The 144,179-nt window shown below is 42.2% G+C and overlaps 3 protein-coding genes across 9 annotated transcripts; 1 reads left to right on the top strand and 2 right to left on the bottom strand.

Moving 5' to 3' along the window:
* Nucleotides 1–17,805: 17,805 nt before the first annotated feature.
* Nucleotides 17,806–24,890, top strand: LOC118381117 (uncharacterized). Of its 2 annotated transcripts, none has more exons than XM_035768086.1 (7): nt 17,806–17,950; nt 18,484–18,576; nt 18,961–19,106; nt 19,411–19,687; nt 20,502–20,683; nt 23,721–23,779; nt 24,339–24,890. In XM_035768086.1, exons 1-7 carry the CDS (start codon nt 17,896–17,898, stop codon nt 24,487–24,489), a joined length of 963 nt encoding a protein of 320 aa, XP_035623979.1. In that variant the 5' UTR covers nt 17,806–17,895; the 3' UTR covers nt 24,490–24,890. The 2 variants fall into 2 exon arrangements, with proteins under 2 accessions (XP_035623979.1, XP_035623978.1); XM_035768085.1 differs by having other exon boundaries at nt 17,808–17,950; nt 18,481–18,576.
* A 14,085-nt stretch (nt 24,891–38,975) lies between these two features.
* On the bottom strand, nt 38,976–55,055 carry LOC118381116 (ran-binding protein 3-like). Of its 2 annotated transcripts, none has more exons than XM_035768083.2 (16): nt 54,583–55,055; nt 52,750–52,805; nt 52,566–52,599; nt 50,148–50,234; nt 49,875–49,952; nt 49,580–49,645; nt 48,747–48,946; nt 48,384–48,479; nt 48,151–48,239; nt 47,841–47,916; nt 45,887–45,986; nt 45,687–45,811; nt 45,396–45,516; nt 43,730–43,872; nt 42,925–43,105; nt 38,976–42,570 (listed from the first exon to the last, which is right to left on the bottom strand). In XM_035768083.2, exons 1-16 carry the CDS (start codon nt 54,659–54,661, stop codon nt 42,527–42,529), a joined length of 1,575 nt encoding a protein of 524 aa, XP_035623976.1. In that variant the 5' UTR covers nt 54,662–55,055; the 3' UTR covers nt 38,976–42,526. The 2 variants fall into 2 exon arrangements, with proteins under 2 accessions (XP_035623976.1, XP_035623977.1); XM_035768084.2 differs by having other exon boundaries at nt 48,747–48,934.
* Nucleotides 55,056–86,816: 31,761 nt separating this feature from the next.
* Nucleotides 86,817–143,947, bottom strand: LOC118395066 (serine/threonine-protein kinase STK11-like). 5 transcript variants are annotated; one of them, XR_004827881.2, is made up of 11 exons: nt 143,420–143,624; nt 141,592–142,592; nt 122,705–122,788; nt 117,951–118,040; nt 110,657–110,789; nt 110,364–110,500; nt 105,422–105,549; nt 102,573–102,648; nt 99,350–99,543; nt 96,072–96,315; nt 86,817–88,185 (listed from the first exon to the last, which is right to left on the bottom strand). XR_004827881.2 is itself a non-coding variant. In XM_035788854.2 (11 exons), the coding sequence occupies exons 2-10, from the start codon at nt 141,873–141,875 to the stop codon at nt 96,122–96,124; spliced, it is 1,320 nt and encodes a 439-aa protein (XP_035644747.2). In that variant the 5' UTR covers nt 141,876–142,592; nt 143,787–143,947; the 3' UTR covers nt 86,817–88,185; nt 96,091–96,121. The 5 variants fall into 5 exon arrangements, 4 of the variants coding, with proteins under 4 accessions (XP_035644747.2, XP_035644745.2, XP_035644746.2 ...); XM_035788854.2 differs by lacking the exon at nt 143,420–143,624 and adding an exon at nt 143,787–143,947 and having other exon boundaries at nt 96,091–96,315; XM_035788852.2 differs by having other exon boundaries at nt 96,091–96,315; nt 143,420–143,621.
* Between the last annotated feature and the right edge of the window lie 232 nt (nt 143,948–144,179).

The following is a 144,179-nucleotide window of genomic DNA, read 5'->3' as shown; positions in this document are numbered from 1 at the left end:
GTTAAGGAAATCTGCAAGTTATGGAAATCAGCTTTTGTACTGCCTCTCCTGAAAGGTAGAGATCCTTCGCTACTTGACAACTATCGACCCATATAAAAATTGTCAGTACTGTCAAAGGTACTGGAGTTCTTAGTTAGTAGGCAGCTAAATGCCTACTTCCAAGAAAACAATCTTAAATGGAATGCAATCAGGTTTTAGGTCTGACCACAGCACTTTTTCAGCAACAATGAAGGTTTTAAATGACATCCACTGTGCTCTTGATAAGAAGTTCATGTCTTTATTGATTTGTCGAAGGCTTTTGACACCGTGGACCATGCTGTATTAGTACAAAGGTTTAAATGTTCAAATCAAAATCAAATCAAATTTTATTTGTCACATACACATGGTTAGCAGATGTTAAATGCGAGTGTAGCGAAATGCTTGTGCTTCTAGTTCCGACAATGCAGTGATAACCAACAAGTAATCTAACTAACAATTCCAAAACTACTGTCTTATACACAGTGTAAGGGGATAAGGAACATGTACATAAGGATATATGAATGAGTGATGGTACAGAGCAGCATACAGTAGATGGTATCGAGTACAGTATATACATATGATATGAGTGTGTAGACAAAGTAAACAAAGTGGCATAGTTAAAGTGGCTAGTGATACATGTGTTACATAAGGATGCAGTCGATGATGTAGAGTACAGTATATACATATGCATATGAGATGAATAATGTAGGGTAAGTAACATTATATAAGGTAGCATTGTTTAAAGTGGCTAGTGATATATTTACATAATTCCCATCAATTCCCATTATTAAAATGGCTGGAGTTGGGTCAGTGTCAATGACAGTGTGTTGGCAGCAGCCACTCACTGTTAGTGGTGGCTGTTTAACAGTCTGATGGCCTTGAGATAGAAGCTGTTTTTCAGTCTCTCGGTCCCAGCTTTGATGCACCTGTACTGACCTCGCCTTCTGGATGATAGCGGGGTGAACAGGCAGTGGTTCGGGTGGTTGATGTCCTTGATGATCTTTATGGCCTTCCTGTAACAACGGCTGGTGTAGGTGTCCTGGAGGGCAGGTAGTTTGCCCCCGGTGATGCGTTGTGCAGTCCTCACTACCCTCTGGAGAGCCTTACGGTTGAGGGCGGAGCAGTTGCCGTACCAGGCGGTGATACAGCCCGCCAGGATGCTCTCGATTGTGCATCTGTAGAAGTTTGAGAGTGCTTTTGGTGACAAGCCGAATTTCTTCAGCCTCCTGAGGTTGAATAGGCGCTGCTGCGCCTTCTTCACGACGCTGTCAGTGTGAGTGGACCAATTCAGTTTGTCTGTGATGTGTATGCCGAGGAACTTAAAACTAGCTACCCTCTCCACTACTGTTCCATCGATGTGGATAGGGGGTGTTCCCTCTGCTGTTTCCTGAAGTCCACAATCATCTCCTTAGTTTTGTTGACGTTGAGTGTGAGGTTATTTTCCTGACACCACACTCCGAGGGCCCTCACCTCCTCCCTGTAGGCCGTCTCGTCGTTGTTGGTAATCAAGCCTACCACTGTTGTGTCGTCCGCAAACTTGATGATTGAGTTGGAGGCGTGCGTGGCCACGCAGTCGTGGGTGAACAGGGAGTACAGGAGAGGGCTCAGAACGCACCCTTGTGGGCCCCCGTGTTGAGGATCAGCGGGGAGGAGATGTTGTTGCCTATCCTCACCACCTGGGGGCGGCCCGTCAGGAAGTCCAGTACCCAGTTGCACAGGGCGGGGTCGAGACCCAGGGTCTCGAGCTTGATGCCGAGCTTGGAGGGTACTATGGTGTTGAATGCCGAGCTGTAGTCGATGAACAGCATTCTCACATAGGTATTCCTCTTGTCCAGGTGGGTTAGGGCAGTGTGCAGTGTGGTTGAGATTGCATCGTCTGTGGACCTATTTGGGCGGTAAGCAAATTGGAGTGGGTCTAGGGTGTCAGGTAGGGTGGAGGTGATATGGTCCTTGACTAGTCTCTCAAAGCACTTCATGATGACGGAAGTGAGTGCTACGGGGCGGTAGTCGTTTAGCTCAGTTACCTTAGCTTTCTTGGGAACAGGAACAATGGTGGCCCTCTTGAAGCATGTGGGAACAGCAGACTGGTATAGGGATTGATTGAATATGTCCGTAAACACACCGGCCAGCTGGTCTGCGCATGCTCTGAGGGCGCGGCTGGGGATGCCGTCTGGGCCTGCAGCCTTGCGAGGGTTAACACGTTTAAATGTCTTACTCACCTCGGCTGCAGTGAAGGAGAGACCGCATGTTTCCGTTGCAGGCCGTGTCAGTGGCACTGTATTGTCCTCAAAGCGGGCAAAAAGTTATTTAGTCTGCCTGGGAGCAAGACATCCTGGTCCGTGACTGGGCTGGATTTCATCTTGTAGTCCGTGATTGACTGTAGACCCTGCCACATGCCTCTTGTGTCTGAGCCATTGAATTGAGATTCCACTTTGTCTCTGTACTGACGCTTAGCTTGTTTAATAGCCTTGCGGAGGGAATAGCTGCACTGTTTGTATTCAGTCATGTTGCCAGACACCTTGCCCTGATTAAAAGCAGTGGTTCGCGCTTTCAGTTTCACGCGAATGCTGCCATCAATCCACGGTTTCTGGTTAGGGAATGTTTTTATCGTTGCTATGGGAACGACATCTTCGACGCACGTTCTAATGAACTCGCACACCGAATCAGCGTATTCGTCAATATTCCCATCTGACGCAATACGAAACATGTCCCAGTCCACGTGATGGAAGCAGTCTTGGAGTGTAGAGTCAGCTTGGTCTGACCAGCGTTGGACAGACCTCAGCGTGGGAGCCTCTTGTTTTAATTTCTGCCTGTAGGCAGGGATCAGCAAAATGGAGTCGTGGTCAGCTTTTCCGAAAGGGGGGCGGGGCAGGGCCTGGAATTACTGGTCGTGCTCTAGATTGGTTTATAAATTACTTTTAAAATCGTACACAATGTGTAATGGCGAATGGATGTAAATCTGATTCCATAGAGGTGTGCGCAGGGTTCTATTTTGGGTCCACTGTTGTTCATTTTGTATAACAACAACATTAGGGATCTTATTTGGCCAGCTCTCCCGCTATCTCTCTCAGAATGACCTTCTTGATCCAAATCAGTCAGGTTTCAAGACTAGTCATTCAACTGAGACTGCTCTTCTCTGTATCACGGAGGCGCTCCGCACCGCTAAAGCTAACTCTCTCTCCTCTGCTCTCATCCTTCTAGACCTATCGGCTGCCTTCGATACTGTGAACCATCAGATCCTCCTCTCCACCCTCTCCGAGTTGGGCATCTCCGGCGCGGCCCACGCTTGGATTGCGTCCTACCTGACAGGTCGCTCCTACCAGGTGGCGTGGCGAGAATCTGTCTCCTCACCACGCGCTCTCACCACTGGTGTCCCCAGGGCTCTGTTCTAGGCCCTCTCCTATTCTCGCTATACACCAAGTCACTTGGCTCTGTCATAACCTCACATGGTCTCTCCTATCATTGCTATGCAGACGACACACAATTAATCTTCTCCTTTCCCCCTTCTGATGACCAGGTGGCGAATCGCATCTCTGGCAGACATATCAGTGTGGATGACGGATCACCACCTCAAGCTGAACCTCGGCAAGACGGAGCTGCTCTTCCTCCCGGGAAAGGACTGCCCGTTCCATGATCTCGCCATCACGGTTGACAACTCCATTGTGTCCTCCTCCCAGAGCGCTAAGAACCTTGGCGTGATCCTGGACAACACCCTGTCGTTCTCAACTAACATCAAGGCGGTGGCCCGTTCCTGTAGGTTCATGCTCTACAACATCCGCAGAGTACGACCCTGCCTCACACAGGAAGCGGCGCAGGTCCTAATCCAGGCACTTGTCATCTCCCGTCTGGATTACTGCAACTCGCTGTTGGCTGGGCTCCCCTGCCTGTGCCATTAAACCCCTACAACTCATCCAGAACGCCGCAGCCCGTCTGGTGTTCAACCTTCCCAAGTTCTCTCACGTCACCCCGCTCCTCCGCTCTCTCCACTGGCTTCCAGTTGAAGCTCGCATCCGCTACAAGACCATGGTGCTTGCCTACGGAGCTGTGAGGGGAACGGCACCTCAGTACCTCCAGGCTCTGATCAGGCCCTACACCCAAACAAGGGCACTGCGTTCATCCACCTCTGGCCTGCTCGCCTCCCTACCACTGAGGAAGTACAGTTCCCGCTCAGCCCAGTCAAAACTGTTCGCTGCTCTGGCCCCCCAATGGTGGAACAAACTCCCTCACGACGCCAGGACAGCGGAGTCAATCACCACCTTCCGGAGACACCTGAAACCCCACCTCTTTAAGGAATACCTAGGATAGGATAAAGTAATCCTTCTCACCCCCCTTAAAAGATTTAGATGCACTATTGTAAAGTGGCTGCTCCACTGGATGTCATAAGGTGAACGCACCAATTTGTAAGTCGCTCTGGATAAGAGCGTCTGCTAAATGACTTAAATGTAAATGTAATGTAAATGTAATTGAAACAGCGGATGTTCATTTTTATGCAGATGATACTGTTCTTTATTCAAGTGGTAATAGTTTATCTTTACCTTTTGAAAATGCCCAGAGCATTTAACATCATACAACAGAATCTGTATGATTTAAAGCTGGTTCTAAATTCAGGTAAAACAAAATGCATGGTATTATCAATGCCAGGCATAATCATGTCATTTCTACATTGACTGGTCATACTATAGAGCAAGTTAAAGTTTACAAATATTTGGGTGTGTGGGTTGATGATAAGCTGAGCTTCACTGCGCATGTAGAGAACTTGTTAAGGAAGCTCAAACTGAGAATAGGTTTTTATTACTGGCAAAGGCTTGTTTTTCTTTGGAAGCCAGGAAGGAGCCGGTACGATGTACATTTCTGGTGGTTTTAGATTTGAGTGATGTTATATATATGCAGGCTACCCTGAGAGCACTTGATTAAGTGTATCATGCAGCCCTTACAAATCAAAAACGTCTAACACATAATTGTGATCTCTACAGCGCTGTTGGCTGGTTGTCATTGACCTTGCGTAGGCTTAAACACTGGTATACACTGATTTACAAAGCCATATTGGGTAACATGCCATTTTATCTCTGTTCTTGTTTAGACAAGTCGGTAAATAAATATCAGTTACGGTCCCATTCTCATTTGCTTCTAACAGTATCAAAAATTAGAACAGGTCATGGTAGAAATAGTTTTAGTTACTTAGCCCCGTGGTCCTGGAATTCTCTCCTGAACATTTTCAAGTTTAATGATCTACTTTTGTTGGTTGAGTGTAAACACTTGATCGACGTATACATCATAGAAGAGTGTAATTGTCGTTAGGACAGCTGTTTTTAGTCAATACTTTCATGTTTTTAACGTAATTTGTAATTGTTGTACTGTATTGTGTGTTTATAGTTTTGTTTAATGCTTTGTTTAATGTTGTGTTAGTGTATGGGTTTCTAAACTTGACCCAATTTAGAAACCCTTCCTCCTCTTGAACCTTCTCGGGGCTTTGTTGCAGACCTTCAATAATAAGAGGTAAGATAAATGTTAGTTGCATGTATTTGAGAAGACTTGAGTGTCCCAGGGAAGCATGACCATCAACTACTATAGAAGGGGCACTGAAATCAAATCTCACTTAGGGTCCCAAATCATCTTGAGCTGACTGTGCTCCTGTTTAATGTGGAAATAAACTTTAATGGAAGTTGTCACAAAATAACTGAGTCTGTCCGTTGTTGCTATCTGCACTGTAATGCACTGTAAACATTTTTATATTTGATAAAACATTCAGCCTATACTCAGTCAGCAAAACGGGCTTTAAAAAATTCTAACAAATTGAGTAATCAAAGTAATTACTGACAGATTGATTATCAAAATAGTTGTTAGTTGCAGCTCTAAATACAGTACTAAAACACATTTTTAAACAGCTTTTACTTAATTTGCCTGAATAGTGTAGGCTCGCAAGAATAATAAATTAGGGCAGCAGCAGTTGTGCAAGCCTCCCCAGTCATGTCATATACTGCCCTTCCCAGCCTGTCACCATGACAAGTAACCTAAATACCTGTGGGAAACACTTGTCAAGGTGGGTGGCAGAGCAAGCTAAATGTTTTGAAGAGACCCTTTAAGCCGTCCAGTAAATAATGCATGAAATATCCCAAAAGCATGACTATGTCAGTTTCACCTGTCTTTGTGCTTGCCTCCACCCCACTCCAGGTGTCGCCCATCTTCCCCATTATCGCTTGTGCATTTATACCTTTGTTCTCTGGTTGTCTGTTGCCAGTTCGTCTTGTCAAGCCTACCAGCATTTTTTTTCCATATTCCTGTTTCTTGTTAGTTCCTGTTTTATAGTTCTCCCGGTTTTGACAATTCTGCCTAAAATGAGCCTGCCTGCCGTTCTGTACCTCTTGACACTGCCCCGGATTACTGACCCCTGCCTGCCCTGACCCTGAGCATGCCTGCCGTTCTGTACCTTACAGACTCTGCCCTGGATTACTGACCTCTGCCTGCCTTTGACCGGTCATTTGCCTGCCCCCTGTTCCATAAATAAACATTTGATATTTCAAACTGTCTGCATTTGGGTCTTATCCTGAGGTCTGATAGATTATTAAAAACACCCTTTTGCATACAGTTTAAGTGAGCAAAAATGTCCTCAGAGTGAATATAGGTAAACAACTGATGCCCCCTCGTTTCAACAAATCTTGCAAGGAAACATGCACATTTAACTCAGACACATATGCGTGTTTTAGAGACTGGCACTAAGTGATAAATTAAATGGAATGTAGGCTAAGTAATTCTATTACATTCAATTATATTCTATGATTTTCAATTCACTTTTTCAGTAGCAGTAGTAATACCTCCACCTTGTTGGAAATAGGAGAACAAAAGCTTTCCAGACAGACAAGGAACATATTGAGTGGTATTCTGCAGGCCAAAGGTAGACCAGAAGGGTGTGCGTCTCCTAAGCTCTTTACTCGCTCTACATGGGCTTGCAGTCCTGAGTTGGAATGCAGCCTGGACACTGGAGCCCTTCAAGAAAGACTAGAAATCAAATGTATTGAGCAGCACAGGACACTGGCCTCTGGAAAGCTTAGTTTATTCTCTTCAATGCATGTTCATAGCAACATTAAAAAAATGTGTTCCGGCTGGTGAAATAATATGTGTCAATGTACAATGCCAGGCTGACATTGACCAGTGGAAGCTGGTGGGAGGAGCTATAGGAGGACGGCTCATTGTAATGGCTGGAATCGATTAAATGGAACGGTATCAAACATGTTTGACTCCATTCCAAAATACCATTCCAGACATTACAATGAGCCCGTCCTCCCATAGCTCCTCCCACCAGTCTCCACTGGTCAATGTCGGCCAGGCAGTGTACATGCGTAGAACCTACAAGACTAGCTAACTAGGTTACATATCAGCTCAAGATTAAGGTTAGATTGACCGTACGCATACATATTTAAACATTTCTTACAGTACAGTACCCTTCATTTCAAACTTTCCCAAAGTTCTCTAGGCCAATCAATACCAGTAACATTAACTTTCCATGTGTATCCATCTTTGCACGCATGCCAGAATTTTCTGTTTGTGGCCACAGAACAACTCAGATTTCTTGAGCAGGCCTTTCTTCTGGAGGTATTTGATAAACTTATTTTCAGGTTTTCTGTTGACAAAATATCATTTAGCACACACTTAGCCATGTTCAATTCAAAATAATTAAAAACAGTATTGGATTTGGGAGTGCACTTTAAGAGTTTAAATTTGTATACAGCTGGAAATTGTAGAAATTGTTGTGAAATACCCACGTGCAAGAAATGTTTGTAACGTTACTCAGGAACCACAAAAAAGGCTGTTCACTTGTTCTCATGTTGTTGAACGACATCGAGGACAAAAGCGCAGTGACAGTCAATGAACAGTGAGCCATCGTATTCATGCATGAAAAAACTAATAATGAAAGCATTGCAAGTTTGAATTTTGTAAAGTTAGTGTAGGAAAGGTGGGAAAATGATTGACTCTATAGCGACCCCTATCTTCCATATCTTTAATCTGAGCCTAGAGGAAAGTCTTTGTCCACAGATCTGGGGGGGAAGCCAAAGTAATTCCACTACCCAAGAGTGGTCAAGCGGCCTTTACAGGTTCTATCAGCTTGCCGCCAGCTCTTGGCAAACTGTTGGAAAAATGGTCTTTGACCAAATACAATACTATTTCACGGTAAACAAATTAACAACAGACTTTCATTTACATTACATTTAAGTCTTAGCAGACGCTCTTATCCAGAGCGACTTACAAATTGGTGCATTCACCTTATGACATCCAGTGGAACAGCCACTTTACAATAGTGCATCTACATCTTTTAAGGGGGGGGGTGAGAAGGATTACTTTATCCTATCCTAGGTATTCCTTAAAGAGGTGGGGTTTCAGGAGTCTCCGGAAGGTGGTGATTGACTCCGCTGTCCTGGCGTCGTGAGGGAGTTTGTTCCACCATTGGGGGGCCAGAGCAGCGAACAGTTTTGACTGGGCTGAGCGGGAACTGTACTTCCTCAGTGGTAGGGAGGCGAGCAGGCCAGAGGTGGATGAACGCAGTGCCCTTGTTTGGGTGTAGGGCCTGATCAGAGCCTGGAGGTACTGAGGTGCCGTTCCCCTCACAGCTCCGTAGGCAAGCACCATGGTCTTGTAGCGGATGCGAGCTTCAACTGGAAGCCAGTGGAGAGAGCGGAGGAGCGGGGTGACGTGAGAGAACTTGGGAAGGTTGAACACCAGACGGGCTGCGGCGTTCTGGATGAGTTGTAGGGGTTTAATGGCACAGGCAGGGAGCCCAGCCAACAGCGAGTTGCAGTAATCCAGACGGGAGATGACAAGTGCCTGGATTAGGACCTGCGCCACTTCCTGTGTGAGGCAGGGTCGTACTCTGTGGATGTTGTAGAGCATGAACCTACAGGAACGGGCCACCGCCTTGATGTTAGTTGAGAACGACAGGGTGTTGTCCAGGATCACGCCAAGGTTCTTAACGCTCTGGGAGGAGGACACAATGGAGTTGTCAACCGTGATGGCGAGATCATGGAACGGGCAGTCCTTCCCCGGGAGGAAGAGCAGCTCCGTCTTGCCGAGGTTCAGCTTGAGGTGGTGATCCGTCATCCACACTGATATGTCTGCCAGACATGCAGAGATGCGATTCGCCACCTGGTCATCAGAAGGGGGAAAGGAGAAGATTAATTGTGTGTCGTCTGCATAGATAGGAGAGACCATGTGAGGTTATGACAGATCCAAGTGACTTGGTGTATAGCGAGAATAGGAGAGGGCCTAGAACAGAGCCCTGGGGGACACCAGTGGTGAGAGCGCGTGGTGAGGAGACATTCTCGCCACGCCACCTGGTAGGAGCGACCTGTCAGGTAGGACGCAATCCAAGCGTGGGCCGCGCCGGAGATGCCCAACTCGGAGAGGGTGGAGAGGAGGATCTGATGGTTCACAGTATCGAAGGCAGCCGATAGGTCTAGAAGGATGAGAGCAGAGGAGAGAGTTAGCTTTAGCAGTGCGGAGCGCCTCCGTAATACAGAGAAGAGCAGTCTCAGTTGAATGACTAGTCTTGAAACCTGACTGATTTGGATCAAGAAGGTCATTCTGAGAGAGATAGCGGGAGAGCTGGACAAGGACGGCACGTTCAAGAGTTTTGGAGAGAAAAGAAAGAAGGGATACTGGTCTGTAGTTGTTGACGTCGGAGGGATCGAGTGTAGGTTTTTTCAGAAGGGTGCAACTCTCGCTCTCTTGAAGACGGAAGGGACGTAGCCAGCGGTCAGGGATGAGTTGATGAGCGAGGTGAGGTAAGGGAGAAGGTCTCCGGAAATGGTCTGGAGAAGAGAGGATAGGGTCAAGCGGGCAGGTTGTTGGGCGGCCGGCCATCACAAGACGCAAGATTTCATCTGGAGAGAGAGGGGAGAAAGAGGTCAGAGCACAGGGTAGGGCAGTGTGAGCAGAACCAGCGGTGTCGTTTGACTTAGCAAACGAGGATCGGATGTCGTCGACCTTTTCAAAATGGTTGACGAAGTCATCTGCAGAGAGGGAGGGGGGGAGGGGGAGGAGGATTCAGGAGGGAGGAGAAGGTGGCAAAGAGCTTCCTAGGGTTAGAGGCAGATGCTTGGAATTTAGAGTGGTAGAAAGTGGCTTTAGCAGCAGAGACAGAGGAGGAAAATGTAGAGAGGAGGGAGCGAAAGGATGCCAGGTCCGCAGGGAGGCGAGTTTTCCTCCATTTCCGCTCGGCTGCCCGGAGCCCTGTTCTGTTCTTGTAGCGAACTTTCAGCATGCTTTTGTTGGGTGAAACAGAAGACAACACTATTTATACTTTGTTGGTGTGGACAACCTACCGTCAATCATACCTTAACATTGTTGCATTGGATTAGATACAAAGTATCTAAGATGAGAAAAAATGTCTAGACTGGTTTCTTACTCTACTATCTCGGCCATGAGGTTGCATGACTATCAGCAGGTGCAGGCAGTTCTCAGCCAGAGAACTAAAGCAGGAAATCTCCATTTACCCAGAACTTTTCCATCATTGCGCATTGCAAGCATACAAAGGTTATCACATATATACTGTAATCATGGCATAGTATTCATAATAGGAGGCAGGCACTGCCCATTTTCCAAGACAACAAAATCAAAACACAGGAAATACAAATTATAAGAACCATTAAAATCTGGCCCATAACATTTCCAAATTTCCCAGTGAAACATTTAACCATCCCGGTCAGAACATCATCGTCACTAGGGCTGAGAGTATTAGAGAGCTTAGCCATATCAAGCAGGATTTTGGTCATGTTATCGGAGGAGTCAGGAAGTAAGATTACATATTCGTCATCGAGGTCCAATCCCAGGGCCTTACACTCGCCTCCCTGTGCTGCCAGCAGGTAATCCAAAGCCAAACTGTGCCTAGCAATAATTGCCTTAAGATTCTGGATATCCAGGGAGAGCTGGCTAAAACTCTTGTAGGTCAAATGAATATGAGCTTGTAGCGAATAAGTCAAATTATTAATCCATTTACCTAAAATGGATACACCAATGCTAGGAATAATGGAGATACCGAATATCTCAGCTGGTTAACCTCTCTAGGGGGTGTGGGATGCTATCGTCCCACTTGGCTAACTTCCAGTGAAATAGCAGAGCGCCAAATTCAAAAACAGTCAACAGTCAAAAATACTCATTATACAAATTCATAAAACATACAAGTGTTATACATTAGTTTAAAGATTGACTTCTTTTAATCCAACCACGGTGTCAGATTTCAAAAAGGCTTTACGGCGAAAGCATATCATGCGATTATCTTAGAACAGCGCCCAGCAGACAAATCATTACAAACAGTTACCAGCCAAGTAGAGGAGTTACACAAGTCAGAAATAATGATCTTCATATGGTTGCACTCACAAGACTCCCATTTACTCAATAAATGTTTGTTTTGTTCGATAAAGTCCCTCTTTATATCCAAAAACCTCGCGTTTTGTTCAGTAATCCACGGGCTCAAAGGCAGTCACAACAGACAGACAAAAAATCTGAAAAGCATCACTAAAGTTTGTAGAATCATGTCAAACGATGTTTATAATCAATCCTCAGGTTGCTTGTCATAATAATCAATAATATTTCAACTGGTCGCTCGCATAAAAAACCTCTGGGACACTACTGTGCCCTTTCATTCACGGGCTCAAACAATTTCTCAAGACTGTTGACATCTAGTGGAAGTCATAGGAAGTGCAATTTGAGTCATAAATCAATGGATACTGTAATGGCATTCAAAATAAAACTCCAATCATAAAATAATCCCACTTCCTGGATGGATTTCTCTCATGTTTTCACCTGTCCTATCAGTTCTGTTATACTCACAGACATTATTTTAACAGTTTTGGAAACTAGTAGAGTGTTGTCCTTTCCCCCTTCTGATGACCAGGTGGCGAATCGCATCTCTGCATGTCTGGCAGACATATCAGTGTGGATGACGGATCACCACCTCAAGCTGAACCTCGGCAAGACGGAGCTGCTCTTCCTCCCGGGGAAGGACTGCCCGTTCCATGATCTCGCCATCACGGTTGACAACTCCATTGTGTCCTCCTCCCAGAGCGCTAAGAACCTTGGCGTGATCCTGGACAACACCCTGTCGTTCTCAACTAACATCAAGGTGGTGGCCCGTTCCTGTAGGTTCATGCTCTACAACATCCGCAGAGTACGACCCTGCCTCACACAGGAAGCGGCGCAGGTCCTAATCCAGGCACTTGTCATCTCCCGTCTGGATTACTGCAACTCGCTGTTGGCTGGGCTCCCTGCCTGTGCCATTAAACCCCTACAACTCATCCAGAACGCCGCAGCCCGTCTGGTGTTCAACCTTCCCAAGTTCTCTCCACGTCACCCCGCTCCTCCGCTCTCTCCACTGGCTTCCAGTTGAAGCTCGCATCCGCTACAAGACCATGGTGCTTGCCTACGGAGCTGTGAGGGGAACGGCACCTCAGTACCTCCAGGCTCTGATCAGGCCCTACACCCAAACAAGGGCACTGCGTTCATCCACCTCTGGCCTGCTCGCCTCCCTACCACTGAGGAAGTACAGTTCCCGCTCAGCCCAGTCAAAACTGTTCGCTGCTCTGGCTCCCCAATGGTGGAACACACTCCCTCACGACGCCAGGACAGCGGAGTCAATCACCACCTTCCGGAGACACCTGAAACCCCACCTCTTTAAGGAATACCTAGGAAGCCAGTGGAGAGAGCGGAGGAGCGGGCTTCCAAAAAACGCAACATCACTACAAAATATTTCAAAAGTTGCCTATAAACGTTGCCAAAATATTTCAAACTACTTTTTGTAATACAACTTTCCACGATGCCTTACCACCATAGGCCTCTATGGAGATGGTGTCCTCAAGCTGCCCCTCACCAGTCTAACAGAGGAATTCAAGTGTGCAAAAACCAGGCTCCAGATGACACTGAATGAATCTCGAGACCCAGTGGTGAGCAACAACGCGCCGACCTTGGCAACTGGGCGCAAATGGAGGCCAGGAAAAGCAGTCCAGGAGGCAACAGCAGCCCTCAGACATGCTGACATTGTGGGTCATGTTCAGCAAGGGAGAGGAGGCCTTGGGCTAAATAGCCGTGCTGCTTGGAGTAAGGCCACTGCACCAGAGCGGCGGAAGATGGTAGTGCAGGAAGTACGCCATCAGGAGGAGGCTGCAAGGTGGGCCAAGGCAGTCTCTCTTGCCAAACAGGGACAGTGGACTCGATGGGACAGTGTGGAGAAGAGGAAGATCAGCTGGAAGGATCTGTGGGCCATGGAAGCGAGGTGGTTGAGCTTTTCCATCAGAGCATCATATGACGTCCTTCCAACACCAGTTAATCTTCACCAATGGTATGGTGAAGATCCGGACAGTGCCCTCTGTTCCATGCCAGCCAACCTCAGGCACATTCTCACAGGGTGTAAAACAAGCCTCACCCAAGGACGCTACAATTGGCGTCACAACCAAGTCCTTAACCTTGCGTCCGCCCTGGAGGACAAGCGAGCTGCCACCAACTCCCTACCACCCACAGCAGCATCACACTCCTTACGGACAAACTTTGTCCGCGAAGGGGCTAAACCACCAAAGAGCGGCTATACACCATTAGAGCGAGACCAGCTGCGCTTGGCCCGCGACTGGAAAATGCTAGCTGACATTGGCCGGCAACTTGTGTTTCCTCCGGAGATCACAACCACCACCCTAAGACCTGACATGGTGCTCTGGTTCCGTTCACTCAATAAGGTCTTCATCATTGAGCTCACAGTACCCTGGGAAAACTCAGATGAGGCTTATGAGCGAAAATATCTGCGCTATGCTGATCTAGCTGCCGAAGCACGGCATCATGGCTGGAACACAGAAGTCCGACCAGTGGAGGTGGGCTGCAGAGGTTTTGTGGCAACATCTACAACCAGACTGCTTAGAGACCTGGGAATTAAGGGCCAGAGCCAGCGTTCGGCAATCAAAGCTGTATCAGAGGCGGCAGAAGGCAGCAGTCAGTGAGAGGGCCAGGAGGTATGCGGTCAACAATGCTTGACTCAGGGAGGAGGACGCCCCTGCCATGCATAGTCCCATGGGATGTTGGCTATCAACAACAAGGCAACTCCTATGACTAATTGGGAATGGGACGCAAGCGTAGGATTGATCACCCTGTCGCTGGCCGCCTTTGGGGAGGGTGTATAGTGTGAAAGGCCGAAACACCCTAGGAACCAAAGGTACACTACTGACGATGCGCTCCCCAAATTTCACCATGCTCACTGTTCATTAACTCTTGGAAGTGCTTGCACAAAGGATAGTAACATCTCATCCTGTGTTCTTGGAATCTAGGTATTTTTAAACGTTAATAATCGATCAAATTGTAGACGGTCTATCTGTGTTCAATACAGGAAGACAACAAATCAATGCTACTTTTCACATCTTGCACAACTCTCAACAGTGTTACCCAGTTCCTAGTTGACCTACTTCTTCATTGCACAAATGAATAACCTCAACCAAATTCCAAAGACTGGTGAGATTACATCATAAATATTCCCTTACCTTTAATCTTTCATCAGAATGCAGTGCAAATAATCCTAGTTCCGCAATAAATCGTTTTGTTCCATAATGTCCATTACTCGTGTCCAATTAGCTACTTTTGCTAGCACGTTTAGTTCACATGTCCAAAAGCTGGCACTGGTCCAGGCGAACTCGGACGAAAACTCAAAAGTTATATTCCAGGTCGAATAAACTGGTCAAACTAAGTAGAGAATCAATCTTCAGGATGTTATTATCATATATATCAATAACGTTCCAACCGGAGCATTCGTTTTGTCTACAGAGTAATGGAACACAAGGTCATATAATGACTACTGAGCGTAACAAGGAACTGGCATTCTGACAGACCAGTGACTCAAATAGCTGCCATCCGGTCCCACATCACATTAGAGGCTTCATTCCACGTTCTACTAACTGTTCTACTAACTGTTCTACTAACACATCTAGTGGAAGGCGTAGGAAGTGCGAACAGATCCATATTTTATTTGGATGTGAATAGGCGATGAGTTGAAAATCAACCAGCCCCAGAATTTCCACTTCCTGTTTGGAAGTTTGCCTGCCCTATGAGTTCTGTTATACTCACAGACATAATTCAAACAGTTTTAGAAACGTCAGAGTGTTTTCTATCCAATAGTAATACTAATATGCATATATTAGCATCTGGGACAGAGTAGGAGGCAGTTCACTATGGGCACGCAATTCATCCAAAGTGAAAATGCTGCCCCCTATCCCTAAATGTTTAAGCTGCAGCTGGCTCAGAACAGAGCGGCACATCTTGCTCTTTATTGTAATCAGAGGGCTGATATAAATACTATGCATGCCAATTGTGCGTTGTCTCATGGGTCTCCTGGTCGCCACAGAGCCTGGACTCGAACCAGAATGTTCGAGACCAGTTAGTCTAGTTAGCACTGCGCCGCAGTGCCTTAGACCACTGCGCCACTCGGGAGGCCCCGGGAAGTTACTCTCTAACAGGATCCATACAACCCCTGGTGGACAGATGGCCTGTATTAGTAGGCCTACAAGTGAGGCTTGACTTTAGCCTACTCTCCATCCGGCTGTAACTGAGCTCTCCTAGATAGCCATGGATGTATGAATCTTAGACTGTACATAAGTTTAGGTATGAATATATGTGCAGTCAGACAGGTGATGAGGTGACAGGGCCAGAACTGTCCAGCGAAGTTAGCTACTCACTTTCAAGAAGATTGTTACTGAACTCTGCTAGCCAGATGGCTGAGACTGGGTCAGTAGTACTAGTCAGTAGTCAGTCAGTACATAGATGTAATAGAACCCATACTCGGAGATGTGATGGAACCCATACTGCAGTAGAAGCTTCGTCGCAATCCTGGATATCTCAACAGAGACATAATCTCAAAGCCAGTCATACACCAAATCATCCAGTAAAGTGCAGTAGGTTTATACAGGAACAGACACGCAGGCCAGGCAATATTCATCATCAGTAATCGAGGGTCGACACAGAAATAGAAACACAGACTTAATGAATGATTAAGAGAGTGGGGTGAATCATGGATGGAATGGAGTTTAGAAATGGAAATTTAATAGATTTAGAATATGGGGGATTTGAGGTAAGGATATCTTAACTTAAATCTTCTACTATAACAAATATAGTGTTTTATAATTACAACGTTTTATATCATGGGAAGGAAAACCCCTCAAATTATTTATTGGGTTATTTGCAAATGCAGAATTCTTTATTTTCTCTAACACTGACATTACATTTACATGTACAGTATAACTTTGATGTCTGAAAACCATGAAACATTCTGGTACAGCTCACATTACAGATTCCCCTTACAATTCAAACGCTGCATTGAGAAAGGCCTTCCAGTTGAGGATTCAGGCATATATAATGGGAAATATGATTTGAGACGCACATCATGCAATGCCTTGTGTATCTTTCAATCTTAGTAAATTGTGTTGAAGACGATAGTAAAAGGCACTGTTAATATTGTCAATCATTGCTCATTATATTTTTTGCTTTGTATTCAAGAGAAATAGATTGTGTTCACAGTACATGTAAGCTAATCTTTAATGTAAAATCATAAATAAATAGTCCCAGGTCCAGTGGTACTGATGTTGCCATGTTCCATTTATGCTATTTTTTCCTGTGATACTTTCATAAAATTATTGGGATTAGGGTAAAAAATGTATCATAATTTTGATTAGACATTAAACTGCATTATTCACTCTAACCTGATGAAGGGAGGTTCAATAAATACTCTAGCTGGGTGTTGTCCTAATCAGGGTGTCTGATCAGTGGTTAGGGTGTGACCCCAGTCACCTGATGTTGATCCAATGATGTAGGTGAGACAGGAGAGGATCAAGACAACACATCCAAAAACGAATTATTACCTTATCAATACAGGCTTACGGGATTAACATTTAACATTGAGATAGCAAATAAGAGCATTAACAATATACACAAATGTTGTTTGTACTTATGTATTATCATAGACTTTATTTTAGAAGTGTGCTTCAAATTAAGATACAAATGGACCTAGGCAAACTCATGAACATTTACTATGGAGTTCTAGAATGTTTTACTTGATTCCAAAATAGCCAAACTTGTCTTTCACATTTTGGAATGTCTGGGCTTGAATCAAATAATTTTCTGAAATAGATTACGGTTCAACCTTGTTCTAACAATACATGTTTGGTGAAATATCGTTTTTTCTACATCTAAAACTTTCCCTCCCTCTTGCTCTGAGAGAAAGCAAGAGTGAAATAAGAGAGAGCAGCATGGGGACATGGAAGGCTGGCCTGAGAGTCAAACCCCTGGGAGGACCCTGACCATTTGGCTTGATGTTGAATAAACACAAATGTGTCTCCCCCCTCTAAAAACAGGCTCTCCTCTGCCCCATGCTGATCCTGTTTATGTGTTTTAGCCAGGTTTCTGTTTTAAGTCCAGGTGCTAAACACCTTCCCTCTGAGATAAGAGATGATTAATGCCTTTGAATGAGCAACGGTTTAATGGCTCAAAGCTTAATTAAGCTGTGGATGGACACACTCACCAATGGGATCCGACAGCATATATACAAGGTCCAGCCCAGCCAGCCAGCTGAGGTGAAAAGAAAACTCCATATTTTGGATATCATCCCTTTGATGTGAATGATGACCCCCGCCTTTTAGGCCCCATCCCTGTCCGCTACCACCATGGAAATTTGATTAGTTTGCCCTTTTTAATTCCACACCACTTGCAGAGAGGGTCCTTGGGCTGGTGGTGACAATTGTGACCAAAGCCTGATCCCATATAAATATCAGAGAGTGTGGAAACTAGCAGGCCATTCGGTCAGGAACTAGCTATCAGGGAAGCTGTGCTTTGAGGAGGAACCATAAGGGAGCATAAGGAGTATTTACCATGGATATACTGCTGCCCTACCTACTGCTCATTCTGTGGGCTCTCAACGTAGCCTGTAAGTACTGTTGTTTGTCTTTCTCGATTTGACCATAAAGCTCAATGATCTACTGATGGACTTCAATCAACATTAAGACTTTATAATCCATTTTGATACACAGTAGAACCCAGGCACTGGTACAGAGTGTGAACAGACCAGCCGTGTGACCTGCTGATGTGTATCTGTGTCTGATACTGGCTGTTTGATTTAAACTGTTTGGTTTTTCAGAACCTTGTTGTGTGATGTGCTATATTATATATAGCTATTATGCTACACGTGAGAATATTGTATGTCACTTTATTATTAGGTAGTGTCCTGGTACTGGCCATGGCCACTAAGGTCTAGGCCTACGTATAGGAGTGCTGATCTGGGATCCGTTTTGTCTTTCAAATTGTAATTAATGGAAAGGGAGGATCTGATCCTAGAGCAGCACTCCTACTCTGAGATATTATACTTGACCAAGGAATCAGAGCCCTGACAGCTCAGGAATGCTGATGTCACCTTGGACTGCTATACAAGGTGTCGATGTGTCTGTGTTTCTTATCCAGCAGCTTCCTTGTTGAACAAACATGTGGAGCACAGGAACCCGTTTGCACTGAGAGCCTGCTGCAAGAGGCAGAGCCACTTTGTTTACATCGGCCAAGGTAAATCAATGGTAAAGCACCATAAAATGGCAGCACTGTCTCATTCCTCATACATGACTTCTAAAGTGATACTATCAAAGTCTAGTCCCATACTGAAGCCAACTCTTCCCAAGGGACTAGGCTACTACAATACAAAGTCTTCCAAAAACCCTTGACTAAAAATGTCCTTGTTTTATCATAGACTTATCTCCCCCTATTCAACAATATTTGTCAGCAGAATTATGTGGTTTGAGAAATGCAAACAAAATTATATCTTCATATAAATTAGTGTAAGATACATGCTTCCATAGTGACGTTTAGGAGCTTACAGAATTTGGGGTGAGAGAAATTGGGGGGCTTTGCAATGATTGTTGTTATCATGGATTGTTTACCTTCTGTCCTCAGACATCTCTGGTAGTCCTGTGAGTGTGGATGTGGGGATGTGCAGGATCCACTGTGGGGGAGAACAAAGCAGGACATCACATGAGGCTGGACAACAGCAGGGTTATTCCAAACATTCCTCCATGTTGGAATACCTCAGGAGCAAAAAAGTAAGTGAGCAGTTCCTCAAATGACCAAAAGAGAGCGCTACAACTTCAGGATTGTAAAGAGTTTATGAATTTTAAGGAATTAAATCAGGCTTCCTTATTTGAGAATTTGATCAATAAAATACAAACATATATTCGATGAAGACAAAACTCTTAGTTAAATATGGTTACTTGTTGCATTATTAGGGACATTATTATCTCAACATTAGGGTGCTGAGACCCAAGATAAGAACACCATTACAACTTAATAGGCATATAGTCTTGACTAAAAACATCGACAAGTTTTCTATTTTCCCCTTTATAAAAGGTAAGGGTCCGCAAACCTACCACTCCAATCAGTGCCAAGGGTTCTGGTCAGGTTACGTCCTGCGGGGTGAACCATAACTGTGAGCCGACCGGGGTGAGGGTGGACCAGATGCTGCTGTTCAAGGGTCCCCGGGAGGTGGAGGTCATAGAGGAATGCCACTGTGAAAACAAACTGACCCAATGTGTCCGGGTTCCGGCGCTCAAAACCTACTTCTTTAAGACCCCATACGAGACTGTCATCGATGTGGGAAGCTGTTCGGGTTCGAAAGGTTCTCCAGGTGTGTAGGCTTGATATATTTCTGAAGGACTACAAAAACAGCCAACATTTTGAGAAGGGTCTTGACCTCGTCCAGGGAAGAAGTGCCTTCTCTTTCTGTTGTTTCCCGGCTACTTCCTCGGTCTACGGGTCGACTGTAGCATTGTAGCTAAACCTAACCCTGATCCTAACCTTAACCTAATTCACCCAACCTGTTATGTTAGTTCTCCTAACCTGCTCTGCTAATTATCCTAACCTGCTACATTAGTTCTCCTAACCTACTACGTTAATTATCCTTACCTGGAACGTTAATTATCCTAACCTGACAAACAGGGGGCTTGGTTTCCCTGGGCTGTTCTTCCCTGGGCGGTTCTTCCCTGGAGTTTCCAGGATGCGGGCCGCAGTCAGCCCTTATTGAAACTTTATGGTCGCAAAAACGTAATGCGTAAAAAAAACCATGTATGGGAGATAATGTACAATGTGCATAAAAGTGTTGCTCGCATAGGGGTTAGGATTGAGCCCAGAAGGAGTAGATTATTATTTGTGTGTCATTGCTGTAATACATGGTAAAACATTTTTTAAAGCACTCATTGTTGTACCAACAATTTGCACACACAAATACGTTCCTATTGGTAAAGTTCTAATAATAATTCAGTGGTAGCATAATTATAAAGTCCATATCACAGGATGCATGGAAGACAATAGCATTTGAATAAGAAATGTCAGGCAAACAGTTAATGGACACAGAGCTCATGAAACAGACAATCATCATGGTTCATGATCATGTTCAGAATCTAAGTAACTCTAATAATATTGAATAACTATTTCCTTCTCAGATGGGTTCTCCTGCGTGCCCACTAAATTTGACTCGGCCTTGGTGAAGACCCCTAACAAGGTAGACCTGGTCCAGACAGTGGAGGTCTGTGAGCTGAGTAAGAACTGCTATAGAGTTCCCTACATGGAGTACTACTATGAAATAGTCTATGATGCTAACGGAGTCAAAGAGGAGAAACTCAAGGTGAGCTCATGTTTTGGTATCTTGTCTTTTTATTAGCAACGCCCCGCCCTGTCAATATGCCACTCTAGCAATGTATAATTTTCTTTTTCATAAAGAAATAGGAAAAAGAAAAGCTTGCACTAAAACCTATGCCTTTTTTCCTTGTCTTTTGGTCTCATTCTTTATAGAAACTATTTTGCCACTCTTCTTTTTTTAATAATGAACTTTAAAGCTATGCACAGACTACCTAAGATGAACCCTTATCTAATCTTATTCATTTATCAGCTAGGCAGCTTCACACCAATCAGATGTTTGATCAGAGAGCAAAGGAAGTTCGTGATTCCATCTGAGTGTCAGACACACTAACAAGTCACCTCCATTTGTCAGATAGATCTGTAAATAAAAGGTCATTGGCCCACTTTAATAAATTTCCCCCGCACATCCAATCCACTCCCCACTGGTTGGCACCGCACAGACAGACACAGCAGGTGTGAAATGCTGTACTCTTAATGTACACGTCTGTGACTGCCCAAAAAAAGTAATGTCTGTCTCTTTGGCTGGGAGATAAAGAGATGGCTATAGTCTCTTCAATGGGTTCAGCTCCAAAAAAAAATAAAAGTTTAACTGGATGGATGCTATAGTATGCACAGTGGCCTTTTCTGGGGCACAATGCAAACAAAACACTTACAGTGCCTTCAGAAAGTATTCACAGCCCTTGACTGACGTTTTATTAGGTTACAGTCTGAATTTTAAATGGATTAAATGTAGATCATTTTTTGTCAATACACACAATACCACAATGTCAAAGTGGAATTATGTTTCTGAAAATGTTTACTAGTGAATTACAAATGAAAAGCTGAAATGTCTTGGGTCAATATGTATTTAACCCTTTTGTTATTGTAAGCCTAAATAAGTTCAGGAGTAAAAATGTTCTTAACAAGTCACATAATAAGTTGTATGGACTCAGTCTGTGTGTAATAATAGTGTTAACATGATTTTTGAATGACTACCTCAGTCGAGGTCCCTCAGTCGAGCAGTGCATTTCAAACACAGATTCAACCACAAAGACCAGCGAGGTTTTCGCAAAGAAGGGCACCTATTGGTAGGTGGGTAAAAAAATGTAAAAAGCAGACAATGAATATACATCTGCTCATGGTGAAGTTATTAATTACACTTTGGATGGTGTATCCAGTCACTACAAAAATACAGTCATCCTTCCTAACTCAGTTGCCGGAGAGGAAGGATAAGGCTCAGGGATTTCACCATGAGGCCAATGGTGACTTTAAAAGTTACTGTGATAGGAGAAAACTGAGTATGGATAAACAACATCATAGTTACTCCTCAATACTAGCCTAACTGACAGAGTGAAAATAAGGAAGCCTGTACAGAATAATACATATTTCAAAACATGCAATAAGTTTGCAATAAGGCACTAAAGTAAAACTGCAAAAAATGTGGCAAAGAAATTAACTTTATGTTCTGAATACAAAGCGTTATGTTTGGGGCAAATCCAATACAACACATTACTGAATACCACTCTTCATATTTTCAATCATGGTGGTGGCTGCATCATGTTATGGGTATGCTTGTCATCTAGGCAAAATCCTATAGGAAAACCTGGTTCAGTTAGCTTTGCAACATATACTGGGAGACAAATTCACCTTTCAGCAGGACCATAACCTAAAGCACAAGGCCAAATATACACTGGAGTTGCTTACCAAGACAGAATTGAATGTTCCTGAAAGACGACATTAAATATTCCTTAGTGGGCTAGTTACAGTTTTGGCTTAAATCGGATTTTAATTATATGGCAAGACTTGAAAATGACTGTCTAACAGTGATCAACAACCATCTTGACAGAGCTTGAAGAATTTTGAAAAGAATAATGTGCAAATATTCTACAATCCAGGTGTGCAAAACCCTTAGAGACTTTCCCAGAAAGATTTACTGCTGTAATCGCTGGCGAAGGTGATTCTAACACGTATTGACTCAGGGGGTTGAATACTTATCTAATCAAGATATATTAGTGTTTATTTTTTACAGATGTTAGATTTTTCCTACACTTTGACAATAGAGTATTTTGTGTAGATCGTTGACAAAAAAATGACAATTAAATCCATTTTAATCCCACTTCGTAACACAACAAAATGTGGAAAAGTCGAAGGGGTGTAAATACTTTCTGAAGGCACATGCATTTATAAGAGCAAACAAAAAAGACATAGGGTTCACGTGTGTACAAGGGGGTTCAACGAGGCCATGAAGGAACATTCCATTTTAGGCCTCCCGAGTGGCACAGCGGTCTAAGGCACTGCATTGCAGCGTCACCACAGACCTTGGTTCGTTCCCAGGCTGTGTCACAACTGGCCATGATCGGGAGTCCCATAGGGCGGCGCACAATTGGCCCAGCGTTGTCCGGGTCAGAGGAGGATTTGTCCAGAGGGTAGGCCATCATTGTAAATAAGAATTTGATCTTAACTGACTTGCCTAGTTAAATAAAAAAAATATTTAAAAACCTCAACCTGCAGCATCTTCTTGCTTAAGTAAATAGTTATTACTATTGTTTAAGACTTTATTTTAAGTATTTAAAAAAAAGTGCAATATTGTTTGTTGACAAAGATAGAGATGACAAAATATAGTTATTTAACTGATCTAGGTCTGTTAAATTGAGCATATAGGCCAGGAGTATTCAAATCTTGCCCTACGAGGTCTGGACTACTGCTGGTTTTCTGTTCTACCAGATAATGAATTGCACCTACCTGGGGTCCCAGGTCGAAATAAGTCTCTGATTAGAGGGGAAAAGAGGGAGAAAAAGAAAAAATGCAGTGGAACTGGCTTCAAGGTCCTGATTTGAATTTGAGGGCAATAGACCTTCTGCTACCCCCTCTCACTAAAGGTGTGAGGAGAGCAAACACAAATGGTCTTTGCAGGTGTTGGATCAAAGCATTTAACATAGATCCCCCCCCTCCCTGCTGCTGGTGGGTTGGCCTGGCTGTTTTTTTCAGCCTGTGGTGATTTGATTGCTGATGGCATTGTCTCTGTATTGCTAATGTTCCAACAGGAAATAGACGTGGGCAGATGTTTAGGAGGCTGCACCACAGGAAACCGCTGTCTTCTCAGGTAAGCTGAACACATGCAGCTGCTCCCTCCCTCCCGGAAGCACTCCAGCCCTCCTCTCTTCTCCTCCATCATTCTACCACCCCTATCCTAACAACTGCCTGCTAGCTTATAGCTCTAACACTCTGTAATACCCATAAAGTGTAGCTGTTGTGGTTTAAATAAGGCTTGTTTGCTTTGGTTTCTGATTTACACTCCCTCCCAATTGTCCTCAAGGTATTTTCCATTTTCAAGTTTTGATTTGTGATTTCGGTGTATATTTTAGGGATAAGTCTATATTTTAACTGTGGTCCTTCTGTAGCTCAGTTGGTAGAGCATGGCGCTTGTAACGCCAGGGTAGTGGGTTTGATTCCTGGGACCACCCATACGTAGAATGTATGCACACATGACTGTAAGTCGCTTTGGATAAAAGCGTCTGCTAAATGGCTTTTTATACTTTTTTATTTTATATTAACATTTGAAAGTGTGTCTACCAGAGAAATAGATAGGACTTCAGTATTTGGAGTGCATTTTTATGACAAATGTTGTCTTACAACTTCTGTTTTCTCACTCTGTATTGCAGGAGCCACTCTGATTCCGAAGTGTGCTATCTGTGGGCAGAGAGACCCACCAACTCTTGTGTCCCTCGGGGCTACGACAGCCACATGTCCCTCAACCAGCATGGCCAGATCCATACAGTTCTCTCCATCTCCTCTTGTTTCTGTCAGTCCTGAACCAGTCCTCAGTAGGATGCCCTCTAGTGGAGCAGAAACACACTGATATCCCCTGAGAACAAGAAGCTACTGCCCTGTCAGGTCCAGAAACAACCCCTATAGCCTCTAACCCTTAGCAAGTAATGTAGATCTCAAATACTTTGATAGGTAAAAGCAATGCATGATTGTAATGTAACTTGCCAATCCACTTGTCTATCCAAATGCAGCATTGAAGTGCCACAAAGTGCCCAAGGATTAGGGGCTAGGGATTATTTTTGTGTGGGTTCTTCAAATCGTCCTTGTTTTAGACTGCAGTCCTATACCATTCATTTCTCCAGTGTAGAGCTAATGATCTCTCTGCAAAAAATTGCTAAAGATATTCTTGTATTGTATGTAATATATGTATAAAATAATTTTCTAAATAAAATGTATTCCAAAACTATTCATCAACTGGCTATCAGCCATCAAATTATTGAATGAACCTCAAACTGGCCCATATTCTCCCATAACAGAACCAGTGGAGTAAAAAGTGTTAAACAAATCAAAATATGTTATATTTGAGATTCTTCAAAGTAGCCACCCATTGCCTTGGTGACTGCTTTGCACACTCTTGGCATTCTCTAAACCAGATTCATAAAGTAGTCAGCTGGAATGCATTTCAATTAACAAGTGTGCCTTGTTAAAAGTTAATTTGTGTAATTTCTTTCCTTCTAAATGTGTTTGAGCCAATCAGCTGTGTTGTGACAAAGTAGGGGTGGTATACAGACGATAACCCTATTTGGTAAAAGACCAAGTCCATTTTATGGCAAGAACAGCTCAAACAAGCAAAGAAAAATGACAGTCCATCATTACTTTAAGAAATTAAGGTCAGTCAATGTGGAAAAATTTCAAGAACTTTGAACGTTTCTTCAAGTGCAGTTGCAAAAACAATCAAGCGCTATGATGAAACTGGCTCTCACAAGGCCCGCCACAGAAAAGGAAGACCCAGAGTTACCTCTGCTGCAGATAAGTTCATTAAAGTCACCAGCTTCAGAAATTGCAGCCCAAATAAATGCTTCACAGAGTTCAAGTAACAGACACATCTCAACATCAACTGTTCAGGGGAGACTTCATGAATCAGGCCTTCATGGTCAAATTGCTGCAAAGAAACCACTACTAAATGACACCAATAATAAGAAGATACTTGCTTTGGCCAAGAAACACAAGCTGTGTAAGGGCTATTTGACCAAGAAGGAGACTGATTGAGTGCTGCATCAGATGAACTGGCCTCGACAATCACGCGACCTCAACCCAATTGAGATGGTTTGGGATTTGGACCGCAGGGTGAAGGAAAAGCAGCCAACAAGTGCTCAGCATATGTGGGAACTCCTTCAAGACTGTTGGAAAAGCATTCCATGTGAAGCTGGTTTAGAGAATGCCAAGAGTGTGCAAAGCTTTCATCAAGGCAAAGGGTGGCTACGTTTTTGCCATAGATATAAAAGCAGATTTATGTCTAAAATGTAACTAGCCCACTAAGGAACATTGAATTTAAGGCCTTGTCACACTGGTATAAAGGATTTGGCAACAGGTGCAGGAATACACAATAGGGGTTTTTAATACACCAAAAACAAACATATACACAAAACTCTGAGCTGTACCCAAACAAAAGAGCGAGGGTAAACCTCGTTGAACGACACAGAAGGATACCCATAACACACAATATATGAAACACGCAGCATAACAGCTGCACCAACGCATAAGTACTCACACCACCAACAGACATGGAAACAATAACCGACAAAGACAGAGGGCACATATTTAACATACTAATCAGGGGAAATGGGAACCAGGTGAGTGTAATCAGACAAGACAGTTCAGGGTTGATGATAATAAATCCTGTTCAGTGAACCCTAGAATGCGGTGAAGTAGATCTCCAGAATTTGTATACAGAATGAGCAGCAGTACCGGGGGGGATCCGTCACAGGCCTCCCGAGTGACACAGCGGTTTAAGGCACTGCATTTTTAAAACGATTTGCTACCTCTCACCCAAGTGGTGACTGCCATTTTAAAAATTATTAATTTTACAGGACTTTTCTCAATTTGCGAAAAACGTGTGTAATGACGAAAGGAACCAAAGGGCATACCACCCTTTGATACTTTTAATACTCACTATAAAACTTTTTCTAACCAGTAATAATGATAACTACAACATATAATGTAAATAATAAATTGATAATAAAAACCAATTCAGTGCCTAGTTCTGTTGCTAAAAATAGCCCATGTTAAAGAAGATCTAGGGACTGCTAAAATAGTCGAAAAAAGCAACATTATTCGATTGCCACACACAATTGGCAATCAAAAAAGTGGATTAAGATATTTTACAAGAGTGTTCTAGTCTGGATATAAATACTTAATTGCTTACTGGAACTAAAAAAGACAACTGTAGTGCATCCTGTAAAATCCCTTAAATCCACGAGGGCGCACAAGTCTGAATTTATCCACACTAATGAATGTTGAATTTGCATATTTAGAGATGGGTTCAATTATGAGTTTAGCAAGGTCAAAATAGTTGGTGTTGTGTTTGACCAGCTGCCAATACATAATTAAAATGTAAATTAAGTGTACATCCCCAAATAGGTGGCCTCCTTATATTTATACAAGTAGGCTAATTGTCTTTCCCCATAAGACGTTATCCCCATTTGTCTAAATGAATGGATTTATTTTGTGGCGGTTAACCTCTTCCTCAGCTATGCTGTCTACAGAAAGGTTTAATCATTTTCTGGATCTTTTACATTTAATGTTTTAATTTGACCCAAAATTACCATGAAAACATTTTTTTTTCTCATCAGACATTGAGAGGAACATTTGAATGAAATCTACATTCGGGTTCACACTTGTTAAATTAGCCTTCGCTGATAGTTGATTTACATTTGTGACTAAATAGCATCATTTGTTTATGGTTGTTGTCCGAGGGTTTAAGGACACTATAGCCAATGCTGGACTTCGACTGCTGGAGGACAAGAAAACTGATGCCTCAAGGACCCACAACAATAATAATGCACCACCACAGATGTTACCTGTTGCCATGTTAGTGTGCTTGGCTACTGCAAAACCATCACTAAATTTGGAAAATCACTTTTCCATGGAGAACAATTCTGAAGAAGTGCGTTCAGCTGCTATCAAGAGGCTCCTGGAGGTTTTTGGTATGGAGGACCCTCCTCTCCTCAAGGGCGATAAGCAGCCACCTTAGTACATGATCGACCTGTACAACACAGTTGGAGATGTGGACGACGTTACCAAGGACCCCTACCTTCTGGTGGGCGGAATACAGTTTGCAGTTTCTTTAACAAACGTACGATTTTAACCTTGTTAATACAGAGGCGATAGATTGTCTCTGTTATACCTACCTGCCACTATGTATGATTAACATTATACAATGGTTGAAATTATTTGTCTTTTATGCAGAAATTGCACACACAAATTATGCACGGGTAGTAGGCCCAAAGTTTATCTATCATCAGGAAACTTTTGTTGCGTTCTCATCTTGACAATATGCATCCTTCTCCCATAGAGTGCACAATGAACAAGTGGAGTTCCTGTTCAATGTATACACAGTGACCAGGAGTGAGAAGGTTTTAACTACTGAGTTACATCTCTTCAAACTGCAGCCCCAGGCCTCCAACAGACATCACTTCTGTCAGGCAAGTTACTCAATTGTTTCCCTTAGGCAGACATGCACTGTCCTTCAACTCCTTAGACTGCACAGACTCAACTGTTCCTTATCTTCCCAGAAGTATTAGCTAAGTGAATCCATTTACACGTCAGTGTCTACCAGCTCATAGATTGCAGCAAAATGAACATAACGAAGGGTAAGAAGCTGTTGTCTTCTCGACTGATCCCTGTCCACTCCACTGGCTGGGAGGTGTTTACCATTACACAAGCTGTAATTCATTAATTAATTCACCCACCCACCCACCCATTCCGAACCACCAGAACCCTCTCCCTATAAAAGTTTGTTCCTGTAAGGTTGAAGAGGGCAGTAACCTGGGTCTGCTGGTGACAGTGTGGACCCTAGGAGGAAGCCAGATGGATCAGAAGGTAGTTTGTTCTGGCATTGATTTGCACTTTTCGCACCAAAATACCCTCATCTCTCGGAGACAGAACCCGTCTCGTTTCTGAGCAGTATGACAACTGCGTGGTCACATGGTGTTTATACTTGCGTACTATTGTTTGTACAGATGAACATAGTACCTTCGGGCATTTGGAAATTTCTCCCAAGAATGAATCAGACTTGTGGTGGTCTACAATTTGTTTTCTGAGGTCTTGGCTGATTTGTTTTGATTTTCCCATCATGTCAACAAGCAAAAAGGCACGGAGTTGGAATGTCGGCCTTGAAATACATCCACATGTACACCTCCAATTGACCTGTGATGTCAATGATGTCAATTAGCCTATCAGAAGCTTCTAAAGCCATGACATAATTTTTTGGAATTTTCCATGCTGTTTAAAGGCACAGTCAACTTAGTTTATGTAAACGTCTGACCCACTGGAATTGTGATACAGTGAATTATAAGTGACATAATCTATCTGTAAACTATTGATGGAAAAAGTCATTGTGTCATGCACAAAGTAGATGTCCTAACCGACTTGCCAAAACTATAGCTTGTTCACAAGAAATTTGTGGAGTGGTTGAAAAACTTGTTCTAATGACTCTAACCTAAGTGTAAGTAAACTTCCAACTTCAACTCTAAGTATCAAAAGTAAAAGATGGTATAAAATTACTGTAAGACAAAAAACATCACCTAATTTCTTACGAGATTTTAGGATGATTGAGAAAATGGTGACATTTTTCTCTTGTGGCTTAAACTCAAAAGCTCAGGCCACTCTGCAAAATATGTGTTTTGATTTAAATTAAACACAGGTAGGCTATGCTACATTTTGTTAACACCATCTGTTCTAAAATTCAATCACTGCACATAATTCAAAACAATACTATAACTCAAGAAGATGTAAATGCATATCCCTATGAAAATGATTGAGATGAAATGGTTGGTATGCTGATGCTGCATGGACATTTCACCAGTAAAACTTGAAGAATTATCCTTCAGGATAAACAGAAAGAAATGTGAAGGGAGGGTGAACACAAAAATATGCGTGTAAAGTAAAGTTTAAGAAACACATGCGCAGAACACGACTTGGATTTTCAGCTTTGAGGAAACCATGATCCAGGAAGGGGGGGACGGGAGCAGATCTGCTGTTTTCAACTCTCTAGAAACAGCAGGAGTGGTAGAGATACTCTCAATGATAGGCTATGAAAAGACAACTGACATTTAGTCCTGAGGTGCTGATGTCACGTTCTGACCTTAGATCCCGTTTTGTCTTTTGTTTTAGTATGGTCAGGGCGTGAATTGGGTGGGTTGTCGATGTTAGTTTGTCTATGATTTTCTATTTCTGTGTTTGGCCTGGTATGGTTCTCAATCAGAGGCAGCTGTCAATCGTTGTCCCTGATTGAGAACCATATTTAGGTAGCCTGTTTTCCATTGTGTTTTGTGGGTGGTTATTTTCTGTTTAGTGTTGTGTTGCACCTTACAGGACTGGTCGTTGGTTGTTTATTGTTTTGTTTTCAGTGTTCATTAAATTATTTAAAATATGAACCCTTACTACCCTGCACCTTGGTCCTCCTCTCCTTCCCCAGACGACAAGCGTTACAGAACCACCCACCAAAAAAGGCCCAAGCAGCGTGGTATCGGGCAGCAGTGATCTCAGGAATCCTGGACATGGGAGGAAGTTTTGGACGGCAAGGGTTGTTACACATGGGAGGACATCCTGGCTGGAAGGGATCGCCTCCCATGGGGACAGGTGGAGGCAGCCAGGAGAGAGGAGGCAGCAGGTAATGGGAGCCAGCGCTTCGAGGGAACACGGCTGGCAAGGAAGCCCGAGAGGCAGCCCCAAAAATGTATTGGGAGGGGGCACACGGGGATTGTGTGACTAAGTCAGGTAGGAGACCCGAGCCAACTCCCTGTGCTTACCGGAGAGCGAGAGGGACCGGGCAGGCACCGTGTTATACCGTGAGGCGCACGGTGTCCCCGGTGCGTGTGCATAGCCCGGTGCGGTCCATTGCAGCGCCTCGTATCGGCCGGACTAGAGTGGGCATCGAGCCAGGTGCCATGAAGCCGGATCAGTGCATCTGGTCTCCAGTGCGTCTCCTCGGGCCGGTGTACATGCCACCAGCCTTATGCATGGTGTCACCGGTTCGCCAGCACAGCCCAGTGGGGCCTATTCCACCTCACCGCACTGGCTACGGGGAGCCAGGTATTCAACCAGGTAAGGTTGGGCAGGCTCGGTGCTCAAGAGCTCCAGTGCACCTTCACGGTCCGGTCTATCCGGTGCCACCTCCATGCACCAGCCCCCCGCACCAGTCTGTCCTGAGCCGTCAGTCAGCCAGGAGCTGCCAGAGCCGTCAGTCAGCCAGGAGCTGCCAGAGCCGTCTGTCAGGCCGGTGATGCCAGAATCGCCCTTCACTCCGAGCTGCTCCAAAACTGCCATAAAAAAGCCAGACTACGGTTTGCAACTGCACATGGGGACAAAGATCGTACTTTTGGAGAAATGTCCTCTGGTCTGATGAAACAAAAATAGAACTGTTTGGCCATAATGACCATCGTTATGTTTGAAGGAGAAAGGGGAAGGCTTGCAAGCCGAAGAACACAATCCCAACCGTGAAGCACAGGGGTTGGCAGCATGTTTTGGGGGTGCTTTCCTGCAGGAGGGACTGATGCACTTCAAAAAATAGATGTCATCATGAGGACGGAAATTTGTATAGATATCCTAATTAAATGATATCTGTAACGGTTTTCTTGAGTCGAAGGAGAGGCGGACCAAAACTCAGCGTGGTGATTTCATGTTTGTTTTTAATAAGAAAAACTATTCATGAACAAACTACAAAACAATGAAATGTGAAAAACCAAAACAGCCCTATCTGGTGCAAACACAGAGACAGGAACAATCACCCACAAAACCTAACACCAAACAGGCTACCTAAATATGGTTCCCAATCAGAGACAATGACTAACACCTGCCTCTGATTGAGAACCATATCAGGCCAAACACAGAAACAGACAAACTAGACACACAACATAGAATGCCCACTCAGATCACACCCTGACCAAACAAAACATAGAAACATACAAAGCAAACTATGGTCAGAGTGTGACAATATCACTGAAGCCCTTGACAAAAAAACAGCACTGTGTCTAACTTTTTATTGATCTCTCTAAGTCTTTTGATACAGTTGATCATGCTATACCGAGGCAGAGATTGTCGAACGTAGGTCTTTCGGAGCATGCAGTTGCATGGTTTGCTAACTATCTGTCTGATAGAACTCAGTGCACTCAAGTTGATGGGCTTATTTCTGTTAACTTGTCTGTCTGTAATGGTTTGCCCCAGGGCTCTGTACTTGGTCTCCTTTTATTCACTTTTTATATAAATCATTTAGACAAAAATTAGCAACTTCACTTTTATGCTGATTATTATGTGTTGTACATCGTCTCTCACAAAAACTTTCCAGAACTTGCAAACTGCTTTTTATACTGTTCAACATACCTTGTGTTAATTATAGCTTATCCTCAATGCTGACACAACTAAACTAATGGTGTTTTCTAAAGCGAGAAATAGACTTCTGAACCTTTTACCTATTACTACCTGTCAGGGCAATGAGATTGAAGCTGTAACCTCATATACATATACTATCGTCCAAACGTTTGGGGTCACTTAAAAATGTCCTTGTTTTTGAAAGAAAAGCACATTTTTGGTCCATTAAAATAACATAAAATTGATCAGAAATACAGTGTAGACTTTGTTAATGTTGTAAATTACTATTGTAGCTGAAAACAGCCGATTTTTCATTTTTTAAAAATCAGCAACCATCGCTCATGTGTTCCAATAGCAAATTGGGTTAGTTAATCCAAGTTTATAATTTTAAAAGGGTAATTGATCATTAGAATACCCTTTTTCAATTATGCTAGCACAGCTGAAAACTGTTGTCCTGATTAAAGAAGCAATAAAACTGGCGTTCTTTAGAGTAGTTGAGTATCTGGATCATCAGCATTTGTGGGTTTGAATACAGGCTCAAAATGGCCAGAAACAAATAACTTTCATCTGAAACTCGTCAATCTATTCTTGTTCTGAGAAAGGAAGGCTATTGCATGCGAGAAATTGCCAAGAAAAGGAGGATCTCGTACAACGCTGTGTACTTCTCCCTTCACAGAACATGGCAAACTGGCCCTAACCAGAATAGAAAGAGGAGTGGGAGGCCCCGGTGCACAACTGAGCAAGAGGAAAAGTACATTGGAGTGTCTAGTTTGAGAAACAGACGCCTCACAAGTCCTGAACTGGGAGCTTCATTAAATGGTACCCACAAAACACCAGTCTCCATGTCAACAGTGAAGAGGCGACTTCAGCATGCTGGCCTTCTAGTTAGAGTTCCTCTGTCCAGTGTCTGTGGTCTTTTGCCCATTTTCTTTTTTGTTTTTATTGACCTGTCTGAGATATGGCTTTTTCTTTGCAACTCTGCCTGGCAGGCCATTATCCCGGAGTCGCCTCTTCACTGTTGACTGGTGTTTTGCGGGGACTATTTAATGAAGCTGCCAGTTGAGGACTTGTGAGGCGGCTGTTTCTCAAACTAGACACTCTAATGTACTTGTCCTCTTGCTCAGTTGTGCACCGGGGCCTCCCACTCAACTTTCTATTCTGGTTAGAGTCAGTTTGCGCTGTCCTGTAACGGGAGTAGTACACAGCATTGTACAAGATCTTCAGTTTCTTGGCAATTTCTCGCATGTAATAGCCTTCATTTCTCAGAACAAGAATAGACTGATGAGTTTCAGAAGAAAATTATTTGCTTCTGGCCATTTTGAGCCTGTAATCGAACCCACAAATGCTGAAGCTCCAGATACTCAACTAGTCTAAAGAAGACCAGTTTTATTGCTTCTTTAATCAGGACAACAGTTTTCAGCTGTGCTAACATAATTGCAAAAGGGTATTCTAATGAACAATTAGCCTTTTTAAAATAATAAACTTGGATTAACTATCCCAATTGGAACACAGGAGTGATGGTTGCTGATAATGGACCTCTGAACGCCTATGTAGATATTCCATTAAAAATCAGGAGTTTCCAGTCAATGACAACATTAACAATGCCTACGCTGTATTTCTGATCAATTTGATGTTATTTTAATGGACAAAAAATGTGCTTTTCTTTCAAAAACAAGGACATTTCTAAGTGACCCCACATTTTTTAATAGTAGTGTATATTGGAATTTTAATTCATGACAGCCTCTCTTTTAAATTGTATATTAAAACAACTTCCAAAATTGAAGCTGAAGTTGGGATATTATTTTAGTTGGGATATTATTTTAAGGCCTGTTTTTCTTTTGAAACCAGAAGGAGGCTAGTATATCAGCTATATTTAGGCCTGTACTAGACTATGGTAATATTTTATATGTGAATGCTTCTGCTCAGTGTTTGAGATCAGTTGGCCCTTTTACCACGGAGCATTGAGATTTATTTAGAAATAATATCAGATTCTGTAATTGATAGACAATGGTAGTTCCTAATCAGACAATCACTATAAAACAAATCTGTTTTCCTCAGTTTAATGTTTGGTGAATGCATGGATTTTTTTGTCCTCAGTTCTCTCTTTTGAATGCTATGTGTAATTCAATCCTAAACGACCATCAGCTTGATCACCGCAACAGATTGTCCGGTCTGCTGAAAGGGTCATTGGCTGCCACCTGCCCTCCATCAAGGTCATGCATGACACCAAGGCTAGGAAGCATGCAGGAAAAATCATCGCTGACCCCTTCTACCCCCTCTTGAACAAATTCTTCCCCCGCAACGTGGCCATCACCAACCAGCCACCTGGTCGATGATGATCCTCTCATCCATGGTGTCATGATGTGGCCCTTTCTGGGTGTAGATTGTGGCTTCCCACCCTCTCACTCTCTGCTACACCCAGATTCTGTTATCTCAGTTCGTAAATTCCTGGCCGAGACTCTCTTCCCCTGTTCATACAGAGAGAGAGACCACAGAGAGAACAAGAGATTTCACTTGGCCAAACTCCCAAATCGCCAAAATAGGAGTTTTAAACAATATGTCCACCTACAAGAGTGTGGGAATGGTCCGTTAACACTTAATTTGGGCTGAGATCCCACTAACGGGATCGATATGACAACAGCCAGTGAAAGTTCAGGGCGCCAAATTCAAACAACAGAAATCTCATAATTAAAATTCCTCAAACATAGAAGTATTTCACACCATTTTAAAGATACACTTCTTGTTAATCCCACCACAGAGTCCGATTTCAAATAGGATTTACGGCGAAAGCACCACAAACGATTATGTTAGGTCAGAGCCAAGTCACAGAAAAACACAGCCATTTTTCCAGCCAAAGAGAGGTTACTACATATGTGTTATTTCATAGTTTTGATGTCTTCACTATTATTTTACAATGTAAAAAAACAGTAAAAAAAATAATGAAAACCCCTTGAATGAGTAGGTGTGTCCAAACTTTTAACTGGTACTGTGTAGTAAATATATATATTTACAAATAAAAACTGATTGGGGGATTGGAAATGATACAGACAATTAGATCTTTAATATTATAGCTGATCTACCCCCCTAAAACATCTATATTAATACTTATACCCCTTTCGCACCAATAACCAGGGTTTTACCCTGTATATTTGAAGTGGATTTAACCCGTGTCAGACCCATTCATACAAAACCTACGACACAGGCAGTAAGCATGCAGGGCCGTTCATGGAAAAGACCGGTTCAGCACACTAGTAGTGCTGTTGCGCTTGGACATTACTGACTTTGGGTCAGTGACCACAATCAAGTCCTCCATCCCTCACTCATTCAAACGTAGGAACTGGTTCCTCCAGTCTGACCCCTGCTGCTATCTCTGGCTCCACACCCACCCCCGCCTGACCAAAATACATAACTGCAGACCTGAATGTGCCTCAGAGCCAAAAGAGGTAGGCATCATTGTACTCTGTGCCTCAAGACATCTCACATCCCCTGTACTACTTGCGCTGTTACCCTCTGCTTCACAGCAGAAAGAGACTGCTATAGGACTTGGCATCAGCAGCACAATCTTGTGTAGAGGACAGTGGGTGCTCTAAATACTCTAATTGTCGATAGTGTGTAAATATTTTTTCACTTTGAGCGTGGTTTGTACACTTATGACATTAGATAAGTGTTTGCTGCTAATTTGACCCTTATCTTAAATAGTTCACATCTGTGTTGTGAGGCATTGGATCAGCGTTCTCATCTCATGTTAGTACCTTTTATGTAGGGAAGCTACATTGTTTGTTTTATCTTTTACCAGATCTATTGTGTTATTATCTTACATTCATTTCACATTTCCACAAACTTCAAAGTGTTTCCTTTGAAATACTATCAAGAATATGCATATCCTTGCTTCAGGTCCTGAACTACAGGCAGTTAGATTTGGGTATGTCGTTTTGGGTGGAAATTGAGATGAAGGGTCATATCCAGAAGGGTTTTTTAAGCATGTCCCGGTTTAGGTCAACCAACAGGAAAAATTCTGACTGAGTTTAGGGTACAGACTGTTTCTGATGATGGAGAATAACACCCAGCAACAGTCAACAAAGAGATATTTGAAAGCTTAATGTCTAAAACCAGCAAATCAAATTGTTTGGAGGCTGACTTGGTGGAGACAACAGAGCACTTTGACACATTCATCCACTCCCCCGCTGAAAGATCAACCACAAAATGTGGGCACCATTATAACAGGTTACAATCAAGCCCTTGTCTCCAGCATGGGAACAGAAGAGGAATGCCTGGTGCAGTAGTCTCAGGTTGGACTACTCCAAATCATCTTGGTTCTGACAAACACACCCACACAAACGCAAGCTTTGGAGGTCCATCAATCCATTTAAATACATCTCACACCCTACAGTAAACTGTGGATCATGAAATAACCTTCACAAATCAGCAGAATGTTAATAACTTTATGTAGTGTCCTGTGACACTACATAAAGTTTTAAATGAGACACCATCAGTCATTCATAACACGTCCATAGACTCTATATCGCGTGACGCTGTACTTAATTTAAAGTCTGCTCCCTTTGGGGTGGCAGGTAGCCTAGTGGTTAGAGTGTTGGGCCAGTAACCGAAAGGTTGCAGCATCGAATCCCTGAGCTGATAAGGTAAAAATCAGTCCTTTTGCCCCTGAACAAGGCAGGTAACCCACTGTTCCCCGGGAAGGCCATCAATGTAAATAAGTATTTGTTCTTAAGTGACTTGCCTAGTTAAATAAAATGTACTAAATGTTGTCATTTATAACACAAACATAAATGTCTTATCATATGATACTGTACTTACTATAAAGTCTGACGCCTTTAGTCATTCATAACACATAAAACGTAATGATGTAAACACAAATGTATTACCACTTGGGGAATTATCACCAACAGCTAAAACAATTAAACATGACACTATATATACATTTCATTTTATTTGTAAATGTTTTAAACAATACATTACATTAAAAAAATTCTAGCAATGAAATTACATTGAACAGGGCAGTGAATAGTGTAGCTTGTCCCTGAGCTGGCAGACAAATGGTTCTTGCCTCTCTTCCTGCTGGAGGTAATGCATATTGGTTCCAACCTTAAAAGTAAAAATAAAGAAATTTAGCAGGTCTGTTGGGAAATGCTTTGTCACACCATCTGGATGAGGGCATTTCTAAATCTTTCCATTTAGAAATTCTAAATGGGAAGATTGGAAACCATTCAATTTGTATTATTACAGTACCAGTCAAAATTTTGTACACACCTACTGAGTCAAGGGTTTTTATTTTGACTATTTTCTACATTGCAGAATAATTGTAAATGAGAATTTGTTCTTAACTGACTAGCCTCCTTAAATAAAGGTAAAATAAAATGAAGAATGCTTCTCCAACAGTCTTGAGCACTTGTTGGCTGCTTTTCCTTGACTCTACGGTCCAACTCATGTGGAGGCCAGGTCTTCTGATGCAGCACTCCATCACTCTCGTTGGTCAAATAGCCCTTACACAGCCTGGAGGTATGTTTTGGGTCATTGTCCTGTTGAAAAACAAATTATAGTCCCACTAAGCGTAAACCAGATGGAATGGCGTAATCACCACAGAATGCTGTGGTAGCCATGCTGGTTGTGTGCCTTGAATTCTAAATAAATCACTGACAGTGTCACCATCAAAGCACCCCCACACCATCACACCTCCTCCTCCATGCTTCATGGTGGGAACCACACATGCGGAGAACATCCGTTCACCTACTCTGCGTCTCACAAAGACACAGTGGTTGGAACAAAAAACTAAAATTTGGACACATCTGACCAAATGACAGATTTCCACCAGTCTAATGTCCATTGGGCGTATTTCTTGGCCCAAGCAAGTCTCTTCTTCTTATTCATTCATCTTATTAGTAGTGGTTACCTCTACAGCAGAGAGCCAGTTTCATCAGTGTTTGATTTTTTTTAAAACTGCACTTGGTAGAAATTCTAAAAGTTCTTGAGATTTTCCACATTGACTGACCTTCATGTCTTAAAGTAATGATGGACTGTCGTTTCTCTTTGCTTATTTGTGCTGTTATTGACATAATATGGACTTGGTCTTTTACCAAATAGTGTTATCGTCTGTATACCACCGCTAACTTGTCACAACTGATTGGCTCAAACACATTAAGAAGGAAAGAAATTCCACAAATTAACTTTTAACAAGGCACACCTAATTGAAATGCATTCCAGGTGACTACCTCATGAAGGTTGAGAGAATGCCAATAGTGTGCAAAGCTGTCTTCAAGGCAAAGGGTGGCAACTTTGAAGAACCTAAAATATATTTAGATTTGTTTCACATTTTTTTGGTTACTAAATTATGACATGTTTTTTCATAGTTTTGATGTCTTCACTATTATTCTACAATGTACAATGAGTGTGTCCATACTTCTGACAGGTAGTGTATATGCATAAAAAGGGAATTACATTCTATTTACACAAGCTTAACTCGGGTCGGAATTCCTCCCTAAAATATACTAAGATTCCCTGGTGTAAACATCTCGACAGGACACAATGTGTGTGTATAGCAGTAGTCGTCTTTACAGATTACTTACTGTGTACTAAGAACCAATTATATCTCACCAAAAGGAAGAAAACAAAACACAAACTTCTGTCAAATTAGTGGAAACTTCTCAAGCTTCCTTTCCACTGCCCATTGTGAATGAATGTCATTGCAAGTGCAGTAAATGTAATCTAGTCTCTATTTGTTATTTTAAATCTGGGAGAAATGATTGAAGATTATTTAATGAAGGGTCAAAGGTTTCATAATGAAAACTACAAAAGTTAGTCCAAAATGTTTTATTTTGTAAAGAGGGCAAGGAGTTGATTAACATTGTGTTCTACTAAAGGAGAATATATTCAAATGTACATGCAGTACAAGGTTAGTACGGTTGTTTGAATGCACACAACAAAGATCACACAAAATCAATCTTTATTCCAACATTTATCTCCAATGAAAATTGATAAAAAGTTCATATATCAACTACATTTTTTTTTTAATAACAATAGTAATCCTCAAGATGTCAGAAATTAAAACAATGACATGCAGAATGTATACTGAACAAAAATATAAAAGAAACATGTAAAGTGTTGGTCCCATATTTAATGAGCTGAAATAAATTATCCCAGAAATTGTCCACACACAAAAAGTTTATTTCTCTCAAATTTTGTGCACAAATTTGATTACATCCATGTTAGTGAGCATTTCTCATTTGCCTAGATAATCTATCCACCTGACAGATGTGGCATATCAAGAAGCTGATTAAACAGTATGATCATTACACAGGTACAATTTGTGCTGGTGACAATAAAAGGCCACCCTAAAATGTGCAGTTTTGTCCCACAATGCCTCAAGCTGAGGGAGTGTGCAATTGGCATGTTGACTGCAGGAATGTCCACTATTGCCAGAGAATTTAATGATAATTTCTCTACCGAAAGCCGCCTCCAATGTTGTTTTAGAGAATTTGGCAGTACATCCAACCGGCCTCACAACTGCAGACCATGTGTACGGCGTTGTGTGGGCGAGCGGTTTGCTGATGTCAAGTTGTGAACAATGCCCCATGGCGGCGGTGTGGTTACGGTATGGGCAGAACAACGAACACAACTGCATTTTATCGATAGCCATTTGAATGCACAAAAATACAGTGATGAAATCCTGATGGCCATTTTCTTTTTTTTAAGTATCTTTGACCAACAGATGCATATCTGTATTCCCAGTTATGTGAAATCCACAGATCAGGGCCGAATACATTTATTTCATTTGACAGATTTCCTCATATGAACTGCATGTAACTCAGTAAAATCTTTGAAATTTCTGCATTGTTGCATTTAAATATTTGTTCAGTATATATTCGTCACGTTAATTTACTGAGAAACATAAAAACTAACAAAAACAACAGTCAATGAGTAGACAACTCAGCCATAGAAACTTTCCAGGTGTATGCTTGGCTTAGTCTCAATTCTCTTTCATCCTTTAGTGTGTAGTTGTGCACTTCCTTTCACTGATTTGAAAGGAAATAATTGGTGGAACAGATGTGGTGGAAACCCATGCCTCCAATTCATTGCTTTTAGATTTGTGGGTAGTGAATGAGTGCACACTTCAGAAGATACTTTGGTTACTTGGTTATGCTTGGAGCATTAACCCATACGAGAGTTATGTATTTGTTTTAGTACTTTATGTACTAAGTCAAGAAGAAAACTAAGAAACTGCTATCAAAGTCTGAGGGATGCTAACCAGCCCTAGCCATTAGAAACATATTTTTGTTAGATGCCGCATGAAATTCATGACCAAAATTTAATGACATGTCTGGAAAATATTCAACATGGGGCAGATTCAGACTTAGGAAACGTATGCGTTTCCTACACACTTCTCAGTATTTGGTATTCAGACTTACCTTAGTCGGGTAACACGCTCTGAAAAAAATTTATTCAATCACATTTGCTGGCAAGCAGATTTTTCATCCAACAGGGTTCAACACATTTATCTTAAGCCATCCCTTCCAGTTTGAATTTTGATGACAGACTCACTAGAATATATTGAGAACGAGTTCAGAATATTATGGATCAATGAAAGATAGCAATCTAAACATATGCATATCTGTCCGTTTTCAGCACCAGTCGGTAGATTGAAAAATACTCTGATCTTGACGATTATTCAGGTTTAGGAAAGTATTTATGAATCATTAAAAAAACAGGTTTAGCGAGACTTTATGCACGAAAGAAAGAAAAAGGTGGTTTGATTCATTCTGAAAATTGCCACATTCAATTACCCATGGCAATGTTGGAAGATTAGCGCATATTGAATTATAATAGGGAGAATAGTGTACAATAGTAGGCTCTACCATCGTCTATTGCATGCACTGACCATGAAACTGTGTGATGACACGGCCAAGTATTGTGTCGTGTTCAAACTGTTACAGCTTGGTTTGCGCTCAACTCCATGATTTAATTAGCCTCTACACGTTTAAAAAATATATTACAAACTGTTACTAATGATCGTCAGCAACAACCACATAGCCATGAATGCATTTACAAAGAAAGCAAATTAAGGTCAATAAAACAATGTAATTAAATGAAATGATAAAGGGAACAGTAAATTGGCAGAACAAATATTTAAGGGATAATCAACGACGGCTAAGTGTTCTATGGAAAATAATGAACAACGTGGAAGGTGTGTCCCACGACGCACTAGAGTGGAACTGACCTTCCACGAGTTGCATTATTTTCCAGAGAAAGCAGAGCCCCGAGTAGATTATCCCTTTTATACCATGCCAATAATTTAACACATTTGCCTCTAGAAATGTGTTCAACATCCACTAAGGTAGCTAGGAACTTTACTAGATAACAAAACAGACTTGCTAGATTAGCTAACCAAACCATCAGACCTAGCTTGCGATTATGAAAATCTAATTCAACAATGCCAATGTTTTCAATTCGACTTTGGCTTTCAATGCAGCTCAAACACAGAACATGTAAGGATGAACTATAGCCATTGAATTCTACCGTGCTTTATTTCCCTATAACGCACGCTCTAGAATCCCCTTCAGAAACTAGTACTTAACAACGCCATGGTATAAGTGTGGTTATTAGGCCTACTGACCGTCGATACTGATAGTGGCTAATATTTAACATGATAGAAATAGGAAACGGAGAAAGTTGGGGGGTAGCCTAAAATTAAGACTTTTGAGAGTGCCCATCCCTGCAAGTTAAAAGGCCGTACAAATTAAATTCTGCATAACGACACAGCATATCATAAACTTTACTGTGGGACATTTTTATATACTTCAGTTTTCTGCCATATTCATGGTTTCCTCTCACACGTAAAGGTGGTGGAATTATTAGTGGATTAAGTTCAAGGTCAGAGAGAAGTGCATAAAAAGGGAATTACGTTCCATTTACGCCCGCTTAACTCAGGTCGGAATCAGCCCCCATGTGAAAGCTGAATGGATGGGGATGACGTAGAAACCAGTCAAATGACTGACCATAAGACAGGTCAGTATACGGTGACAGACAGGAGTTCCTCTGGAGCCTGGGGTGGTTGGTTGGGTCCCAGAGGTGTGGTGGTGGTCTGGTGAGTAAAAAAAGTCCCAAGGTAGAAACTGCAGTCTTAAACATGTGCCATACCTTAAAATGTTGGAGAGGAAAACACCCCCACCCTCATCAATATGATGAGCAGCCAAGTCCCCAATTTGTTTTTGTCTCAGCTGCAAAAATAAGTCTTTATTTTTGCAGTTGAGAAAACAAAAGATAAAAATAAAATATAACAATAAAAAATACAACTCCAGATGTTTTTATGTTGATTGAATGTAAAGAAAAAAATAACTGGAGCTAGACTTCTGAGTATCCAAAAGTACTGGTCTGAAGGACTCATGTTGGTCAGGGTAGGATGTCCGTTGGGATGCCCTCAGTAAAATGCCAAAACAGCAGTAGCAGTATCCTGGCAGGCAATCCTTTAGGGGGACTAACGCTATGTACTTCCAGCAGCCTGGGCCTCTCCTCCCTCTGAGTTAACTGCGGGACAGAGCAACAACAACGTTAATACCTGTTATACTGTATGATGGACAGAAAGACTAGTAGTACATAAATAGTGATTGGAAAGATACATGAAGACATGCTGCTAACTGCAGGGAGAAGACTACAACAACTAGAGCAATGGGCACAGTTGGGAATAATTATTCACAATATAATACCACAGAGGCAGTTGAAGAACTTTGAAGTCACACTAAGTGCTGGAATGCCACAGACACACACCAAAGTCACTCACACATGTCAATCTCTGGTCTAAACCAGAGACTGATGCACGCACGTGCACACAGACACACACACAGTAAGCCCACTAGAGATGTATCTAGTTATTGATCAGACCTGCAGCATTGTTGACCTGATCTTCCTCATCGCTGTCCCCTTCAGAGTGGGGCAAGTCAGCCTCAGGGGCACAGTCTGCAGCCGGGGCCTCCTGGGGCTCCTGGTCCGCCCGGCTCTTCAGGGCCAGGATACGATGGTGCAGGGCTGCTGCCAGCTGACCTGTGTCCTCCCTAGAACTAGCCTGGAGATGATGACAATAACAGCAAGGACGGACAGAGCGAAGTCATTAAAAACACCACAACAATAATAGGGATAAAGAACACATCAGACAGACAACTGCTGCACTGTGTCCTAAAAACTAGCCTCAATTGAACCACAATGACAGGGACACGGAAGTTATCAGAAACACTTGTGCTGATGAGGCGTTGAATTCAAGCACCCGTCCACTTCCTTATCCCTCTACTCCCTCTAGTGTCTCTACTGAGTACTACACCACATTTAAAAATAATTTATTTAAATAGGGACAGGTACAAACACAGGGGTATTTTAATTTAGACACAAGATTGCGGAAATCAGTTGCAAAGAGTTGTAAAGAGCTTTGCAACGGAAACCAGTTACTCCAAATGGAAAATGTTCGGTAATGAAATCAAGAGTCTTTTGGACAAATCCAGGTAGGTCCCTCCCCATTTCGTTCTGTTGGCTTCCGTTTGGTTCGTTAGGTTCCCCCCCAAAGGTGTGACAATTGGGAAAAAAACTAGAGCTGAATACAACACCCAACCCCAGATAAAATGCAAAAACTATACACAAAGCGTGTGATACGACTAACGTAAAGCAGGCTAAACGCTGGGCAATGGTGATGTCATACCGATATTAGGAAGACCTTAACCCCTTGGTCTTCTGTGTCCATGGCGGTGACACGGACACTCTTTTCGCTGGCCTTGTCCACTTGCATCTGAGGCCACAGTTTGGTGTTCAGGATCAATCTAAGGCTGCCTTGGGTCCGCATCACTTGGGGAACACACAGAGGTATATGGGTCAAGGAAGTTAGATAAAAATAGGTAGACTACCGTTATAAAGTTTGGGGTCACTTAGAAATGTCCTTGTTTTTGAAAGAAAAGCACATTTTTGGTCCATTAAAATAACATGAACTTGATCAGAAATAATATTGTTAATGTTGTAAATGGAATATCTACATAGGCGTACAGAGGCCTATTATCAGAAACCATCACTCCTGTGTTCCAATGGCACGTTGTGTTATCAACTCAACTTAGATTAGCTAATTTTAAAACGCTAATTGATCATTAGAAAACCCTTTTGCTGAAAACGGTTGTTCTCATTAAAGAAGCAATAAAACAGGCCTTCTTTAGACAAGTTCAGTATCCGGAGCATCAGCATTTGTGGGTTCGATTACAAGCTCAAAATGGCCAGAAACAAAGAACTTTCTATTCTTGTTCTGAGAAATGAGAAATGAAGACTATTCCATGTGAGAAATTTCCAAGAAACTGAAGATCCCGTACAATGCTGTGTAATTACTCTCTTCACAGAACAGCGCAAACGGGCTCTAACCAAAATAGAAAGAGTGGGAGGCCTCGGTACACAACTGAGCAAGACGACAAGTACATTAGTGTCTAGTTTGAGAAACAGACACCTCACAAGTCCTCAACTGGCAGCTTCATTAAATAGTACCTGCAAAATACCAGTCTCAATGTCAACAGTGAGTCGAGTCCGGGATGCTGCCTTCTAGGTAGAGTTACAAAGAAAAAGCCATATCTCAGACTGGCCAATAAAAATAAAAGATTAAGATGGACAAAAGAAAACAGCCACTGGACAGATGAACTCTGACTAGAAGGCAAGCATCCCGGAGTCCCATGGTGGCGTTGGGGTTATGGTATTGACAGGCAGGCATAAGCCACGGACAACAAACACAATTTTATTGATGGCAATTTAAAGGCACAGAGAGACCGTGACGAGACCCTGAGGCCCATTGTCGTGCCATTCATCTGCAGCCATCACCTCATGTTTCAACATGCTAATTTACAGCACCATGTCGCAAGGATATGTACACAATTCCTGGAAGCTGAAAATGTCCCAGTTTGTCCCTGGCCTGCATACTCACCAGACATGTCACCCATTGAGCATGTTTTGGATGGCTCTGGATTGATGTGTACGACAGGTTGTTCCAGTTCCCGCCAATATCCAGTAACTTCGCACAGCCATTGAAGCAAAGTGGTCAACAGCCATCAACTCTATGCGAAGGAAATGCTGACTGGTTCTCTGATCCATGAGGCAACTTTTTTTTTTTTTTAAGGTACATATGACCAAAATATGCATCTCTGTATTCCAAGTCATGTGAAATCTATAGATTACAGCCTAATGAATTTATTTCATTTGACTGGTTTCCTTATATGAACCGTAACTCGGTAAAATCTTTGAAATTGTTGAATGTTGCATTTATATTTTTGTTCAGTATATTATTTACTGAGACAAACAATCAGTCAAAATGAAATGTGTACAGGCGAGTGTGTACCTACCTAGACGTGATTGTAGTGATCCGTCGTCTGTGGATGCCATGTCATTAAGCCTGAGCAGCCCTCGACCCCGCTCTATCCACGTCTGGGCTGTCTTGTCAAACACAAACAACTTGCACTGGACCTGAGGGGGGAGACACACACATTACTTATCGGGAGGGGGGAGAAATCACCCATGTCCTTGTAATCTAAATATGTTAAACTAATCCTACATCAGCAATCCTACTCTGAGACGCTATGTGAATATGGGCCCTGATGTATTCATATATCGTCAGCCAGAGACTAGACACCTACCTGCAAAACGTTACTTTCTGATTCTTCTCCAGTTTTGACGTCTACCTTCTCCAAGATGCACTTCTTGGCTGTGGCTTTGGTGTACGCTGCTGCAGATTCCTCCAGTGACTCTGTCACGTTGTTACCTGTGATTACACACACGTAACAAGTTAACTAGAAATATACACAGGGATCAGCACTGGGCTGTGCGTGAGTCTTACCCTTCTCTGGTATGTTTTCCTTGGAAGAGGATTCAGACACAGGGGGAGCTGGTAAGACTTTACAGTCTTCCACTGATGCCTCCCCTCCCTTGGAAGGGCTCTGAAAATACACAGTACTGTCAGCCAACCATGCATTGTCACTACAGCGCAATAATAAAGTCCATTCCTACAGTTCACTCCTGATACAGCGCATTCCGGAAAGTATTCTAAAAATGTACATGAAAAACGTTTTCTCATCAATCTACACACAATACCCCATAACGACAAAGCGAAAACAGGCTTAAAAAATGTTGGCAAATCTATTAAAAATAAATATTACATTTACCTACGAATTCAGAGCCCTTACTCGGTACTTTGCTAAGCACCTTTGGCAGCGGTTACAGCCTCGAGTCTTCTTGGCACACTTGTATTTGGGGAGTTTCTCCCATTCTTCTCTACAAATCATCTCAAGCTCTGTCAGGTTGGATGGGGAGAGTCGCTGCACAGCTATTTTCAGATCTCTCCAGAGATGTTTGATCGGGTTCAAGTCCGGATGTTTGATCAGGTTCAAGTCCGGGCTCTGGCTGGGCCACTCAAGGACATTCAGAGACTTGTCCCGAAGCCACTCCTGCATTGACTTGGATGTGTGCTTAGGGTTCTTGTCCTGTTGGAAGGGGAACCTCTGCCCCAGTCTGAGGTCCTGAGCAGGTTTTCATCAAGGATCTTTCTGTACTTTGCTCTGTTCAACTTTGATCCGTTCATCATTCCCTCGATCCTGACAAGTATCCTAGTCACTGCCACTGAAAAACATCCCCACAGCATGATGGTGCCACCACCATGCTTCACCGTAGGGATAGTATTGGCCAGGTGATGAGCGGTGCATGGTTTCCTCCAAACATTACACTTGGCATTCAGGCCAAAGAGTTCAATGTTGGTTTCATCAGACCAGAGAATCTTGTTTCTCATGGTCTGAGAGTCCTTTGAACTCTTTGGCCTTTTGGCAAACTCCACGTGGGCTGTCATGTGCCTTTTACTGAGGAGTGGCTTCTGTCTGGCCACTCTACCATAATGACCTGATTGGTGGAGTGCTGTAGAGATGGTTGTCTGTCTGGAAGGTTCTCCCATCTCCACAGAGTAACTCTGGAGCTGTTAAGAGTGACTATTGGGTTCTTGGTCACCTCCCTGACCAAGGCCCTTCTCCCCCGATTGCTCAGTTTGGCCGGGCGGCCAGCTCTAGGATGAGTCTTGGTGGTTACAAACTTCTTCCATTTAAGAATGATCGAGGCCACTGTGTTCTTGGGGACCTTCAATGCTGCAGAAATGTTTTGGTACCCTTCCCCAAATCTGTGCCTTGACACAATCCTGTCTTGGAGATCTACGGACAATTCCTTCAACCCCATGGCTTGGTTTTTGCTCTGACAAACTGTCAACTGTGGGACCTTATATAGACAGGTATGTGCCTTTTCAAATCATGTCCAATCAATTGAATTTAGCAGAAGTGTACTCCAATCAAGTTGTAGAAACATCTCAAGGATGATCAATGGAAACAGGATGCAACAGAGTACAATTTCAAGTCACAAAGCAAAGGGTCTGAATAATTATGCATCTGTTTTTTTATTTGTAATAAATTTGCAAAAAAATCTAAACCTGTTTTCAGTTTGTCATTATGGGGTATTGTGTGTAGATTGATTAAATAAAAAAATTATCCTCATCAATTTTAGAATAAGGCTGTAACGTAACAAAATTTGGAAAAAATGAAGCGGTCGGAATACTTTCCGAATGCACGATAAGTCAAAATAAGTGTGCACAGTACACACACACAATTCTCATCTCCATAACAGTCCCAGGCGGTTGTATTTCTCAGGAGCCATCTCTATTTGGGTTCAACTGGGTTTGCTCGATCACCATCTCTATGGTCTATGTAATGGCCTAAAGGGCAATGCCCCTACTAATCAAACGGACAGTCTCTACTCACTAGGACTCTCTCTGACATGTTCTGTCCAAAGACAAATTTGGCCCCCTTGTCGGTATTGTGTATGGCGTTCTTTGAACTGAAAGGAATCAAGAAGAACAAGAAGATATTAGCATATTTTAGTCATTTAACAGACAGTTATCCAGAGCAACTTACAATTAAATGCATTCAATTAAGGCAGCTAAAACAATCATATTACGATTATTGCAAAACCATAAAAAATTGTGAAAAGAACAAGTCTGATCTGAACTCATAAAGAAGCAGATTCCCTGCCAGAGCAAAGGTCTGAAAAGCCAGTGACATAAAATGTTACCTGGGGGTGGCGATGTATTGTAAGAAATAGTTTGTTCCCTCCTGAGAATCCAGGGGTAACAACTTGCCATCTTTACTATTCTCGTCCAACTAGAAAGGGAGATAAAGAGAACCGTCAGCTAAAATAAATATTCTGATGTTTCTTGCTAAGATTCTTTTTTACTAAAATAAATTGGATATTTAAACATCACCATTGAATAATTTGAAGTGATTGTTTAAAGGGGAAATAACCACCTTTGCTCGGTCTTTGATATTTTGCCCAAACACGAATGAGGACTCTGCAGAACAATCGTTCTTCTCTCTGCTTGCTCCATCCTCCCTTTCATGTTTCTACAGGAGGCAAGATACAGCAGTCAGTCATACTGATGGGTTTGGGGAATTCAGCTTTAATTTATTGTTGTAAAATAATAATAATAATTGGGCAACCCGAAAATAAACAACTGCAGGATTCTGACAGTAAATGATTTCCAAAAAGTATCTCTTGGCAGTTACTACTCTTTATGCAATTACAAGCTAATCAAATCTCAAGTGTGGCATGTAGGCGCTAGTACACTTCTGCCTCTGTATATTAGACAGGACCATGATCGTAGTCCTCACCGGTGACTTAGCGAGGACGTCTGAGTGCTCAGTGTTGTTCTGGAAGATGCTCGACCCTTCTGACGTTCCGTCGGAAAACTTCTTCACCCCGTTAGTGGACTCTGATTTGGACTTGACTGGTGGGGCCTGGAGCAAGGCTGGCCGGAGCACACTGCGCTGCTGCTCCTTGGGTTTCTGACTGGGGACGCCTGGAACACAATCTGCTAATGGATTGGATCTGAATGCCTTACAACTACCCCATGCACAACCATGCCATGTACTATATCACAACTATCATGCACTATATCACAATTACCATGCACCACCTTGTGCTACATCAGCACTATCACACAACTAACATGCACCACCATGTACCATATCAGAACTACCATGCACCACCACGTACTACATCAACACTATATCAGAACTAACATGCACCACCATGTACTATATCAGAACTACCACCATGCACCGCCATCCATATTAACATGCTGTACTGCCACCTACGTTTATACATTTACTTGGACCAGGAGTTTTTCCTGACTACTTAACCTGACCAGGAAAACTTATAGGGCCTAGTCATGGGCTATAACAAGGGCCCAGTTTTTCTCCTAGTCAAGTCAGCATACCACATACCAGACCACACCAGTTGAGGCTGGTGGGAGGAGCAGGATGGGCTCATTGTAATGCTAAACATGGAGCGGTATCAAATATATGGAAACCACATGTTTGACTCAGGTCCATTTATTCAATTTCAGCCATTACAATAAGGCCATCCATCTATAGCACCATCCACCTATAGCTCCTCCCACCAGCCTCTACAAAACCACACATACACAGGCATCAATACCCACCTGAACTAGGCGCCTGGCCGTGGATGAGAGTAGGTGGTTTTAAACGAAACCCTACAGGCTTCTCATCTGGCAAGAGGAAGAAAAAACAGAACATGTAGAATTGTTTTAAAAAATCAATAACTAAAACGGCAGCGTTCAAAGTATTATTGTACCCTCAGTACATTTTATCATTAAATAAACACAGCTGCACTACAGTTTATAAGCATACAATCCACATTACATACAAGTCAACCACTGGATACTTCATGAGTGAAGCCTTTATGATGAGGAGTTACTAGAAGTAGACAAGTCTCACCTGGTTCTGAGTCCTCGGAATTCCCAGTTGGAGACTGGCAGAAACTTGAGGGCATGAAGACATTGTTCTTACTAGACCCTGCAGAGAGCAGGAGAGAGGCAGCATTACACACAACACATACAAGAGCAAATCTAGAAAATATATTATTTTCCAACAATTAAGTAATATAATAATAATAATATATGCCATTTAGCAGACGCTTTTATCCAAAGCAAGTACAAATCAAGAAAAATACATTCAGCAGGGAAAGAATTATCTAATAAGTTTCATTACCAGAATGTGAAGGTGGGAACTGTGTTAAAGATGAAGTCCTCTCTCTTTTTACTGGAGGAAAGTAGCCACCATCCTCTTTGTCTGAACCTGAAAATAAGCAAATTGTCTTATTTTAGCCTTCTGTTGAAATGACTAATTAAAATGCTCTACCTGGGCACTAAGATACGCAGTAGGGCTGTCCTACTGGTCGATCGAGAGTCTTCTGTTCTTTCGGCTAATCGATTGGTTGAAATTTAAAAATGTGTATTTTTCCATATTTTGACGCAGCCTGTATGTTTTAATAAAATCAACTATAGGCTACTAGATGTATTTTAAAGGCTACTGAACATGTCTGATGCTTTAAGCACACTGTTTGATTAAATAATTAAGACACAAATCACTCAAGCGGGGGCCAGAGATCAAGATTGCCTAACCAGCTGGCCTGCTGCTGCTGCTGGCCTGCTGCTACGCTCCTGAAGTTGCCGGTACTATTACCTGGCTACACCAGGGGTCAGCAAACTTTACCAGTTGGAGTGCCAATTTATCTTACTATTTCTATCGATCTGCGTGACAGTTATGATTTTCATATGCACATTTTTGTAGAACATTTTTAATTTATAATAAAGTGTTCATATCTCAAAATCATTGTAATATGGTCAATCAACATTATATCTCAATCTTAATGACAATGATACAAATCTGAAAGCAACTATTGCCATTGCCAACTATGTACAAATAGCCTACACATATAAAACACTGCAGCTTGCAGGTAGAAAATATCCTGATAAAAATGAATATCCTATAAATCACATTGGCTACACAAGGCCTGTTTGCAACTAACCTGATAATCAACGGGGCCCGGCCCGAAGCTCGCACTAGCAAATAGAGGTCGACCGACTATGATTTTTCAACGTTGAAAAATCATAGTCGGTCGACCTCTATTTGCTAGTGCGAGCTTCGGGCCAATTTTTTTAAAAATATATATTTGTAATAAAGAAAATTACAAAAATACTGAATGAACAATGAACACTTTTATTTTAACTTAATATAATACATGAATAAAATCAATTTAGGTCTCAAATAAATAATGAAACAGGTTCAATTTGGTTTAAAAATGCAAAAACAAAGTGTTGGAGAAGAAAGTAAATATGTGCCATGTAAAAAAGCTAAGGTTTAAGTTCCTTGCTCAGAACATATAAAAGCTGGTGGTTACTTTTAACATGAGTCTTCAATATTCCCAGGTAAGAAGTTTTCGGTTGTAGTTATTATAAGGACTTTCTCTCTATACCGTTTGTATTTCATATACCTTTGACTATTGGATGTTCTAATAGGTACTTTAGTATTGCCAGCCTAATCTCGGGAGTTGATAGGCTTGAAGTCATAAACAGTGCAATGCTTGAAGCAGCATAGCTGCTGGCAAACGCAGTAAGGTGCTGTTTGAATGAATGAATGTTTTTTTTTATAATATACTTAATGCTAGCTAGCACCTTACCTTGGCTCCTTGCTGCACTCGCATAACAGGTAGTCAGCCTGCCACACAGTCTCCTCGTGGAGTGCAATGTAATCGGCCATGATCGGTGTCCAAAAATGCAGTTTACCGAGTGTTATGAAAACTTGAAATCGGCCTTAATTAATCAGCCATTCCGATTAATCGGTCGACCTGTACTAGCAAACTTACAAAATGTTATAAAATATTCTGGGACCTCAGAGTTTCCCGCTCCAGTGAGCTTGGGACAGACACAGCTGTAAGGCTATTTGTGAAATGGATAAGAAGTAATCAAGTTTTGGTTTATTTTGAAATAAACTGAAACTTGTTTCTCACAAGTATAGCATAGGTTTTGAGCTTTGCAAACAACGTGTCCACTCCAACAATGAGAACAGTAAACAACATTAATTATAATATGTTGAACGCATTAACAGAAATTACCATTACCAAACAAGCATGGAAGATTAGAAATTATGGGAATTAATGGTAAATATACTATTGGTGATATGTTACGGGGAATTGATAGACACTAAAAATCAAAGGGCAAATAATTCACACAATGAAGTTGGGAAACAATGAATGCACACGAAATGGTGGGAGAGAGTGCATTCTGGAGAGGGACGTGCCTTGTGCATATTAGCCACACTCCCCTTCTTCTTGGACTATGGCATGCCCGCAGCCTCATCAATGAATTAGTCCACTGAGACAGGAGCAAATCAGACAGGTGTCTTGCATGCCATGAAAAAAATGGTCTATTTGCAACGGCTCGTCTAAATCAATCTCGGTCGATCAACAGCCTATCGACCAGTGGACTAAAAGGGGTCAGCCCTACTACGCAGTATAATTTGATCCCTGGTAAATTAACTACAATAGTATTAAGGGCATTATAAGGTTAGATGGAAGTCATACGATGAAATAGGCTAACAGTCAGATGCAATGTATGCATAACCTACCTTCATCTTCTGCACTCGAGCCATCAGCTGATCTCTGTAATATAGAGAGCAGCACAAGGTCAACTCTTTGTTTCTCAGACTAGAAACAACCGAGTCAAATTATGAAGCTTTACAGTGAATTTCCATGAAGGCCCATTGATTTCCATCAATGTGAGGGGAAAGAATAGAATACTGTCTAGCTTACCTTCTGTGCTTTATCTTTTTGGAACAGAAACACTGGTGGCACTATGGCAGGCTTCTCTGTTTAATGAAGAAATCATGCTTTACCATACAGAAGAGTACATTTGTGACTTGTGATGTGTAGGCCTAACATAAAGACATCACAGCCTGTGAATCAGTTGTTTGTGTCAACAATGAAAAACATTGTCACAGTGATTGTCAAAATCATTTGTCATGAGCAAACACCCTGCAGCAGTTTTGAGTTGACACAGGTTCTGCCATAATGTTTTTTCAGAAAGCTAAAAGGCCTACATCTGTGCAATTCCATGTCTGACACTCTGGATTCTCTGTTTAACGTAGGCATGTGTTTCTAATTCCACAAAGATGTTCAGAGTGCCACTTGGGGAAATGCAGGAATACTTAGCTAAGGCTAAACCATAAACCTAGACAGAAAATATTTCTGCCAAAAAGAATCCCAACACATGGATTCAGACTGTTTTGTCCTTCCTCCAACTTTCTGCTAACTGGGTCTATTACACAGACTTCAACTCTCCCCATTCAATTGAGATACTTTTGAATAGATGCCAAATGACCATGATGCAAGGTTTGAGAATAAACAACTTGCATTATATAATCATTTATTCCATTCAGAGAGGTTGAAGTAAACAATCAGTTCAGTCAACAAAAACAACCATACTAGCCTAGAATTGATAAGGGACATTATATTTACTAAAACAAATGTATCTAAATCAAATTAGGCATTTCAAATAGGACAATGTGTGCGTCAAACAAATGCTATTTTAAACACAGGCTACATGTATGGACTTGACAAGAGCATTGGATTTAGACCATTAAAACTCATGGCCTATCCAACTGAAACTGCAAGGACAACTAGCACCTCAGCAGGCCAGGGTCAGAGAAAGGACTGTCATACTTTGTAAATAAATACAAGCACATGATCTAACAATATGTGTAGCTTGATTGTCATCATAGCCTAGCTTCCAATCCACATATCCAACCGTACTAGATAACTACAAAATGTGGATAGTCTGGGTAATATAAATGCGGTCACAATATAGCGCTGGCCAACTACAAGCTAGTTAGCTAACAGGATTTGGCGCACCAACCAGATTTTATAAATTAGTCACCCAGTTCAGAATGTGCAGCATTCATTGGCTAAGATTGCTAGCAACATTTGCTAAATTGGCTAACACTAACTGTTACCTCGCTGGCAAGTGGGGTGTGAACAAATAGCTTGCTACCTTTAAAGAGACTTCATAATTGTATTAGCTAAATCAATGTCCTTGACAAATAGCTAGTTACTACTAATGCCAATGCATGATATAGAAAGTTAGCATTAAGAGGAAGGTAGCTAGCTAGCTAAGTTAGCCATAGCCCCATGAAGTGTCATTTCACCGGTTAACGTTAGCTGAGGAAATTGTTAGCAACCTAGCTATGACTGTAACAAATTAACAACTCGTATAGCTAACAAGGTGGCCAATGTGCGTTAACTAGCTAACTGATTAGCTACAGTATACCTTACTAACTGTAGTTAAAAGTAACGTTAGCAAACAGATCTGATTAGCTAGTGTTAGCCAGCTTCCCATCCCCGCCTAAATTAGATGTGGCTGGCTTGCAATGGTAGCTAGCTAACATTACCTGTATTGTGACAATTAACATGTTCTTTCTTATGTAGCCGGTCTGAAACAACAATTAGTTCCACTATTTTACTTAAATGCTGTAAACCACTACGTTTATTGCAAAGTTTTTTTATTTTTTTATTTTTTTTAATAAATACGTAAACGGCCATGCAGATAATTCAAGTTTTGCTTTGTTTCCTCACACGGACACTGCTCACCTTCGTTTGCCAATTCCGCCATTTTACTTCTCTGCTCAAACCCATAACCCACCGCGCAACATACATAAACACCGCCCATTTCTACAGTTTATTTTGTTAAAAAAATGCTGCTACTCTCTGGGCGCTTTCGTAAATTCACTCTGGCTATGTACTTCGATTTCAGAGCACTCCCGTCTGAGTGTGCAAAAGTGCAGAATAAATGATGAATTTATGAACGTTCAATACGCCTTAAATATGACCGGTGTCAGTCAACGTCGGCAAAGAAACGTAATTAAATTGTTGCCAGAAACACAGTTACAATCACCAACGCTTTGGATAACATGAAACAAAGCCTAGAGAGCTCTGCAGAGCTAGGCTTTGTTCGTGTTTGTTTGTTTGTTCATGTTATCCATAGCGTTGATGATTGTAACTGTGTTGCCGGATATATCTCAATGTTGTCTGGAAGTAGCTAGCAAGCGAGTTAACTTTAGCCAGTAAGCTTGGGTGCTTGACTGCGGTTGAGGCCAGAACGCTCGGAACAACCCTACTCCTAGGCCATAGCGTCCAGTGTGCGCTCTGAACTTTCCGAGAATGGACAATCTGAAAACATTCTGAATTTACTAACACGAACGGACCGCATCCTCTGTTTATTTCTATGCCATTGACTCTGTGTATAGCCTCATTACTGTTATTGTATTGTTGCTCTTTAATTATTGGTTATTTTGTATAGTTAATTGTTTACTTCAGTTTATTTAGTAAATACTTTATCACTTATTTTTTTCTTAAAACTGCATTGTTGGTTAAAGGGCTTGTTTTCAGTGCATGTGACAAATACAATATCATTTTGATGTAGCGTTTATATTTTTGTTCAGTATAAATTTGCTTGTCTCAATTACCAATAGGACTGCTACTGTAATATGTTGTATGGCATGCACTGTTTTTCTGCATGTGTCATTATCCATCATATCTGTCCTGACATTTTCAGTTGGAGAATCTAAACAGCTCATCAAGAACAGTGAAAAAAATGTAATATTTACTTATTCATATTTCAGGCTCTTTCGCAATGTTTTGGAGTATCAATCAAGACATACTTGATGCTTCACTGATGTCATGAAGAGTAACAGACAGTTAGTTTTCTATAATACAAAGGTCAGTATGTGAACCTATACTGAGGCTTCTCTCTGTGCCAAAATAAATGTTTAATTCTGCAACACTGATTAATGGCTTTGGATATTGCTTTTCTCAAATGCATGCAACTTGACGACAACTCGGCTATACAGGACTACGTTTTATTTTACTATGGGCTCGCACTAGTGTTCCAATTTAGCCAACGTTCTTAAGCCGTTTTTCAGCCTTGTGTGAATTTTGTCTCGTTCTATTATCCAGCCTATAGGTAGCCAGAGCGAATTTACAAAAGCACCTGAATGTCACAATGCACAATGACTATACCATGTAGCTAAACTAAGAATGACGAGAATAGTCAAGTCATAAAACGTTGAGTAGTTAGATAGCCTGGCAAGTTTGATGTATAACTACTGACGTTAGGTAGCTAGCTAACATACGGGTACATACTGCTGTAATGATATGATATGTGGTTCGTAAGTACAGCGTAGCTAACAAATTGTCAGCCAACATAAAGTGTAATTAACACAAGTAATTTTTCCAACAATTGTTTACAGACAGAATATTTCGCTTATATTTATATTATATATTATATATTATTATATTATTTATATTTATTTATATTTCACTGTATCACAATTCCAGTGGGTCAGAAGTTTACATACACTAAGTTGACTCTGCCTTTAAACAGCTTGGAAAATTCCAGAAAATTATGTCATGGCTTTAGAAGCTTCTGATAGGAAAATGTACATAATTTGAGTCAACTGGAGGTGTAGCTGTGGATGTATTTCAATGCCTACCTTCAAACGCAGTGCCTCTTTGCTTGACATCATGGGAAAATCAAAATAAATCAGCCCCCCAAAATTGCAGACCTCCACAAGTCTGGTTCATCCTTGGGAGCAATTTCCAACAATAGTACGCAAGTATAAACACCATGGGACCACGCAGCTGTCATACTGCTCAGGAAGGATATGCCTTCTGTCTCCTAGAGATTAACGTACTTTGGTGCGAAATGTACATATCAATCCCAGAACAACAGCAAAGGACCTTGTGAAGATACTGGAGGAAACAGTACATAAGTATCTATATCCACAGTAAAACGAGTCCTATATCGACATAACCTGAAAGGCCGCTCAGCAAGGAAGAAGCCACTGCTCCAAAACCACCATAAAACAGCCAGACTTTGGTTTGCAACTGCACATGGGGACAAATATCATACTTTTTGGAGAAATGTCCTCTGGTCTGATGAAACAGAAATAAAACTATTTGGCCATAATGACCATCGTTATGTCTGGAGGAAAAAGGGGGAGGCTTGCAAGCCAAAGAACACCATCCCAACCGTGAAGCACGGGGGAGGCAGCATCATGTTTTGGGGGTGCTTTGCTGCAGGAGGGACTGGTGCACTTCACAAAATAGATGGCATCATGAGGACGGAATTTTACGTGGATATATTGAAGCAACATCTCAAGACATCAGTTAAGTAAAAGCTTGGTCGCAAATGGGTCTTCCAAATGGACAAATGACCCCAAGCAAATTTCCAAAGTTGTGGCAAAATGGCTTAAGGACAAAGTCAAGGTATTGGAGTGGCCATCACAAAGCCCTGACCTCAACCCTATAGAACATTTGAGCACAGAACTGAAAACGTGTGTGCGATCAAGGAGGCCTACAAACCTGACTCAGTTACACCAGCTCTGTCAGGAAGAATGGGCCAAAATTCACCTAATTATTGTAGGAAGCTTGTGGAAGGCTACCCAAAACATTTGACCCAAGTTTTAAAGGCAATGCTACCAAATACTAATTGAGTGTATGTACATTTCTGACCCACTGGGAATGTGATGAAAGAAATAATAACTGAAATAAATAATTCTTTCTACTATTATTCTGACATTTCACATTCTTAAAATAAAGTGGTGAGATCCTAGCTGACCTAGTTTAAATGTATTTGGCTAAGGTGTATGTCATTTTCCGGCTTCAACTGTATGTATTTATAACACCTGGATCGTGATCTTCTTTCAATAAAGCGTTTCACATTCTCCACTGGTTGAAATTAAGTATCACATTGAAATACTGTCCTGTGTCCTCAGATTAATGCAGATTAAGAGAGTTAGGTACGCATATTTTTTTTCTGTGTATATGAATTACAAATCAACCATGTTTCTATTAATTGCATAGTTACAATTTGAAATCATTGATGTCCCAGGAGCAGGAGTGGTAAATATATATATGCCATTTAGCAGACGCTGTTGAAGTGTATAATTGTAATACAAACATGCAGACACAGCATCATTCAAATAATGGAGTTTGCTTTGACTGAAAAAGAATGTCTCAGAGATTCATAGTTGAACAGCACTTTATTTGCCAAGGAAGAGTTCATGATCAGTGAATATATTCAATGTACAGGCTACAATATGGGAATCTTATGCATGGTGATAACTACAGTACACGTGTTTATAGGACTTACATCCTTGGCACAATAAAGTTCTTGTATTCTACTCTATCCATAGGCTTCATTAATGCCATTCAGACTTGAAGTTTATACAACTATGATAGCTGAGGTTCATAGATTGGTATGACTATTAGTTCAAAACCTAACGTTTTAGGGTCCATGCACAGATCGGCTACATACTGTAGCTAGCTACACATCCATAGGCATACAGTTATTTATATAATCCACTATACAATAAGCACGTAGATAGTTAGCTAGCTAGATTCTTTACATTCACTATTTCACAAGACGACAGCCTGGTTTGCTGGAGTCCATGAAACATTAAGCAACACAAATGACAAATTCATTCTCCTAACACTAGCTAGCTGGCTAATGTTAGCTGGTCAGATAACTTGCTAAATAGCGATTTTCGTAAATTAACTTTATGACAAAAATATTCACAAACGTTTGTCTCTACATTAACTGACATATTCCTCTCAATTGTATTTTTTAGTTTGACTCGTTATGACAACTTACATCTGGTTCGACCGCCATCTTTGTTGAAGAACGCCACAAGGAAAGGGTGGCTCGTGTCACAATTCATCATTGGAACCACTCAATATGATTGGTCATATTTTTTTTTCTTTATTTAACTAGACAAGTCAGTTAAGAACAAATTCATATTTTCAATGACAGCCAGTGGGTTAACTGCCTGTTCAGGGGCAGAACGACATATTTGTACCCTGTCAGCTCGGGGACTTAGAGGTACCCAGTGTCACGGCTTCATAGCTCCAGACCACCACAAGGGGGAGAACAGCCCTCATTATGCATTTGGGTCCAAAGGGGTGGCAGGGTAGTCTAGTGGTTAGAAAGTTGGACTAGTAACCAGAAGGTTGCAACCTTAGAAACACCATAATATGAATCAAATTAATTAAGCTACAGAAAGAGAAACATTCTCTGAGGGCAGAGATATGGGCGACAGCTGATGCATTGGTCCAGAGCTAGGTGGTATTGGCGGAGAGTCACTTGTCATTGGCTGAGAGTCAGGCGGCATTGGCGGAGAGTCAAGCGGAGAATGACGCATTGAAGAGGGTGAGGAATGAAATGGAGTCACAATTCATGCCAGGCACACCTGTGTGCTCTGGAACTCCCCCTCATGTTTGTGAACTCCACAAACAATGTGTCCTTGATAGGCTAGACGCCATCCACCCTTGATGGGCTATCAGCGGAGAGTTTAGGGACTACACTCTTGCCGAGTTTAGGGACTTTAAATGTAAAGTGTTATTGGATGTTTACAAGGCATGTCACTTCTCCCATATCTTTTGCATAGACCACCAAATGCACTGTTTTCTAACCACCATCTGGATGGATCCATAACGAATTACTATGGGAATAAAATTCAGTCAGTGACAGACCATGGGGACTGGTCTTTATCAGATTTTTATGTGGAAATGTAAGGATTATTTTGCTCTTCACTTGCAGTCACTTAGTAGCTTAGGCCTACTCCCGATCGGTCACGCTGTACAGCGCCATATTTTCCTAACTGAAACCCTTAATTAAATTGCTTTAGCCGTGATTGTAAAATTAATCAAGGTTCCCTTTTATTGGTCAAATTCTTGACTGTATTTAAAGACATAGATGACTTGTATGCTGTGTGATGACATGCACAAATGAATGAGTGATTGATGTAATGTATATTTAAGTAGGCCTTTATGCCAATAAGTAAGTTACGATTAAACAGTTACAGTAACAAATGCATTTTTGTTTTCTTGGAATAGAAACACGTTGTACAGTGCCATATTTTCCTAACAGAAACCTTTAGGCCTTAAGGGTTTCCGTTAGGAAAACATGGCACTGTACAATGTGTTCCTATTCAAATAAAAACAAACATGCATTTCAGTACATCGGCTACATTAAGACACTTTTGCCTTTGAGTTTTTCTTGGAATAGAAAAACCATAATATTAATCAAATGAAGCTAATTAAGCTACACATCAATCCCATATAGTATGTTCTATTCAAGGCTCCCTTTGACTCTTAGGCCTACAGCTCCATGTCATGTCAATAACTTAGCTTCTCAAAGATGCCCTCTGGTGGGAAAACTAGCACTAACTACCATTAATGGCAGCAATGGCTGACACTTACTGTAAATAATATACCATAGAATTGTGCGGCAGCCAACAAGCTGTCCTGCAGTACAACACAACTTTTAAAGGAAGAACCACTGTAGCGCTCAAGTTTAATTTGCACTCAACTGGCCTGTGCACTCTCAGGGCTGTCCTCTTTTCCAATGATCACATTTAATTTCTCTCAACTCTCTCTTGCGCAATGATGTTTCATTAACCTGGGCTAGGCTAGGGGGCAGAATTTTGACTTGCGGATGAAAAGCGTGTCCAAAGCAAACGGCCTGTTACTCAGGCCCAGAAGCTAGGATATGCATATAATTGGTAGATTTGGATAGAAAGCACTCAAAACTTTCTACAACTGTTACAATAATGTCTGTGAGTATAACAGAACTGATACGGCAGGCGAAACCACAAGGATAAACCATCCTCCCCCAAAACAATTCAGCATACCCTGTTACCAATGGCTGTCATGTTTATTATGAGGCGAAATCCTCCCAGATTGCACATACAGAGTACATCAAACATGAATTAGACCTTGTTTATGGAAAAGGGATTATTTCTGTATTTCAATGTTCCAACTTGCTGAAAATTGTCCACAGTGTTCCTACCTGCTGGTTTAAACAGTACTGCAAAAAAAAATGCACCTCCAGAGTGCATCAAACATGATTTAAACATGGAAAAGTGTTTATTTCTGCATTTCAATCTTGCAACTTGCTGAAAATTGTCCACAGTGTTCATATCAGCTAATTCAAACAGTCTGTAAAAAAGTACATTTTACAGAATACATAATAATATAATAATAATAATATATGCCATTTAGCAGACGCTTTTATCCATGTGTGCATACATTCTACGTATGGGTGGTCCCGGGAATCGAACCCACTACCCTGGCGTTACAAGCGCCATGCTCTACCAACTGAGCTACAGAAGGACCGAACGTGATTTAAACATGGACAAGTGTTTATTTCTGTATTTCAATGTTGCAACTTGCTGAAAATTGTCCACAGTGATCCTGTCAGCTAGGATAAACAGTTCTGCAAAAAACAATACTTACTGAGTGCATCAAACATGATTTAAATCTTGTTTATGGAAAAGTGATTATTTCTGTATTTCAACCTTGCACCTTGCTGAAAATTGTCCACAGTGTTCCTACCAGCTAGTTCAAACAGTACTGCAAAAATTGCACTTACAGAATAAATCAACCGTGATTTAAACAGGGAAATGTGTTTATTTCTGTATTTCAATGTTGCAACTTGCTGAATATTGTCCACAGCGTTCCTATCAGCTAGAATAAACAGTTCTGCAGAAGAAAATGCACTTACAGAGTGCATCAAAAATGAATTAGACCTTGCTCATGGAAAAGTGTTTATTTCTATATTTCAATGTTGCAACTTGCTGAAAATGTTCCACAGTGTTCCTATCAGCTAGTTTAAACAGTACTGCAAAAAATTGCACTTACAGAATAAATCAACCGTGATTTAAACATGGAAATGTGTTTATTTCTGCATTTCAATCTTGCAACTTGCTGAAAATTGTCCACAGTGTTCCAATCAGCTAATTTAAACAGTACTGTAAAAAAGTACACTTACAGAATAAAGCAAACATGATTTAAACATGGAAAAGTGTTTATTTCTGAATTTAAATTGTTGCAACTTGCTGAAAATTGTCCACAGTGCTCCTACCAGCTTGTTTAAACATGGACAAGTGATTATTTCTGTATTTCAATGTTGCAACTTGCTGAAAATTGTCCACAGCGTTCCTATCAGCTAGAATAAACAGTTCTGCAGAAGAAAATGCACTTACAGAGTGCATCAAAAATGAATTAGACCTTGCTCATGGAAAAGTGTTTATTTCTATATTTCAATGTTGCAACTTGCTGAAAATGTTCCACAGTGTTCCTATCAGCTAGTTTAAACAGTACTGCAAAAAATTGCACTTACAGAATAAATCAACCGTGATTTAAACATGGAAATGTGTTTATTTCTGCATTTCAATCTTGCAACTTGCTGAAAATTGTCCACAGTGTTCCAATCAGCTAATTTAAACAGTACTGTAAAAAAGTACACTTACAGAATAAAGCAAACATGATTTAAACATGGAAAAGTGTTTATTTCTGAATTTAAATTGTTGCAACTTGCTGAAAATTGTCCACAGTGCTCCTACCAGCTTGTTTAAACATGGACAAGTGATTATTTCTGTATTTCAATGTTGCAACTTGCTGAAAATTGTCCACAGCGTTCCTATCAGTTAGAATAAACAGTTCTGCAGAAAAAAGTACACCTACAGGGTGCATCAAACATGATTTATACATGGAAAAGTGTTTATTTCTGAATTTAAATTGTTGCAACTTGCTGAAAATTGTCCACAGTGTTCCTATCAGCTAGATTAAACAGTTCTGCAGACAAAATTACTTACAGAGTGCATCAAACATGATTTAGATCTTGTTTATGGAAAAGTGTTTATTTCTGTATTTCAATGTTGCAACTTACAGAATATTGTCCACAGTGTTCATATCATCTAGTTTAAACAGTACTGCAAACCAATTTCACTTACAGCATAAATCAAACATGGAAATGTGTTTATTTCTGTATTTCAATGTTGCAACTTGCTGAAAATTGTCCAGTGTTCCTACCAGCTAGTTTAAAGAGTACTGCAAAAAAAAAATTACACCTACAGAGTGCATCAAACATGATTTAGACCTTATGGAAAAGTGATTATTTCTGTATTTCAATGTTGCAACTTACTAAAAATTGTCCACAGTGTTCCTACCAGCTAGTTTAAACAGTACTGCAAAAAAATTGCACCTCCAGAGTGCATCAAACATCAATTAGACCTTATGGACAAGTGTTTATTTCTGTATTTCAATGTTGCAACTTGCTGAAAATTGTCCAGTGTTCCTATCAGCTAATTCAAACAGTCTGTAAAAAAGTACACTTTACAGAATACATCAAACGTGATTTAAACATGGAAAAGTGTTTACTTCTGTATTTCAATGTTGCAACTTACTAAAAATTGTCCACAGTTTTCCTACCAGCTAGTTTAAACAGTACTGCAAAAAAAATTGCACCTCCAGAGTGCATCAAACATGATTTAAACATGGAAAAGTCTTTATTCCTGCATTTCAATCTTGCAACTTGCTGAAAATTGTCCACAGTGTTCATATCATCTAGTTTAAACTAGGTGGTAGGATCACTGTGGACAATTTTCAGCAAGTTGCAACATTGAAATACAGAAATAAACACTTTTCCATGTTTAAATCACGTTTGATGTACACTGTATGTGCAATTTTTGCATTACTGTTTAAACTAGATGATAGGAACATTTAGTTTGTTTTGGAGTATGTCACCCCCATTCAGCTGAAAAGGTGGAGCAGGGAATTCAAAAATATTCTTTAGAAATATTTAACTTTCACACATTAACAAGTCCAATACCTCAAATGAAAGATAAACATCTTGTTCATCTACCCATCATGTCTGATTTTTTTTATGTTTTACAGCGAAAACACAACATATGTTTATGTTAGACCACCACCAAATCAAAGGGAAAACGCAGCAATTTTTTCCAGCCAAAGATAGTCACAAAAGCAGGATTAGAGTCACAAAAGCAGGATTAGAGTCACAAAAGCAGGATTAGAGATAAAATGAATCACTAACCTTTTGAAAATCCAATTAGCTGCATTTGCTATCACTTTCAGCTCATGTGCCCAAAAACTGACTGCTGGTCCAGGATAACTCGCACGAAAACTTCAAAAAGATATATTCCAGGTCGAATAAACTGGTCAAACTAAGTAGAGAATCAATCTTCAGGATGTTATTATCATATATATCCAATAAAGTTCCAACCGGATCATACGTTTTCAGCTGCATATTCTTATTAAATATTTTTTTCTTTACATAGTTGAATGTGCTGAAAACAAAATCACACAAAAATGATCAATGGAAATCAAATTTATCAACCCATGGAGGTATGGATTTGGAGTCACACTCAAAATTAAAGTGGAAAACCACACTACAGGCTGATCCAACTTTGATGTAAATGTCCTTAAAATAAGTCAAAATTTTAGTGTGTGTGGCCTCCACGTGCCTGTATGACCTCCCTACAATGCCTGGGCATGCTCCTGATGAGGTGGCGGATGGTCTCCTGAGGGATCTCCTCCCAGACCTGGACTAAAGCATCTGCCAACAGAGAGTAATAGGATACGGCATGTGTCAAAAATGATTGATTGCTGACCTTATGGCCTGATGACGTGTACATGTCTGAATATGGGCCTCCGGCCCGCCCCCCCCCTGTTCCTGTGTTCACGTGTTAGAGGGTGTGTGTTATTTTATAGCTTTATGTTCTGCTTTGAAGTAGGTCTGTTGTTTGATGTCTAGGGGGGCTGGTTGAACTGGGGAGGGTGGTGTTTGAGTGTTTGAACTTTTGGGGCCCGTACATGTCCCCCCACCCCCCAGTTTTATCTCCCTTATGGTTGTTATCTATGAAGCAGGAATGTCCAGGCTTGTGTATCTGGGGCCTAGGCTTTATAGATGTCCAGAACAAGCCATTTTTTAAGACCTGAATATTAAACATCTAAAATATGTCTACAAGGGGAATTCTCGGAGTGCTCTGTAGCTCATGTCACGAACCCAACGCCAAAAGCTTGGAGGATATTTTGGTAGAGGCTCCCGAATGTTTTAACGGATTTCTGTGTACAAGCGAGGGCCATATTTCGTACATATTCAACCCGGAGGAATCTACGGTTAAGATATTCACAGACAGCGTGTCCCAACCCTTTTATCGTGCAGAACCCGAGCCTTTTTCTCCAGCGCTAAGGATGCGAGAATGGCTTAAAATAAGGCTAGCTTTGTGTCAAATGGAACGTGCCCTGAGTGCTTCAAGGCTGCCAGGATATGCGTTGGAAGAACAAGTCTGTGGACGCCAGGATCTAATGGCTCTGAGAGTCACTTCCATGGGGTATACCCCGGACTCCAGAGTGACAATTTTAGCATGTGAACAATTTGACAGGTCAAATGCTACGAAAACGGTCAGTTCATATGTATCCTCCAAAGCATGCAAGGATGTACATTTTTTTCAAATAATGTTCAGTTTTAAATGGCGCGATTACCACATTTTCCGAACCCTGATGAATAAGCTGGACAGTCTTTTCGAAAATCGTGAACAATTACGGCGATGGCCGAGGTTATCGTTGAGACATACCCCGGAACAACAACAAGTTCGAAGGCGGATCTTTCCCTGGCAGGAAAGTGGACAGAGCTTCGATGGAGCGCGGAAAATACTTTGTGATGGGGAATTGGAAACGGATAATGTTCAGGGCTAACAGGACCCCTATATCTGTAAGAAATAGTTCAAATAAATGTTGAATTATAACGTGTGTTAAAATGTAGGTGTTAATTTTTGAAAATGTATACCCCCCATTTAACTAAGGGGTAGCGCTCTTTTCTCTCAAGCTAGGGTCTGGCGCAGACAACTGTAAGATCTGAAAAAAGCATGTATTATTTTATAGTCTATTCCTACATGGGTATGTTATGAACATTACGTTTTATTAAAGTTTGTAATAATGTACAAAGACCTGCATCCAAGGTTTTTTTATTTTTACATAAAACACGTGTGCTGCATGTTTAAATATTATTCAAATGTGTTACTCAATTCAAACATGTCTTAAAGGTTGTACGAAATATTTTGGAATTCAATAAAAGGAATGTTTAAAAACGGTATCTCACCCTTTAACTATGGGAAAAGCCTATTTAACAACGTCTTCCAGCTCTGTCGCGAAGTAAAATAGAATCAGAGTGTTTGGGTGTGTGGGAGTGGTCTTGAGGCGTAGCAACAGGCGTGTGTGTGTGTGTGTGTGTGTGTGTGTGTGTGTGTGTGTGTGTGTGTGTGTGTGTGTGTGTGTGTGTGTGTGTGTGTGTGTGTGTGTGTGTGTGTGTGTGTGTGTGTGTGTGTGTGTGTGTGTGTGTGGTTGTGTGTGTGTGTAACATAAATCCTAAGGTTGGGGGGTTTCAACCAGGGGTCCCAGAACTCTTATCTGTAGAGAATCGTTTGAAACCAAGGTTTACATTATCCGTCATATGGCCTGTCAAGATATAGGCCTACAGCCTGGGTTAAACACTGATATCTAATCAACACACAGGGATTCTAGCAAACCCAATGCAGACAGAACGGTACTTTGAATTCAAAGCCTTTTGGGGGGTTCTAAAACAGACATACATGGGGTGGGGTGTAGCATACATCTCTCAAAAAAACTCATTCCGTACTTTTAGATAGTTAGGGACAGAACTATTTTTTAACGTTGTTAGCATTGCTTTAGCGCAAACATAAAGGCCCGAATATTGAGCTGCACGGACAGATTAAAATAATAATAATAATATTCGGAATAAGGGAATCTCGCATAATAGATATTTCTGGAGGTGAGTAAATGAAAAAAACATATTTTAAGATTTGTTTGAATATTAACCCCTAGTTATTTGGGTATTTCAGGCCAAAAGCCCAATATAGGTTTAAAAAAAAGTGTAGATATAGCGTATAACTGTTAACATTGTCTAATGGAATCTAGGATCCCCGACATTTACGCAGCTTTTACGCGATTTACCTGATCTGGAACATGATGGGGGTTCGCAGGAGCAAAAGTCTGGCAGACAATCACCAACGGCCTTTTTTCGTTGTAAGTCCTTATAATTAAACACATACCCAAGCATATTTATATATAAACATTTTAAAAATAGGTTGTACTATTTTTTAAAACTATTTTATGTATTTACAGCCGACATACAGCCCGGTATGATAAAGGATGGGTTATGGACATCTGACACGCAGGACTTTGATGCAATTCTACCGTTCTGTACGAGCGATTTTTCAAACTCACCGCGAATCCAGGGAACATCGACCCCCTCCCGACATATTCCAGACCCCAACAGGCAACGAACAACTGCGGCCCAAGTACACTGCTCAGAATCAAGCCCACCCGAAAACTACTGTTGGGCCGGGAACTTGCTGCTTCACAAGCCGGCGCTCCAGGGACAAGGTATGGGACCATTATACAGTTTTGTTATTAGTTATCAGCCTTTTTTATTAGTTATAGATCTGTTGATAGCCTATGTTAAAACAAGGACAAATAATGTTTTTTTTCAGACTGCCCGGAGACAGGCCCAGCAGAATCTGGAAAGCTAGAGGGAAAAAGTCACACACCCCCGGTTTCGACGATTCGTCACAACAAGCGCCAAAAAAGCTGAGGTATTTTAACTATGTATTGTTAATATATATTATTATAACGGAAAGGTATTTGACATTTGTATGTAGCTAACATATCTTTTTTTATATCTAATAACGTAATTATGTATGTATTATTTTCATTCAGACTCCGCCCCGGCGAAAAACGGCACAGACGACCACATACATCTAGAGCTGGGGGATTCCGGCGCCCCGAGCATTCCGGATGAAACACCCGAGAGACCTGTTTTTAATGACATGTCAGATGTTGATGACCAGCTATTCTGTGATGCGGCCAACCTTATAGACCCAGTCAATTCTACGGCCTCAGTACCTGCAGCCGAACAAGAAAGGTTTTTCACATTATTTTCCAGGGCTTTGAAATCGAGGAATGTTTTGCTATACAAACGACTGGGGGATTTAATTGAGAGACAGTACAGAGACGATATGTTATTCTGGCATAGAACAATTCCACGCATGTTAAACAGCAACCCCATTAAAAAACGCAAATACAGACGCTAAAATCATACATGTAACACCAACCATTACAGAAAAAAAAAAATGAACACTCTTAATTATCCAAAAATGGCAGAACTAACGCAACACGGGGAGACAGTTGAAAGCCTCTTATCCCAGATTCCAGACGAACTCCTAGAAGTTATAAGACGTATGAACGATTCAGGAACGTTAGATGAAAGCATATTAACACAGATTCCAGCCGAACTCTTAGAAATGATTAATCGTATGAACCAGTCAGGGGGGGTTGAGGAAAACATGTTATCCCAGATTCCCGAAGCCCTCATAACCTTAATTAATCGGATGAACGAGAGTCAGACAATTTCGGCCCCGACAACCCCGACAGCGATAGAACAACCCGTAACGCCTAGGTCCGTAGAGTCTGAAACGCCACAAGATGTTTTTGGGGAATTGGACAATTGTCTAATAAATCTGGCGGCAGATGTTCATGATAGACGTGTCAGGGTTGTGTACAGGAATAAATTCAGCAATACAGAGATTCGACAGTTTTTCAATTTCCTATGTGTGAATCAGAATCTTGACGATGCTGTATTTTACATGATGATAATGGACACTCTGAATGACCTGTTAGAAACAGCAAGAGATTATGGCGAACCTCGTGATGTCTTACAGTTGGAAATATGTGGAGATAGCCTGCATAATACAGTATCTCTTATTTTACCCAATGGCGAAGCAGATCTTGAACAATTTACAGCGCTGGGAGAACGCCTTGTTCAGTCAAATTTAGCCATCATAGCCGATCGGACCCTAGAGCTTGTAGTGCAAATAATACGTCAACCACAGGGGGGCGGTGGGCAGAGAAGGAAGCTTGATAGCCTAATGCAGTCAGAAATCATAAGCAATAAAAGGGCCTACCTCATAAACGTTCACAATCCCGATAATAAGCTATGTTTTGCAATAGGCCTAGCGCATTTACTTAACCCCGGATGTACTGATCTGACGGCATTGCAAAAGGCTAGAGAGATCCAAACGGCGGTGGGTCTCGGGATCCATGAAGGCGTGGCATTCTCAGACATTGTCAAATTTGAAAACCTTCTGAATATCAAGATTGTGGTTTTGTACCACAGTAGAGCTAATGCAGCTCTCTTGAAGTTCCAAAACACCCCCAACCGCACCCCCAGATTCTGTACTTTTATGTGCAAAACGAACATTACTATGCCATTACAAACGTCACGGCGTTCCTAGGGGCAACCTATGTGTGTAGATCCTGCCATACCGGCTACAACCGAAGGGGGGCACTCGTGCCGTTATAACTGTTCTGTATGTCAGGATGCAGAGTGCCCTATGCAGACCCTAAACTTGACACCATGTGAGGATTGCCATCGCACATGTCGTTCGACCTACTGTTACGATAAACACAAAATTGAAACATGGCACCCTAAGGCCTGTAAATCTGTAAGCATTTGTGCCATTAACAAGAAATGCCCAAAATGTCATTGCAATTACAGCCTTAAAATAGATAGCCCTAAACCACATGTTTGTGGAATCCTACATTGTCCAATCTGTAAAGGGGCTCTGAAAAGCAGAAATGCTGAAGTGGTTCAAGAAGTGCCACACGAGTGTTATATTCAGCCCTTGGCTGAAGATGAACCTTCAGAGAAATATGTGTTCTATGATTTTGAGACAAATCAGCAATCGGGGGATCATTTGCCTATTTTTGTATCTACCATGACATTCACGGGGGAAAAGTGGTCTGCAGAAGGATCCAATTGTGCACTACTCTTTCTAAAACATTTTAGAAAACCACAGTACCGAAACTTTACGTTCATAGCGCACAATGCTAGAGCCTACGACTCTTACCTTCTTCTGAACCCCTTGATACAGCAAGGCATAGCGCCGAGGGTCCTAGCGCAAGGGAGTAAAATCCTGTGTTTTGTAGATCCCGCCTTCAACCAGAGATACATTGACAGTTTAAGCTTCTTACCCATGAGATTGGCTCAAATGCCAGAGGCCTTGGGTTTTGAAAACTCTGTGAAAGGCTGGTTCCCCCACTTCTTCACATCTGAGGAGAATCTACACTATATAGGATCATATCCCAGCCCAGAAATGTATGGGTGTGATCAAATGTCTCCCAAAGAGCGAGAGAGATTCATGACTTGGTATGAGACAGTAAGACATGGCACCTTTGATTTCCATAAAGAGATGGAATCATACTGTGACAATGATGTGGTTATACTTCGTGAAGGATGCCTCAGATTCAGAGAAGAGGTAATCAAAGATGCAGGTATTGACCCTTGGAGTTGTACAACGATTGCATCGGCATGCATGAACACATACCGTACACACTATATGCCTACATCCTCTATAGCTATCCCCTCGCCTGACAACTACCGACGCCAGTTCAAGGCCTACTCTAGTGGGTCCATTCAATGGCTAGAGTATATGGCCCAGGATAAAGACATTTTTATTCAACATGCTTTGAATCGAGGGAAGAAGGCATTTGGCTCTTACCATGTAGATGGCTACACCAAGATTGACAGGGTTGAGACCGTGTATGAGTACAACGGTTGTTTCTTCCATGGTTGCAAATCTTGCTTGGTGCCCCAGAACATATGTGTCCTAACCCAAAAGACTTTTGGGGAAATGTACCAAGAGTTTCAAGACAAAGTTGATTCGTTACAGGCTACTTACGGTCTAAAAGTGGTTGTTTTGTGGGAGCACGAATGGACAGCCCTCAAAAAGTCTGATCCTCATGTTCAAGCATTCCTTTCCAGCTTTGACATCCCAGAACCTCTGGAGCCAAGACAGGCCTTGTATGGCGGCCGTACCAATGCTTTGACATTGAGGTATGTAGCGCAACCCGGCGAGACAATAGGCTATGTGGATTTTACATCCCTTTATCCGCATGTAATGAGTTCCTCATGCTATCCTATAGGTCATCCTGAAATTATTCATCGTGATTTTGACTTACCTCAAAACTATTTTGGTCTGATCAAAGCAACAGTCTACCCTCCAAGGGGTTTGTTTATACCTGTATTGCCTTTACAGGGGCCCTCAAGGAAAACTTTTCTTTCCCCTTTGTCGCACCTGCAGTGAAAACATACAACAAACTCCATGTGATCACACCGATCAAGAAAGAGCACTGACAGGTGTATGGGTCACAGCTGAATTCTCTAAGGCTTTAGAGATGGGGTATCGTGTGGCCAAAATCTTTGAAGTATGGAACCTTCCAAAGAAATCAGACACTCTTTTTAAAGAGTACATCAAGACCTTCTTGAGATGTAAGCAAATGGCTTCAGGCTATCCTGCATCGGTCACAGATCAAGAAAGTAAAGACAGGTACATTCAAGACTATCATGACAGAGAAGGCATCCTTCTTGACCCTGACAGAATAGAGGTCAACAAAACCAAACGAAATGTGTCGAAATTGTACCTAAATTCGCTTTGGGGCAAATTAGCGCAGAGGTGTAATATGCTGACAACGTCGATTATTAAAGACCCTGAATAATTTTTGGAATTCATTTTTTCGGACCAACACGAAATTTCACATTTTTCATTCTTGAGTCAAGACATTGCCTTGGTGCAATGGCGACGTAACAAGAAGTGGGTTCTACCCCCGGGTAATGTAAATGTGTTTCTTGCAGCATTTACCACGGCCTATGGCCGACTTGAACTGTACAAGCTCATGGAGCAGCTTCAGAGGCGGGTACTTTACCACGACACAGACTCTGTGGTCTATGTAAGCAAACCAGGGGATTGGAGCCCCCCACTCAGCAACTATCTGGGTGGCTTAACGAGCGAACTCGCAGAGGGTGATCATATCACAGAATGGTCATCCTGTGGGCCCAAAAGCTATGCTTTTAGAACGCTAAAGAATCACGTGGTATTGAAAGCCAAAGGAGTGACTCAAAACTATGAAAATGCCCAGCGTGTAAACTTGGAATCAATCACACGCTTGGTCGAGGGGTTCCTAAATGACAGGAATAGTGACTTTGAGATTTAGGAGCTCCTACAAAAAGATTGTTGTGTATAATAAAGGGCTTCCATCTGAGGAAGGCCCCACTTACTAAAAGATTCAGGGTTGTCTATGACAAGAGACTGCTTTTGCCTGACTGGACCACATTACCCCTTTGGGTGTTGACTTATGCTACAAGCTACAGGGAGGGGTCTTAAAGCTTAAGATATAATGACTGCTGTAGAAGGTTTTGACCCCCGGTTGCAACTACCATTTTCGGCCTTAATCGCAGGGCCTTCGAATAGTGGTAAAACTTGTTTTGTAAAAAGTATTTTAGAGAATTCTGAACATGTGTTATCTCAAAAGCCTGATAATGTTGTGTGGTGTTATTCATGTTATCAACCTCTGTATGATGAATTGTTGAAGACAATACAAATCAAGTTTGTTGAAGGAATACCTGATACCCTGTCTGATGATGAACTTTTACCTCCTCATAAAAACAATCTGTTGGTTTTGGACGATATGTTATTTGCAGGTAGCGAACATCCCGAAATTGCCCGAGCGTTTACCCAATATACTCATCATAGAAACCTGTCCGTGCTTTACTTGGTGCAGAATGTGTTTCACCAAGGTAAAAATAGCCGCACCATCAGTTTGAACGCTAATTACATGGTTTTGTTCAAAAATCCTAGAGACAAACTACAAATTAACACTCTAGCTCAGCAGATGTACCCGGGAAGGAAATCCTACTTTATGGAGAGCTACGAGGACGCAACCCAAGCGCCATTTTCTTATTTAATCGTGGATTTAAAAGCAAATACTCCAGAACACCTGAGGCTACGAACCGGTCTGTTCCCGTGGGAGTGGCCGGCTGCGTACATTCCTAAAAAAAAGTAGCCGCTATGTCTCTGCGTTTAAAAATAAACTTGCCCCTCTTGAGAAGCCTAGTTGGGGCTACATCTAATGAACGGAAGGCCATCTTGGGTCACTGTTCTTCAGATCTCGTATTATCCCTATGTGAGATTGCTTTGAATCTTCTCAAAGGACGCATTCCACTCACCCTGACACAATTGAAAAAATTAAAGAGACAAAAGACCTCGATCAAGCTCTTTGCCAATAAAAGGGTCAGTCTTCAAAAGAAACGACATAGCATACAACAGTCTGGCGGTTTTATTCTACCTTTACTAAGTATAGCCGTGCCCTTCATCACCAGCCTTATCGCAGCCCGACGTGGTGGTTGAACACATAGGGTGATGGCCAATAAAATGTATCTGGTGCCACAACAAGAGTTGGATAGACTTAAAAAAAACAAATGCAGGGGCCCCCGAAAATATCAGACAAACAGCGGAAAATGATTTGGATACGGCCATGAAGGATATTTTGAATCAAAAAGGATTGAACCCCTATGATAAGGTCCAAAAATACACAAACCTCTTGCAAAGGTATTTGTCCTTGGTGAAACAAGGGGAGAGAGAGACAGGCCATTTAACTATTTCCCTACAGGACCCTTTAAAAGATGACGAGCCTCGCGAGAGCCACGCCCCTGTAAGGCCTGTACCTGCGAGCTTACCATCTGAAGATCAAATGCCTGTTGAAGATAAAGTTATGCATGACTTGTTAACCCATGTTCCGGCACGTAACAGGTAAAATGTTAGCTACATTATGAACAAGCTAAAAGACTCAAATGGGGCAGCTACTTGGAATGACAAAGGAGAGTTTATCCTTCAGGGGGCTGTTGTCAAGGGTTCACATATACTTGACTTGCTTAAAAGTACCACATCTGCCCACAAGGTGGCTGATGACCGAAGACCTCCAGGGTGGCTTCAGTTTCTTAATGCCCTGGCCATCCTCAACATACCCCTCTCGGGTGTACCCAACTATAAGATTCGGCAACAGATTCACTCTTTAAAACACAAACTGTCACCGAGATACAGCACCCCTAAAGATGCCCCAAAACCCTCGCATCCTTATGAATTGAATGACGATAACCCATTTACCCCCCTGAACGCCTCTGGACCTTTCCCTAATCCCGATCTCTCTGGGTGGTTAGCCTTTTGAATGACTTTTGAATGACTATGATTCAATTCAATACATTTTATTTGAAAAATAAGCAATTTAACATTTGTGGCATTCTTGAAACATTTGGCGTGAGCATACGCCTTGATTGCACGTTCTTAGAGGATACACATTTGAACACTTTTGATATTTTCTAACAAAACAAGCTACAACTTTATCATTACTTCTTAAATCATCCTTATAAAGAGACATAACATCTTCAAAAGAAACTCCCCGGGCTCTTTGGCATAGGTAGAATACACAGTGTTGACCGCATGTCGTTGAAAGGGTATCTTGCACCTGGTTGATATTGTAGTATATCTTTGAGCCATTTTTGGTCAGAAATTCTTTAATAGATTTGGGGAAATGTGAAAAACCGGGGGGAAAACCATAGGAATCAAAAAAAGTTGAGATTTTTCTTCCTCCTTCCTCTTCTAAGGTCACAGCTAGCCAATGTTCACCCGGCATGTTTTTAGGATGGGTATTGACAATAAACATTGGTAATTCATCACAAGGTAATAGGTAATTCATCACAAGCCAACACTCCGCAAAATTGTTTTCCAATCAGTCGGCTCATCAGCCCTTCCAACTCTTGGGTATTCATGTCTTTTGCTCAACGATCCTTAATAATAATCTACTAAAACCTGTCTTCGGCTATTCACCTCCAAGATTGAATCAGAGCAGGCATAAACAATCATGCTAACCGTACAGGCTAAAGGTGTACGGAAACGCATTTCCAGCCTGAGGTTACCTTGGGACACCACAGAAAGATTTCCTGAGGTGTCATCATCTGGGGATAAATTGAAAGCATACATTGTGTAACCCTCGGCAAAATCATTTCTGTCAATAGGTAAAGAGATCTTTTAGATGCCTCCCGGTAGCCAGGAATAGATTGTAAAATTCTCGCACAGATATGTTGTTATTAAATTGCGGTTGGAAAGCCTTAGCAGGGACCTGACGTCCGTCCTGACACAGAGCGACATACTCTGCATTGAAGTGTTGAAAATTAAAGGGTTTTTTATTTAAGCTGCCCGTATTGGAGGCGTGATCAACCAAACCTATAACTGCGTATCGCGGTAAAGGGCCTAGAAATAGGTTTTCTTGACTGCAGATTCTGCTGCCCACAGGTATGCTAAAGGTTTTCATGGTAATTCTTTGGAGAGGGTAAAGGGCATTTCCTTTCAGCAAAGCCTGTGAGTGACCCAGACGAACTGCCGGAGATACCGATACTTTTTTAATAAAAAGCGTGGCCCCCAACACTTTTAAGCTAAAGTCCCCATCCGTTGCAGACATTAGGCAAAACTCATCCTTGGCCCTGGTTAATTTTAGTCTTAAATCAACCGCATTTAAGAGTAAAAGTTCTTGAAAGAAAATGTCCGAGTGTATAGGGCCTAGCAGATGAAACTCTCGAGATTCTGCACAGTAGCGAGCCCGGGCGGCCAGGCCTTTATTTGCACCTGTGGATGGGTCTGTCGATTCCATAGAGCCTCCTGCCGTATCCTTGCTAAAAAGCCCTGCGCTGAATTGGGTCTTGAGAGTGTCTTCAGAGTAGTTGAGTAAGCATTCCATGATGGCACGGTAGGGATATGTGGCACTGCTTTGACTGATTAGCCGTTCCCCCAAAGTCACATCCACTTGGGAGAAGATGGTGGCCACTGGGTAATTAATGAGACTCACTTTGGCATCGTTTGCAATATCAGTACCATCTCTTTTGGTTACTTTTAGACGCAAATGCACCAAGGTGTTGTTGAGGTCCAGATAGTTGTCACCGTGGCCTGGTATGAAAAACTCTATGGGGCCGTTGTCTGTAATGGCAGAGAGTGGGGCTATCTCCACATAACTGGACCTCTCTACTGAATGTTGGGTTAAGGGGGCCGTGAAAAGATCGAGCTCTGTTTTTATAGCTTCAGAGGACATGCGGTGTAAAAGAGCCATGGTGCTTGTTCTTTTAGAAAATACTTCCGAGTATTCTTTTTACCGTTTTTGGTCCTCACTTTACCCCGTCTTTGACTAACTGAGTTTCTTTTAACCGTTAACCTCCGTTTTTTAGGCGCAAGTCTTCGCCTTATACCAGGCGGTCTCTTTTTCGGTCTTCGAGACAACATCATCAACCCCGAGCCTTCTTGACTCTCGACATCTGGTGACGCCCTTCTGGTTATCGCATTGGCGACAACCTCACTTACTATATTTTTTGCTGCTGATTTTAAATGTGGTTTGGCTATGCTGAAGCCTCTCTTCATAAACAGTAAAACCATCCTAAAGAGATTACGAAATATCCCTCCGATCCCCGAACCATACATGGTGGGCGATCCATAATATCCTGGTAACCCATTACCCACTTGATCCACATAGTATGTGACATACCGGTTAGGGTCGAGATGTCGGTGTTCCATAATTTTAATTTAGATGTATTATGTATATAAAATATATAATACTAATATTATATATGTAGAGAGGTTTTGGTGGGTCTAAAGTGGAGTTTTACAATCGTTTTACCATAAGTAAATTCAATGTTTTCGTTCTGATCCGTTTTAAGCTCAACAAGAATGTTTTCAATATATTTCTTGCTTACAGGTACGTAGTGTGGCTTGTCGTAGGTGACAGTGACGATGTCCCCATCCTTTCCATCTATATGAACCGTTCTCAGGAGTGGCACACAGCTGTCTCCGACCCTTTGATAGGATATGATGTCGGTATACACAAATATGTTGTAAAATCCTGCATGTATATCCGCGGGGAATGGGAATAATTTATCTCTCACATACGTCCATTTATTGGGCCCCATCCCTAACATGTAGGCTAAATTACCACTGGTCTTTATCCCCCCGGAAGCATCTCCTGAGATTTGTACCCTTTTATGTATAGGGTTGTACATCAGGAATATTTCCATACTGTTCTGCGATAGCCGTTCATTCAACTCGGAGACGAGCCTTTCGACGGTTCTATAGAACCCTTTTTTAACCTTAATAAATTTAGCAGGTTCCGTTAACTTTTTGAAATAAAATTCCCGGTCCTTATCTTTGATATTATACCAGCTATGGGGGTATGTAATCTCGCTGAGCCCTACTTCCCAGGCCTCTGATAACTCTATAGGCTTTGGAAAATTGGTTGTATAATTAGAACTCTGATTATTACGATATATGTGTGCGGACGCATTACTGGGGAGAGTCAGGTAGAAGCCGCTGTGTTCCATTATGCCCTCCGGTGTACACCCGAATGAGGATGTATTTTATCATGCATGGGGGTTTAAATTAACCCCTGATGCCTCCACTACATCCTTCTCTAATACCCAGCTGTTGAATTTTAGCGGCCAGTTTTTCCAGCGGACCAGCACCCATTTTTGACCTTTCTCTCTCTTTTGATCTAGAATCTCCTCTACGTGAAACACCTTGTCTTTACCAACCGTTACCTTCTGTAATTCCTGCTCATAAAAAGATCCCGTTATAAGCTCCCCGTCATAATCTTTTAATATGTAGACCGGGGGTATGCGCGGCAGACATTCTGTAACCGTGAAAAGCTCATCACTGTATCCTTGCACGTATTTTTTATCGAAAACACCCCTCAACTTGGATATACGAACCAAGTCCCCCACAATAAATTTAAAATGTATTTTTTTCTTACGGCGAAGAGGGAGCAAACCATACAGATTTTTAAAGACTTGAAAAGAGTTTTCCGAAGAGACTTCGGAGGGTTTCATCCTTATACTTTTATGATAACTATTGTTATACGCAATTACTAAATCTTGAACTATATCTATATATCTATGCGTGTTGTGCGCTGTAAAATAGCGCCACATCCTCTCCTTCAGAGTCCTGTTAAAGCGTTCAACCACAGAAGCTTTCAAATCCGATCCTGTAGCAAAATGTACTATATTGTGCTTTTTCATTAGTTTCTGAAAGGTCTTATTAAAAAATTATTTTCCGCCATCGGTCTGCACTTTCTTGGGGGCGCCTCCTTCCTTCAAGATAGAGGCAAATGCCCTGGTCACCTCAGCGCCGCTCTTATTCTTTAAGACCCGGACAAAAGCTATTTTAGAGAAAATATCTATGACCGTTAGCATGTAGCGGTTTCCTTCATTTTTATCTGCAAGGGCCTGCATGTCACATAGATCCGCCTGAAATTGGGACAATGGGTGTGTAGAAAAAACTATATTTCTAGGAAAATGTTTTCTCACGGGTTTATGTAGAGTGTGCGCATCTTGTTCGGATAGCCACTCAGTGACTTTAGCATCGCTTAACCTGTGACCTGTTTCTTCGGCTAAAGCGCGCTGTAAACGCGCCTTACCACCATAAGACCCCGGGTTAGAGGGATTATAATAAATGTTTTTCAAAATCTTCTCTGCCATCCTTCTTGCCTCTCTGAGGTACAATAATGTTAATGAGCCACTTTCAAATAACAACAACATTTCATTTTCATTTTTGGGATTTTTATTTTCATGAAAACATTAGGTATTACGTATACAGACAATCCCTAATTCGTTGCAGGATACATGCCCCCCCTTTCTCTATGATCGAATCATGTAAAACCTTGTATATTTGGCTTAGATTAACAGGTTTGTTTCGCTGAATTTTTACAACAGACACATCCGCTATAAAAGTATATAAACAACAAATATGATACATGGTACAATTAAAGGGTGTTTCAAACAAATAAAGTAAAATCTTAGACAAGGTTGTTTCTAGTTCTTCAGAATCACCACCAAGCCGGGTTACCATTTGTGTCCATTGTAGAACCTCGCCAGCATGGCGTACATGAGTCATGATTTGGTCCATTTTCAAAACACGCTCTACATTAGCCCCGGAATTGGGGTTTTGTAGAACGAGACATTGTTCACTTTATTTTCAATAATTTGATGCATAACACTTGTAAGTTCTCTCAAAAGAAAAAATGTATTTATTCTATCTAACATCGTATACATGTAGTTACCCATTGCTCTACATCTAAATAACAAAAATGTCACTCGGGCTCTTGGGGTTTATTGAGCCAGAAAGTCATCACATCCGACACCACAGCCTCCCTGTATTTGTTATCCCCCACCAGGGTGTGTCGGATTTCTTTGAGTTTCTGGTGTATGTGAATTGCCTCCTTTAGCTCGTGTAGGAATGCTTCGGTTACCCCGTAAACTCTGGGGATAGACGGCACAAGGCCCATAGCCTCCAGGGCTCTGACCAGTGATGGTATAAACCGGCGGGACCAAAGTCTTTTCACCAGCGCCTCAAAATTGTTGAAGAAGTAGTATCTTGGGGGATCGTATAGGCAGGGGTGCCTTCGCTGGCTGGGGTGATTAATCTCACAACCGATGCATTTTTCTCGTATATATTCTCCAATCACCACGTCTAAAAGCGCGGCTACTGAGGCCTTGATTGTGTCAACAAAAATAGTACTGACCACCCCATCAAACACGTCCTCAGGTTGTGTACAGGTAGGGGGTGTCGAGGGTCTTGCCAGGGGGGAGTAGAATGGAGGGCTGCGAGGCATACAATCCTTAGTGTCGGGAGCCCAGGCCGTTTCGGAGTTCGGGTATGCGTTAGGAATATCCATGGTCAATGCGTAGGTGACTCTCAGAGCCATTAGATCCTGGCGTCCACAGACTTGTTCTTCCAACGCATATCCTGGCAGCCTTGAAGCACTCAGGGCACGTTCCATTTGACACAAAGCTAGCCTTATTTTAAGCCATTCTCGCATCCTTAGCGCTGGAGAAAAAGGCTCGGGTTCTGCACGATAAAAGGGTTGGGACACGCTGTCTGTGAATATCTTAACCGTAGATTCCTCCGGGTTGAATATGGTAGAAATATGGCCCTCGCTTGTACACAGAAATCCGTTAAAACATTCGGGAGCCTCTACCAAAATATCCTCCAAGCTTTTGGCGTTGGGTTTTGACATGAGCTACAGAGCACTCCGAGAATTCCCCTTGTAGACATATTTTAGATGTTTAATATTCAGGTCTTAAAAAATGGCTTGTTCTGGACATCTATAAAGCCTAGGCCCCAGATACACAAGCCTGGACATTCCTGCTTCATCGATAACAACCATAAGGGAGATAAAACTGGGGGTGCATGGGGGACATGGGGTAAGGGCCCCAAAAGTTCAAACACTCAAACACCACCCTCCCCCAGAGTTCAACCAGCCCCCTAGACATCAAACAACAGACCTACTTCAAAGCAGAACATAAAGCTATAAAATAACAGACACCCTCTAACACGTGAACACAGGAACAGGGGAGCATGAACCTAAGGAACGGGACACCGCCTTGATGTTAGTTGAGAACGTCAGGGTGTTGTCCAGGATCACGCCAAGGTTCTTAGCGCTCTGGGAGGAGGACACAATGGAGTTGTCGGGCCGGAGGCCCATATTCAGACATGTACACGTCATCAGGCCATAAGGTCAGCAATCAATCATTTTTGACACATGCCGTATCCTATTACTCTCTGCCAACTCCTGGACAGTCTTTGATGTTGGTGAATGGAGCGAGACATGATGTCCCAGATGTGCTCAATTGGATTCAGGTCTGGGGAACGGGCGGGCCATTCCATAGCATCAATGCCTTCCTCTTGCAGGAACTGCTGACACACTCCTGCCACATGAGGTCTAGCATTGTCTTGCATTAGGAGGAACCCAGGGCCAACCGCACCAGCATATGGTCTCGCAAGGGGTCTGAGGATCTCATCTCGGTACCTAATGGCAGTCAGGCTACCTCTGGCGAAAACATGGAAGGCTGTGCGGCCCCCCAAAGAAATGCCACCCCATACCATGACTGACCCACTGCCAAATCGGTCATGCTGGAGGAAGTTGCAGGCAGCAGAACGTTCTCCACGGTGTCTCTAGACTGTCACATGTGCTCAGTGTGAACCTGCTTTCATCTGTGAAGAGCACAGGGTGCCAGTGGCGAATTTGCCAATCTGGTGTTCTCTGGCAAATGCCAAATGTCCTACACGGTGTTGGGCTGTATAAGCACAACCCCCACCTGTGGACGTCGGGCCCTCATTACTACCACCCTCATGGAGTCTGTTTCTGACCGTTTTGAGCAGACACATGCACATTTGTGGCCTGCTGGAGGTCATTTTGCAGGGCTCTGGCAGTGCTCCTCCTTGCACAAAGGCAGAGGTAGCGGTCCTGCTGCTGGGTTGTTGCCCTCCTATAGCCTCCTCCACGTCTCCTGGTGTACTGGCCTGTCTCCTGGTAGCGCCTCCATGCTCTGGACACTACGCTGACAGACACAGAAAACCTTCTTGCCACAGCACACATTGATGTGCCATCCTGGATGAGCTGCACTACCTGAGCCACTTGTGTGGGTTGTAGACTCCGTCTCATGCTACCACTAGAGTGAAAGCACCGCCAGCATGACCAAAACATCAGCCAGGAAGGATAGGAACTGAGAAGTGGTCGGTGGTCCCCACTTGCAGAACCACTCCTTTATTGGGGGTGTCTTGCTAATTGCCTATAATTTCCACCTGTTGTCTATTCCATTTGCACAACAGCATGTGAAATGTATTGTCAATCAGTGTTGCTTCCTAAGTGGACAGTTTGATTTCACAGAAGTGTGATTGACTTGGAGTTACATTGTGTTGTTTAAGTGTTCCCTTTATTTTTTTGAGCTGTGTATTTTGCCATATTAAAACTAGACAGGGTTTACCTTAAAATGAGTGACAGGCATAAATGAATCACTAATCGCATGAAATAAATAATCATCTTTAGAAATAACAAAATAACTAGGACTTTACAATGCTGGTGAACTTGGAGACATTTGTGGATTAAGGGCTCTATTCAATACGTATCAAGGAAGTTCGCGTTACAGCTTGATTGAAATGTACCATATGTGATGTTATACTGTAAATTCATAGGTATATTCTTGCTAGGAGATAGGTTTCCTTGCTTGGAGATTAGATATCCTAGGGTAAGAATATTAAAAGATAAATACACAACGCAGAGGAATAAAGGTTGAGGGAATTAATGATCAATGGAAATAGTTTTTCTGTAATAGGAAATTCATGATTTATGGGTCAGAGACCAGGGAGGAATTTCAGTCCCGGATGCATAGCTACATGTGGCAAGTTCTCATTGGTCCGAATTGTCTATACATTGAGCCAGAAACGGGATACTTGTATTTGGCCGTTGGCCCAGTTTTATTGCAAGAAATTCTAATTGGTCAACCACAGGCTAAGGTTGGGTTACAAATTACATCCTGTCACTTTGTTCAGAGGAGAATCAACCATCTCGAGGCTGTAATTGCTACCAAAGGTGCTTCACTACAGACCCTGGTTCGATTCCAGGCTGTATCACAACCGGCTGGGATTGGGAGTCCCATAGGGTGGTGCACAATTGGCCCAGTGCTGTCTGGGTTAGGGGTTGGCCGTCATTCTAAATGATTTTGTTTTTAACTGACTTGCCCAGTTAAATCAAATAAAAAAACACAACCAAAGTACTGAGTAAAGGGTCTAACTACTTGCGATATTTCCGGTTTTTATTTTTAATACATTTGCAAAAATGTTTTTAAAAAACAACTGTTTTTGCTTAGTCATTATGGGGTATTGTGTGTAGATTGCTGAGGGGAAAAAACTATCTAATCCATTTTTGAATAAGGCTGTAACGTAACAGAATGTGGAAAAAGTCAAGGGGTCTGAATACTTTCCGAATGCACTTTAACTATTTATTAAATTGCTCATTTTGTGCTCTGTTGTGTATTGCATCTTTAACCGCATCACATGGATTTCAATTTAAAAAGTAAGTTCGCAACCCAGAAAATGTACCCAAATGTACCCATTTTCTGCTCAGTTCAAACAAATCTAGAAAACCTATTTAATCCCTCAACCCATTCCACAAAGTTGTGTGCTTTTTTGTCCTCCTCCTTTGTCCTCCCATAGCATTTTGCCCTTGACCTTCCATCATCTCATGTGTCTGTATATTGATGACGCCCCTTCAAATTAGTCAATTTGGCTATTTCAGCCACATCCATTGCTGACAGGTGTATAAAATCGAGCACACAGCCATGTAATCTCCATAGTCAAACATTGGCAGTAGAATGGTCTTACTGAAGAGCTCCATGACTTTCAACGTGGCACCGTCATAGGATAACACTTTTCCAGCTAAATTTCTGCCCTGCGAGAGCTGCTGTTTTTCATGGTTCGGGCTAGGCCCCTTAATTCCAGTTAAAGGAAATCATAATGCAACAGCATACAATGGCATTCTAGACCATTCTGTGTTTCCAACTTTGTGGCACCAGTTTGGGGAAGGCCCTTTCCTGTTTCAGCATGACAAAGCGAGATCCATACAGAAATCTTTTGTTGAGATCGGTGTGGAAGAACTTGACTGGCCGGCACAGAGCTTTGACCTCAACCCCATTGAACACCTTTGGGATGAATTGGAACGCAGACTGAGAGACAGGCCTAATCGCCCAACATCAGTGGTAACCTCCGTAATTGCTCTTCAAATCAAATTATATTGGTCATATACACATGGTTAGCAGATGTTAATGCGAGTGTAGCGAAATGGTTGTGCTTCTAGCTCCGAAAGTGCAGTAATATCTAAAAAGTAATCTAACAATTCCCAACAACTACCTAATACACACATCTAAAGAGATGGAATAAGAATATGTACATATAAATATATGGATGAGCGATGGCTAAGGCATAGGCAAGGTGCAATAGATGGTATAAGGTACAGTATATACGTATGAGATTAGTTTAATATGTTAATATTATTAAAGTGGCATTGTTTAAAGTGACTAGTGATCCAGCTATTAAAGTGGCCAGTGATTTGAGCCTATGTAGGCAGCAGACTGAGTGAATGATTGCTGTTTAGCAGTCTGATGGCCTTGAGCTGTCTCTCGGTCCCAGCTTTGATGCACCTGTACTGACCTTGCCTTCTGGATGGTAGCGGGGTGAACAGGCAGTGGTTCAGGTGGTTGTTGTCCTTGATGATCTTTTTTGCCTGCCTGTGACATTGGGTGCTGTAGGTTTCCTGCAGGGCAGGTAGTTTCCCCCCAGTGATGTGTTGTGCAGACAGTACCAGCCTGTAGTGTGGTGGTGTAGTTGGTGTACCAGGCAGTGATACAGCCAGCTCTCGATTGTGCATCTGAAAAAGTTTGTCAGGGTTTTAGGTGACAAGCTAAATTTCTTCAGCCTCCTGAGGTTGAAGTGGCTCTGTTGCACCTTCATCACCACACAGTCTGTGTGGGTGGACCATTTCAGTTTGATTGTGATGTGTACACGAAGAACTTAACTTTCCACCTTCTCCACTACATCTTGTGGCTGAATGGAAGCAAGTCTCTGAAGCAATGTTCCAACATCTAGTGGAAACCTTTCACAGAAGAGTGGAGGCTGTTATAGCAGCAAAGGGGACTGACTCCATATTTAACGCCCATGATTTTGGAATGAATGTTCGACAAGCAGGTGTCTACATACTTTTAGTGTGTATCACTGACTGACACAAGGCTGCATTTACGCAATAACCCCCAATTCTGATATTTTTGCCACTAATTGGTCTTTTGACCAGTCAGATCAGATCTTTTGCAAATAATTGGGCAAAATATCAGAATTGGGCTTCCTTTGTAAATGCAGGCTAAGTGTCTGCCATAGAAACTTCCACACTCATGGGCATTCTCTCATTTGGGCAAAAATCAGACCTCCGTGACCCGGTAAACGATAAGTGGTTGAGTATTGTCAATTCGTTAGTAGGCAAATGGAAGATGGTCCTCCCCTCCTCAAAAGCCTCCTTTTGGCAAGGAAGAACAAGTGTATCCTACATGAGTCCTTCACGGAATTTGCAAAGCAACTTTTAATCAGCTATTGTTTTCTCTGAGAAAAGCATGCAAATATTAAAAAATTATACTTATCCTTTTATCTATAAAATGTATTGCATAACTAGCGATAACATTTGTATCACTTTACACATTTTGGGATCTACCCCTGTAAATGTCTGATGACAGGCGATTGGAAAATGCGCATTTGTCCACTTTTCCTCTCCTTGTCGCCTCATCTCGATTACCTTTGACCTTTTTTAAAAGGAGGCCAGAGGACTCAGAAGTTAAGCAAATCCAATTGAGATAAGGCTATAGTGTACAAAGGACAGAGAAAGGGGGGGAAATCTCAATTGCATACTTCTTGCATCCTCATCTTCTTAAAACCCATTGGAGAAGGGACCTCTGGCTTGAGGAGACAAGGAGAGAGAGGAATCAAGGAGTATGCAACAGATCGTCCCAAGGTGAGGGGAGAGAGAGGACAGGGAAAGAGACGAGAGAGAGCATGGGACTGGGGGGAGAACTTGGGATGTAGCTATCAAAGGACTGAAATCAGTTGCATTCAGGATCATTGACTGACTGAACTAAATGCTTGGAATTGATTAAATGCTTCCAGTACAGTAGTTTGACCCTGCATATGCTAATGCAGGGATGGGTAACTCAAGTCCTCGGGGGCGAGAGTAAGTAGCCTTGCACGAGCGAGCCTGAACGGCTCATTGGAGCAGGAGCCGAACTCCTGTTTCCGTAGTGAGGCAGCTTGATGTATAAGTACACCCCCTGGACAGGACGCTCGTCTCTCAGGGCCTTACCCTAAATCGATCTCCTTAATGCAGTGCCAAGCAGATGCATCAGGTCCCATTTTTGTCTTTAGTATGACTCGGCCGGAGATCACACTCTCAACATCAGGGTGGACACTAACCACAAGGCCACGGAGTTGGTCGGGGGCCGGAGCAATATCACTTTTCCCCCCATTCCTACAAACACAGCTGAATAAACTAACTGCATTCTAAACTGAAAATCATAATTAGTTGATTATTGGAGTCAGGTGTTAGCTGGGGCAAAAGTGTGCCACCCATTCCCTTGCGCCAATGAGTGAGTTCTTGGCACCCAATTACCCAACCTTACTGGAAGGGATGGTTTTTCTATGTTAAAGCAATGTTGTACTTGCAAACGTGATTTAGACCTTAAAATATTGGGTACTGGTACTTACTACATTGTTGTTAAGGGAATGTTTTATCTATAATGACTAATTATGTATTAATTTCAATCAGGATGAATTAAAAGACTTATGTTACTGTACATGTATGAATTTTCTGTTGATCTCAGTATTGAATATAATATAGTCAGGAGTTTAGTACAATGACGGTCTGTTCCTTTGTACAAAGGAATGAACTATCTCCAGACTGTCTAGAATGCTAATCTACACTGACTGACCTTGGCTCTAGGCAAGGAGGGAAGGCTTGAGATCTATAGAGCCTTTCTACCAGTGTCAAGAAGAGACGGAACATTTAGAAAACACTGACGTCATTTTCAGTTTATAACCTGTGGCAAAATGTGTATGAACTGAGTACTCTCTTGAATTAAACGCTGTTACCCGACTTAAGACCGGGGCTCTGTCCATTCTTATAAAATATAGGGTCTTACAAACCCTTCGAATGCATTGACAGAGTGTTTAATTTTGATTGGGAATTGAAACAGAGGAATTTAGAATTCCTTCAACAATTGTTCACTTTATTCTGCAAAACAAAGCGTGAATTCCTTGGTACTGCTACTGGGACCAGGGTTCGAGCTGTTGAACAAAAAAGTCCCCGTCTATGTATAGAAAGAAATATCTGTACAGAGTAGAAACGTTTTGTAATGCCGTGATTCCTAGACTTCCAGGGACTAAGCAATATACATATTTCTTTGAGAGAAAAAAAAGACAGAAAGAAGAACCTGTGTTCACTTCACTTGCGTCATTGTATAAATTCAAGGTGGCTTTGCAGGGGAGCAGACTGAACGACAAAACAAAATAGCGATGACAGCAATAGATGACTGGTAAACCACAAGAGGATGCAGGGCAGACATACACATTGTCAGAGATGCCATCAGCACAATCATGGGAATGAGGATGGGTTCATTCCAACAGTTAAGAAATAAACTAAGAATGAGGTCAGAAAAGCAGGAATTCTTTATTAATCAAAAGGTATATTGCAGAGGTTTCCCCACTGAGTTTTGCCTGGTCTGGGCTCTGCCAGAGATTCTCTCAGTGCTGGGCTGACGTAGGCAGTGTTTATCTCTCTCCATCTTACGCAATTAGCTGCCCCCATCAGGCCAGCACTAAGAATAGATTACAGAGCAGGTGAGCACAGGGAGGGAGGAGAGGGGGCGCAAAAGAGAGAGAGCAGATGAGTTTGAGGGATGGAGAGAGGGGGATGGAGGGCAAAGGAGATAGCAGGTAAGTCAGAAGAGAGAGGGAAAAAGAGGGAGAAAGACAGGAGAGGAAAGTGCAGGTGAGTCAGACCAGAGAGCAAGGGAGAAATGGAAAGATGGAGGTGAAAGAGAAGTTTCCAGGGATGTGATCAGGGAACAAGGAAAAAAAGGCTAGCAGTGCATCTTTTAACACACAGATGCCCGACAACATATTACTCCAGTTTTTCCGTGGTCTGAAGAATCCCATTTGACATTTTCTGATCCCCTCTTCAGTTTTAAAGTTTCAAATCGCCCTCGATCTCCCTTCCCCCTCCATGGAAATGTAGTGTTCCCACTAACATCGTGTTGGTGTGAAATAAAACCACAAGGTTTATTCATATATATACATATCTATAAATAAAACCCTGCAGTATAATGACCGTGCACCGTCAGAAAAGAAAAAAATGGGAGCCAGAAAACAAATAGGGTTTGGTTGGGACATGTTTTACATAAATAATTACAAAATATTTATTGGAAAAAAATCAAAACAAAAACTAATGGAAACAAAACACAACATCCCCCCCAACTCACCATCAGCGGTGGCTGTCAAGGTTTTAGTCCATTTGTCTGTCCTTAACCAAGTAGTTTTCCTTACTCAAAGCTCCGTACAGCATGCAGTTTTACATGGGTAGCACTACCATCATCGTCATCATAGTTTAAATATATGTGTTCTTTATCAACGGCATTCTTTTTACACATCACAATGTGCATCTTTAAAAACTGCAGTTAAGTTCTGTAAAATAAAAGATGGTCTATAAACTAAAACAAACTGGGGCAGGACTCAGAAAAGGTGGGTCTCACACGGCCAGGCCACGCCTCCTTTGGGACAACCAGACAACAGAGGGAGTGAAGGGAAACACAAGCACTTCACACCAAGACCCTCGAGGGTAGTCTGAGCAGTCTCCATTTCTCTCCTTCTCCCCCTTTCCCGCTCTCTGTCAAGCGCATGGCATCCTTGAAGAAGAGTTTGTAGCCGAATGGTTCAGGAGGAAACGTGGGACACCACATCAGCAGGCTTCTCTTGGCAATGGCCAAGCACTCCAAAAACAGAAGGACGGGAAAAGATGAACCTGGGAGGACAGAGAGAGGGAGAGAGTTAAAGAGAGGAAGGGCAAGCTTCATTTAGTTCATTTTATTGTACGAGACTATGGCATGACAAATAGGACTATTTATGACATACAGCGACTTAAAAAGGATATTTAAGGGCACACTTTTCCTTATATGAGCATCAAAGGCTTATTTGTCAAACCCGCACGCACACACAAAGTGATCGAGACTTCCCTCTGCCTCCAGCAGCACACAGATAAAGCAGCTGAATGATGGCAGACCCTACATGGAGAATGAATAGGGGTTATTTAGGAGAGAGCCGGGCAGGCGGGATCACAGAGAAAATACAGCTGACAGGGTAGCGACGGACAGAGAGGGAAACTATATCCTGCCTGCACCCCACTCCATCTAGACCAACGTGAGTCATCTCTAGAACAAATTAATACAGACACTGCTGCACATCCTACCAAGTAGCTCTGCAGTCTGTGTGTGCTCGCAAGAGCTTTATGACTGCTAGTGCAAAGGCTCAATGTGTGAGTAAAAGAGAGAGAGGCTTTGTTAGAGGTATGTGTGTTGTAACGGTTTTGACTTGAGGTTATTATTTATAGGGGTGCCAGGTAGGTTGTGCCTACCAGAGAAAACATTGGTTTCTCCTTTTAGTTTGGGTGGGAATTAGTCCCATCTGGTCCGTCAAGTCTACACCAATACAAAGGACTTATGTAAAAGTCGGGATGGAAATAAACTTTTCATAAACCCTTAAAACATTGAAAAGAACTTCAAAAACAACTATATTCTGTTGCGTGGGTTGTATTAGCAACAACAATGATTACACACACACATAATAATATCACAATGAGTTCTGGTTCCTCCAGAAATGTCCTGTACCTCGGGCCTAAAAAGAGTCCAGCCCGGTAAAGGAGTTCAGTGAACTCAAGTGACTTTTGTCACGCGATGTTTGTCCGTTCATTCAGTGTAGCGTAAACCCAGTACTAAACATACAATCAATATAACAATTACTTTACCACAGAACTTTAAAGCGGATCAACTCTTAATTAAGTCCTCAACTACAACTAACTACATAAATCACAGTATACATCACATCCAAACAAATGAAATACCGTATACAAAAAGGTGGTAGTCAGTCGGTCAGTCAGACAATCCAATCCGCCAATAGATCTCCAGCGGAGAAAGGCCACGAAGAACGGAGAGGTGTAGTCCAGGGACGCAAAGAGTGGATCCGATCCTGGGTAAACTCTCTTAAGCTACAAAACACACGTTTAACGGCAACAAAACAAACGGAATAGAGAAGTTTCGGAACTGAGGGTTGAACACATCCTCATGCACGTCTCCATCACAACCCCCTTTCGCGCAGCTGATGCTGGCTATTTAATTGGGAATTAAAGGGAAAGCGCCCTATTGGAAGGAGCTGCACTGAGACGGTTCAGAAATATTCAGGGCCGTCACACACCCCCCCCTGGAAAAAGCCGACCATTGCCCTGGAAGGCACATCTTGGTCGGGAAACCGAGAAAGGTCTCCTCATCACTTTCCTCTACAAAAATATTCATTACTTTTTGGAGCTCACGCTACTCAGCTGAGGAGTCACAGGCCTTAAGGTGCGAGACTTCTGGGTCTGGGAATCCGAGAAAAGTATCCTCACTATCCTCTTCAAAGATATCCAGGACCTTGCGGCGCTCAATCGCCTCCAATTCCTCAGCCGAGGGGTAACAGGCCTTAAGGCGTGAGACATGGACGATGCGCATATCTTCACCTGTGTCCTCTTTCACCACTCGGTAGTTCAAAGGGCCCATCTGCTCCACAATCCTATATGGTCCTTGCCATTTAGGAGCGAGCTTGGCCGAGAAGAATTGTTCAGCTTTCGAGTAAGGATGAGAGCGAAGCCACACCCGATCACGAAGCTGGAACTGCATGTCTCGTCTGTTCTTATCATAATTTCTCTTCTGCTTGAGTCGAGCCTGGATCATGTTCTTTGAGACAAGAGCTCTCAAGTCATGGAGATGGCCTACCTGGTCACAGCAAGCAGCGTCTGGTGTAAGCTGCTGGGGCTGTAGCACCATATCCAAGGGTCCTCTGAGAGGACGACTTAGGTTTAGCTCTGCAGGTGTGACTCCAGTGGACTCTTGCACAGCAGAATTCAGGGCAAATCGAAACTCGTGAAGGTGCTTGTCCCAGTGTTTGTGCTGGGTCCCTACATAGGAAGCAATCATTGTCTTCAAGGTTCGATTTACTCTCTCAGTGAGATTGGTCTGTGGGTGATAGGCCGTGGTCAACTTCTGCCTCAGGTTCCATCTTTGGCAGGTCTCCTCAAAGAGATCAGAGACAAATTGGGAACCTCGATCAGACAGGATGTAATCAGGCACTCCCCAGCGAGTCAGGATCTCTTTCGTAAGGATGTTAGACTGTCCTTGCTGTGGCCTGACGCAGGGAAAAGAGTTCCACCCACTTTGAATAGTAATCAACAAAAACAAGCATGTACACATTCTGATTTCCCAAGATCGGGTAACCACCGTTTGCTGCAACTTGCCAGCAGGCTTTCTACCTTCTGGTTTGTACATTTGACAAACCTGACAGTTTCGGATGTGTGACTTCACATCCATGCTCAGATGTGGCCAGTACAGTAACGCTTGCAACCGCTTGTAGGTTTTGAACCTGCCCAGATGACCAGCTAATGGGTCTTCATGGAAATGTTGAAGCAGTTGTAGGCGTAGAGTGTCCGGTATGTACATTTGGTAGAGTGTTCTGTGAGGTAGTTGTACGACTCGGTAGACTTTATCTTCAATGATGGTCAGCTTTGTGGTAGGATTGACCATCTTTTCTCCATCTTCCAGGATAGTCTGGTACAAAGCCTGTACTTCTGGATCATCCTGTTGAGCTTTCCATATGGCCTCATCATAGATGGGAAAGTCCGTTTTGGGCGAGTCTCGACTGCTTGACAGGACAGTAGCACATGTAAGATCAGAGCCACCGTTATCACAAGTAGGAGCTCTGGACAAGGCATCTGGAACAGTGTTGTATTTTCCTTTCCTGTATTCCACTGCAAATGTGAACTCTTGCAACCGTAGAGCCCATCTTATGAGTCTGGTGCTTGGTTTGTTGGTCTTGAACACCCACACAAGGGAGGAATGGTCAGTGACCACAGTGAAGTTTCTTCCCTCCAAGTAGTACCTCCACTTTTCCAAAGCCCAGACCACTGCAAGGCACTCTTGCTCTGTTGTGGAGTAGTTCCGTTCTGCTCCATTCAATGTCCGACTGGCGAACGCTAGCACTTCTTCAGTGCCAAGTCCAGTCTGTTGGACTAGGACAGCACCAAGTCCAACATCACTTGCATCAGTGTAAACAACAAAAGGGCAATCAAAGTTGGGATGTCCTAAAATGGGAGGGGTGACAAGGTGTCGTTTCAGGGTTTCAAAGGAGGTCTGGCACTCTGCCGTCCATTGGAATTTCACTCCTTTTCGCTTCAACGCGTTGAGGGTTCTGCCACCTGGGAGAAATTCGACACAAACCGATGGTACCATCCAGCCATCCCAAGGAACCGTTGAAGGGCCTTGAGTGTGGTTGGCACAGGGAAGTCTTGTACAGCCTTTGTCTTTTCAGGATCCACATGAATGCCGTCGAAAGACACAATATGGCCAAGGAACTTCAGGGAGGTTTGGCAGAAGTTGCTCTTCTTCATATTTAAGGTCAGACCAGCTTCTCTTAGCTTGTCCAACACTGCTTGAAGATCTTGAAAGTGTCTTTCTCTGTTCTGAGAGTAGATAATTATATCGTCCAGGTAGACGAAACAGATCTTCCCTTTGAGCTCACCTAACGCAATCTCCATGAGTCTTTGGAAAGTGGCAGGGGCATTCTTTAATCCAAAGGGCATCACCTTAAAGGAAAACAAGCCCTCGGCACAGACAAACGCAGTCTTGTCCTTGCTTTCCTGGTCCATCTCAACCTGCCAATAACCACTATTGAGGTCAAGGGTAGTGAACACAACAGCGCCAGACAATGACTCCAGGATCTCATGGATGGTGGGAAGAGGATAGGCATCAGTCTGGGAAACATTGTTGGTCTTCCTATAGTCCACACAAAATCTAAGACCACCAGTCTTTTTGGGATGAGGACAACAGGAGCAGCCCAGGGAGAGGAGGAACGTTCTATTATATCTTGGGTTAACATATCATTTATGAGTCCCTTTTGGATGATTAGCTTCGCTGGGGACAAACGATATGGCTTTTGCTTGATCGGCATTTCCTGTGTAAGGAATATTTTGTGCTTCAGGAGCCTGGTGCGTCCCAGCTTTGAAGTACATACATCAGCATTATTCTGCAGCTGTTCCAACAGCCTTAACTCCACTGGCTGTTCCAGCTGAGCTCTTCTCACAGCCTGTAAAAGGAGATCGTCAGAAGGATTATCGAGGGTTAGTGGTACCGAGCAATGGCAGAGAAGACTGCCACATTTGAACCCCAATCATGTAACTTCATAGCTTCTGATTGGAAGAAATGCTTCTCGCTCGGATTGTATGGAAACCAGTAGCAATTGTGTGCGATATCAATCTGGACACCACTGAAGTACATGAAATCAATTCCCAACACGACAGGAAAAGCAAGGTTCCTGGTTTGTAGGATAACAGAAGGAATCATATAGGAGTGGTTACACAGGCGGAACTCTACCTCACTCCATCCAAGTGGTCGTCTAGCCTCACCATCAGCCAGATAGAGTGGACCTTCTGTCCACGGCTTCAAGTTGTATTGTGGACCGTTAACCTCCTTCCACAGTTTCTCATTGAGCAGTGTGTAGGATGACCCGGTATCCAAGATGGCTCTTCCTGTCCATGGGCCTATGGACAGGGGTAACACCAGTTGGTGCGGTATTAACTGAAAGGAAGGGGATGTCGATGGGGGCATAGGCAGTGACTCTTGGGGTTTCAGCTCTGGTTAAAGCACCCAGAGAAGGATGGTCATTGCTGCGAAGACAATTAGGTGTGTTGGCCTGTTGTGATTTGTGGTTTCTGGAAGGGTTTACTTGATACGGTCTTGGACATGTAGCTGAAGAATGTCCCTTTTGGCTACATCTCCAACAAAACATGAGGGGTCTTGGCTGGAGACTCTGGCTGTTGTTGATGGTCTGTCTTGGGTAACTGTTTGAGTGTCTGTTTCTTTCTCTGGTCATATTGCTGTTGGCATTCTCTGTCCTTCTCAAACTGCTGTCCCAAGCGAACCAGTCCATCGACAGTGGTGACTCGTTCTCGGAGTTGACTGGCTAGTAGTGGGTTGATGTTCTTCAAGATCAATTTAATGACCTCTTCCTCCTCAATGCCAGGTTTCCACCTTCTGCACAGGGAGTGGTAACCGTATGCAAAGTCACGGATACTCTCTTTCTCTCTTTGTACTCGATTTCTGACTCTGTCTGCCAATTCATCTGTGTAGTCCTCAGACAGAAATGCAGAGGAAAACTTGGCCTCAAAGTCAGCCCAGGAGGTAGTGGTGAGACGTGCCACATCCCACCAGTCTCGAGCTGTTCCATGCAACACATTCCTCAATGTGGCAAGGAGTTCTTCGTCAGCCAGGGGATTGAGGGCAAGAAAGTCACGACATCTTTCTAGATACATTAGCGGATCAGGACTGTCATCTTTTTTCCCAAAGGTGGGAAATTGCAATTTAATGGGCATCGCCCCCAGATGACATCTACTCAAATCACCATGAACAAACGAGCTAGGAGGGATTGAGGAAGTAGAGGGGGAGGGCGTTATCGGACAATGAAAATGAACACCAGGATGCATGGTGGATTGCATCCTGCAAGGGGTGGCTGCAGCATGGCCTGGTCTTGGCTGTTCAGAGGTGCCAGCTTGGCCCTCAGTGGTCTGAACTGAAGTGGACACCAGGGAAACTCTGTGTAAGGAGTTGTGCCTAATGGAGGCCATGTCCACAGACACGTCATCCAACATTTTAACACAATTAGAGAGCTCTGTCTGCAAGTGGTCTACAGTGTTAACCATGGGAGAAAAACAGAATTAACGTCCTTGAGGACCTCAGTGTGGTGATGTTGCAGGCGCCATTGGAGAGTGGCAGTGAGTTGGTTTCGTTGGTAGTCAAACTGCCTGTCCATGGCACCAGTCATTTCCCGTCTTCCACTCTCACTGAGCTCTGTCAGCGTGTGGGTTAGAGTGCTCAGTGAGTTTCTGAATTCCATGGCACTCTGTTGTTGCTCTTCCCTCAGACATTTGAATTTATGGTGGATAAGAGTTTGGAGATGTTGTTGAGTCCGACGAATATCAAGGATGTCACCTTGAAGTTGTAAGACTACAACCTCTGGAGATAAACCAGACAATGGAGGAAGGTTGGGTGTCAGAGGGAGGACTAGCTCAGTACTTCCACACAGATCCATGTCAATAAGTGAGTAACTGGTTAGACCGCCTGTGGCCTGTGGCTCAGGCCGAGCATTCAGATTCCCAGGGCTCTGGCCCAAATCAACTCCATTATCTCCATTCACATTATGATTTGTATTGTCAGCTTGATGGTCAGAATGGCCCTGTGTATTCCCATTGACAGGTATGACATGGATGAGCACATTATCTTGGGGTGAATCCATTGTTTTAATTCCACACAAAATATTTGCTTTGGTTAGTTCTCAATGTTGAGCTGTCCCATCTGGGGTGCCATTTTTTATGTAACGGTTTTGACTTGAGGTTATTATTTATAGGGGTGCCAGGTAGGTTGTGCCTACCAGAGAAAACATTGGTTTCTCCTTTTAGTTTGGGTGGGAATTAGTCCCATCTGGTCCGTCAAGTCTACACCAATACAAAGGACTTATGTAAAAGTCAGGATGGAAATAAAAAAAAACTTTTCATAAACCCTTAAAACATTGAAAAGAACTTCAAAAACAACTATATTCTGTTGCGTGGGTTGTATTAGCAACAACAATGATTACACACACACATAATAATATCACAATGAGTTCTGGTTCCTCCAGAAATGTCCTGTACCTCGGGCCTAAAAAAAGAGTCCAGCCCGGTAAAGGAGTTCAGGGAACTCAAGTGACTTTTGTCACGCGATGTTTGTCCGTTCATTCAGTGTAGCGTAAACCCAGTACTAAACATACAATCAATATAACAATTACTTTACCACAGAACTTTAAAGCGGATCAACTCTTAATTAAGTCCTCAACTACAACTAACTACATAAATCACAGTATACATCACATCCAAACAAATGAAATACCGTATACAAAAAGGCAATAGATCTCCAGCGGAGAAAGGCCACGAAGAACGGAGAGGTGTAGTCCAGGGACGCAAAGAGTGGATCCGATCCTGGGTAAACTCTCTTAAGCTACAAAACACACGTTTAACGGCAACAAAACAAACGGAATAGAGAAGTTTCGGAACTGAGGGTTGAACACATCCTCATGCACGTCTCCATCACAACCCCCTTTCGCGCAGCTGATGCTGGCTATTTAATTGGGAATTAAAGGGAAAGCGCCCTATTGGAAGGAGCTGCACTGAGACGGTTCAGAAATATTCAGGGCCGTCACAGTGTGCCATCCTAATGCAGTTGTGAGGTGTGTGTGTGTGTGTGTGTGTGTGTGTGTGTGTGTGTGTGTGTGTCCACGTCCTCTCTGAACTTCCGTCTCTGAGAGGATGCCTAGGGAGCAGTGTGATGCTGATGACTCATACAGAAGACAGCTGAATCTCATCAGTTTCTCTCCTCCCTTCCCTCACTGTCTGAGGAAATGTTTTCCACTCTCCTCCTGTAACTCCCTCCATCGGTCTTCCTTTCCCTCCCTCTAGTCTCCCTCAGTCTTCCCTTCAGAAGAAGAAGTGCCCTCCCCCAGCACAAATGTCTCATTCACAATTCCCTCCATCACTCAGAGGAGTAAATGCTTTTTGAGTGCAAAAAATATTACACCTACCACATCCAGAATGACATACCCTTCTCACCAGGTGGGTTGTTGAGGTGCAGTCATTGCTGTTTGCAGTTGGAGAGCTTGCGTATCTTGCTGGCTGTGGATACTCCTTTGCGGGAGGGGTTGGATGAGGACGAGGACCTGCACTCTGGCTTGGCCTTGCTCTCTGTTCCATTCACACAAACAGGCTTGGCCTGGGCCCGGTTCCGATCCACCTCACCCTCGTCTAAGTCCTCCTCTGGCACCTGGCCTGTTGGACAGAGAGAGGGAATAGAGAGGGGATAGAGACTGGTCAACACAGAACACCGTGACAGTCACAAACACATAGTTACAGACACACACAGAGAGACATATACAGACCAAGAGCGCTTCTCGTTGCAGCGCATTGTTTTGTAAACAGCTGATAGGCATTTTCCTAATATTTGAGACTTGTTTTATAGATTTTTTTTACCTGTTACAATTCTGAAACTGTCGTAGTTGTACTGAGCCACGTAAAACTATGGAGGCCCATCCCCACCACAAAAAACGTTAAAACTATTTTATCAGGATATGTTTTTTATTTTGTAACATTGTGTGGTGATTTCAGAGGTGGCAACACAGGTCCCACAGAGGCCGGGGGATGGGAATTGTTTTTCTAGGGCCCAGAGTTTCCTGGTGTGGTACTAGGCTAAACTAACAAACTCAGGACCCTAGCTGTAGGGTATGACAGTAACCAATCAGCTGAAGAAAAAAAAAAAACTGACAGGCTATGATGGGACCAGATTATTTGTGTAAACAGGTCATATGGTTTAAAAAATTCCTTGCTCATTAGAGATGAGTAATGTAGGGTATGTAAACATTATATGAAGTGGCATTGTTTAAAGTGGCTAGTGATACATTATAAATGTTTCCATTATTAAAGTGGCTGGAGTTGAGTCAGTAGGTTGGCAGCAGCCACTTGTGATGTTAGTGATGGCTGTTTATAGAAGCTGTTTTTCAGTATCTCGGTCCCCGCTTTGATGCACCTGTACTGACCTCGCCTTCTGGATGATAGCGGGGTGAACAGGCAGTGGCTCGGATTGTTGTTGTCCTTGACCTTTTTGGCCTTCCTGTGACATCGGGTGGTGTAGATGTCCTGGAGGGGAGGTAGTTTGCCCCCGGTGATGTGTTGTGCAGACCTCACCACCCTCTGGAGAGCCTTACGGTTATGGGCGGTGCAGTTGCCATACCAGGCGGTGATACAAACTGAAAGGATGCTCTCAATTGTGCATCTGTAAAAGTTTGTGAGGGTTTTAGGGGCCAAGCCAAATTTCTTCAGCCTCCTGAGGTTGAAGACGCGCTGTTGCGCCGTCTTCATCACAATGTGTGTGTGGGTAGACCACTTCAGATCGTCAGTGATGTGTACGTTGAGGAACTTGAAGTTTTCCATCTTCTCTACTGCGGTCTCATCAATGTGGATAGGGGCGTGCACCCTCTGCTGTTTCCTGAAGTCCACAATCAGCTCCTTTGTTGACGTTGAGTGAGGTTATTTTCCTGGCACCAATCTCCCAGGGCCCTCACATAAGCTGTCTCGTCATTGTTGGTAATCAGGCCAACTACTGTTGTGTCATCTGCAAACTTGATGATTGAGTTGGAGGTGTGCATAGCCACGCAGTCATGGGTGAACAGGGAGTACAAGAGGGGGCTGAGCACGTAAGCTTGTGGGGCCCCTGCAAAGAGGTGTTGTTTCCTACCTGCGTTTTTAGTCGCAGTTTGCTTTTACCACATGTAATGATTTTCAAAATATCGATACAAATTTCAGCCACACCCGTTGCTGACAGGTGTATAAAATCTAGCACACAACCCTGCAATCTTCATTGACAAAAATTAGCAATAGAATGGCCTTACTGAAGAGCTCAGTGACTTTCAACTTGACACCGTCATAGGATGCCCCTTTTCTAACAAGTCAGTTCATCAAATTTCTGCCCTGGTCAACTGTAAGTGAAGTGGAAACATCTATGAGCCACAACGGCTCAGCCTGAGAAGTGTTAGGCCACACAAGCTCACAAAATGGGACCGCTGAGTGCTGAAGAATGTAAAAAAATCTTAACGCTACAGCATACAATGACAATATACACAATTCTGTGCTTCCAACTTTGTGGCACCAGTTTGGGGAAGGCCCTTTCCTGTTTAAGCATGACAATGCCCCTGTGTGCACAAAGCGAGGTCCATACAGAAATGGTTTGTTGAGATTGGTGTGGAAGAACTTGACTGGCCTGCACAGAGCCCTGACCTCAAACCCATCAAACACCTTTGGGATGAATTGGAATGCCGACTGCGAGCCAGGTCTAGTCGCCCAACATCCGTGCCTAACCTCACTAATGTACGTGGCTGAATGGAAGCAAGTCCCCGCAGCAAAGGGGGACCAACTCCATACGAATGCCCATGATTTTGTAATGAGAGGTTCGACGAGCAGGTGTCCACATACCTTTGGTCATGTAGTGTATTATTAGATAAAGTCAATCACCGCCATTCAAGTTCCCTGCGGCTCCATTGAACAATTTGATTTTTGTAGGTCATCATACTTCAGTGGCAGGGAATACGGCGGTTATATTATCAGTCCCTTTGTTGCCAAACAAGACTTTAATGAAAATAAAGAGAAAAGTCTAGCTAACAAAATCAGAATTCTTCAAGCACTAGGTTTAGGTCCTCTTAAGCCATTATAACCAAGACTCAGGAAAGATGTGTATTTATTGATTTTCAAGGATATAAACTGTCCAAACTGTGAGGCTTGCCCAACCTACAAAATGTCTTTAGTGCAGTAAGTTAATGGAGGTACTATGTTATATTTGCAGTTGAATGGTCCCCCCCGAGCTTCGAATGTTTAACAGTCTAAACTGGTAGCATCAACTTAAAAAAGGACATGGTTAAGCCCCGTCTTTGTGGCATACAGTATTCGAAAAACTGAAACATGTAAAGAGAAGGCTGCAACACTGTTCCCCCAAGCCTTTTAAAAACAAACTATAGGCATGTGAAGTTCTGATCCATTTGGCTTCCTACTGACTGTAGTCTATCCTCCATCTGAACTCTCCATGCCTTTCCTGAGCCCGCCACCAATCCATGTGTGTGTCTGTTTCTATCTCGCTCCCTCTACCTGGCACAGGGAAGTCATATACAGTGTCTTCAAAAAGTATTCACTCCAATTATTTCCACTTTACTTTGCGTTACAACCCGAATTTCAAATGTATTAAGTTGAGATTTTTTGTCACTGGCCTACACACAATACCCCAATAAAGTGGAATTATGTAGGGCTCCTCCCTTCTTACCTGACACAGTGAAGTCCTGAGTGTAGATGATTGTGTCCTCCTGGTCGTAGAGCTCGTCGTCCTCCTCCTCCGTGTACCCATGCAGGTCCTCCAGGTAGGGCACCACCGTCATGCTGCGCCACACGTCCCGGCTCTCCGCGCTGGCAGGGATCGGCACCGGTGGTTCTGTTGGCGGGTGTTTTTTACGCACCCAGCTAAGGGCAGAAGGCAAAGTGGTAGGGGGGGGGAAATTGTATGACTAATTACTAAACACATCTTGGCAAAAGGTAAGCCAGTATAGCCCGATACCTCTCCAATAGGCTGACCCACATGTTTGTATCACAACTTAAGTCAGTTTTCATATGCCGACATTTAGCTACATTTTAATGCAACCCAACCAGATATAGAAAGTGTATTTCAGTGTGTGACGGGGGTGGGGGGATTCATGTATGCTTCACTGCTTATATACCCAGCACCATGCTGCTATAAAGAGTTTAAATGAGGCACCAGAGTCAGTTGTGGAGGGTGTTTCAGCGGGAGGGCTACTGAGGGGGTGATTAGGGTTTCTTTCTCTCGCCCCTCTTGTTCTCTCCCTAGGGTTACTTTCTTTCCCTTTCTCACGCACTCTTTTTCTCTCCCCAAATTGCAAGAGGGCCAAGGACCCCCTTGTAGAAAAAGGATGACGTATTAGTAACCATGGAAACTGAGTCATCAAAGTCATTAGAGTTTATTTTAGTCAAGTGTCAGAATGCACTTTGAAAATACTTCCCTCTTCCGGTCTCTTTCACACACACAGAAAAGGAGAAAATTGATTTCAGCTTGCTTGTAGACCAGCTAGTGTTGAAATATTGAATAAAATGATACTTGATCTTACTCTGCCGATTGTCCGTGGTGTCGGTCCTTCAGCTGCTAGAAACGTGAGGCAATATCTACAAGAAAGTATTGTTTACCTTTTCAGAGCACCGGTACAAAAGAAGAAATTGCAATTACCTGGAACATGCCCAAAACCAAGAAAACATCTGCAAGACTTCAGTGAGTATGCATAGTTCGCATGCGTGTACTTCAGTATTGTACATGTGTTTTGCTTATGACTGTAGGCGCATCTTGATTGCCACACACAGACCCACTTTTGAAATCGGTGTAGTATTACTTTCCTGTTGATATATTGATCTCAAATTTTGACCAGCTGAGGGACCAGACAATCATCAGATTAAGTTTAAATATAATTTTATTAAACATACATTAGATAAGTTGAAGGCACATTTGGTAACTAGACTTCAGCATGCTTTGGCCAGCCTCTCTCCCTCTCTATTCTTCCTCTCCCTCCATACAGTTTATACTAGAAGTCGACCGATTAATCGGTATGGCCGATTAATTAGAGCCGATTTCAAGTTTTCATAGCAATCGGTAACCTGCCTTCTTGGACGCCGATTATGGCCAATTACATTGCAATCCACGAGGAGAATGCGTGGCAGGCTGACCACTTGTTACGCAAGTGTAGCATCAAAAGGACCTTGTGGCTGCAAGGAGTCAAGTTGCAAGGAAGCTTTAAACTTATCTAATTAAAAACAAAACAATGAATTTTCACATAATCACCAGTTAACTACACATGGTTGATAATATTACTAGGTTAACTATCTTGTTTCGCATTGCATATAATCAATGCCTTTTAATTTATCATCGAATCACAGCCTACTTCAACTTCGCCAAACGGGTGATGATTTAATAAAAGTGCATTTGCGGAAAAAGCACCTACATTGCACAAATGTACCTAACCATAAACATCAACACCTTTCTTAAAATCAATACACAAGTATATATTTTTAATCCTGCATATCTAGTTAAAATAAATTCATGTTAGCAGGCAATATTAACTAGGGAAATTGTGGCACTTCTTGCGTTCTGTGCAAGCAGAGTCAGCAGCAGTTTGGACCGCCTGGCTCGTTGCCAACTGTGTAAAGACAGTAATTCATTTGCCAGGATTTTACATAATTATGACAACATTGAAGGTTGTGCAATGTAACAGCAATATTTAGACTTACGGTTGCCACCTGTTCGATAAAATACGGAACGGTTCCGTATTTCACTGAAAGAATAAACGTTTCGTTTTCGAAATGATAGCTTCTGGATTTTATCATATTAATGACCAAAGGCTCATATTTCTTTGTGTTTATTATATTAGAATTAAGTATATGATTTGATATTTGATAGATCAGTCTCACTGAGCGGTGGTAGGGAGCAGCAGGCTCGTAAGCATTCATTCAAACAGCACTTTACTGCGTTTGCCAGCAGCTCTTAGCAATGCCTGATGCACAGTGCTGTTTATGACTTCAAGCCTATCAACTCGCGAGATTAGGCTAACAATTCTAAAGTGCCTAATAGAACATCCAATGGTCAAAAAGTATATGATATACAAATGGTATAGAGAAATAGCCCTATAATTTCTATAATAACTACAACCTAAAACTTCTTAAGAGGACCTAAACCTAGTGCTTGAAGATTTCTGATTCTACTCCGATAAGCTCTGGAGAGATTGGGAGGACAGTGCGCAACACATTGCATCCAGAGGACACTATGATAGAATTGTGATTGGAGCAGCCTAATTGTTTGATATTGTGATTGAGTGATTTATTTGATTTGTTCATTCTGACAACTTAAAATCTATAATTTGCTTGTCTCAAAGAAATGGTACTTTCCCTGGACAAGTGTTATTGTCGAGCCTGCTTATTGCATACTAATAAAAACAAAGATCTATGACTTCTCGGTTTCTAGCGTACCATTACTTGTTTATTTCATTTCGAAGCATCTAGACTGCACCATAAGGTGTGCTAACATTCCTATTTTCTGAAGAAGATATCTACATTTTATATCTGAACTCTCCCCAAGGCAAAAAATCTAATTGTCTGAGGTTCTTAGAGAAACTCATAGCTTGAGATGTGTGATATAAAGTGCCCATCCCTTTGCCTCCTCAGGTCTCAGGCAGTCTGTCTTTGATGCTGGAGCAGTAGAACCAGAGAACCACAACAGAATTATTCTAATTGTCTGTGTGGAACACTAGAACGGTCTGGATGAACAGTGACAGACTTCACAGCATAGCTGAGGGCAAAGAGGGCACATGGACTGGAGTATTGTCAGGGTCAATTCCATTTCAGTTCAATCGAATCAGAAGATGAATGGAATCTAACTGAAGACTTGGAAGGAGTCATTTAGGCTATTTTCAACATGGATTACTTCAGTCACTTACTTGTGTTGCCTTATGTGCTGTATTGAAAACCTCTTGACGGGATCATATTCAAGCATTCCTGGAGAAGACAAAGGAGCTAAATGTAAGAACACAGGAGTGGAAAAGGGAGAAATAGGAATAATTATAATACAGAGGAAGAGTACACATTTACAGTGCATTCGGAAAGAATTCAGACCTCTTCCCCTTTTCCACATTTCCTTACGTTACAGCCTTATTCTCAAATGGATCACACACAATACCCCCTAATGACGCGAAAACAGAATTATACATTTTTGCAAATTTATTAGCTTACTTAGATACATTTTCAGACCCTTCGCTATGAGACTAGAAATTGAGCTCATGTGCATCCTGTTTCCATTGATCATCCTTGAGATGTTTCTACAACTTGATTGAAGTCCACCTGTGGTAAATTCAATTGATTGGCCATGATTTGGAAAGGCACACACCGGTCTATATAAGGTCTCACAGTTGACAGTACATGTCAGAGCAAAAACCAAGCCATGAGATCGAACGAATTGTCCTTAGAGCTTCGAGGCAGGATTGTGTCGAGGCACAGATCTGGAAGAAGTTTGGAACCACCAAGACTCTTACTAGAGCTGGCCCGCCCAGTCAAACTGAGCAACTGGGGGAGAAAGGCCTTGGTCAGGGAAGTGATCAAGAATCCGATGGTCACTGACAGAGCTCCTCTTTGGAGATCTTCAGAAGGACAACCATCTCTGCAGCACTCCACCAATTAGGCCTTTATCCCAGAGAGGCCAGACGGAAGCCACTCTTCAGTAAAAGCACATGACAGACCGCTTGGAGTTTGCCAAAATGCACCTAAAGTCTCTCTGACCATGAGAAACAAGATTCTATGGTCTGATGAAACCACGATTGAACTCTTTGGCGTGAACGCCAAGCGTCACATCTGGAGGAAACCTGGCACCATACCTACAGTGAAGCATGGTGGTGCCAGTATCATGCTGTGGGGATGTTTTTCAGCAGCAGGGACTGGAAGACTAGTCAGGATCGAGGGAAAGATGAACGGTGCAAAGTACAGAGAGATCCTTGATAAAAACCTGCTCCAGCACGCTCAAGACCTCAGACTGGTGCTAAGGTTCACCTTCCAACAGTACAATGACCCTAAGCACACAGCTAAGACAATGCAGGAGTGGCTTTGGGACAAGTCTCTGAAAGTCCTAGACTGGCCAAGCCAGAGCCCAGACTTGAACCCGATCAAACATCACTGTAGAGACCTGAAAATAGCTGTGCAGCGATGCTCCCCATCCAACCTGACAGAGCTTGAGAGGATCTGCAAAGAAGAATGAGAGAAACTCCCCAAATACAGGTGTGCCAAGCTTTTAGCGGCATACCCGAGAAGACTCGAGGCTGTAATCGCTGCCAAAGTTGCTTCAACAAAGTACTGAGTAAAGGGTCTGAATACTTATGTAAATGTAATATTTATTTGATTTATTTTACCTTTATTTTACTAGGCAAGTCAGTTAAGAACAAATTCTTATTTTCAATGACTGCCTAGGAACAGTGGGTTAACTGCCTGTTCAGGGGCAGAACGACAGATTTGTACCTTGTCAGCTCGGGGATTCGAACTTGCAACCTTTCGGTTACTAGTCCAACACTAACCACTAGGCTACCCTGCCGCCTCAATACAATATCAGTTTTCTATTCTTAATACATTTGCAACCATTTCTAAAAACCTGTTTTGATTTGCCATTATGGGGTATTGTGTGTAGACTGATGAGGGAAAAAAACAATTTAATACATTTTAGAATAAGGCTGTTGGGTAACAAAATGTGTAAAAAGTCAAGGGGTCTGAATACTTTCCGAATGCACTGTAGGCCTGCCTAAGTTACGGTATTAAGACTAAACAGGATGGGCTATTAGGCCTACAGCTTGATGGTGGCTGCTCTAATAAGCCTATTAATGATAATGACATTACTTATTATTATAATGATGATCATAATAGTAATTATAACAATAAAGAGAAATATCAAACCAATTTCTGACTATTTTTAAGCTTGCATTGCTTTGACTAAAAATAAGTTTAACAAAGGGGAAAAAATACTTCTGTTCTGAATCTAGTCTCATTCACAAAATGCGTGTGGGTCTTTTGCGAAAGCTATGATGAGCTTGCAGACAAACCTCATCTGCATCAGAGATAAACCTTTGACCTGTCCTACACTACCCATTGCCATTAAATCAATTGCCTAAACCCTTCAATATCAATCAGATCAACTTTGAATGTCAGAGGAAAACACTACTGTATACGCACGCACACGTGAACTTACACACACCCCGGGGATTAAATAATTTTGAAGTATCTAGACTGTACCACAAGGCATGCTAACATTCCTCTTTATTTTATATCTTAAGTCTCCAAGGCCAAATCTCATTGTCTGAGGTTCTACCATATGCGTAGTCCACTTCTGTTCCTATTTCAATTGGAAAGTGATAGCGGCAGGGTTGTTCAGAGGAATTTCAATAGAGTGTATGTATGATAGGTTACAGGCCTCTGATGCAGAGGAGACAGATGGAGTCAACGTCATGGTGCCATCTACTGGACAAGCTCAGAAAATACCACAGGGCATTTCTCAATTTATTCCAGTGATTCCCCTAACACACAATGGTGGCCAACTCCTGTCCGGGATAGATAGCGGGTGCAGGCTTTTGCACTAACATTCAATTTTAGGTCATCAGTAGTTGAAATCGGGTGCATTTGAGTTGACCTGGAAGAAAGCTCTCACTTTACTCTCCATGACCGGAGTAAGCCACTGACTGACTCGCGGCTGTGTAAAGCCTCGAGCTAAATCAACCTTTAATTCAGAGATGGTCTTCATCATGGTCATCCTCACCTTGCAGTAGGTCTGACAGGGCAGGCCCGCACTCTTCTGGAACACTGTAGTCTCCCTTCCCAATGTTCTCAAATAGCTTATAGATGTTGTCCCCTTCAAACGGATAAAGACTCGTCGTAATGTTGTATCTACGGCATGGAAAAAGGGAAACAGGCAAGACATCACATATTATGAGTTTGAGACGTCATATCTGAGATCTGTTAACTTGCATGGTCGATGACCTGGTATAATTACCTCTCAAAATGATAATACAAAGAATGCAATTGAAAATACAGTGTAAAAAACATTAAGGACCCCCCCTGCCCTCAGAACAGCCTCAATTCATTGGGGGAATTTGTATTTACTAGGGATCCCCATTTGCTGTTGCCAAGGCAGCAGCTACTCTTCCTGGGGTCCAATCACATTAAGGCACTTACATCACACACAAAAGACAAACAGTAAATCATAACAATATTACACTACTACAATATAATACCACTGTGCGTGTGCTAGTGTGTGTGCTTGTACCAGTGTGTGTCGCTTTAGTCCCCGCTGTTCCATAAGGTGTATTTTTATCTTTAAAAAAAAAACAAAAAACATCTGATTCTACTGCTTGCATCAGTTACTGGATGTGGAATAGAGTTTCACGTAGTCATGGCGCTATGTAAAACTGTGCATCTCCAATAGTTTGTTCTGGACTTGGGGATTGTGAAGAGACCTCTGGTGGCATGTCTTGTGGAACATGCATGGGTGTCAGAGCTGTGTGTTTGTAGATTAAACAGACAGCTCGGTACATTCAGCTGGTAAAAACTTCTTACAAAAACAAGTAGTGATGAAGTCATCTCTGCTCCACTTTAAGCCATGAGAGATTGACATGCATATCATTAATGTTAGCTCTCCGTGTACATTTAAGGGCCAGCCGTGCAGCCCTGTTCTGAGCCAATTGTACAATTCAACAGTTGGTGGTTGAAGATATCCCTCTAGTGGTCTGGGGGCTGTGCTTTGGCAAAGTGGGTGGGGTTATATCCTTCCTGTTTGGCCCTGTCCGGGGGTGTCCTCGGATGGGGCCACAGTGTCTCCTGTCCCCTCCTGTCTCAGCCTCCAGTATTTATGCTGCAGTAGTTTGTGTCGGGGGGCTAGGGTCAGTTTGTTATATCTGGAGTACCCCTCCTGTCCTAATTCGGTGTCCTGTGTGAATCTAAGTGTGCGTTCTCTAATTCTCTCCTTCTTTCTTTCTCCCTCTCAGAGGACCTGAGCCCTAGGACCATGCCCCAGGACTACCTGACATGATGACTCCTTGCTGTCCCCAGTCCACCTGGCCATGCTGCTGCTCCAGTTTCAACTGTTCTGCCTTACTATTATTCGACCATGCTGGTCATTTATGAACATTTGAACATCTTGGCCATGTTCTGTTATAATCTCCACCCGGCACAGCCAGAAGAGGACTGGCCACCCCACATAGCCTGGTTCCTCTAGGTTTATTCCTAGGTTTTGGCCTTTCTTAGGGAGTTTTTCCTAGCCACCGTGCTTCTACACCTGCAATGCTTGCTGTTTGGGGTTTTAGGCTGGGTTTCTGTACAGCACTTTGAGATATCAGCTGATGTACGAAGGGCTATATAAAAAATTTGATTTGATTTGATTTGTACATTTCTTAAGTTCCTCTTTGTGGCACCTGACCACACGATTGAACAGTAGTCCAGGAGCGACAAGACTAGGGCCTGCAGGACCTGCCTTGTTGATAGTGTTGTTAAGGCAGAGCAGCGCTTTATTATGGACAGACTTCTCCCCATCTTAGCTACTGTTGTATCAACATGTTTTGACAATGTCAGTTTACAATCAAGGGTTACTCCAAGCAGTTTAGTCACCCCAACCTGCTCAATTTCCACAACATTTAGTTGAGGTGTAGGGCTGAGTGAATGAGTTGTCCCAAATACAATGCTTTTAGTTTTTAAGAGATATTTAGGAATAACATATTCCTGCCACCCATTCTGAAACTAACTGCAGCTCATTAAGTGTTGCAATCATTTCAGTCGCTGTAGTAGCTGATGTGTAGAGTGTTGAGTCATCTGCATACATATATTATTTTACTTAAAGCATGTCATTAGTAATTATTGAAAAAGTAAGGGGTTAGACCACTGCCCTGGGGAATTCCTGACTGTACCTGGATTATGTTGGAGGCTTCCATTAAAGAACACCCTCTGTGTTCTGTTAGCTGTCTAACTCATTATCCAGAATAAATCAGGGGGAGTAAACCAAAACACATGTTTTTCCTGCAGCAGACTATGATCGATAATGTCAAAAAGCCACACCGATGTCTAACAAGACAGCTCCAGCAATCTTTTAATCATCAATTTCTCTCAATCAGTCATTTGTGTAAGTACTGTGCTTGTTGAATGTCCTTCCCCATAAGCCTGCTGAAGCCTGTTGTCAATTAAAAATGTACTGTTAAATAGCATTGTATCTGGTCAGACAATTGTTCCAAAAGTTTACAAAAACGTTGGTAATAAGACTGATTGGTCAGCCTTTTGAGCAAGTAAAGGGGGCTTTACTAGTCCTGGGTAGCGGAATAACTTTAGCTTCCCTCCAGGGCTGAGGGCACACACTTTCTAGTGGCTTATATTGAAGATATGTCAAATATGAGTGGCAATATCGTACGCTATTATCATCTGTAATTTACCATCCAAATTGTCAGGTGGCTTGTCATTGTTGAAAAACAACAATCATTTTTTCACCTCTTCCACACTCAATTTACAGAAATGAAAATTACAATGCTTGCCTTTCATAATTAGGTCAGTTATACTTGGATGTGTAGTGTCGGCGTTTGATGCTGGCATTTCATGCCTAAGTTTCCCAATCTTGCCAATGAAAAATCATTACAATATCAGTGGGTTTTGTGATGAATGGACTCTACAGGGTGTCGAAAGTGTTTCACAGGTATGCTAGCCCATGTTGACTCCAAAGCTTCCCACAGTTGTTTTAAGTAAGCTTGATGTCCTTTGGGTGGTTGACCATTCTTGAGACACACTGGAAACTTGAGTGTGAAAAACCCAGCAGCGTTGCAGTTCCTGACACCTGGTGCGCCTGGCACCTACTACCATACCCTGTTCAAAAGGTACTTAAATCTTTTGTCTTGCCCACTCACCCTCTGAATGGCACACTCCATTGCAGTGATTGAATACCCATACTAACATACTGTATACTACATACTTAGTAGGACCTGCTTTGTTGATAGTGTTGTTAAGGCAGAGCAAAGCTTTATTATGGACAGACTTCTCCCCATCTTAACTGAGTATATACTACAAGTACATTTTTGTATACTGTAAATGAACAGTATGCTTTCAGTTGAGCGTATTAGCTAGTTAAGCATAACAAATTACTAGTTAGACATTTTATTTATTCAATCTGGAGTGCCAGAGTACGCTCATATTCAGAGCGTTGTCAGATTGTCAGTTTGTAAATTCAGAGCCTTTCCCTGTCGGAGCGCACACTGGACGATCGGGCTGAGAAGTAGAGTATTTGAGCATTCTGACCATACAATGACCTGTAGTGGTCCTGTAGTGGTCCTGTAGCTCAGTTGGTAGAGCATGGCGCTTGTAACGCCAGGGTAGTGGGTTCGATCCCCGGGACCACCCATACGTAGAATGTATGCACACATGACTGTAAGTCGCTTTGGATAAAAGCGTCTGCTAAATGGCATATATTATTATATTATTATTATATATTATTATATTATTATATATGACAGTCAAGCACCAAAGCTAACGTTGGCTAGCTTGCTAGCTACTTCCAGACACAAACGAGACCACTGACCATTTTACTCGCCCTAGCAGAACTGGTAATTTCATGTTATCCTGAGAGTTGGTGACTGTGCTGCTGGCAACAATTTAATTACTTTTTTCCCACAATTTAATTACTTTTTTTCCCAACGTTTAGTGACACCGGCTATATTCAACGGGTGTTGAGAGCTCATAATTTAATTATTCTGCGTTCTGGTACACTCAGATGAGAGTCCTCTGAAATTGAAGTAGATAGCCAGAGCAAATTTACGAAAGCAACCGAATGTCAATTGCAAACACACACAGACTATAAAATTTAGCTAAGCTAAGAATGATGGGAATAATCAAGTCATTAACGTTGGGGAGTTAGCCTATAGTTAATATACTGCCAAGTTCGATGTATAAGTAGCCAACTAACGTTAGGTAGATAGTGTTACAGCAGGATGTATTGGTATGTTGTTAGCTATGTGGTTCGTAAGGACAGCGCAGCTAACAAATTGTCAGCCAATATAATATGTAAGGTAACCTGTTTTAAAAGGCATTACTTTATTACATTGCTCAACATTTTCTTAACATCGGTCATAATTAGTTAAAGCAACTCATTTGTATCCGCTCTCGTATTTCGACTGCCTATTTTCCGATATATTCTTCAAATCTGGAAACGATGTGAAGCCACGCCCATTTCCTCAATTATGGGCCCTAAAGTACAGAAATAGTGTCCTCTGCGTGTATATTTCATATTTCGGCGAATTTAGTACGACATCCGGGAACTTTTGGCATACTAACTATATCCATACTATGACCAAAAAGCATACTAAATACTCAATTCATGTTACAAATAGTATGGTTAGTGCAGTTAGTATGAACATTCGAACACAGTTCATGTCTTAATTGCCGAAAGGCTTAAAAATCCTTCTTTAACCAGTTTCCTCCCCTTCATCTACACTGATTGAAGGTGATTTAAGAAGGGACATCAATAAGGATCATAGCTTTTACTTGGACTCACCTGGTCAGTCGATGTCATGGAAAGAGTAGATCTCTTGTACACTCATTGTATGTTGGACAGATAGGTAATCAAAGCGCTCGGTGGAGCTATTTTCATTACCATTGATTATCCTTCCAGATCAACAGAAGGTGCTGAGCTAGGGGTCAGGGTGGACTTGGACATTGCAATGGCTATTACTCACAGTGTGATGCCTGCGGACCAGATGTCCACTTTGAACCCTGAAAAGGTGTCCAGGCCATTGGCGATCTCGGGGGGCTGGAACGCCGGCGAGCCCTGACTCGTACGACACGTGTCATCCTCTGCAAACGGGTGCAAAGCCTGGTGGGGGGGGCAAGAGATAGGGAGAAAAGGCTCAAACTCAGCACACTCAGAGGGAAGAATGATGTCTGCATAATATAGTTAAGAACATGCATATCCCTAACAATACGTAATATACAGGTAAAGGTGACTGAGGTAAGTGAGATGACATCTCACCTCTGCCACGCCCAGGTCGGAGATCTTGAGTGCCCCGTCGGTAGTCAGAAGCAGATTTCCTGGTTTAATGTCCTTGTGAACGATTCCCTGGCTGTGCAAATATTCAAGGCCATCTAACAGCTGTAAAAAGTACCTGAGAGGGAGGGAGGGTTAATAATAAAATCCTACAAGACAAGTCAGTACACCACATTAGCTCTACGGTGAATCCTAACTTGAGATCTGTGCACACCACAAACTTGATATTTTTTGCATAAATCAAAACATCAGTGCATAATTTACACGACACAAGTGTGAGCTCAGCCATACACGATGTATCGATCCAAGCAATCTAATAGGTCTTTTAATCAAGTGTGGCTATAAATGAGTGTTTAAAGGCCCAATGCAGCCGTTATATATCAACTCATTTCTGGGTAACAATTAACCCTCATAAAACCGACTGGGGTCATTTTGAACCCAGAGGCATATTTTATATCATAGCCAATAGGTGGTTTATTCAATTCTTCAAAATGTTAATGACCTTGTCAATGAACTTGTTCTTAATAAATATACATAAATTGCTTAGTGTTGCTGTATAAAGACTTCAAATGAAATAAAAATCCAGTCCTTTGGGGTCATTTTGACCACAGCCAAAAGTGTTCTCCTCAGGCCTGAAAATTAGAGCCCGGTACTGACACCACAAGATGACATCACCAATAATATATGCATAAAGAGCTGGGGAACCTGGGCATGATTCCCCCCGTGGTGTCAGAAATAAACTGCTGACTACCACCCTGTCTCAGGACATAGACATCGCTGCTTTTGCAGAAACAATCAGCCTCATCATGGCCATGAATTTCTCTGGCCCAGCCTGGTGAGCTGAAGCCCGAGCCCAGGCCCAGTCCGACATCATAGAAATGTAAATGAGCCCAAACAGCCTGATTTCTAGAAAACAGTATATTGATTTAAACTGGTGTTGAGAACAATGAAGCGGGCAGCAGTGGAGTGAGGAGACCAGGAAACCGCCAGTCTTAGAAAAGCACAAAGAGAGGAAACAAGTTGCTAGAATGTTATGTAACTTAAGTGGATTTTGCTCTTTACTCAAAAAAAAGCCTGTCTGATAATCAATGTGATTTTGTTTCACTGAATCTCCGTCTATATATTTAGTTAGGCTAATTGATCTCTGGCTGGGAAAATAAGTTGAGGTGGTAGCTCATTTAATCTGCTTACAGTGCATTCGGAAAGTATTCAGACCCCTTGACTTTCTCGAAATTGTTACATTTTAGAATAAGGCTGTAATGTATTAAATCATTCCCCCCCTCAATCTACCCACAATACCCCATAATGACAAAGCAAAAACAGGTTTTGGGAAATTTTTGCAAAAATACAAAAACATATTTACATAAGTATTTAGACCCTTTACGCAGTACTTTGTTGAAGCAGATTTGACAGCGATTACAGCCTTGAGTCTTCTTGGGTATGATGCTACAAACTTGGCACACCTGCATTTGGAGAGTTTCTCCCAAATAACTAAGGGAGAATGGGAAGGGATGTGGTATTCTGCAAGTGAGGCTAAACCAGGCGTGCAAGAAATGGAAGCCAATTTAAGAACTATTGCAGCTAGGTGATGGTTTTGTTTTGTGTCAACGACATTTGGACTAGCTGAAAGGGAAACTGTTTCCTGGGGATTGTCACCAGTTTTATTGACGGAAACTATCAAGGACACAGTGTTGTTGAGCCATTTACCAAAAATAGTGGACTGGAATAGTGGACTGGAACGTGCAGCGACAATTAATACGAGTGGTGACTGACAGTGCAAGCAACATGGTCGAAGCCTTCAACCTACCTTGTTTTGAGGAGACCAATGATGATGGACAGGAGGAAGATGAGGCATCCGATATGGAGGGCACACCACCTGCGATCTCAGTTCCAAACTGACCATATAGCCAACAATGTGGACATGATGGTAAACCAGTACTTCAGAGTCAAATCTCCATTTACGGTGCCCAATTCACATGCTTCAGTTCGCAACAAAGGATGCCATTAACATGCATGATGGGGTTAGCGGACTGATCCAGAAACTAGAAAAACTTCTGAAAGGTGTTAGGAAGTGTACATAAAACACAGAAGAAAGTGACAGATTGGGAGTGCATCCCACAACAGCATGTATGACAAGAACAGCCAATTACGCATGATTGAGTCTGTATAAAGATGTTCTAAAGAGACCCACTGTGGCAAAACAAACTGAAGTCTACCTCTGATGATGCAAAACTCACCCTAAACTAAATGAGTTGGCTACAGGTCCTGGTGGAGGTACTGACAGCACAAGCTGACCTCACCGATAATATGCAGAAAGAGATGGGGAACCTGGGCATGATTCTCCCCGTGGTGTCAGAAATAAACCGCTGACTACCGTGTCTCAGGCCATAGACATTGCTGCTTTTGCAGAAACGATCAGATAACGTTTCCACTCAGTACAGGGGGTATTATAATGATAAACATCTTGTCCTAACTGCCATCCTAGACTCCAGGTTTAAAACTGAGCGGGTGATAAGGGATGAGCTGGTGCGTAACCAGCTTGGAGAGATACACAACCTCCTTGTGAAGGAAACGGAGGCTATCAATGTGCCTCCGGCAGGTGCATTTGCCGTACCAGCAGCACCCAAACCTGCCCTTGAGCAAAACAAAGTGCCCAAAAGACCTCACATGTTCAGCTCGTCATTCAGCAGCAGCGGTCCCTCTGTACAATCAAAAGCAGAGGTAAAGGAGTACATAACGGTCATGAGAAGAAACGCAGACGTTATCACCTTTTGGAAAGACATCTCCTCATCCCTTCCCTGCCTGGCAAGAGTGGCCGAAGGTTTTTTAGCATCCCCAGTGGCTCTGCAAGCACAGAGAGGGTATTTTCCGCTGCTGGCCTACTCTCAAGGCACCATCGCATAAGCCACAGACTCTGGCCAAAATCGTGTTTCTCAAAAGTGAATTCAAAGGCACGGTAGACTGAGCCAAATAAGGAATTTTTCCATTTCATTTTCATTTCATTCTAAGTAAGACACAGCCTATATGTGCAATTTATAGACTAAGGATTTAATACAACAAAGTGTTGTTTAAATGCTGAGGAGCTTAATGTTCCTGCCAGCTTAGTTCGTCACACTCGCTTCAAAGTATTTATTTGTAGTCTATAGCATTGATATAATAGACTAATAAAATAGCCTAAATAATTCATTTTCATTGCTTCTTAGGCCATCTGTCTGGCTCATGACCTATTTAGAGTGTTTATGTGCTGCGTAATATGACATATAGCTTTATTGAAATGATGAGTGCTTCTTACAGTCACCTTTGTTATTTATGCAAATACTTTCTATTTAAATCATATGGTTTGCTTTCAAAACTTCAAACCCAAAATGGTAGGTCCACTTAGTCAAAGATAAATAGGTGTTGGTTAAATGGTGATTTTAAACAAAACATTTATGAAGCTAATTTGAAGCGAGTTTTTTTCCCCCTTCCTGTAAACGTGTTAAAGGTTTTTAGCGGAGTAGCTGGAAAGGATGTTGAGCTCAACTCCGCTCAGATACTGTGGCTAGGCTGTATCGGCATTAATAGATGCCATTGGAATATGGGCTTCTCCTGATTCTGAGATGAGCTGTCTGTGGTGGTCTTGTGGATCATCATTCCATCAAATGCACTCCAACCTATTCATATTGCAATATGAAACATTTCAATGATCAGAAAAAAAACTTCATCATGGCCACAAATTTCTCTGGCCCAGCCAATATCGGAATCCTGACGCCGCTAGTGCCTGCTGCTCAGAGAGAGCAGTAGTGAAAGGTGCACAGACACGCACAGTTAAGAAAGATTAACACAACACCGCAAACCCAAAACACAGTATGAGGCCCAGCAGCAGTTGGGCCCCATCGGGTTCGGACTGAGAACTCTTATACGTCTGCTAATGGTATACAGTACATTCGGACAGTATTCAGACCCCTTGATTTTCTACACGTTACGTCAAAGACTTATTCCTCATAACTCTACACACAATACCCCTTAAATGATAAAGAAACAAGTTGAATTTTTTACAGATTAAAAAAATATATATTAAAAAAACTGAAATATCACATTTACATAAGTATTCAGACCCTTTACTCAGTACTTTGTTGAAGCACCTTTGGCAGCGATATCAGCCTCAAGTCTTATTGGGTATGACAGTACAAATCTTGGCACACTTGTATTTGGGGAGCTTCTCCCATTCTTCTCTGCAAATCCTCAAGCTCTGTCAGGTTGGATGGGGATTGTCGCTGCACAGCTTTTTTCAGGTTTCTCCAGAGATGTTCGATTGGATTGAAGTACAGGCTCTGGCTGGGCCAGTCTAGGACATTCCGAGACTTGTACCGAAGCCACTCCTGCAATATCTTGGCTGTGTGCTTAGGGTCATTGCCCTGTTGGAAGGTGAACTTTCGCCCCAGTCTGAGCACTCTGGAGCAAGTTTTCATCAAGGATCACTCTGTACTTCCCTCTTTCCCTCGATCCTGACTAGTTTCCCAGTCCCTGCCACTGAAAAACATCCCCACAGCATGATGCTGCCACCACCTTGCTTTCTCATGGTATGAGAGTCCTTTAGGTGCCTTTTGGCAAACTCCAAGTGGGCTGTCATGTGCTTTTTACTGAGGAGTGGCTTCCATCTGGCCACTCTGGCAAAAAGGAAATGATTGGTGGATTGCTGCAGAGATGGTTGTCCTTCTGAAAGGTTCTCCCATCTCCACAGAGGAACTCCAGAGCTCTGTCAGAGTGACCACCGGGTTCTTGTTTACCTCCCTTACCAAGGCCACTCTCTCCGGACTGCTCAGTTTGGCCGGGCAGCCAGCTCTAGGAAGAGTGTTGGTGGTTCCAAACTTCTTCCACTTAACCTGTCTACGACCCCGTCCCGCTAGCGGAATCCTTCGCCAACAGCCAATGAAATTGCAGGGCGCCAAAAACAAAATCAACAGAAACCTCATAAAATCAAATTTCTCAAAGTATTAGGCACCATTTTAAAGATACAATTCTCATTAACCCAGCCACAGTCAAATGTAAAAAAAAAAATGCTTTACAGCAAAAGCTCCACAAACAATTATGTTAGGTCACCACCAACTCACAGAAAAACCCTGCCATTTTTCCAGACAGAGAGAGGAGTCACAAAAAGCACAAAGAGATAAAATTGATCACTAACCTTTGATGACCTTCATCAGATGACACTCATAGGACTCCATGTTACACAATACATGTATGTTTTGTTCTGTAAAGTTCATATTTCTATCCACAAATCGTATTTTACATTGGCGTGTTATGTTCAGTAGTTCCAAAACATGCAGTGATATTGTAGAGAGCCACATGAATTCACAGAAATACTCATTATAAATGTCAATGAAAATACAAGTTTTAGACATGGAAATATAGATACACTTCTCCTTAATGCAACCGCTGTCAGATTTCAAAATAACTACGGAAAAAGCATAATCTGAGAATGGCGCTCAGAGCCCAAACCAGCCAGAGAAATATCCACCATGTTGGGTAATCAACATTATTCATAAATAGCATTATAAATATTCACTTACCTTTGATGACCTTCATCAGAACGCACTCCCAGGAATCGCAGTTCCACAATAAATGCTTGTTTTGCTCGATAATGTCCATAATTTATGTCCAATCGGATTTGGTAAACAAATCCAAATGCGCGATCTGGTCCATTCGGAAGAAACGTTCAAAAAGTTATATTACAGGTCGAAGAAACAGTGGTATATTGGTTGAGTTCAAAAACTACAAACCTCAGAATTCACACTTCCTGTTTGGGTTTTTGCCTGCCATATGAGTTCTGTTATACTCACAGACATCATTCAAACAATTTTAGAAACTTCAGAGTGTTTTCTATCCAATACTAATATGCACATTTTAGCATCTGGGACTGAGTAAGAGGCAGTTCACTCTGGGCACGCTATTCATCCAAAAGTGAAAATGATGCACCCTATCCCAAAGAAGTTAAGAATGATGGAGGCCACTGTCTTCTTGGGGACCTGTCTTCCTGCAGAAGTGTTTTGGTACCCTTCCCCAGATCTATGCCTCGACACAATCCTGTCTCGGAGCTCGAAGGACAATTCCTTCAACCTCATTGCTTGGTTTTTGCTCTGACATGCACTGTCAACTGTGGGACCTTATATAGACAGGTGTGTGCCTTTCCAAATCATGTCCAATATACAACAGGTGGACTCCAAACAAGTTGTAGAAACATCTCAAGAATGATCAATGGAAACGGGATGCACCGGAGCTCAATTTCAAGTCTCATAGCAAAGGGCCTGAATATTTATGCCAATAAGGTATCTTTTTCATAAATTTGCAAACATTTCTAAAAACCCGCTTTGCCATTATGGGGTATTGTATGTAGATTGATGAGGAAATTGTTTTAGTTAATCCATTTTAGAATAAGGCTGTAATGTAACAAAATGTGGGAAAAGGGATGCGGTCTGAATACTTTCCGAATGCACCAAATGATGCCATATAATGAGTACATACAGTGCCATAAATGTAATGACAGAAAAGTAAACGCTTCATGTCAAACGATTTTGGACAAATCCATCAAAACACCAACCATAAGGGTTAAACATAAGTTAAATCAACTTGTGAATTTGATTGAATATAGCCATGATCCCACCTTCCCCCATATCTTAACGTAATGACTTGAAACAAATTAGCCGATTATTATCAGATACTCACTTAACAGATGTAACAAGTAAAAAAAAAAATGGATAACCCTATTTACATGTCTAATGATGTTTTAATGAGAATTAAGTTGATATTTTGCTATGACTGTTGTTTTTTCCAACAGTTTCTTCTTGGGGTCAAAATGACTACAGTTGGTAATCCATGTATGTTCAATATGGTGGTAGTATGAGGGTTAAGTACCTTAATACCTTACTGTAATAGAACTCTAAGAGCTCCCTAAAAGTAATGGGTAAAAATTACTTTTAGCAAAAAATTCAAGCAATAACAAAACAGTCTTCGCTTTATCAGCAATGGAGAGCTCTGCAGTCCAGGGCCTAAACTTAGTCTTGGAGTAGACTCTGCACAGAAGCTCAGACTAATAAAATAAAAATAAAAAGGGGGAGAGAGATGGTGCAATTGAACAAGAATGGGGGGGCTAGAGGCAGAGAGAGAGATGGAGAGAAAGATGGCAAAATAGATAAAGGGCGGGCGAGAACAATAGAGAAATGGTGAGCGAAAGATAGTTGTTGAGCTAGGGAGCTAGGGAGCTGCTGAGAAAAAGAGCGAGAGAGAGAAAGAAACTTACCCGTGAGCTTGAAATACTGGAAATCTTTTCTCTGGGACGCTGTCCAGCATTTCTTGCATCCCACATACGCAGTACTCCATCACCATATACGTAAGATGGGCAGTCAAGGGAATACTCAAAACACAACATTTACACAATAAAAGTTCCATATTAAACAGCCATTAAAATACAACAGAAAGGGAAAGACATTTTCCTCTTAAAAGAATGCATATAGGTAATGGGGACTGCAGGTACCCTATTAGTTAGAGCGTTGGGCCAGTAACCGAAAGGTTGCCGAATCGACTCCACGAGCTGACAAGGTAAAAATCTGTCGTTCTGCCCCTGAACAAGGCAGTTAACCCACTGTTCCCCAGTAGGCCATAATTGTAAATAACAATTTGTTCTTAACTGACTTGCATAGTTAGATAAGAGGTTAAATAAAAATAAAATATATTTTTTTTTAAGAAAAACTGTCTCAGAGTGGGAAATTGATTAAATATGGCATTTGTTTTACTTTAGGTGAGTTTCTCCAAGGCTTTGAACCAGCAGCAACGCGGGTTATCTTGGAACTACAAGATAAATTGATAAAGCAAAAACTAGATATTATCTTCAAGAAAACCTAGAGGTCAGGGATGGGCAACTTTGATGGGGGTCACAAAAAAAAATCATCTATTCTACATATTTTGCCATGGGCTGTAGAGAAAATGCTGCAGTTTTAAAGCAAGTTTGCGGCAAATTCTACACATTCTGCCATGGGGCGAAGAGAATATATATAAATAAGAGCAGGAGCGAGAGAGAGGCCTGGGGATGACGCAGAGCTTACTGCGAAGTCATGTCTGCGTCAGGAGTCTCTCCACTGCTGCAAGGTAGAGAAGGGAACACACACACTAGAGTCCTACATCGGGTCAGATACCCACAGTTCCCCACAATTAACCCGCAAATAAGTGTATACTAGCTACAGCTTCTCAATATGGATAAACAGTACTATGGCCAATTTTTTCTCTCACTTTTATAAGCCCAGTTATGGTACATTGTTAACTAATTAAAAATAAATAAAGCTGACAAATAAAAACTGTATAAAATATCCAGATGAAAAGTCTTCTCCAATTGCATTCATCTCTCTACTCAGCCCGTCTGCCACCCTTTTTATTTGTCTTGATGTGAACCATTGCTAGTGAAGCACAGCAATTGTATCAAATGTATCAACAAAGGTCCAGCTGAAGCTGTTGCTTGCTAACTTGCAACATTGTATCAACTAGCCTATTCCTGGCCCTTGTAGTTTCCCATGTCAGTGAGTTTGGGACAGACAGCGGTCTTTGAGCAAGGGAAAAGTGTTCAGGTATTATTTCCACTGGAGATATGGGATGATCAGATAATGATTGGTCTTTGAGGCCAGGAGATCCCTTGACCTATTTCACATTTTGTGTTATAGCCCGAATTCAAAATGTATTCAATTGTTGTTTTTTTCCCACATCTACACACAAAACCCAATAATGACATCGTGAAAACATGTTGAGAAATTCTAGCTAATTTATTTAAAATGAAATACAGAAATACCTCATTTACATAAGTATTCACACCCGAGTCAATACTCGACCACTGCTACTCAAACTTCCGGGATGCCTACAAGGCCCTCCTCCGCCCTGCCCTCCCTTAAGCAAATCTTATCACGACTCCCATTTTGCTCCTCCTTTCCTAAAGGCAGAAACTCAAAAACAGGAAGTACACGTGCTAAGGACTATTCAATGCTAGTCTGGCCAATCGGAATCCACGCTTCAAGATTGTTTTGATCCCGCGGACTGGGATGTTACGGGTAGCCTCTATGAATAACATTAACGAATACACTGATACAGTGACTTTGTTTATCAGGAAGGGTATAGGATATGTTGTACCCACTGTGACTATTAAAACCTACCCTAACCAGAAACCGTGGATAGATGGCAGCAATCACGCAAAATGGAAAGCACAATCCACCACATTTAACCATGGCAAGGTGACTGGGAATATGGCTGAATACAAACAGTGATGTTATTCCCTCTGTAAGGCAGACAAACAAACAGGCAAAAGATCAGTAGAGATAAAGTGGAGTGGCAATTCAACGGCTCAGACACGAGAAGTATGTGGCAGGGTCTACAGACAATCACAGACTACAAATGGAAAAGGGAGTGTGTTGCCAGGAAAATAACCTCTCACTCAATGTCAGCAAACCAAAGGAGCTGATCGTGGACTTCAGGAAACAGCAGAGGGAGCACGCCCCTATCCACATCGACATGACCACAGTGGAGAAGGTGGAAAGCTTCAAGTTCCTCGGTGTACACATCATGGACAAACTGAAATGGTCCACCCACACAGACAGTGTGGTGAAGGCAGTGCAACGGCACCTCTTCAACCTCGGGAGGCTGAAGAAATTTGGTTTGGCACTTACAACCCACAAACTTTTACAGATGCACAATTGAGAGCATCGTATCGGACTGTATCACTGCCTGGTACCTCTCCAGAGGGCGGTGCGGTCTGCCAAATGCATCACCGGGGTCAAACGGCCTGCCCTCCAGGACACCTACAGCACCCGATGTCACAAGAAGGCCAAAAAGATCAAGGTCAACAACCACCCGAGCCACTGCCTGTTCACCCCGCTATCATTCAGAAGGCGAGGTCAGTACAGATGAATCAAAGCGGGAATCGAGAGACTGAAAAACAGCTTCTATCTCAATGACCATTAGACTGTTAAATAGCCATCAGTAGCACCTTAGAGGCTATTTATCTGCCAAAGGGTGCTCTTTTAAGAGTTAAGAGTTTACATGGACTTGAAATCACTGGCCACTTTAATAATGGAACACTAGCCACTTTAATTATTTTTACATATTTTGCATTACATCTCATATGTATATACTGTATTCTATTCTACAGCATTTTAGTTTACGCTGCTCTGACATTTCTCGTCCAAATATTATTCCATTCCTTTAGATGTGTGTATTGTTGTGAAATTGATATCTATTATTGCACTGTTGGAGCTAGAAACACAAGCAACACACACAATAACATCTGCTAAACGCGTGTTACACTAGAAAAATTCTACAAGCTCTGTCAAGGTGGTTGGTGATCATTGCTAGATCATGAGTCAAGACCTGCAAGATGTGGGACAGACAAACTGGCAGCCATTTTCAGGTCTTGCCATAGGTTTTCAAGTATATTTAATTCAACACTAACTCAGGAACATTGACTGTCTTCTTGGTAAGCAACTCAAATTGTAGATTTGGCTTTCTTTTTACATTATCGTCCTGATGAAAGGTGAATTGATCTCCCAGTGTCTGGTGAAAAGCAGACAACCAGGTTTTCCCCTAGGATTTTGCCTGTGCTTAGCTCCAATCCGTTTCTTTTTTATGCAGAGACTCCTCAGATTGGCCCCATAACATAACATGGATTGGCCCCAAACATATCACTTTGTATTCAGAACAAAACATTCATTGCTTTGTCACAATTTTTACAGTATTACTTTAGTGCCTTGTTGCAAACAGGATGCATGTTTTGGAATATTTGTATTCTGTACAGGCTTCCTCCTTTTCACTCTGCCAATTAGGTTAGTATTGTGGAGTAACTACAATGTTGTTGATCCATCCTCAGTTCTCCCCCATAACAGCCATTAAACTCAAACTGGTTTAAAGTCACCATTGTTGTCATGGTGAAATCCCTGAGCGGTTTCCTTTCTTTCCATAAATTGAGTTTTTTGTCGTGTTTTTGTAGTGACTGGGTGTATTGACACACCATCCATAAGGTAATTAATAATTTCACCATGCTCTAAGGAATATTCAATGGCTGTCATTAAAAAATAAAAACGATCTGCCAATAGGTGCTCTTCTTTGCGAGGCATTGGAAATGGGGGGACTTTACAGATAATTGTATGTATGGGGTATAGAGATAGTCATTCAAAAATCATGTTAAATGCCCTTGCAACATATGTGACTTGTTTAGCATATTTTTACTCCTGAACTTATTTAGGCTTGCCATAAAAAAGTTGCTGAATACTTACTAACTCAAGACATTTCAGCTTTTTATTTTTAAGATGTAAAAAAAAAAAAAAAATCCACAGGCCCAAAGCATGATGTTTCCACCCATGTTTTCACACATATTTTAGTCACTTTTCACAGACAGCTAATCAGCTAGGCCTATTGCCATGCGCCCTGCCCAAATAGGCATAGGCAAATACGCACTATTTTTTAAATAATGAAAATAATCTTTTATTCCTAAATCATGCTCTCTGGTGAAATATTTTGAATGAGTTCATTCATTTCTGTATAGACAGGAGTAATTATATCATTTTGGCAAATGTATTTCAATGTACTTTAGGGGAAGTTACTAGACACCGCCGCCTATGAAATACCTCGTATGCCATTTCTCTCCTCTTCTATTAGTTTTTTCATATCAACTTTCTTTCGTTGTCCAGAAGCCAAGTCCTAGTGTTACATCTTCAGATTCCCCGTTTCTATGTTCCTAAATAAGATTTTTATATATGCCACATATGAACCGCTAGCAGAAATGCTTTTTGGCAAATGTTTGAACATTTTGTATTATTGGTTTCTTCATTAGAGGAGTTATATGTTCTGTTAAGATGCATTACAATAGTCTAAATGTGATTTGTCATTCTGAGCACAGTGGTTGGACGCCCTAAATGGGATACAATCCAATGCCTATGGTCAAATTTAAATCTCCCAGGTCACGTTGGCCAGTGTCACATTTTCCTAACAGAAACCCTGGCGTGCACAAACACAGAAGGATATATTTTCTGCTTCTCTTCATTGTACAACACATCCACCAAATGGATCACATTTTTGTGCTGGAGTCTCCGTAGCAGCTGGATCTCCCTGAAACACAAACAAACCAACAGACAAAAAAGGTTAGAGATGTTACAAATGAAACTCCCTCACAGGCATCACAACTGAAACATTGGCGAAATTGAAAAATAAACTAATAAATAGCACATCGTAAAATAAATTATGTGTAGACTTCTAGGGGAATGAAGCATTAAGGTGAATATAACAGCAGAATAAAGGGTGAACGACACATTGGGGTGGCTAAGCTCATTGAGACAGCTCTAGAAACTGCCGCTGGAGGGGGAACTTTAAATCACCCCAAGCACCACCATGTCAAACCCCCAAGAGACTCCACATTCATCTGCTACAGAGTAGCCGGCCTGCCACTAATGACTACAGCAACTGCACGAAGGGAGCAAACACAAAAGAGGCAGGCCAAAAGTGTTAGTGTACTTATGCCTCAGTCTACGCCACAGGAGAAACATCCCCTTTCAAAACAAGAGTCCTTGTTTTTAAAACGACTGGGTTTGAATTATCCATGTCATTCAACTGGATGGGAAGGAAATCTTGGCGACATTTGAAAGTGCATTTTCATGAGTAAATGTTCTCATAGTAGGCTAATCTTAAGTGTTGTACAATAATAGGTAAGTTACAGAGGGGCTGAACTTACTGATTTGGCCTAGTTTTTCAGCTTGGTCATTGATAAGAAATGAAGAAGCCATGACCGAAGCCAAACGAGGGTCGTCATTGGGGCAGGGGGGGGGGGTTAATGTGGGTTTCGTACGTGGCAAGAGTTTATACATTCTCTCTGCCAAAACAGTACACAGTCACAAACTACTCTAGATAACTTGAAACCGTCTAACCAAGTCCTGTCTTGAAGTCGCAGAGTAAACTTCTTTCGGCTATTAGCTTCAGCCAACTGGGGTTCCGACCGTGGCAAAGTTGGTTTGACATTGGATAGCACATCTCTGGGAGATCTCACATCTCTACGGTTAAAGGGTTGTGAAATTTCCGGAAATTTTCCATGGGAAGTTAAGCCCGGGATTTTTTCTTAAATTCATCAAATAAAGTTAGCTTATAACAGTGAATCTTTTTTTGTGGGATACACAAGGCAGCATATTTTGGTTAAACTATCCCCAATTCAATGGATTTGCAACCCTCTGCATGCACATTGCATTCTTCCATCAAATGTACAGCTAATTCTCAAGATTTTACACACTAATGAGATGCTATTGAGCCCACACTACTACACTGTCTGAGCCAAGGACTTCATGCTTTCTGGTAAGTTTTGATTACAATATTGGGTGGGGTGAATATATTTTATGACACACATTATTTTTTGTTAAATAGTAAATAGTAGCCTACAGCAAAGTGTGTTTAAATCATTTCTAACTTGTTAACAATTTCTGCGAGTTCATTTTTGATAACGTGGGTTTTAGCTCGTTTGAGCCTGCTAACTGAGGAGTGTTAAATTCACCTGTTTCCATACAGGTTTAATTTTATAACATTAATTTTACAAAGGAGTTGTTTAATCTAACTGTTTAACTATTTATCTGTACATGGAATTGTATTTTGTTTTACAAATTTTTTCTCATCTTTACAGGAAAATGCCATGGGCACTATCTGATGTGTGGAGACATTTCACTGCAGCTAATGTAGAAGGAAAAGCTGTGTACATTTGCAAATGTTGTGCCAAATCATATGTGAATAATGCAACAAAGATGCAGAATCTGGCCAAGTGCATGAAGTTCCCTTCGCGCTCACAACAAGCAACTTCTGACAAAAGTATGTGAAAGGTCATCATGTTATAGCAGCAATCTACCTCACCAAGCAAAGTGAGAGGAATAAGAGAACCAAATTGAAACTGGCCAGAAACACCCGCTGAGGTGGTGTTGTCATCATGTTTAACGGTCTCCTGGAGGGGAAGGAGTCTCTCCAAGAAATGGCATATCACAGTCTGCCGATATGGACAGTATTTTGGGAGAGTGATAAAGCAACCTGAAACCTATAGCAGTAGCCATTGCACAGATTGAAGGAGACAATGCCACCCTGTCTGATAGTCAGACTCTCCTTGCAGATGTAAGAGAAGAAATCCATACAACCCATCCCACTTCACTGTTGCTCAAAACAGAGGAAACTGCGGATCTGAAAATAATCAAAAAGCGTGAAAACTTCTGCCTGAAGCCCATACATGCCGCAGCGTACATGTTGGACCAAGCATGTTGGCGAGAGCATCCTGTCTGGTGCAGAGATCAACAAGGCCCGACAGGATGCTCTCGATTGTGCATCTGTAGTTTGTGAGTGCTTTTGGTGACAAGCCAAATTTCTTCAGCCTCCTGAGGTTGAAGAGGCGCTGCCGCGCCTTTTTAAATTTTTTTTTTAACCTTTATTTAACCAGGCAAGTCAGTTAAGAACAAATTCTTATTTTCAATGACGGCCTGGGAACAGTGGGTTAACTGCATGTTCAGGGACAGAACGACAGATTTGTACCTTGTCAGCTCGGGGGTTTGAACTCGCAACCTTCCGGTTAATAGTCCCGGTTACTAGTACTAGCCTTCTTCACGATGCTGTCTGTGTGGGTGGACCAATTCAGTTTGTCTGTGATGTGTACGCCGAGGAACTCCAAGCAAGGGCCTAAGTATGCAATATGGCAGTCGTGCCAACATATCTCATCAGCCACCTGGTGGAAGGGACTTTGTGGATCTGATGCTCTTTCCCGTTGCCTCCATCATCCTCTAAATCCCACCAACATCAGCCGCCTCAGAGTGCAACTGGTCCTTGTTTGGGAACACACACACCAATACAAAGGTTGAAAAATTGGTGGCCATCCTGGCAAATTTGAGGCTTTTTGAGCTTGACAACGAGCCATGCTCAACAAGGTTGGAAAGTGACAGTGAAGATGAGGCCTCAGAGTCTGATGTTCAAGAGGTGGACATTGAGGAGGTCCAGGGAGAAGACATGGAAGCCTGAGAGGAAGACAACCAAAGCTTTAGTTTAAACTATCATTTTACAGATGGATGTTGAAAACATTTTTTGGGAGATGTGATGGATCATTGGGGATTATTCAAGATTGTATTTATTTTGTTGTTCAGTGGAATCATCCCATGTGAAGAGTCAACTCATTTAATTAGAGTTCAATTCCTAACTACATTTTTATTTCTATTGGAAGGACTTAACCATTTGCAATTATGTCCATTGTGATAAGGTAAAAGGTTTATGTTTGTCTCCATATGGTAAATATATATGGCAAATACATCCAATGGGGAAAAAAACCCTACATTTAAAATGATATTAATATTAATTCCCATGTAAAGTTTCCACCTCTGAATATTCCCCAAAATGTGCAACCCTACGGACCGTCAATAAATTACAATGTAAATGGGACAATATTTTCATGGTGCACATCTTTTAGTTGTATCATTAAATGCTTTCAATATTTGTACATAAATGTATAGTTATTTTGAAGTTGTAAAATGTATAGTTGTTTTGAAGTTAATTCATGGAAATTAGGCACTATTGACCTTATAAAATATTGTCCCATGTACATGTGTAATTTACTGATGGTCCCTAAGGCTCCAAAAGGATATGGACTGTCAAACCAAATTGACCATCGGCATTAAGATTCAAGTCTCCTGCAGCTGCGCTCTGAATTGATGATTACTTGGGTGCTGCCAGCTGTGTGAATGTGTGCAGGATTGAAATAAACCCAAGAAAAAAAAAACTGTTACAGTACCCTTCATTTCATGACAAAAAAGTATCTCGTAAATCTCAGTTTAGGACGAGACTGACGTTATGACCAAAATTATTCTATTTACACGTTGTCATCAATTTTGGCACTAGAATACATGTTTGACTCAGACGCCACATAGGCAGTTATACTTTTTAGGGGCAGTCGATCTGTAAGCCAGTAGTTCAGTGCACAGCGTTGGGGTGCCTGCATTCTGCACACAGCTTATTGAAAACACCATGTAGGGCAGGAACGCGCACACACCCTCTTTCGCTAGTCTAAGTCGCCAGTCTCTCACACACAATCTACACACTGTACTGTCGCTCTCCCTCTGTGGTGTGCCCATTTCACTCACCATACTAGCCTGCAGTCACAGGCTGGCCCAGTCCTTTGCTATATACCCAACAATTACTGCCTGCATCACAACTGACTGAGTCAGAGAGACATCCCGCCTGCAAGCAGCCACACACACAGCAAAAGGGACAAACACTGCTGCAAGGGATAATGCATACATGCCAGACCATTTAAAAAGAGTCAGGGAAAAGAAAGCTGCTTTAATCATACTAGTACAGAGCAACACAAAAATGTGTTATTGTTTTGGGATACCATCTTTGATGTAAATATAGGCCTATGTTTATCAGAATTGTGGTCACTTCACTTCCTAGTACTGAAAAGGCAATTGATAAACCTTTGCTGCATCATCACTCTCATTCAAGGGTAAAAACATTCCGCATTCAAGTTCAACAAGAGCAGTTAGCAGCACTGCTGTTCTCTAGGACAGAAATGAGAGTGTCAGCTTTGTGACGTCTAAAGCACTGGACTGTGTCCGCTGCGTAGTGAGAGCATCTGCTCTGCAGTGGATCAAATGTCTCTGTGGGATGCTGTCCAGGAGGACGGAAACCTGCATTTTTACAAAACAGTTTTGCAATTGATCGACTGATCATCAGTGACCACCAACCCTTTTCTGAGTCACTTTGCAGTCAAAAAGCAAGCAGAGATCTACTGCTCCGATTCTTTTTAAAACATGACTAAAGAATTGAACATTAACCCAATAAAAACAGTTCTGTATGAATGAGGCGTGTGCAGTAGGCCGAATACATTTTCACAGCATATTTGGCTATATGCTTGGCAATATTGTTCTTCTCAGACCACATTATATTTAAAATCTTGAGCTTTCATAACAACATAGTTCAGTTGGTGCAGCATTTGCGAGGCACAGCTGAGCATAAATTTAAATAATTTGCTAATAAATAGCTGTTTTATTTTACTGGATCTGATGGTGATTGTGCTTTCAAGAAAACTGGGAACTCTGGGGGGGGATCTTCAGGTCGGAAAGTCAGAGCTCTAGAAAAGATGCCAGAGTTCCGACTTGAACGTCTGAGTTGGATGACCGTTCCCAACTATTTTTCCCAGTCTTCCACCTGATGGCGAAACCTCTGCCTCAGGAACAAATTTATGTTGTTCCTTTGACCAGAAAATGTGAAATATTTTGTAGTAGTGTTGAATAAAAACTTAGACATGAACTCATTCATAAAAACAGCAGCTCTTTGCTGTATTCTTTAACAGTCTCTCTCTGGTCATAGTTTCAAAAGTCATAAAATCTCATGCCGGCTAGTATCAAACTTTGCTGTGGCTGGGGTCCTGGAAGCTGTGGGCATGGTGATTTGAGCTATCCGATCGGCCAGCGCAGTAGGCACACTCGATTTAGCCACAGATCTCCTGGTCTGCTGGAAAGGGGGAGTTTGTCTTTTCGGACAAATGAAATGGTTCAAAATGGGAACATTTTGCCTACCTCATACACAGGGCTTCTGAATCAAGTGCACCTACTGCGAACAGAGCAACACACACAAAAAAAGAAGAGCGCAAGCCTTTATAGTTGGCTTTGACAGAAATGTTAGGTGATCGACTAGGAATGCCTTGAAGATCGACCGGTTGGTGACCACTCCTCTACACATATATATATAGCTTAAACTTGGCCTTAGCTACATTCTACAGCTGCCGGTGCACTAATTCTAGGCTTATTCATTATGATGACAAACTTCTTAATGTTACCTGCTAGAAGTCAAATGAAATCAATGGACTCAAAGAACGTGACCCCACACACAAACACACCTCCCTATCTCCCCACTCAGGAGTGTGCGTGCGGCATTCCAAACCATGGCTCGGAATTTCGGAGGCATCGCCCAAGCAACAGGAATGGTCATTGCGCAACGGCAGAGTGTGAGGGTGTCCATCCCCGTGGCAACCCCGGGCAGTGAAAGCAGGAAGTGTTTGGCAGACAGGAATGTTAAGCGATGGCTGCTGTGAGTGTGAATGGAGAGAGAGAGAGGGGCTCAGGGTAGTACTGTACTATGGCATCCAGGGCCAGGTATGGCTCTCACACATGCTTAAAAATAAATAAGATTGTGCATGTCTGTGTTGGTGGGCCCAAACATATTACAGACACTGTTCCCACCAAAAGTGTGAGAAACTCAGGCATGTGCACAACAGCACATAGGACACACACTGGTGTGCTTAGTACTAGACCGTAATAATTAGAGGGTGTGAGTACAATACAAGACAGAACATTGCATCACTGCAAATGAATGCCCCATCCACAACAACACTGGTGGCTGGTAGCCTAGACAGCAACACTAACATAATCAAGTCAATTTAAAATCACATTCGAAATGGGCCAATTGAATCTAACCGAAATAGAACTTGCACCAAAAATCAATAGAAAAATGTACAGAGAACGTGTTCTACAAGCAGCCTAAACTGAGTTGTTCCTCCATCTCTCTAAATACTTCCCACGGTGAGAACTCACTCATTTGACAGTTGCATTAGCTCGCTCCTCTATATTTAGACACGCCTGCAGCTCATCACAAGATTATTAAATAAACTCCACTGTGTGATTAAAACCTCAGCTGTGGTTCGAAAACAACTGCCATTTTATAGAAAGAGAGATGGTTACAGTAAGGTATGCATTTTATCATATGGTGGCCCCAACAGGAATCAAACCCACAACCCTTTGCATTGCAAGCGCCATGCTCTACTGACGGAGTTACACAGGACTGTGGACGATGTGGATCTGGGTCATCCAGTTCATGACACCTATTCAAGTGATCATGGTGATGCTCTGAACAAAACCAGTGGAGTGCCAAGGGCTTAGCCTATGGTAGAGCAAAATATTTAAATGAGGTTAAGTGTACCTATAAAATCAACCAAAATCTAATTTGACATTTCTAACATATACTGCCCTAATTCTAGTAATAAGAAATGAAAAATTACCCTCTTGAATTTGTATGACTTTACCATATAACACACACTATTGTTCAAAAGTTGGGTCACTTAGAAATGTCCTTGTTTTTTAAAGAAAAGCTAATTTTTGGTCCATTAAAATAACATAAAATTGATCAGCAATACAGTGCAGACATTGTTAATGTTGTAAATGATTATTGTAGCTGGAAACGACAGATTTTGTATGGAATATCTACATAGGCATACAGAGGCCCATTATCAGCAACCATCACTCCTGTGTTCCAATGACACATTGTGTTAGCTAATACAAATGCATCATTTTAAAAAGGCTATTAGAAAACAATTTTGCAATTATGTTAGCACAGCTGAAAACTGTTGTGCTGGTTAAAGAAGCAATAAAACGGGCCTTCTTTAGACAAGTTGAGAATTTGGAGAATCAGTATTTGTGGGTTCGATTATACAGGCTCAAAATGGCCAGAAACAAAGAGCTTTCTTCTGAAACTCATCAGTCTATACCTGTTCTGAGAAATGAAGGCTATTCCACACAATACATTTCCAATAAGGCCAGCATCCCGGAGTCGCCTCTTCACTGTTGATGTGGAGACTGTTTTGCGGGGACAATTTAATGAAGCTGCCAGTTGAGGACTTGTGAGGCGTCTTTCTCAAACTAGACAATTATGTACTTGTCTTCTTGCTTAGTTGTGCACCGGGGCCTCCCACTCCTTTCTATTCTGGTTAGGGCCAGTTCTGTTCTGTGAAGGGAGTAGTACACAGAGTTGCACGAGATCTTCAGTTTCATGGCAATTTCTCACATTTCTCAGAACAAGAATAGATTGACGAGTTTCAGAAGAAAGTTCTGCTTCTGGCCAACAGGTAGGGGTGTTTAATATGAACAACAATAACAGTGATGTACTGGGCCATACGCACTACTCTCTGTAGTATAGGTCGACCGATTATGATTTTTCAAGGCAAAAACAAAGCGTTGGAGAAGTAAAAGTGCAATATGTGCCATGTAAAAAAGCTAACAATTTAGTTCCTTGCTCAGAACATGAGAACATATGAAAGCTGGTGGTTCCTTTTAACATGAGTCTTCAATATTCCCAGGTAACTTTTACTATTGGATGTTCTTATAGGCACTATAGTATTGCCAGCCTAATCTCGGGAGTTGATAGGCTTGGAGTCATAAACAGTGCAATGCTTGAAGCACAGCGAAGAGCTGCTGGCAAATACAGGAAAATGCTGTTTGAATGAATGCTTACGAGCCTGCTGCTGCCTACCACCGCTCAGTCAGACTACTCTATCAAATCATAGACTTAATTATAATATAACACACAGAAATACGAGCCTTAGGTCATTAATATGGTCAAATCGGGAAACTATCATTGACAGGGGAAAAAAAAAAAGTATATTCTTTCAGTGAAATACTGTTCCATATTTTATGTAATGGGTGGCATCCCTAAGTCTAAATATTGCTGTTAAATTCCACAACATTCAATGTTATGTCATAATTATGTACAATTCTGGCAAATTAATTACGGTCTTCACACAGTTCGCAACAAGCCAGGCAGCCCAAACTGCTGCATATACCCAGACTCTGCTTGCACAGAATGCAAGAGAAGTGACACATTTTCCCAAGTTAAAAGAATTCATGTTAGCATATTAACTAAATATGCAGGTTTAAAAATATATACTTGTGTATTGTTTGTTTTTTTAAAGGCATTGATGTTTATGGTTAGGTACTTATTGGTGCAAGAACGTGCTTTTTTCACAAATGCGCTTGTTAATTCATCACCCATTTGGTGAAGTAGGCTGTGATTCGATGATAAATTAACAGGCACCGCATCGATTATATGCAACGCAGGACAAGCTAGATAAACTAGTAATATCAACATTGTGTAGTTAACTAGTGATTAAGATTAATTGTTTTTTTTTTTAAATAAGTTTAATGCTAGCAAACAACTTACCATGGCTCCTTGCTGCACTCGCTTAACAGGTGGTCAGCCTGCCACGCAGTCTCCTCGTGGAGTGCAATGTAATCTATGGCCATAATCGGTGTCTGAGAACGCAGATTACCGATTATTATGAAAATGGCCCTAATTTTAAAAAATGATAATAATAATAATCATATTTTTTTAAACGGCCAACCTCTACTCTGTAGTCAAATGCAGAGCAGTTGCCATACCAGGTTGTGATGCAACCTTGCTAGCTAGCTGGCTAACTAACTTAGCTGGCTAGCTAGTTTCTTTGCATCGATTTGATGCAAGATAGGCTATCTATCATCTCATCCAGCAGTGCCTATCACAGCAACAAGTTTGTCAAACTTGCAGGATTTGGTTTGGCTATTTTCTCTCTCTGACCCCTGCTCCTCTTGCACCCATCCCTCACCCAACTGTGCTGAAACAACAAGCAGTACATTTGCCTCGCCTGAGTCACATGAGCAAGTCCCCGTTGAATTTGTATTATAATAAAACATGTACTTCGGCTATTTTGTATTTATTAAGGATCCCTATTAGCTACTGCCAAGGCAGCAGCTACTCTTCCTGTGTTCCAACATTAAGGCAGTTGTATACAAATATATACTAACACTTCGCACAAGTGTGTGTACCCTCAGGCAGCTACTCTACAATACAAAATCCACATGTAAGTGTGTAGAGTGCGTGTGTTATGTGTATGCGTGTGTTTTCACAGTCCCCACTGTTCCATTAGGTGTATTTTTATCCGTTACCTGAAGTGGAATAGAGTTCCGTGTAGCCATGGCTCTATGTAGTACTGTGCACCTCCCATAGTCTGCTCCCGACTTGGGGATTGTGAAGAGACCTCGGGTGGCATGTCTTGTGGGGTATGCATTGGTGTCCAAACTATGTGCTAGTAGTTTAAATAGACAGTTCAGCATGTCAATATCTCTTAAAAAACAAGTAGTACTGAAGTCAATCTCTCCTCTAGTTTGAGCCTCGAGAGATTGACATGCATATTGTTCATGTTAGCTCTCAGTGTACATTTAAGGGCCAGCCGTACTGCCCTGTTCCCTCTTTGCTACACCCGACTGACTACACAACTGGACAGTAATCCAGGTGAGACAAAACTAGGGCCTGTAGGATCTGCCTTGTTGATAGTGGCAGAGCAGCACTTTATTATGGACAGACTTCTCCCCACCTTTCTATAGAAGGTCCCACAGTTAACAGTGCATGTCAGAACAAGAACCAAGCCAGGAGGTTGAAGGAATTGTCCGTAGAGCTCAGAGACAGGATTGTGTTGAGGCACATATCTGGGGAAGGGTACCAAAAAAAATGCAGCACTGAAGGTCCCCAAGAAGACAGTGGCCTCAATCATTCTTAAATGGACAAAGTTTGGAAAGACCAAGACTCTCCCTAGAGCTGGCCGTCCGGCCAAACTGAGCAGGGGAGAAGGGGCTTGATCCTGTCACTGACAGAGATCCAGAGTTCCTCTGTGGAGATGGGGGAACCTTCCAGAAGGACAACCATCTCTGCAGCACTCCACCAATCAGGCCTTTATGGTAGAGCGGCCAGATGGAAGCCACTCCTCAGTAAAAGGCACAGGATAGAACGCATAGAGTTCCCCAAAAGGCACCCATGAGAAACAAGATTCTCTGGTCTGATGATTGAACTCTTTGGCCTAAATGCAAAAAGTCAAGTATGTGTTTTAATCAAATCAACTATATTCACTGAGCTTGTCTGATGCTTTAAGCACACTATGATTAAATAATTAAGGCACACAAATGACTAGAGGGAGTCCGACCAGCAATTGATTTGATTGTGCCGGGCCAGAGTTATATTTGCTGCACTGCTAAAAAAAATGTTTTTGAAGTGTGACTGACTAGCGCCCGTTGGCACCCTCTCCTCCCTGCTGCAGCAACCACCACAGAACATTTGTGTTTCCCATACTGTCCGTGTTTCTACATATGCAACATAACTACAGCCATTTCTGACTAAAAAGTTCAGTTACCAAAATTCCTAATATGTTTAGAAAAAAAAAAACATTCCCTACTCACTCAACCCTTGCTCTCTTTACGTGGCACATGTATGCATGTGACCAAAGACCTATTTGCATGGGACTAGCATTACTAGAGAACGTTGGTTATGTTATTATTACTTCAGAAAGTCCGTTATTCCAGAGGATGATTCGGACAGGATTCGTTTTTTCCAAACTGCCCCCGTAATTCTTTAAGAAAACAGACAGACATACAGTTGAAGTCAGAAATGTACATACACCTTAGCCAAATACATTTAAATTCAGTTTCACAAATCCTGACATTTAATCCTAGTAAAAATTTGCTGTTTTAGGTCAGTTAGGATCACCACTATTTTAAAGAACTTGAAATGTCAGAATAATAGTAGAGAGAATTATTTATTTTAGCTTTTATTTCTTTCATCACATTCCCTGTGAGTCACACACTCAATTAGTATTTGATAGCATTGCCTTTAAATTGTTTAACTTGGGTAAAACGTTTTGGGTAGCCTTCCACAAGCTTCCCACAATACATTAGGTTCATGTTGGACCATTCCTCCTGACAGAGCTGGTGTAACTGAATCAGGTGTGTAGGCCTCCTTGCTCGCACACGCCTTTTCAGTTCTGCTCACAAATGTTCTATAGGATTGAGGTCAGAGCTTTGTGATGGCCACTCCAATACCTTGACTTGGTTGTCCTTAAGCCATTTTGCCACAACTTTGGAAGCATGCTTGGGGTCATTGTCCATTTGGAAGACCCATTTGCAACCAAGCTTTAACTGATGACTTGAGATGTTGCTTCAATATACCCACACAATTTTCCTTCATCATGACGCCATCTATTTTGTGAAGTGCACCAGTCCCTCCTGCAGCAAAGCATCCCCACAACATGATGCTGCCATCCCCGTGCTTCACAGTTGGGATGGTGTTCTTCGGCTTCCAAGCCTCCCCCTTTTTCCTCCAAACACAACAATGGTCATTATGGCCAAGTAGTTCTATTTTTGTTTCATCAGACCAGAGGACATTTCTCCAAAAATAATGATCTATGTCCCCATGTGCAGTTGCAAACCGTATTATGGCTTTTTTTAATGGCGGTTTTGGAGCAGTGGCCTCTTTCTTGCTGAGCGGCCTTTCAGGTTATGTCGATATAGGACTCGTTTTACTGTGGATATAGATACTTTACTTGTTTCCTCCAGCATCTTCACATGGTCCTTTGCTGTTGTTCTGGAATTCATTTGCACTTTTTGCACCAAAGTACATACATCTCTAGGAGACAGAACACGTCTTCTTCCTCAGCAGTATGACAGCTGCGTGGTCCCATGGTGTTTATACTGGCGTACTATTGTTTGTACAGATGAACGTGGTACCTACAGGCATTTGGAAATTGCTCCCAATGATGATCCAGACTTGTGGAGGTCTAAAAAAAAGATTATAAAAAATTTGAGGTTTTGGCTGATTTCATTAGATTTTCCCATGTCAAGCAAAGAGGCACTGAATTTGAAGGTAAGCCTTGAAATACATCCACAGGTACAACTCCAATTGACTGAAATAATGTAAATTAGCCAGAAGCTTCTAAAGCCATGACATTTTTGGGAATTTTCCAAGCCGTTTAAAGGCATATAGTGTATATAAACTTCTGACGCACTGGAATTGTGATACAGTGAATTATAAGTGAAATAATCTGTCTGTAAACAATTGATGGAAAAATTACTTGTGTCATGCACAAAGTAGATGTCCTAACCGACTTGTCAAAACTATAGTTTGTTAACAAGAAATGGTTGAAAAACCAGTTATAATGACTAACCTAAGTGTATGTTAACTTCAACTGTATGCACACACACGCACCAGTCAAAAGTTCACACCTACCCATTCAAGGGTTTCTTTATTTTTACATTGTAAAATAATAGTAAAAAGACATCGAAACTATGAAATAACACATATGGAATCATGTAGTAACCCCCAAAAAATAAATAAATAGGTCAACCAGCTTCATGAGGTAGACTCCTGGAATGCCAGGTAACCCCCCCAAAGCCTTAAACACGGGCACCCTCATAGATATCATCCTAACAAACTTCCCCTCTAAATACACCTCTGCTGTCTTCAACCAAGATCTCAGCGATCACTGCCTCATTGCCTGCATCCGTAATGGGTCAGCGGTCAAACGACCTCCACTCATCACTGTAAAACGCTCCCTGAAACACTTCAGCGAGCAGGCCTTTCTAATCGACCTGGCCGGGGTATCCTGGAAGGATATTGATCTCATCCCGTCAGTAGAGGATGCCTGGATATTTTTAAAAAATGCCTTCCTAACCATCTTAAATAAACATGCCCCATTCAAGAAATTTTGAACCAGGAACAGATATAGCCCTTGGTTCTCCCCAGACCTGACTGCCCTTAACCAACACAAAAACATCCTGCATTAGCATCGAACAGCCCCGTGATATGCAGCTGTTCAGGGAAGCTAGAAACCGTTATACACAGCCAGTTAGAAAAGCCAAGGCTAGCTTTTTCAATCAGAAATTTGCTTCCTGCAACACTAACTCAAAAAAGTTCTGGGACACTGTAAAGTCCATGGAGAATAAGAACACCTCCTCCCAGCTGCCCACTGCACTGAAGATAGGAAACACTGTCACCACTGATAAATCCACCATAATTGAGAATTTCAATTAGCATTTTTCTACAGCTGGCCATGCTTTCCACCTGGCTACTCCTACCCCGGTCAACAGCACTGCACCCCCAACAGCAACTCGCCCAAGCCTTCCCCATTTCTCCTTCTCCCAAATCCATTCAGCTGATGTTCTGAAAGAGCTGAAAAATCTAGACCCTTTCTTTCTAAATATTATCTGCCGAAATTGTTGCCACCCCTATTACTAGCCTGTTCAACCTCTCTTTTGTATCGTCTGAGATTCCCAAAGATTGGAAAGCAGCTGCGGTCATCCCCCTCTTCAAAGGGGGGGACACTCTTGACCCAAACTGCTACAGACCTATATCTATCCTACCATGCCTTTCTACGGTCTTCAAAAGCCAAGTCAACAAACAGATTACCGACCATTTCGAATCTCACCATACCTTCTCTGCTATGCAATCTGGTTTCAGAGCTGGTCATGGGTGCACCTCAGCCACGCTCAAGGTCCTAAAACGGTATCTTAACCGCCATCGATAAGAAACATTACTGTGCAGCCGTATTCATTGATCTGGCCAAGGCTTTCGACTCTGTCAACCACCACATCCTCATCGGCAGACCCGACAGCCTTGGTTTCTCAAATGATTGCCTCGCCTGGTTCACCAACTACTTCTCCGATAGAGTTCAGTGTGTCAAATCGGAGGGTCTGCTGTCCGGACCTCTGGCAGTCTCTATGGGGGTGCCACAGGGTTCAATTCTTGGACCGACTCTCTTCTCTGTATACATCAATGAGGTCGCTCTTGCTGCTGGTGAGTCCCTGATCCACCTCTACGCAGACAACACCATTCTGTATACTTCCGGCCCTTCTTTGGACACAGTGTTAACAACCCTCCAGGCAAGCTTCAATGCCATACAACTCTCCTTCCGTGGCCTCCAATTGCTCTTAAATACAAGTAAAACTAAATGCATGCTCTTCAACCGATCGCTACCTGCACCTACCCGCCTGTCCAACATCACTACTCTGGACGGCTCTGACTTAGAATATGTGGACAACTACAAATACTTAGGTGTCTGGTTAGACTGTAAACTCTCCTTCCAGACCCATATCAAACATCCCCAATCCAAAGTTAAATCTAGAATTGGCTTCCTATTTCGCAACAAAGCATCCTTCACTCATGCTGCCAAACATACCCTTGTAAAACTGACCATCCTACCAATCCTCGACTTTGGCGATGTCATTTACAAAATAGCCTCCAATACCCTACTCAACAAATTGGATGCAGTCTATCACAGTGCAATCCATTTTGTCACCAAAGCCCCATATACTACCCACCATTGTGACCTGTACGCTCTCGTTGGCTGGCCCTCGCTTCATACTTGGTCGCCAAACCCACTGGCTCCACATGTCATCTACAAGACCCTGCTAGGTAAAGTCCCCCCTTATCTCAGCTCGCTGGTCACCATAGCATCTCCCACCTGTAGCACACGCTCCAGCAGGTATCTCTCTAGTCACCCCCAAAACCAATTCTTTCTTTGGCCGCCTCTCCTTCCAGTTCTCTGCTGCCAATGACTGGAACGAACTACAAAATTTTCTGAAACTGGAAACACTTATCTCCCTCACTAGCTTTAAGCACCAACTGTCAGAGCATCTTACATATTACTGCACCTGTACATAGCCCACCTATAATTTAGCCCAAACAACTACCTCTTTCCCAACTGTATTTAATTTATTCATTTTGCTCCTTTGCACCCCATAATTTTTATTTCTACTTTGCACATTCTTCCATTGCAAAACTACCTTTCCAGTGTTTTACTTGCTATATTGTATTTACTTTGCCACCATGGCCATTTTTGCCTTTACCTCCCTTCTCACCTAATTTGCTCACATTGTATATAGACTTGTTTATACTGTATTATTGACTGTATGTTTGTTTTACTCCATGTGTAACTCTGTGTCGTTGTATCTGTCGAACTGCTTTGCTTTATCTTGGCCAGGTCGCAATTGTAAATGAGAACTTGTTCTCAACATGCCTACCTGGTTAAATAAAGGTGAAATAAAAAAAATAAAAAAAACTCTGGGCCAACTCATCCCAAACCATCTCAATTGGGTTGAGGTCGGGTGATTGTGGAGGCCAGCTCATCTGATGCAGCACTCCATCACTCTCCGTCTTGGTCAAATAGCCCTTACACAGCCTGGAAGTGTTTTGGGTCATTGTCCTGTTTAAAAACAAATGATAGTTCCCACTAAGCTCAAACTAGATGGGATGTCGTATCGCTGCAGAATGCTGCGGTAGCCTGCAGCGGTAGCCATGCTGGTTAAGTGTGCCTTGAATTCTGGATAAATCACTGACTGTCACCAGCAAAGCACCATCACACCTCCATGTTTCACGGTGGGAACTATACATGCAGAGATCATCTGTTCACCTACTCTGCATCTCACAAAGACACGGCAGATCTCAAATTTGGACTCAAATGACAGATTTCCACCAGTCTAATGTCCAATTGCTCGTGTTTCTTGGCCCAAGCACGTCTTCTTATTGGCGTCCTTTTATTACATAACATCTACCATAATTAAGCCAGGATTTAAATTCCACTTAAATAAGTTCAACTCTTAAGCAACTATTGAGCCATTACATCACTTCCTGTTTTACTCGGGTATAAAAAAAAAAATTTGGTAACATGCATGCAATATCCCTTCGTCATCCAACACCATGAAGAAAACAAAAGAACTGACAGAGAGAACAAAACAGAGAGATGGTCGTTGACCTTTATAAATCTGGTAATGGCTACAAGAAGATTCACAAACGACTGAATAGACCACTGAACACTGTCAGGGCAATTATTTCAAAATTCTAAAGATATGGAACAGTTGAAAACCTCACGGGTAAAGGACGTATTTGCTCCCCAGGAAGGGAGGAGGATGGTGAGAGAAGCAACAAGAATTGCAGGCCTTGGTGGCGTCTTGGGGTCACCAGGTTTCAAAAAGCACAATCAGACGCCACCTCCACAACCACAGGCTGGAAGTGTTACCAGAAGAAAGCCATTTCTGAACCCAAGACACAGACGCCAGCGTTTGGAGTTTGCCAAACGTCATTTAAATTATAACTGGAAGAAGGTGCTCTGGTCAGATGAGACCAAAATTGAACGTTTTGGTCAGATACAGCATTGGCACATTTGGCGTCGAAACAGAGATGCCTACAAGGAGAGGCACCTCATACCCATGGTGAAATATGGTGGTGGGTCAGGGATGTTTTAATTCCAGAGGTCCAGGGGCACTGGTTAAGATTGTGCCATCAATGAATTCCACCAAGTATCAGGCCATTTTGGCTGACAATCTGGTTACCTCTGCCGAAAGGCTGGGCCTTGGCCATAGGTGGACTTTCCAACTAGACAATGACCCAAAACATACCTCAAGATCCACACAGAAATGGTTCTGTGACAACAAAATCAATGTTGTGCCAAGGCCATCTCAGTCGCCGAACCTCAATCCAATCGATAACCTGTGGGCTGAGTTGAAGAGGGCAGTTGATAAGCGCAAACCCAAGAATGTGAAGGATCTTGAAAGGATCTGCATAGAGGAATGGTCCAAAAATCCCTACAAATGTGTTCCTTAGCCTTGTCAAACATCACAGGAAAAGACTCCATGCTGTTATCCTTGCCAGAGGTGGTTGCACTAAGTACTAAATGAGGAGAGCCAGTCATTATGAAACCTTCATTTTAGTGAAATATAATTTGTATTAAATAATTGTATGATTTGGGTTAGTTCCATTGAAACATTAATAAAGTACAGTATTTCTCAAATGTTGGTATTTTGAGTTTCTCTATAATTATATTGTTTATATTTTTTTAAAGTATAGTTTGTGCATTGCCAGTCAGGGGTGCCAGTAATTTTGGAGCCCACTGTGTGTGATATATATAAATAATTATTGCTACTGCCCGACTAAAGAAGTCTCGGTCGACCAACAGCCTGTAGACCAAACAATCAAACCAGCCGACGAAATGGAGTCAGCCCTAAAACAATATTGAAGTAGTTGGCAATATCAGTGGGTTTTGTGATGAATGAGACATCTGATTCAATGAACGAAGGAGCAGTTTTTCATTTAAGGTGATCCAAAGTGTTTTACTATCATTCTTATATAATTTATCTTTGTTTCATAGTATAGTTTCTTCTTTTTACTTAGTTTAGTCACATGATTTCTCAATTTGCATTACATTTGCCAATCGGTTGTACAGCCAGACTTATTTGCCTCATCCCTCAACCGTAACCTTTTTCAATTACTCATCAATCCACAGGGATTTAACAGTTGTTATACCTCAGTGGGCCTACAAAAGGGGGGGGGCAGGCCCGGCAGTTACACATCCCCGCTTTAAAAATACAGCGACAATTTCAGAATAACCGTCTTTTCCTGGAAAATGCCTATACATTTTGGCGGTTTCAAAAACGTCACTCGGCTATGAGTGTTGGGCTCAACGAGACAATTCTGTTTATACTGACCTGCTTGGAGGGGGAAACTGTCAGGCGAGTGTAGTGCTCGACCTCCGGAGGTAGTGGTCTAGATGTGACAAATTCACATTACCGAAAAAGGTCTGGCCGAGGGTATTTTCTCAAAATCTCTAGGAAATCTCTCGTAGTCAGAAAAGGCCCTATGGTGCTGCCATGTAGGGAAAGGGACTTATTTGAATAGGAGAGCGAAATGCAAATGAAGATCCAAAGTGTTGTTGTGCACTTTGGACAGGGGGGACGATGGTGAGTCATATATAGGGAAAACAGTTCATGAGACACTGTAGTTGTGAACACAGTAATAGACTATGCACACGCTAATGATAATCACAGAGACACAATCTTAAGCGTTACCCAGGCAATCATCCTATAGCAGTGACATTTAAGCAATAAGGACTAAGGTGGTGTGGTATATGGCCAACATACCATGGCAAAGGGCTGTTCTTACACACGACGCAATAAGGAGTGCCTGGACACAGCCCTTAGCTGTGGTATATTGGCCATCTATCACAGACCCCCAAGGAGCCGTATTCCTATTATTAACTGGTTACCAACACATTTAGAGCAGTAAAAATAAATGTTTTGTCATACCTGTGGTATACGGTCTGACATACCATATGCTGTTAGCCAATCAGCACTCAAATAAGCCAGTTTATAATAGTTAATAAATACTTGAGCTTGACAATGAATGACCAAGAGTGTAAACCAGAGGGAAGAAAAGAGCAAAAAGAAAGATAGGGAGAGAAAAAATAATAATAAAAATCCACCACCACACAAACTACCATCCCCAAAACTTACTTCTTCACATTAGCCTCTCCGTTGGGGATCCGCCTCAGCTTCTTCTTCTTGAGGATCTTGACAGCCCTGCGACACAGCGTGTCAGAGTCCAGCATCTCCTTCACCTTTCCGTAGGAGCCCTCCCCCAGCAGGTCTCCCATCAGGTACTTCCCAATCAGCTTGGCCCTCTTCCTGCGTGGCTGGTAGATCACCTCGGTTGAGTCGATGCGGTGAATGAACGTGTCCATGCCCATCAGCTCATTCTCAGTCAGATAGTCCAGGTGCTGCAGCTCCCCGTCACTCATGTTTAAATCAACTTAGTTAGAGCTTAGTCAGTGCAGTGTGCTCTAGACAGTCCAATGCAACTGCACCAAGCCTTTGGCCTGGCAGTGTGTAGTGGTGGCTCAGGGATACAGTTCAATTAGAAAAAATTAAGGGACATGGGAGGAGGTGTAGCCAGGTCTGGGCATTGAGAGAATCTGTTGACGTTGGGATAGAGTAGGTCTGTAAACATGAAGGGGTTCGTTTTGGTTGGTGGGAAACTGTAGGCTAGCTGTAACAGTTACCAGAGAGGTGTAGGGCAGTTAGCTAAGACTCAATGAGTTCAAGGTCCAGGATGAAAATATTTGTGGAGAGTTCAGGCTGTGACAGGTGCTACTGAGCAGAGAGCGGGATCTCTGGCCGAGATTACATTTCACTGCTTAGCTCCATGTCACCTCCATCTGTGATCTGATATGGGATGGTGACAGGCAGGGGGAGAGGTAAATGGTCCCGTTTCAAACCCAAGCCCTGTACTTCGGCCATAGGTCCTGGTAGCGATCCATGGTCTCTACTTCAGAGAGGGCACCATCGGTTTGCCTTGATCTAAGTCCAGATGCAATAGCTAAATACTCAAACCAAAATGAATCCTTTCAGTCTTTAGTATCGTTATTACTGCTCGGAATCCTATATTTCTTGCCAGCTATTCTAGTGAGTCCACTAGCCTTTCTCAACTGGCAACTCAGGATTATGTTCCAGGGAACCTGTGGGTGAATAACGACATTAACAGTCAAATCTCTCAGCAATCAGGTGGGATATTAGCCTAATTTTCATTTTGTAGAAAAGCGAGTAACTACTACAGGATAGGTCCACAAGGCTGGCTGACTATGCGTTTTATGCTACTTCTGCCCGGTCTGCTGTCAAAATACTAAATCATAAGATCAGCCTTTCAGAACGCAAGCAAACAAGGAAAATCGATTATGAAATGTTCTTGTCAGACAACTAGCTGTCGCACGACTCAGTAAATGCGTGTCGCACATAGAAAAGCTTGCAACCCAAAAATCTGCGCATGCTTATTTTGTGTTCCAAAAAAAAAGTCTGCGCATGTTTATGTGTTGGCTTGAGCTAGCTAAATAGTGAACGTTAGCTAGCCTCGGGTATTTTGCTGTTTGTTTCAGTACAGTACCATAGTTGCCTTCCTCAACTGACGAGGGTAGTTTTCCAAACAGATAGTTTCGGTGTGACTACACCGGGTAACATGCTTTTAACACCTCAACTCCTATCGTTCCGAACCCCAGCACAAATGTAACGTTACACTTTCATTCAACTAGCATTTCTGTAGCTAGCTAACGACGTGCTAGATAACGTTAGCCATTTAACTCGGATAAGTAATCGGTGTTTATTTAGTTTTGTAGGTTATGCTCAGAATCAGATAAAGTTACGAACAAACAAGACGAGTACAGTAACAGTAAGTTAGCTACGTCATCCCTACAGTGTTTACAAACTGCAAAAAGCTACAGTAGTTAACGGCTAACGTTAAATACAGATGGTAGGTTAGCTAAACGTCGGCATTTTGGTAAACAAGTCTCACCTTGACATTCAGACTGAATCGAAGTCGATGGATGTCCTGTTAGTTATGTAGTCTTCCTCTGTATTTTTTTTTATTTGTGTCTGTTTGCACAAATATGTGATGTTTGCTATTTTTTATGCAGCTGCTATCAGGTTGCCGCCATGTTGTTGCTCCAGATGAATGAAAGCCAACCTCTCACTTGCGTCAACGCCGAGTCAAAACGGGGCGTGGAAAAACGAAATTGCCGTTTTTCGCTTCGGAATTTTACAAACTAAAATCGACTTGTTTTCTCATTTTTTTGTGTCAAAATTGGACATGGAATAACATAAAATAAATACAAACAACATGTATTACATTTTTAGGTTTAAGTTTTGAATTTTGTTCATACCTGGAAGTACACACCCCCTCCTATAATATTCCAGGGTTTAGGGGAGGTGTTTACAGTGTAGGTTGGCAGCACAAAAAAAATGATTAGACTGTGTAAGTGTGACAGAAAGATACAAATACTCATGTTAGCTAAAATGCAGAATTTATTAAGAAGTTAGCATGCCAATAGCATGCCAAACTCAGGAAATTGAAATAGGCAACTCGATCACTTTTCTAATCACCCCTAGGGTGTACACCCTATGCACTTTTGGAGTTTTGATTGGAGATTTAACTTCAACATAGGGTGGGAGTCATTATCAGATTGATTACACCTGTCAAATAATCTCAGCTCGCCACAAGTGCATAGATTTTAGGGATTGACCCCCTCTATGCAAATTTTGTTTTTAAAGACCAT

The sequence above is a fragment of the Oncorhynchus keta genome, chromosome 15 (assembly GCF_023373465.1).
Source record: "Oncorhynchus keta strain PuntledgeMale-10-30-2019 chromosome 15, Oket_V2, whole genome shotgun sequence".
NCBI classification, from domain to species: domain Eukaryota; kingdom Metazoa; phylum Chordata; class Actinopteri; order Salmoniformes; family Salmonidae; genus Oncorhynchus; species Oncorhynchus keta.
The sequence above is the reverse complement of the archived record's forward strand: the minus strand, read 5'-3'. Positions and strand labels throughout refer to the sequence as shown.

Coding starts and splice junctions, on each gene's coding strand:
- LOC118381117 (XM_035768085.1), top strand. CDS start 17,896: ATGGATATACTGCTGCCCTACCTACTGCTCATTCTGTGGGCTCTCAAC. Junction 17,951..18,480: donor GTGGGCTCTCAACGTAGCCT/GTAAGTACTGTT, acceptor TTTCTTATCCAG/CAGCTTCCTTGTTGAACAAA. Junction 19,688..20,501: donor GGGTTCGAAAGGTTCTCCAG/GTGTGTAGGCTT, acceptor TTTCCTTCTCAG/ATGGGTTCTCCTGCGTGCCC.
- LOC118381116 (XM_035768083.2), bottom strand. CDS start 54,661: ATGGGCGGTGTTTATGTATGTTGCGCGGTGGGTTATGGGTTTGAGCAG. Junction 52,600..52,749: donor AAAAAGATAAAGCACAGAAG/GTAAGCTAGACA, acceptor TCTATATTACAG/AGATCAGCTGATGGCTCGAG. Junction 42,571..42,924: donor TCAGGTCAACAATGCTGCAG/GTCTGATCAATA, acceptor TCTGTCCCGCAG/TTAACTCAGAGGGAGGAGAG.
- LOC118395066 (XM_035788854.2), bottom strand. CDS start 141,875: ATGAGTGACGGGGAGCTGCAGCACCTGGACTATCTGACTGAGAATGAG. Junction 118,041..122,704: donor AATGAAGAGAAGCAGAAAAT/ATATCCTTCTGT, acceptor TGCCCATCTTAC/GTATATGGTGATGGAGTACT. Junction 99,544..102,572: donor CAGCACATAAGGCAACACAA/GTAAGTGACTGA, acceptor TTCTGCCCTTAG/CTGGGTGCGTAAAAAACACC.